The 134,040-nt window shown below is 30.8% G+C and overlaps 10 protein-coding genes and 1 non-coding gene across 19 annotated transcripts in view; 8 read left to right on the forward strand and 3 right to left on the reverse strand.

The window, feature by feature from the left end:
- Positions 1-16,619: 16,619 nt before the first annotated feature.
- Positions 16,620-18,652, forward strand: LOC100807598 (pathogenesis-related genes transcriptional activator PTI6). Its single transcript, XM_003527925.5, has one exon. The coding sequence runs from the start codon at positions 17,227-17,229 to the stop codon at positions 18,286-18,288; it is 1,062 nt and encodes a 353-aa protein (XP_003527973.1). The 5' UTR covers positions 16,620-17,226; the 3' UTR covers positions 18,289-18,652.
- Positions 18,653-35,984: 17,332 nt separating this feature from the next.
- On the forward strand, positions 35,985-42,173 carry LOC100810960 (mitochondrial carrier protein MTM1). Its single transcript, XM_026128881.2, has 11 exons — positions 35,985-36,263; positions 36,470-36,686; positions 37,117-37,206; positions 37,437-37,565; positions 37,690-37,749; positions 37,849-38,019; positions 39,785-39,887; positions 40,528-40,619; positions 40,705-40,857; positions 41,356-41,414; positions 41,754-42,173. The coding sequence occupies exons 2-11, from the start codon at positions 36,471-36,473 to the stop codon at positions 41,869-41,871; spliced, it is 1,191 nt and encodes a 396-aa protein (XP_025984666.1). The 5' UTR covers positions 35,985-36,263; position 36,470; the 3' UTR covers positions 41,872-42,173.
- A 640-nt stretch (positions 42,174-42,813) lies between these two features.
- On the reverse strand, positions 42,814-45,141 carry LOC100305980 (uncharacterized). Of its 2 annotated transcripts, XR_001388622.3 has the most exons (3): positions 44,753-45,141; positions 43,912-44,113; positions 42,814-43,116 (listed from the first exon to the last, which is right to left on the reverse strand). XR_001388622.3 is itself a non-coding variant. In NM_001364444.1 (2 exons), exons 1-2 carry the CDS (start codon positions 44,868-44,870, stop codon positions 44,040-44,042), a joined length of 192 nt encoding a protein of 63 aa, NP_001351373.1. In that variant the 5' UTR covers positions 44,871-45,132; the 3' UTR covers positions 43,871-44,039. The 2 variants fall into 2 exon arrangements, 1 of the variants encoding a protein (NP_001351373.1); NM_001364444.1 differs by lacking the exon at positions 42,814-43,116 and having other exon boundaries at positions 43,871-44,113; positions 44,753-45,132.
- A 7,531-nt stretch (positions 45,142-52,672) lies between these two features.
- On the reverse strand, positions 52,673-52,744 carry TRNAH-GUG (transfer RNA histidin (anticodon GUG)). Its single transcript has one exon. It is a non-coding gene; the product is annotated as a tRNA-His (tRNA).
- A 13,111-nt stretch (positions 52,745-65,855) lies between these two features.
- On the forward strand, positions 65,856-70,561 carry SPCH2 (transcription factor SPEECHLESS-like). Its single transcript, XM_003527926.5, has 3 exons — positions 65,856-66,869; positions 67,942-68,499; positions 70,193-70,561. Exons 1-3 carry the CDS (start codon positions 66,444-66,446, stop codon positions 70,256-70,258), a joined length of 1,050 nt encoding a protein of 349 aa, XP_003527974.1. The 5' UTR covers positions 65,856-66,443; the 3' UTR covers positions 70,259-70,561.
- Positions 70,562-74,644: 4,083 nt separating this feature from the next.
- Positions 74,645-76,171, reverse strand: LOC100812027 (probable WRKY transcription factor 53). The gene is made up of 3 exons (NM_001317715.1): positions 75,861-76,171; positions 75,409-75,537; positions 74,645-75,299 (listed from the first exon to the last, which is right to left on the reverse strand). The coding sequence occupies exons 1-3, from the start codon at positions 76,169-76,171 to the stop codon at positions 74,645-74,647; spliced, it is 1,095 nt and encodes a 364-aa protein (NP_001304644.1).
- Positions 76,172-81,546: 5,375 nt separating this feature from the next.
- SIG5B (RNA polymerase sigma factor sigE, chloroplastic/mitochondrial-like) lies at positions 81,547-85,087 on the forward strand. Of its 2 annotated transcripts, none has more exons than NM_001289216.2 (6): positions 81,547-81,652; positions 81,969-82,667; positions 82,877-83,023; positions 83,201-83,437; positions 83,838-84,101; positions 84,677-85,087. In NM_001289216.2, the coding sequence occupies exons 2-6, from the start codon at positions 81,990-81,992 to the stop codon at positions 84,872-84,874; spliced, it is 1,524 nt and encodes a 507-aa protein (NP_001276145.2). In that variant the 5' UTR covers positions 81,547-81,652; positions 81,969-81,989; the 3' UTR covers positions 84,875-85,087. The 2 variants fall into 2 exon arrangements, with proteins under 2 accessions (NP_001276145.2, NP_001336364.1); NM_001349435.1 differs by having other exon boundaries at positions 81,980-82,667.
- A 16,094-nt stretch (positions 85,088-101,181) lies between these two features.
- SWEET14 (sugar efflux transporter SWEET14) lies at positions 101,182-102,948 on the forward strand. The gene is made up of 6 exons (NM_001357928.1): positions 101,182-101,268; positions 101,398-101,434; positions 101,538-101,760; positions 101,916-102,077; positions 102,369-102,488; positions 102,586-102,948. Exons 1-6 carry the CDS (start codon positions 101,232-101,234, stop codon positions 102,769-102,771), a joined length of 765 nt encoding a protein of 254 aa, NP_001344857.1. The 5' UTR covers positions 101,182-101,231; the 3' UTR covers positions 102,772-102,948.
- A 9,241-nt stretch (positions 102,949-112,189) lies between these two features.
- On the forward strand, positions 112,190-113,973 carry LOC100808653 (uncharacterized). The gene is made up of 3 exons (XM_003527927.5): positions 112,190-112,622; positions 113,104-113,355; positions 113,480-113,973. The coding sequence occupies exons 1-3, from the start codon at positions 112,266-112,268 to the stop codon at positions 113,759-113,761; spliced, it is 891 nt and encodes a 296-aa protein (XP_003527975.1). The 5' UTR covers positions 112,190-112,265; the 3' UTR covers positions 113,762-113,973.
- Positions 113,974-119,027: 5,054 nt separating this feature from the next.
- LOC100813651 (polypyrimidine tract-binding protein homolog 2-like) lies at positions 119,028-124,526 on the forward strand. 7 transcript variants are annotated; one of them, XM_006581564.4, is made up of 12 exons: positions 119,822-119,901; positions 120,010-120,072; positions 120,143-120,219; positions 120,353-120,413; positions 121,197-121,259; positions 121,349-121,422; positions 121,811-121,906; positions 122,128-122,185; positions 122,419-122,523; positions 122,619-122,700; positions 123,150-123,262; positions 123,842-124,426. In XM_006581564.4, exons 3-12 carry the CDS (start codon positions 120,185-120,187, stop codon positions 124,151-124,153), a joined length of 999 nt encoding a protein of 332 aa, XP_006581627.1. In that variant the 5' UTR covers positions 119,822-119,901; positions 120,010-120,072; positions 120,143-120,184; the 3' UTR covers positions 124,154-124,426. The 7 variants fall into 7 exon arrangements, with proteins under 7 accessions (NP_001357522.1, XP_006581625.1, XP_006581624.1 ...); XM_014776377.3 differs by having other exon boundaries at positions 120,356-120,413; NM_001370593.1 differs by lacking the exon at positions 120,353-120,413 and adding an exon at positions 119,028-119,184 and having other exon boundaries at positions 119,696-119,901; positions 120,010-120,219; positions 123,842-124,526.
- Positions 124,527-127,809: 3,283 nt separating this feature from the next.
- LOC100814187 (ATP-dependent zinc metalloprotease FTSH 11, chloroplastic/mitochondrial-like) overlaps positions 127,810-134,040 on the forward strand; it is a 12,249-nt gene continuing 6,018 nt past the window's right edge. The window contains exons 1-8 of the mRNA NM_001370594.1: positions 127,810-128,404; positions 128,856-129,009; positions 129,544-129,636; positions 129,759-129,844; positions 129,936-130,059; positions 130,886-131,005; positions 131,371-131,421; positions 132,185-132,246. Of these exons, the coding sequence (NP_001357523.1) occupies positions 127,923-128,404; positions 128,856-129,009; positions 129,544-129,636; positions 129,759-129,844; positions 129,936-130,059; positions 130,886-131,005; positions 131,371-131,421; positions 132,185-132,246 (1,172 nt within the window). The 5' untranslated portion in view covers positions 127,810-127,922. The remainder of the gene's footprint in view (positions 128,405-128,855; positions 129,010-129,543; positions 129,637-129,758; positions 129,845-129,935; positions 130,060-130,885; positions 131,006-131,370; positions 131,422-132,184; positions 132,247-134,040) is intronic.

Below are 134,040 nucleotides of genomic sequence, written 5' to 3' on the forward strand. Positions count from 1 at the left end.
TAAAGTATAAAAAAACAGGATAGCTACATTCTGGCGGCGACATCAAATGACATCCGCCATATTAGCCGGAATTGCCCCTCTAACCACTCATGGATGGGTTCTATGCTGTTTTCTTCATGTAGTAGATAGAAAGTTTCAGTTAATCAAAGATGACATATTCAGCAGAGTATAACCAAACCAAACTATGTTTCTTGTTTCGCTTCAACCTACAAGTTGTAAATTCTAAACAGTTAATCAGTCTTCACAAAGCATCTTCGAATTTTGTATATTATTATTTAATGATGTGTAATATATACTAAATTAGCTGATGAAACTTAACTAAACTGGATTCGCTTTCTGCCACTGTGAATTAGTCTATATTATAAGAAATAAAAAAATTAGCTCAAATAAATCCATGGATCTCAAATAATTGTCTTTAATTCTTACAGCTAAAAAAAATATTACAAAAAAAATGAACTATCATTTATGCCTGTATCATCCACACACTTTTCTCCATTAGTTTTTTTTTTTAATGCAAAGAAATAATATTATGTAATGGCACCACAGATGCCGCATCAGTTACAATTTTGTCCTAGTGAAAAAAAAAAAGAGATAATTTAGCTTCTTAATTTTTTAAATATTAACCTAACTTAGTCGTGTTCTACCCATTGACTGAGCTGACTTGATATTTAAACAAAATGTATAAAATGAGCCTTTATGCATAGTTAAGTCAGAAGCTGTAGAAATGTGAAACTATAACTAAAACAAGTTTTATAGATTATAGTTCAAAACAAATCAGATCAATATAAATATATTATCATGTTATGTAAGGTAAATAATTTCATTAATCATTTATCATTAATGATATATGAGTATAAAAGTGGGCGTACGATTGATCTACTGGCATGTTTGCCTTATTCTAGGTCTCTCGGCTTGATTAATATAGTTTCATCATCAGCCCCCTTTGTCTGTATTAAGCCGGGCCACTAGCTTGAATAAATATGGTGTGTAGTGTGTACTGATATAATACATAATAATTAAAAATACAAACTCTGACTAAATATATCTTTAAGAAAATAAAATGATGAGGAAGTAGCAACTATGGTTGTTTCCTTAAGTATATAACTTACCGATTTTATGATATATAATGAAATCCTATGAAAATATTTTAAAAAACTTAAGTACCCATAAAAGACCTACTAGGAGATATCTAACACTTATCCTCGAGTTAAAGTTTGTTAAATTTATAATTTATAACAATTAAACACCATAAAGGAAAATAATAACAAAATCTAATCTTGTCCCGATACAGTTATAATCTTGAAAAAACATCTTTAAAAGATTATATAGAATTATAAGTTTATATACTTTTAAAAAAATTCATAAAAAAGTTGCGATGCTTTGAATAAAGTAATTAACTTATCCAAATATATACTTTTAAAAATGTATTTGTTGAAATATATATAAATTTTAGATCGCAGTCCTAATTAAGAATATGTATGGGTTATTGTGTTATATGTCATGTGTGAGTAGCTAAAACACTGGAGGTTATTTTAATATTTAAACGTATATGATATTTTCTCTTGTATAATAGCGAATAAGTAACAAATTTAAGCTAACAAAATAATTGAATTTATAGTATTAGTCGATCCTTATGCATTAATATGTATATACGTTATTATTGTATTGAATTTATACGTATATATTATGTCGCCTTGCTATTCGTGAAAAATGATAAGTATCTTAACAATGTAACGATGGTATACATACTTTGGGAATTCAAACTCCAATTTCCTTGTGTGCTTTATTTTATATATATGCCGCTGTTCAGAAAAAGCCAAGACATAGCATAGCTTTTCCGACTATATCAACAATTTGGGTGTTTAATAAATATCTAGGGACATCGTGACCCATGTCGTGTATGCTTTTATATTTTCTTTAATGAGTGAAGGTACTCAATATCTCATTTTTATATTCACAAGTATACGTGTCCAACATGAACATGAATCTGTTCGATACTCTACTTTTATAATAATAGTAATAATATGAGTTTATTAATAATTATAAACGGTCCGTTTAAAACTTTCACAAAATAAAATATTTTTATTCTATTATTTAATCACAATTCATAATTAATATATCTTTTAGTATAATTAATATAAAGTCAACAAATTTATTATAATATAGCTGATAGATTATAATTAAAGAATAGAATAATATTTTTACATTGAAAATATATATATAATCCTTTTTCTCTAATAATATGATTAATTTTTGTTCTGCGAATGGGTCGTGCCCACGGGTGGGTTTCGAGAGAGAGCAAGGCCCCTGAAAAGCCGGATGATTAATTAGAAAAAACTAAAACCCAAATACCTAATCTCAGTTCCATGAACTGCTAGTGGCCTTGTCTCTTTGTGAGGACAAGCCCACAATGCACGGTTGAATTTTTCGCTACCTGAATTTCTCTCATCAGTGGAATTTCACTTGTCATTTGAAGTCATCACTTTGAGTCAATGCATGCAGTTCCTTAGCTGGAACTGTCGTCTATTATTATATAATTTGTCATTATTATTTATTAAGAGCTGTAATCTATTCCATTAATAACATGATCATCTAGATTTTATATAGCTTTTCACTTGAAATTATTGGCCCGAACAATTAAATGAGGAATGAAGTTGGTTCTCATGCAGCCCACTCAAAAATTCTAATAATAATAGTGACTAATTAAATGAATTGTGACAAGTTTGAAGTGGGAACCAACTTTTTTTCCCCGAGACAAGAAAAGGAAAATCACATGTCTTGCAGTTTATAGGAAACGGCATACTAATGATACAATATGCTGTTATAAGGGAATAAAGCTTGGTTCATTTAGGCAATTAATTCTCAAACACAAAACCAGAAACCGTGAAGGAAAGCACGAGCAAGTTATGCTTTTGCAGGACAGGTTTTTTGGACTTGAGCTTATCCTCTACCAAATCCCCTTATTCTCTGAGTTCACTTTTGTCTTTCTTTCGTTTTGTTCTTTGTTACCACGTCCTTTCCCTTTTTTCATTTAATTTTTCTCCTTTCTTTTGCCTCTTTCCCTTCTCTTGTAATTCACCAAAATAAACATCACAATATTCTAAGTATCTGTAACCAAACCCAATTTCTAACATATCCGTTACTATTATTGAATGATGATGGGATTAATATAAAGTTTAGTGAGAGCAAAAGCATGTTCCTTCCACCACCCCCATTTTGATGCAGAAAATTTTGTGTTGCCACCAAATCCTCGCCATTCTGCCTATTTTTCAGAGCAGATTGGGATTCCAAATTCCAAACCAATCAACACAAAGTCCTAATCCCTTCAACCCATTTCCCTTATGCTCTTTCTTGGAATTTTGGTTGTTACATTAAGCTAATAATTAATTATCAATAAATCATTCATCCGAATAATATTAATATTAGACTCAATCTTTTTATGTAAAATGTTAAATTTTAACTCATGTGAATGAAAAAATATAATTAAAAATAATTCTTTAAAAAATATTAGTTATTAATAAAATTAACTGATAGATAGTTCACATAAATATCAAATATCATGATGCTGAGCCAAAATACTAATAATTAATTGTTATTGATTGGACAAGTAGATGTCAAGCACATAGTCTCCACTTTCACTATGAGTGCAGGTATCACTCACAAACGGTGCCGATAGCCGGTAATAAACGGTGAATTGTCAGTGGGGCCAACCGGTTCAACGTTCACCCCTTCTGTGTCTTCTAGTCTCGAGACAAATACCCCATGCGACCATGTTTCTCTACTTTCATTTTGCAGTTGCAGCCTTTACCACACTCCATACATACTTCATCCCTCATTTATCTCTACAGTGCACATAACTTTATTTAAAACAAGATATTATTATGCAAACCGTATTACTATGCAATGCACTGCATGTTAGAAATTAATACCAACCAAAAACCTTGAATTTTAAATATATTTTCTAAGCATATGAAATCTTCCTAAGATCACTTACATATATGATACGTGCATGTCAAAGCCGTTCCAGCATTTTTTTTGGGGGAACGAATTATGCTATCAAGGATGCTTTGATAAGATAAACCAGACGCGATCTTTTCTAGATCAGACAAAAAAATAATAGTGTTTTATACTATACGAGACAAAATAAAAATAATACAACCTTAGAGGAACCGATTTTTGTTTATTTTTAACAATAGAAAAATATTTCTACATTAAAATTTGAATGGAAAAAAGTAAAGGGAAATTACACTGAGAAGTATAAGATTTTTTGTGTGTTTCATCAGATGTTGTAATAAATTATGTGAGATTGACTAAGTGCAACTGAAAGACTGGTATCTTCGTCTTGACACATTCATGCGCACGTCCCATACACGTCTCTTTTTGCATTAGTAAATTTGGAATAATGCTTACAAGATATTTTTATTCAAGTAACTTAAATTCCATAGAGAGGCACGTGATCGATCTGCCTGAATATAAGTTAATCTTTCATCCTCAGTCAATACATTAAAAAAAACTTCAAACAAACCCAACATATAAAGCAACCAGCAATCTGCTTTTATGTACCCCCCAATTCTGTATACAAATTGCATATGCAAAGCATATTGCCTTTGATTTAAAGCTTCAACGTTGCATCTACTCAAATATTAATGTTTACGTGATGCTTGCGGGAATAATCTGATGCGAGATGTGTAAAAAGTTAAAGTAGATATTTGGAAAATTTTCGTAAAGTTTGGTCTTATTAATTTTTAAATATATGTAAGTTATTGAACTGGAAAGGGTTTGATTTCTGACAATATTCCGTTTATATGTATAAAGGTAAATGAACAGGTAAAATTACTACGAATTGAATTTGTATAAAATCGAATGTATATATGAGCACCAGTATAATTAATGTTATCACCAAAAGGCTTCTTTGAATAATGGGGATGAAAATAGGAACAATCAACATAGGATAGCTAGCTAGATAAGATCCTTAATCGTATGAATAAAAAACCTTCATGCTCATTGGTAAAAAGAGAAGTAATAACTTGAGTTAGTCAAAGAACATATCAACAAGTGTAATAAGGTTTTGATCTATCAATAAACAATGATGGAAGTTGACATGAATCTACTTCCAGTACTTTTAAAGATAGAACATTACAACTTAATTTTTTTTGTGAAAGAATAGGATTGATCCCACTGAAGTTCAAATTAACCCCAAATTTTATTTGAAAATGATCATATATAACTAATGTTTTAAATTATATCTCATGATTCGAAACTCGAAATTATTTTTCCAAAAGGATGAAAATAATTTAGAATATTTTATTAATAAACACAATTCGGCATTAAAAGATGGCTATCAAATTTAATTATAGGAGTCAAAACTCAAATAAGCCAGTCGCTCTTTTGGAGGAGTGGACGTTAGCTTATGAGAAATAAATGTTAGTCCATATTTGTGTTTTTAATCGCAAATGAAAGAGATATAATTTAAAAAAAAAAAATTACCTCGAAAAACAATTAATTATATTTTTTTCTTGTCTTTAAACTCAAATGGTGAAATTTAGACTCCTTTAAACCGTAAAGTATACTTTTTGAGAGAGAAAAAGTGTGGTTGTTTGAAATTGTCAAATGAAACGGTTAAACCATTGAACTTGTCATTGCATATTTGCATGGCAATTAGGGAAGAGAGAGATAGAGAATGTGGTGGACAGGTGATATTTCAGATATAAAAAATCATGTTCTTTGGCTGAAAATTCTCATCACAGGTTTGATTGAATATTTACGGTTATTATGTGAGCCTACTTCGTCTATTGATTGATCGTGGATCTCATTTGCAGAGTCATTAATTGGGGGTCTATTAGTAAAAGGGAGAAAGTTAAGGAAGGTCTTGATGATGACTTGACTAGTGTTAATTCGGTTTTTGCTCACATATGTTTTTATTCTTTTGTTATAAAAAAAGTTATCGTTTTTTGTTTTTATAATTTTATAATATCATTATTTAGTGGACTAGAGCAAAAGAGCAAGATTCACATAGTTAAACCTATGTGTATAATTTTTTTAATATCAATTATATATGTATAATCGATGTAAAAAAATATTATATTTATATCAATTATATAAATGGTCTATGTAAAAAAATTATTATTGTAAATTTGCCAACAACCGAAACCTTGCTATGAGAAAAAAAAAATAAGAGTAACATATTATATTTCTAGGAAAACGACCAAATTTTTTTTAGATATAAAATTTGAATCTTATTAATTTTAAAAGAAAAAAATATATATTTTAACTTTTAATTTATTTTGATTTATAGAAATGAGATTATTTTGTAGGGACAGCAGTTGAATACTGAGTAAGTGTTGGAACTTATACAAATTAAATCTTGGTCATGCTTGGTTATTGATCATCTTTAAAGTTAGTTTTTGTTCTCTATGGATTCACAATCCTTTTTTATGTTTAAAGTCGTGTGTGTAAATGAGTTTGAACCTTTTCTAACTTTTTTGTTTTGTGAGTTTAGAGTACCTCCCGTACGTACTATTTATTAAATAAACTTTTGGCTGATAAAAAAATACAATTAAAAACTCTTCCAATTAATATTTTAAGAAAAAAAATCTTATTAAATTTATAAATTTATTTCACTTTTACTCAAATTTGAAGTTTGAGAACAACTTTATATCAGAAAGAAAAAGGAAGTTAACCTAAACCCTACCTCCTCCCTCACCCGAAAAAAGCTTACCAAGGCAAATCTGATTCTTTTATCTTTGAGAGAAAACTTCATAATGTAGCTCTTTTACTTTTTTGCTTTTCTTTTGGTTTGGTTTACTTTTAGCAAATATATTCATTGCAATATGTCATCCAGGCAGCATCTTTATATTCCAAGAGCAAAAAAATTCCTTCCTATTAAGGGATTTTTTTAAAATTTTGTAAGTCATGTTTTTTTCAAAAAAAAAAAAGCTTGATTTGATTGTTCTCCTATTTAAATATTTGTGAACGTGCGAAGAATCACGTGATAGAAATTAACTTGCTGAGTAAAGAAAACGAATCATCGCAACAAGTGTGATGTTCTCATCCAGTCTTAAGTAGGAAAAAATGGAAGCAATTACTTTTCATTTTTCTGTTATTTGATTTCTTTCTGATATGGATCAAAATTATGACACATGAAACCAACATCTCTTGCTTCGGGGAGAAGCTTATGGACGCGTTCTTAGCGAAGATAATATTTAATATCATTCCATTCTGTAATAATATTATTACCATTTGTATTATTTTAAGCTTCACAACCCAGAAGGCTTGCCACCGTTACTTAAATTTTTTCTTCCATGGAAATACGAGCTATGTTGTTCGATCTCAAACAGAGAAACAAATTTTAATACCGACAAGATACTAATTAAAGCTTGAAATTATGCGGCAATTGGCCCAGCTTTTTAGAACAGATTATATAATTCATTAGTTTATGTTTGGGATTTATTGCAGTAACATGAGAAACTCCAGTATACATCATATTTGTATTTATAATGGATGAAATTAATTAATTATTATAATTAATATATCATGAATTTAAATATAAAGTAGTTATATGATATAGAATTTAAACAAATTATACAATTATTTTACATAAAATAATAGTATATTGTAAAGCAATCCATGCCAACTTAATTCGATCGAAACTAAATAACACAAGCACTGATGATGAAAATTAATTAAATCATTCAATTCTTAAACTATCTATAATTTTATTTCCATGTAATTTATAATTCCAAGCTTATAACTTGACCAAATGGAATGCAACCATCGTTGAGCAGAGAAAAATGCATATAGTTTTTATGTAAAATGAAAAAATAAACAATATATCTGCTTCAAATTAATTGAGTATCACTTTATTTTTAAACGGGTCGAGTTTTTAGGATAAAATTAATTAGATATCAAATAGAAACTACAAATATATCTTAGTTAAAAAATTACATAGGTAAAATAAATATATGAACTAAAAGTTTGATACTTGAGTTTCTTAACCAAAATTTAAGATTTGATTTTCAACTTGGGCATGGAGCAAAGTCGTGGCAATGACAAGGCCAATAAGACTATTGTCTTAGATCCCTCCAAGCTCTTAGTTCATAAGAGTTGAAATTTTTAAAAAATAAATTAAAAAAATATTATATTAATCTTAAAAGTTTTAGTAAATGTCAATTTGATATTACTGATTTTTAATTATTTCATGAAGCAAACATAATCAAAGAAGTACTAGCCAAAAAAAATATTTTATTAAAAATATTAATTTATATTTAAAAATTATTTTTTTACATGCATGTTATGTTTACATAATATTATTAATAATGGTAGAAATTATTGTCATTCTAGAAATAAATAAAAAAGTATTTTTTAAAATCAACTTGAGATAACATATATTGCAAATATATTGATTAAATAAATTATTATTGAATGAGATGTTTAAATCACTTAATTATTAAATTTTTAAATACAAAATTTGTTTAAGACCTAAAAAATTCTAAACATGACCACGGAATTAAAACTGAAAATATTATTTTACCTTAAAATGGACTGATCTAACACGAGAGAATTAAATGAGTATTAAATAAAAAATATGTATATGTATGGCTAAAAAAATAGATATATAAGAAGAAAAAAAACCAGAAAACAGTTACAAAATAAGAAGCAGTGAAAACTATGGACATGCAAATGGATGCAGGATAGTGGGTGGCAGCTGAAGATTCAAGTTGCATGCATCAGATTAGCTAGCGTTGAATTCACTGAACACAAAGGAGCGTGATGTGCCGGTCACACTCAATTCAAGGGCATCGAATCTCATACGGACACACAACGAATTACTTAAATTCATACATGGTAGATTAAGTCTGATCAATTTCACCAAAAATCAGAGAAAATATCTTGGATATTATGTTCATTGACTCACACCCATATCTTGTTACTAAGTAAATAAAATAATGTAAAAGTTAGAACGTGATAAGAGATGTTGAGTTTAAGTTTAAATTTTAATATAAATGAAAGAGTTGGGCACAACCCACCGAGTAATTTGTCGAATTCGGTGTTCTTGGCTGTGTGTCTGCCTTGGCCTAAAGGTTTGTTTCACTTGGCTCAATGTCAATGGGGGAAGAGACTGATAATAGGACCACTTTCCAAGAATCACTCTCAACACTGATTTTGTCTTTGATGATCCATATATACTTGTTGTATTGGTGGCTTGGATTGGGTTACCTCTCCTATATCATGGGATCTTTCAATAACTTACACAAACACAATATACTGTTTGAGTGAAGTTTAGGCTTAATTTTATGTGAGCGTAAAAAGTCATTCTCAAAAACTCCAAAGGGTGATGGTCAACTTTGAAATTTTTTTTATTCCATAAATAGAATTAAAATGTTTTTTCTTGTATTTTTATTTTCCTTTTATCAAATGAGGTAAATAAATAATAAAAAGTAATATGTTTCCGTGTATTATTGAAACTGGAAAGAGCCTTACAAGATAGGAAATTAGCAAACATCATTTTATATTTTGGAAAATCTCATATGTGTCCACTTGTCCAAACCAAAGATGTGTTGGATACCTCTTTATCCCATTCCTTGATGCCAAGTATATATAACGTCTGTTGTCTTATACTACTCAATTTTTGTTTGCTTGTATTATTTGTCCAGAATAAAATCAATAATATTCGAAGTCCCTATTCTACCACTATAATTTACATAACAGAATTAGAAATGTGTGTGTATTCGGATACAGATCGACTAAATATAATCATCAAATTGGTTTATATGAAGTTGTCACTTTCATGTCCTTATAAATGCTTTTATTATCATTTTGTAATTTTTCAACTGAAAATGATTTTTTTTCTCATAATGTAAAAACAACGTAGACCTTTATGATTTATTAAATGATAGTACCTACAAATCAGAATTATTATAGTATACATGAGTTAATAAGTAAACCAATATAAACTATCTAAAAGTATTAAAAGGGCATTACAGTCTTAATAAGCTCCACCTGTTTTAGACAAATGAACCGCGTGAAATAAACTCATTTACAGCACAAACAACCGTACGACGAGTCACTCCTGCATGCATTATGTGTTAATTAATACTTAATATGATATATGTGAGTAATTCCAAGAACTAATAAATATGAATATATGGTTACATATACACACAATCAAGTGACAAACCAGCATTCCAAAATTTTAGTTCCACGTACCCTTCAGTTTTTCCCCTGCAGAGGTACACAATTACATACTTCCCACTAGACCAACATGCACGTACAATTTGCTTAATATTAATTAATGCATGACAGGAAACGATTGGTTTAACTTTTTTAAAAAGTAATATCTTATTTATTATTTATTAAAATTAATAAAAATATGTGATTGATTTTAAAACAAATTAAGTCAAATATGTATGCAATCTATAGATTTTTCTTCTTCTTCATTCTAAGGAATTTACTTAAAAAATCAAGTGAAAAATTGTAAAACTGAATTGAAAAATTAACGATTAATAATGCAATTATGTGCATATACACATATAAAACAAATTATGCTGTTATTAAAATTTTAACCCTTCAGTAAAAAAAATTAACCCTTAAATTTTTAATTAATACTCTGAACTGTACTTACTAACTAAAATTAAAATGCATCTTCTTTAAGGATTTCAATCTGATTATTGTAATGCATTTAAGTTTGGTTACACCTAATATGTTTGAAACCGCCAGTAATATTAACAAAAAAAAGTATTAATATACCTTTCAGCTTAGAGTAGCACATCCATCTAACAAGAACGGATGCCGCAAAAACCAAAACTGCCTTTCAATTCCAAAACGGCAAGGCAGTTCCTTTATTTTTAAGTTTGAACAAAAATAAATTAAATGTTGTTGCGTTTATTTTTATTTTTAAAAGATGTCTAATGGTTATTGAGAAAGCATAACCACCAATTAGTACTTACCTGACACATAAAGACGTATGTCATAGTTGGCCTATGAGCAGCCAGTCACAGGCATTAACACTAAACTTTACAAAGTACAATTTTTTTGTGTTTTTTTTCTTCTTTTATTTTGGTTTGGTTATTATCTTGAAATGAAACCAAACAGTCGGCCAATTTGTTTTATCCACTGTTAGCCTTGCACGTACTGTTGTGTCCTTTCCATGGAGCCGGTCTTGGAGTCTAGCTATGCCCATGAATTTACGTTCTAATTTCTAAGTTTAGTTTTATATTTTTATTTTAAGTTGTTATTAACTAGAATATTTGAGGTCAAAACTTCAATGCTTAGCCATGGTTGTCTCATTTTACAGGACAAAATACATATATGGCTATACTTAAATTGGTATATTCCAACTTCCAAGCATAAAATTGCTTTCATAAGGTGTATTTATTCTCTCATTCATATAGTTGTGTATATATTAAACTAGCAGTTAGTGTCACCAAAAAAAACTAGCAGTTAGTTCGCTTGTTGTTGGATTTTTCTCATAAACAGAAAGTAAAGCAACCGTCGTCAAGTAAGCCACTTGATCAGTTATACAAAGTATTACTAATTAATATTGACGAAAATTTCTTTGGCTTTTATTATATTTTTGTAGATGTGCCCTGAACTTAATTTCGGCTTAAGATAAACAGCAAAATATAGGATTTGCATTTTTTCCCATTAAAAATAATTGGAGAGTTTTCAATTTGAAAAAGATATATCATTGAATCAAATAAACGGTTGAGATTTGTTCAATTAAATTCACCGTTGAATCAAGTGTACGGTTGTGATTAAATTATAGAAATACCAATTAAACTCACTCTATCACTTAACTCAAACCTAATTATTTTTTTTGTGACTCAACACTCAATCACAATAATTATTGTTTCAATAACCACCAAAAATATGTCAACCATCACAAACGGTCAACTTTCTTTCACCCCGTCTTGCACCACTCATCCGCACTATATATGTCAATCTTTGTGCTTGTAACCTCCCATGGTCATCGCAAGTGCGACCCCGTGTGTGTGGCGCATCTATCACAATTTTTTTTTTTTTTTTTTGCAAATCTAGTTGTGCCATGGTTGGTTTTGTGAGTTCTAACTTAGTTTGGGCGAAACAATTGGATCTCTTCCCCTCATCAACTTCTTCGTCGTCGTCAATCGACGCGTGACCATCCAAGTTTTAGATCTTGTTTTTTGAAATTTGATCTATTTTGGGACTTGAAACCATTCGATTTATGCATATACAAATCTGAAGTTGGAATCGAAAGAAATGAAGAAAGAAATTCACCAGAAAAAACAAATTCACCACTAACAATTGCATAATGTGACAATGGTTCATGGTTGTGGTCTTGCGGATGTAAGAAAGAGAAAGATGAAAGGAGAAATTAAAGTGGGGAGAAAGAATAAAGGAGTACACCAACAAAAAAAAATCTTGACTATCATTCTAAAAAAATAAATACCTAACGGTCCAAATATCCTTTCCCACTGGGGGAGACATGGGAAGTAGTCACATTGGAGAGACTTTAGTAAAACTGTGAGTTTAACTAAACAAATCTTAGCCATCCATTTAATCCAATGATGTATTTTTCTCAAATTGGAAACTCTCCAATTATTTTTAATGGGAGAGGATCCAAATTCCAAAATATAACCAAGCTTTTAGTATTTTTAACATTTTACTTTTAATTTTGAGATAGTTGTATGGCTCATATATTTGTAATTCTTACATTTTTTGATAGAATAATTCATACTTTCTTAAAATGAGAACTATTATCATATTATACACACACAGAAAGAGATTAAGAAGGAAAAGAATCAAATTACTTTGGAAGTAACTCTATTAATTACTTCTTGTATAATTTTTTTATTGATTTAACTGTTAAATATTTTAATATTATATCAACTATCGAATTTCAGATAAATCAAACATTTATACTTATGTAATCTTACTATCGATATTTACTATATTACACATTAGATTAAAGTTATTTAATGAAGTATTAAATAGTTTTAAATTTTTATGAAAATTGTAAACTTGATCTATTCTATAGACACATTTTAATAAAAAATAAAAAAACAAAAAAAATATTTTAAAGTTATCTTATTAAAAGTTAAAAATCGCTCAATATTCCCTTCTTTAAGTAATTTAAAGATTAAATAGAGTATCACATTCACATATCATGTACCAACAAGCTTATGTTAAAAAAAACTCCTTATTTTTATGACATCTTTTGGTTTGACTATTTGACATTTCTATAATTTTAATAGTTTTATAAGATGAGGGTATACACAAACATTTGTTAAACTTTTTTTATAATTTTAAAGAAATTTATTATTTTTAACTCCAAGTATTCACTTTATCGTTTTAGCCGATCTCACTCAATTTTTGGTGAACAAACAGATAACTCACGAAGTTCTAGCCTGCATGCATTAATTTTTTTTATCAACTGTTTGTAACATAAAAAAGTCTAAAGTACTCAACAAGAATCTCTGTCTCTAGAATTATTTTTTTAAGAACAATCTATAGGAATATTAAGGAGAATTATAGTAAGTATGTACTTTAGCATAAGGATTCAAGGGATACTTGTACTAAAAAAAATGATCGAAAAACTCTTTTTTTTATATATATTATATTTTAGATATTTCTTTAGATATATTATATAGGTCTCGTGAATTGTCCATCCTATTTTCAGTACTTCTATTCACCGCCCTAAAAAACATGTCATAAGGTAGTTAATTATTTGGATATAATTACTAAATAGCCACCATATAATCAATAATGTTAGTAAAATAAGTACAAGTTTTAACACGTTAATTAGTATGACTGTGATTTTATTTTCTTAAAAACAGAATATATAAATTTTTCCATAGTTTTCTTATTCCATTATAAAAAATATGTAAAATGCTGAAAAACACAAGATCGAGGTTGAATAGTATTTCTTGTAACATGTTTGTGAATCTTTTGGAACCACTTTTAGATAATAGATTAATGTTTCGTCTTTGTTAAAAGCAACATTCTTAGAAGGAAAAAAAGTTTAAAAAAAAAATAGAAGGCTTTAGGCTATGTTTGACAAAAACTAGCTGAAAATTGAAAAATCAACTTTGAAAAACTAATTGTTCAATAGTTGAAAAATATAAAATAATAAAAAAATAATTAAATTATGATTTATTTTTTAAAAAGAAAACAAAGAATATGAATAAATATATTAAGAATAAAAATTGAAAAAAAATATAAAAAATTAGTGTTTTAAAAAATATTATTTCAAGAAGAGTTTCAAAAAATACTAAAAATCATTAAAAAAAATTATTTATCAAATAATCAAATAAACTTTCAATTAATAAAAAAAAATAAAAAATTAACTGAAATATCTTATAAATATAACCTAGTTAGTCAAATACTTAACTTTCTTATTTAGAATAAGGAAACTTGAGATATTAATACAACAAATATATATTGGTTTGTCTCTATCTAAAAACTATATCTAATAATCCTTAAAGAAACCACCAACAATTCTACTAAAGAAATAGAAATATTTAAAATAGCATTCTAGATTGTTATGAGTTTTCTTTTTTCTAAATCTTTTCAATCTTAAAAATGAATATTGTTTGATATTTACCTCTTAATTAAAACAATTATATAAATGTCGTTTTGTGTCACGTTAGAGTCTACGTACAAATATCAGGTGCCTAATTTATTTTAAGTATTTTTTGTAATTTATATTCTATTTATTTCATCCATGATTTTTAAAATACTAGAGTGTGTGGAATTTAACACACAAGAATATACATATACGATAATAATCAATATTTTATTTTGTATAAAAATTTATTAAAGTTGTAAATTTTAAAAGAAATAAGTATTTAGAGAGTTATAGTAACATATTTTTATAACATAACAAAACAAAGCAAAAAAATGAAATGAATTTTTTTTTTTCATTATAATCAATGTTATCAAAATTAAATTGTCAAATTTGTAACTCAACTTTGAATCGACGACACACATAGGTTGGTCATTGAAAAAAGTCTTCATAAAAGATTGAACTCATCTTGTAAGGGATTTTATAACAAAGATATCCCCACCTATGGTTAAGGTGGTTAGTTAGATATAGTTTGCATTCAATTATGGCCATTTGTTGCATAATTGTTATTTTCAATTGGAGTTGAGTGTAGTTAACTTTTATAGCTAGATTTCTATAGTTTTCCTGTGTCTTTCTTCATAGATAAATACATGAAGTCTCCTTTTTGTATCACCCATTTAAAGCGTTTGCTCTCCCATTTTCTTTGGCTCATCCATTCCACTTCCTTTGAATTTCGAGATGTTAGTTTCAATTATGAAAGCTTAGGTTAATTCTATTGCTCTGGAAACAAGTGCATATATGGAAGCAAAGAATAAACCATGACCATTGGCCAATCATTGAGCCAAACATGATGGTTAGGGTTGCACCCCCTCCAATATATCAGAATTTTTTCTTTTTTTTTTAAAAAAAAACCTCTATTAGCTATGTGGAATGTTCACATTGCCCATCACCTCCGCCATCTTCAGTACTGTAGCTTTGGAATGAGGATTGTATTTGTAAGGCGCCATGTGTCTAAAAGAGTTATTCTTTTATTTTATTTTTTCGGACGAGCAAAAAATTCAAGAATTAGCCTTTATTAAACTTGAGTCTGATCTAAATTAAAAATATATGACCTAGGACCTATTTATATATCAAAGACCTTTTTTCAAAGATCTAGCTTGACTACATATAGTGTTTAGAGTTCAGTCAAAATTATATATGATCTAACTTTCGTTAAAACAAGAAGAGAAAACTAAAAAAGAAATAGGACAAATGCTTCTTAAATTTGGAGTGTGCTACCCTCCTCAGCAGTAAAACAAAAAAATGTTGTAGAATTTTTTTAGTCGACCTTATCGACTACTTTCCAGTAAAGAAAAGAGTGTAGTTATCACGGGGTTATATGGCGCGTAGACTTTGGCTTATCTCGAAGTAACACTGAGCAGAAAAAACCCAGAGACGTACAGAGTCGAATTGTAAATGGCCGCAAATTCTAGGTTGCCCGCCACGTTAAGTTCTACCTCTAGCTGTAAAAAGTTAAATATAATAATATAAAAAACAACAGTTTGTCACTGCCACAAAAAAAAAAAAAAAAAAAAGTTATTGACCCACACATACACATGACTCACCCACCACCAGTGTCTGGCCAGCACAAAATGAAGTGTTCTCCTCCGTTGGCCAGAGCCAAAACCCGAAAACACCCTCCCTATTGATTTTGCATAGCCGAAGGGAAAAGGTGGAATTAGAAGAAAAAAAAAAACCCGGTTGATTAGTCAAAGCAATTTGACCGATTAATGCTAAATAGCCGGGTATCTTGGGCCTCACGTGATTCACATCACACTGTGGCATATGATTATTCAGCACACCCATCACCGTTAGATCTTGTATCATTGGTGTCGATCGCTTATGTGGAACCATATGTGCAACGTGTTTCAATCGCATGGATGCGGCGAGCCGTATTCTTTCTTTTACCTTCTCACCTCCCTTTGAGTACCGTTTTTTTTTTCTCCTAAGAAAAAAGAAAAATTAAATTTGAATATTTGATACACGAAAAAAAATTAAAATAAAAAAAATAGTGTATGTATAGTACTGACAGTATTAAATTTGATTAACTAGAATCTGATATTGTAATCCTTTCCGGTTTGGGGTGTTGGATCCTATAAAAGAGGGAAATGAGTGTTACGGACTTATGAGCAGAAACTGAACTCTTGGTTGTTGTTCTTTACCGATTCAACGTGGTAGTACCCTTGAGCCTGCAGAATCTGCACTTTTTTTGCCTTCACTTTGAATCGGGAGATATCCTTTCCATTCAAGGCCGCAACCAGAAGTTTCAACGAAAGTCTCCTCTCCCAACAAACAGCTACTACCTTCTCTTCTCAACACTATTGGAATCACCATCATCTCAATAATTCCCTTTCTCTTTCTTTTTCTCTCACACACCCCATGATGTCAAAAGTTGTTATTTTCTCTTTATTCCTATCATCAGTCCCGACCATGTCGACTCCCTTCCGTTTTTAATATTTCTTTCTTGCTTTCTCCTTCTTTTAACCTTTTTGGAAGATTTCTTTCTCCAACATAAAACCCGTGGAGTGCCTATCCTAAAGGTTTAACCTTCCCCTTCACGATTCTCTCTCCCTCTCTCCCTCTTATTCCCAAACCAAGCCCCTATTTGTGTTCATTTCGCGTCACATTAGAATAAGAAACGCAATATGGAAGACAGTATCCTATGCAAACACACAGTGCATCACACCGTTACCAAGAAACTCATCTCCCCCAAAAAATCATCCCAAACCAATTCGACGACAGAGCGCAGAATAGTGCGGATTTCATACACTGATCCAGACGCAACCGACTCCTCCAGCGACGAGGAAGGTTTCCCCTTCGTTCGCCAAAGAATGAAGCGCTATGTTAACCAGATTGAAATAGAAACCGCCGCCGCCGAAAAAGTTGTTCGGAAAAGGCCCGCCGGTGAGGCTTGCCGCCGGCCGGCGAAGCTTCACTCCGGGAAGAAGTTCCGCGGCGTCCGGCAGCGACCGTGGGGGAAATGGGCGGCGGAGATTCGGGATCCGGCGAGAAGAGTGCGTCTCTGGTTGGGAACCTACGACACCGCCGAAGAAGCTGCTATGGTTTACGACAATGCCGCTATTCGTCTTCGTGGCCCTGACGCGTTAACAAACTTCGTAACGCCGCCGAAAAGAGATTCTCCGTCTCCGTCTCCACCGCCGGCGGCGGCGGAGACTCCGGCGGAGGTTTGCGAGATGAAGGTTGTGGTCACCGAAGAAGCCTCCGGCTCCGGCTACGACTCCAGCGAGGATCATTGCCACCACAACCTCTCCTCTCCGACTTCGGTTCTCCAGTTCCGAAGCAACTCGAGCGAAGAAAATTCCGAGTCTCAGCAGAAAGCAGAACAAGTGTTGAGAGAATGCGAGGGTGAGACAGAAACGAGTTTGTTCGAGGAAACGGGTGAGTTTTTGGCGCTGGATAACATGCCTTTGCCTGCCTGGGATGACGTGTTCAATTTCGAAACGCCAGAGTACCCTCCTCTTCTGTTTCAAGAGGAGGAGAATCTGAATCTACTTCATCAGTCCCAGATGTTGGGCGAAACGGTGCAGTTTTCCTCGGAGGAAGGGTTCAGTGATGAAAGCAGTATCATGCTGGCCGACTCGCTCATAGATTTCGACAGAGCCTGCCCTTCACCATCCTCCTTGTGCCAAGTGGACGATTTCTTCCAAGACATTTTGTTTGCTTCTGATCCTCTCGTTCTGCTCTGAACACTCTTAAAACTTACTAAACTGTCATTCGTTAATCGTCAATCGTCCACTTCACGGCTTGCCCAATATTCATGGCAGATTTTTGCTTCCGGTGGTAAAAAAAAAAATGCCTAGTTTCTATTTAATTAAAATACTATATATATATATATATATATATATATATATATATATATATATATATAGTTTTATTTGCGTATTTATTTAGATGTTTTAGATGCTCCGTTACAAATAGCTAACGGGGGGATGAGTTGAGAACTTGTGAGCGAAGTTTTGTTTAAATTTTAGTTATATTTGTAATCTTTTTGCTTAATAAGTAGGATCGTACGTTGAGACTTGAGAATGTAATGTATATTTGTCCCTCTAATTTTTCATAAATTGCGTTCTGGTTTGAAGAAAATAAGGAAATGGTGAAGGGGCGCTGATTGCGGTCGGGCCGGTTGGGTGCGGTGAGGAGCAGCAGAGTAAGAGTTGTTTTGTTTATGACTTTTTATGTTATAATGTGAAATTGAGACTTGACTTTAATTAATTGGTTTTGGTTTGGTCTTAATGTTTTCGAAAGAAACAAAAAAAATAAAATGTTTAAAACGTTACGCAGCGCACGCGGGGCGAACAGAAAATCTTTGGAGCCATGCCGCAAAGAAAAAGGTCTAAAGAGAAAAAACGAGTGCGTGTGTGTGTATTGTATGTAGTGTGTACATCAAAAGGTGGAACTGAAGAAGAGTGTATCAATTGTCGGGATTGGACTTTTTCAGTGCACAAGAGTTGTTCAATTTTCGGTCAGGAAGAATAAAAACTGTTTAAGCTCTAAATTTTCTACAATCTTTAATCTGTTGAGCCGTTTTAATTAACTAAGCGCTAAAAATTTTATATCTTTTCATCTATTGAGCCGTTTCAATTATAATGATAACTAATTACTAATTAAGATTAAGATGTAATTACCATTTATTTCGGCAAAGATTTTAACTGCCTTCAAATTAAGTTACATTTTCGAGGACTTTGTCTTCGTTTGATATTTTGGCATGGCTCGCTATTTAAAAGTCTTGAATTAATATATTACTACTACCATTTCGTATATAAACACACAAAAAAAAGTTTCAACAAATCAAATATTGCATAAAAATGCCGAATAATTGCATTTTTTTTTTGGAAGATGAATGGTGTCGTATTTACCAATTTGAATGATTTTTTTTTAGCACAATTGAATTTGCTTTTACTTATACAAGTGCATTGCATTTAAAGTGTTTTTATAATGGTTGTTTAGTTTTATTTATTTATTTATTTCGTTTTAATGTAACACTTCTCACACAGCCGCTTCCCTGTTTAGTTTGAATTGCCTTTATTTTAAAATTGATGGTTACAAATTAATACGTTTATTTTTGTTAACACTTAACCCCCCACACAATACGGAGCGTTTCAAAGTAAGAAGTATTTCGATCTAAATAATCCTTACTGGATTATAATTCTTTCAGTCAACCCATAAAATATGCAAAGGTGGGGCTGAAAAGTCAGGTTCAACAAGCTGGCCGAAGAATGATGGAGAGGTGAATCCTGCATATAATTTTCTTCTTCTTTTTTAATTTATATCCGATTGATATGACACAAAATGAACAATGAGTTTAACTGATATGACGCAAAATCATTAATAGGACCACGGCGTATTTTTTATAAAAATTATGGCCAAAATAACAATTCAAATATTAAAAGTATGGTTAAATTTGTATGTGTTTTATATTTTTAAGAGATTATTTAATAAAAAAAACAAAGTTAATAATATTTAATCTTTTAAAAAATAGATTAATTAATTGTAAGAAGTCATAAAATATAATGTTCTTTTAATACCTTAATTTTTAAAACATTAAAGAGTCTGTTCTTAATTTAAATATTGTCAAAAAGTAGCAATACTAATAATTTGAAGAAGAAAAAATATATAAATTCCAATATAAAAGATAAAGTGTTTTTCTGATCGTAAAAGAGATAAATTATTTATACATGCAGAGGGAGGAAAGAAAAAAACCTTGCGGTGCAGATTGTGTACCAGACAAAAGAGGAAGCTTAAAATTGACACAATTGGAGATTCCTAGTATCGCTCTTCTGTTGCTTTCAGTGGTTGAATTATTTCGTCTGCATTCACTTCATTAAACTAAAACACTATTTATATATTGCAAGGATTTCATTTTTGGAGTAGAAGAAGAATACCTCCGCTATTATACATTATTTAAATTTTAAATAATGGGCAATTTATTTAAATGTGACTATTTTTTTTTGTAAAAAAGACAATACTATTTAACAGTTTCTTAATTACTGTACAATTATCTTAATTGAAAAATCCTTAAAATAGAAGGAATAAATCTCAATAACTTAGACAAATTTAAGAGAAATTTTTTTTCTGCTGTCACCCCGTTAAAGCTGTACCTTTTGAGGTGAAAATCAAGGAAACGATTCCTAATTTAATAAATTTTCCCTGAAAAAAACTAAATATACGAGTACTATTTAATACTTCTACCTTTTTTTTTTATTTGAAGGAATTTAATACCTCTACCTAAGGATTGATCATTGATATTACAGTTTAATAATCATAAAATATACTGTATGTATGTACAATATTTATTTCACCCACGAACTTACCATTATACATCTCGTTGTTGATCAATTAGTTTTGTTGACCGCACAACCATCATATGCGCTTAAACGCGCGAACTTTCTTAGATCCCCCCGAAAAAATAATATATAGTAAAGTGTTTAGCATTTTCCCTATGATTAGCCATGGAATCCTTTTTTTGCTCTCTTGCAGGAAATATCCGTTAGGGAATTTGCATCATGGATGGACAAAGATTTGATATGTTGTGGTGATGGTGCGGCCATATCGAAAATTAAGAAGTAGTAGTATCTATGTCATGGCTACAGTGGTATGCGTGGTGGGAGAGAGGCCATGTCTCGTGAGAGACTATGAGCATATAGCATAAAAGTATTTGAATTGCTTGACTATTACTCCATAACATGTGTGTGTGCGTGTAGGGGGGGAAAGAGAGAGAACAGAATCAACAGCAAAAAGGGAATAAGGGATAAGCTCCACTGAATGATTATGTTGCAACTCGGAAGCAAGATTATTAGAATTACACACATTTGTTCTCTTCAGTGATGGTCGTCATGCTACAATCCCAATTGGCGTTATCATTAGTCTCACGCGCTCTATCAGCTACTCCACTCGCGCGCACACACATCTCATGCTGCCAAAATCCATATATCTCTCTCTCAAGTCTCAAACATATATATTTTCTCTCAATTCCATTATCATAATTGTGTTTCCAACTTGATGTTTTAATTCTAGTTAACAGCATAATAATACTTTATATATCAACTGATTTAACGTGTATAATTATAAACTGATATCATTAGAGGTACTAACTACTGGCTTTACATTGATTTGTTAAGAATTGAGACCGTAAATCAATTAAAGATTTTTCATATATTAGTTTATGCCATTACACTGTGATTTTAATTATTGGGATAATTCAATAAATTGAGTGAAAATTAATAAATTATGCAGATTCGTTACAGGATCAACTTAATTAATTTAAAGGAGATACTGATAAAAATAATAATTTAAAGGAGATATTCAAATCTTTTCTTTTAATTTGGTGTTGGTGTAATTATATTTCTTAAATTTAAAATTTTATTAGAACCTAAAATAGGAAAGTCAGCGGGGCAAATATTTTCTTTTAGAAGTATTTCAATTTGATATAGTAATATCTTAAGTTATTGGCTTTTGAAATTTGATGGATGAAGTTGCCAAATGGGCTCCATATGCCCATACACACATGACAGAGTTAAAGGCATGGCTTTAGATTAGCTGGTCAAATTTACATGAGCTTGTGTTGTGTGTGGACATAATGAACCGAAAGCTCTTTCCCACCATTGCAGAAGTTGGGCTATATTTTGTGGTGATTGCCGGTTGGTAAAAGGGAAAATCATCTTGTCTTTGTATCATACATATAAGTGCATAGTTATGTGCTTGCTTTGGTGTCCCATGGCATGTGTCATATCTGGAAAATGATCACCTGCAGGTTCCCCATATGTATATTGTATCAACACATTGGTCCCTAAAGTGCAGGTTCCCCATATGTATATTGTATCAACATATTGGTCCCTAAAGTGCAGTTTGTTGATGCTACCCAACATGGAGCCACACAAACATATATGTTGCTTTCTCGATTGCAATTATTTTCTTCTTTTTTTTTTTACTAATTTCTTGCTAAGATGTTTATTTTATGTTAATTGATCTTTATAATGTCATATCATAGCTAAACAATTTATATATATTTTTGTTCTAATGATATAATTTTAAACAACTCTTAAATTACCTCCTTATATAATTATTAAATGACAAAAAAATATTTTTTTACTCATAAGCACCCGTTGCAACCAAATCTTAATTTGAAGCAATCCAATATCACATGATCACCTCTAATGATAAAAAAAGATTAATCAACCGTATTTAGGAATAAACAACTTGTTAAACAAGTAGCACTAGAGATGCTCTAATGTGTGCAACATTGCACACAATGAGAATGATTAATTACTCAATTTCATCTAATTTTATCTACTTTAGATTAAGATTTATTTATAATGTTAAGTCAATTTAATTATTAATTTTCTTATTTTAATTAATTAATTAATTCGCTTTCAATCCAAATAATAAACATCGCTCTCATTTATTAAATAGAATAATTTTCGATAGTAATATTTTTCCCTAAAAAAATAATTTCACTATCCAAATAATTAAGTGTATTTACTACCTCAACATACGTGTCGTTCATTTTTTAAGGCTTTTCTGATAAAGCGCCTACTGTACATATACCTAATCTATTTTATTTTCTTTTAAGATGTATTAGATTAGAATTTTAAAAGATTTTTTTAATATATATTTTTTGTGAATTTTAAAAATTATTTAAGAACGTTATGATTTATCATATTTATTTACAAGTATGATAGTTTAAAATTTAATAAATTTATATCATAACAATTTAAAAGATTTTATAAATTTATAAGATTTAAAAGAATTCTGTAAATTTTTTAAAAATATATTCAAAATTCTAACATATAGTGAAAAAAGTTATAAGAAGATGAGGTTTGGATAAAAAAAAAGAAGTAAAATCAATATAATTTTTTTAATTTTTTCATAGCTAAATTACTTTTAACTTTAAGTCTTCTTATACTAATCTTTTTTGTAACAACATTTTCTCATTGTTACTTTTAGATTTGAATAATAAATTTAAAATTATACATTGATTTTCTGAAGAATAAAAAATTAATTAATTACTACAATTATTTCATGTTAAATTCAATGATATGTTTAAATTGGATGCAATAATAAACATATATTAGAAGAGAGTGAAAATTTGTAGGAGGATTACTCAGTTATTTATCGAAGAACAAATTAAGGACGACAATCACGAAATTATTGCATGAGCAGTTGATGGACATAGTCAATATAAGAAAAATATGATTAGTTTTGACACATAAGATAAACATTAATTTAATTTAAAAAGCAAATAGAAAAATGCAAAGGAGAGAAGTATATTTGACATTTTTTAGTTCCAAAAGAATAGAAGAAATATATATGACACACATCTTTAAGAATATTTTTTTTGGCAATTGTTTCTTATCTCTCTCAATTGAGTAAATATCATTTTTGTGTTGGATAATGAAGAGAGAATAAGGTATGTGTGGTGAGAGAAAATAAAGTCTGAAGACTAGTAGAAAAAAAAAGAGTCTAACAAAATTTCAAAGTATGTGTGTTTTATATTAAAAAGTAATATGAAATCTATTAAAATCTATCTTAAAAAATAGTTCATCGAAATTTGTATATTTTTTAATATGAAAAGACTTTTTTAACTTATAAGTAATCCTAATTTAATACCACCAAATTTTGTTAATTACATTCCTTAGAAAATCCTAAAAATGTTAATTGAATATCATAAGACTTATTTATATCATTCAAAAATTTTAATTAAATATTACTAGATTTTTTATAAAAAAGTCTTTTAAAATCCTTTAGAATATACTTTTAATTAAGCCAAAATTTTACTACTCATCTGTCAAAGTATAAACTTGTCAAGCATAATAAAATATACATGAATAAAAACAATCTATTTAGTGGAAGAACTCGTATTTCATTTTCATTGTCTATAAAATTTTCTTAGACCAACAAAAAACATACACCACAAACAAGATTAATCTCTTCCATAATAGATTAAGGGTTTCTCACATAGAAAAGAAATATTTGTAATAACTTCCATGCGTCATATGCTTCACGAAGTATTCAAAATCTTTAGCAATAACGTACGTATTATTCATTTACTTTTTATTCCCCACAAACAAGAAATATAATGCATGTTAAAAAACAATGAATATATTGTTTAATAATTAGGGAGTTCAGTGTACGTCTGTTGCGACTTAAAGTATATTTATTGCTCCTTTTAAAAAAAGTATATATTTTTTTGAAAGAAAAAAGTATGTGTATTGAGACTCTTATTTAACTAAATTTTATATAATCTTTTATAAATTATTTTGATCATGAAACTGAAATCATATTTTAAATAAAAAGCGAATAAGAGTGATAATAATAAATTATCAATAATTTTCTTTACATTTTTTAGTATTTATTTATAATATTTGATGAAATCTGATTATGTAAGCTCATCAAATAAAGCGAGTGAGTTCAATTATTTAATAAAAATCAAATTAAATTATATTCATATATATATATATATATATATATATATATATATATATATATATTATAACATTAAATAATATCAGACTTTGTTAATTAGTGTCCTTCTTTTATATTTGTCACGTTTTATATGAATGTCGCCTTCAGAATTGAATCCTTCACCAGAACAACTACACTACACTATTCATAACTATCCTAACAAAATCTTTTCTGGTATGCGTAGCTATAAAAGTAGGCATAAATTGGTGATAAGACTAAAGTCAGTGAAATATTTTAAATGTTTTTATTTTTCAATTAAAATTAATTTCACCTAATAATTATCAAAAATAAATGTTTTTAAGAGTAGCATAAATAAGTTTAACATTGGTTATTATGGTAAAAATTACAATTTTAATTAGAGAAAAATGCCAGCATCATCCAAGAGAATATAAACTCACATAATTCTAATCATTTCACTTTGCTGGCAAAAACATTGAGGGGTAGATTTATGAATTTTCAAAATTAAAACAAATTATGCGAGTTTTTAAAAAAATCACGAAACATTATTTTTATTTTACCATCTATATAAGTAAATCCTACAAAATGTACTGACATACCATTTCTTATTTAGAAGGGATCGATATTTAATTAAGTCTCATGAATATTTTAATTTTAACCATTTATCATAATATCAACTAATTAATATCCATTCTCACTCTCATATGAAAAATAGTTCTTTAATATCTACATCTCAGAAAATATGTAAGTCTAAGAATGCAACTATAGTTTTGGAAGGTTGTGATCGTTGAGATTGTACTTGTCCGTAATATTTTATCTGAAACTACATTAGTTTGTTGATAAAAGAAAAACATTAGTTAGATATTTTATTAAAATTATTTTTTTGGATCATTATATTACTGTATAAAATATTTAATTTTTGTTTGAAAAAATGACTGATTACACTTATAGTAAAATTTGTCCTTTTCAACCATATGTGTTTGGTTTCTAGTTAGAAACCTCTCAACATCCGTTGAACGGAAAAGTCATACACATTTGCTTCTCATTTTTATATTTAGAAAGTGAAAATTTTATTTGCACCGACGTAGATGAGTTTTTAAACAAATACTAAGTCATTCAGAGTTAATTTTAGAATATAAATAAAACTAGAAATAAACCATAATATAAGCTCAATTTAAATTCAAAACTTATACCTCACATGATTTCCATTTGATTGTATTAGGAATGAAAGAAATGGAAGATAGATGAAAAATAGTTTTAGGATTCATTCATTCATTCAAAGTATTACAAAATTGATGTATTTATATAAAGATAAAAAATAATTAACTTGAGTAACCAACACTAACTTACTCAAATAACTTTTAATAACTAACTAAATTAATTTTATGTCTAATACCCCCACAAGCTGGAATGTGTTGAAAAACACTTCTAACTTTGGAGAATACAATACATCAACCTTAAAGAAGAAAGAGAAAAAAAAAAGAAAAGAAAAATATGAAAACATGAAATATAACGAAACATGTCAGAAAGACATTGGTCAAAATAAAAACTTCGAGAAATCTTTGACTGCTTCCAAGAGTCCAAAGCAAGCATCAAAGCTTGTTGGCAAAAACTTTGGTGATGAAGGATAAGAAATTGTAACCGACACGCTCGAAGAGGTACCACAATGCGGTGGCATAAACGAGTACTGCAACCGCTCCACTCCAATTCATCCACAACACCACATCAACAGAGAACACGATGAAAGGATGAGAAACTAAAGCAATGCCAAGATTGTCAGAAGAATGAAGGGGTTAGAATCATCAATGACAGTCATGGCCATGAGAGAAAAAAAGAAAAAAAAAAGAAAAGAATCAACCAAACATCCGAAAGGTCCCCTTAAAAAATGATTTATAAGGGGGTGGTTTATTCAGTTATATAAGAACTTAATCATCAATAACATCCATGGTCATGAGAGAAAAAAAAGAACCAACCAGGCATCCGAAAGGTCCCCTTAAAAAAACCGATGTATAAGGGTGTGGTCTACCCAGTTATACAAGAACTTAATCATCAATGACATCCATGGTCATGAGAGAAAAAAAAGAACCAACCAGGCATCCGAAAGGTCCCCTTAAAAAAAACGATGCATAAGGGGGTGGCCTACCCAGTTATATAAGAACTTAATCATCAATGACATCCATGACCATGAGAGAGAAAAAAAGGAACCAACCAGGCATCCGAAAGGTCTCCTTAAAAAATGATTCATAAGGGGGTGGCCTACCTAGTTATATAAGAACTTAATCATCAATGACATCCATGGACATGAGAGAAAAAAAAGAACCAACCAGGCATCCGAAAGGTCCCCTTAAAAAACGATTTATAAAGGGGTGGTTTACCCAGTTATATAAGAACTGAATCATCCTCGTGAACCACCTGATGTGGGACTTGCAACACGTCCCCTCGAGTCAGGGCTCGACGCCACAAAGCGAGGGCTAGCAGCACTATCCACACCACTGGACAGAACCATAAATAGCTTCAATAGGAAGCAAGAGACACGGAAGCAAAAACTTCTGATACCATATTAAGAATGAAAGAAATGAAAGATAGATGAAAAATAGTTTTAGGATTCATTCAATTCATTCATTCATTCAAAGTATTACAAAATTGATATATTTATACAAAGATAAAAAATAACTAACTTGAGTAATCAACACTAACTTACTCAAATAACTTATAATAACAAACTAAATTAATTTTATGTCTAATAGATTGTATACTACTCTGATGAACAAACCCATAAATTTCTATTGCGTCAAATAAAGAATGAACTATCACATGATAGTAAAGAGACTAATTTTTAAAATGAAAATCATGAATAGGCAAAAATAAAAATAAAACCGAAGTTTAAAACTTATGAAAATATCAATAAAGTTTGTTTAAAATTATAGTTTGTTTTTATTGTGATGGAAAGCTGTCGGCTAGACTGATATGCACTTGACACATATGAATAAGAAGATCATAATGTAATAAATAAATAACGAAATGCAGAAGGTGTACACATCAGTCATAGAGCCAGGTAGCTAGCCATAGAGACACAATATTATGCATGTTGAAAGCAAGTCACCGTATTAGTATTGCCCTCCAGCACTCTGTCGCTACTACTATTCATTAGCTTCAGGCATGGTTGGGGAAAAGGACCTGTTCCAAATAATTACTTCATGATTGCAACAGCTTATGGGAAGTTTAAATATTACTTTTTTTGCAGTTACGCGGTTTATTTAAGTATTTAATGCAATATTGTTACTACCATTTTTACTTGTCAAAGATTCCTGCTGATATCTTATTTCACTTGCGATTTAAATATATTTAGAAGTTACTTTAATTTACTCTGGGTTCAGTTCACCAAATTTTTAACATCTGTTTCATTGATAGCCCTACTGCCACAGCCCATAGGCTGGTTCTATTATGTTGTAGAAGTTGGGCCAATTATTATTACATTTTTGTCGAAGAGGTTTGCAAAATAATAGTAATAAAATGAACCCGGACGGAGTAGGTGATACATTAATTTGTTGCCAACCTTTTATTCCTAACTACAGTTACTTGCCACTGTCCATATACACAAAGATGATAATAACTTCAACAATAATAAAAATAAAAATGTTACATACTAAATTACATGAAAGAAATTGGACAATAGGTTTGCTTTCGTTAATATAAAATTCTGTTAGCAAAAACTTAAATTATTAGTATAGACATTATAGTTATACATTAAATAATTAGAATGTCTAACACATTTTGGTTTGGTCTTTGGTTAACACATTTCCACTTTGTGTGTAATTCACGGAATGGCTTCACAGTCTAATTTGATTAACTGACAAGATAATGTTCTTGACTCTTATATACTAAATTTGAGCATGGCATGAATGCAGGTCGTGTTCAATTACTTTGCGCACGCATGCTAGTAAGTAATAAAATAAACATGATTAACTTGAAAACAAATGAAAAGATGCATTATCTTCAGGTTACCATCACTAATTTGGTTTAATTCGAGAGCCACTTTTATCTTCTTTGTTGGGTTCCGTTTGAGGCAGCAATGATGAGTATTTGAAATTTGGGAAAGGTAACAAAAAAAGATGTACCTGAAAAAATACAGTATTTGAAGGAAGGCAACAACTTATTGTCGGTCATTTAACAGCTAGCATAGTACTTGGCACATTGTAAGCTAGTAGTAACTTTAAAGCCATCACAAACTTTTGGTTAAGCAACAAATGTAACAGAAAATCCAAAGGCTACATTAAATGTGTCTTTTGGCAGGTGCTAAATTTTGCCACAACAATAAACAAATTAAGGCACAGAGTCACAAGAGGGACGAGCAGTGTATGTACAGCGTTCAGTTTGAACTTTCTGCTGTTTTCTTTTCGATAGCGGGGACAATATATATTGTTGATTGTGATAAACTACAAGAGACAATAGCAAGGAATTTTTATGTTAATTTGATTCAATTTAAGGTTTGTAACTTGAACGGACCAATATCTATTAGTTTGTAAGAAATTAATTTGAAAACAAAAAAATGAAGATAGAGCCATTCAAACAACTTTCATTTTTTTGTTATCCTAATATAAGTCATGTAGGTTACTTGTTTGTGAAAAGAAAATATTGTGCGGCATTGACAAGTAGGAGTAGAAATTAACAAGTTAGAAAGGGTGGGTATGTACAGTATACGAAGTATTGATAATGCTAGATCTCGGAATTTATTAGCATTTAGAAATCTACGTTTGTCAGAGAAAATAAGATGATTCTGTATGGGAAATGGGAAGCCACTTGTTGGGGTTGAGGACAAGTCACGGCTAATGGTTTCAGGCTTTTTATCTTATGTAAATACTAAAAGAAAAGACTTCGAAATCTCTCCAACTTGCATACTCTGCGACACAGTTTAGCAGTGGGCTACTTCTATTTAATGAACAAAAACATTGTGCAGCTTTGATTTACCACAGCTAGCGTAGCTTGCCCTGTGCTTGTTACAATGCTTGGTCCCCCCCACGTCTTGTTCATTCATCCAAGTTATATGTGTGTTAAGCATAATACATTTAACTCTTCAACCATCACAGTGTTTTTACTTCAATCTTTTTTTTTTTTTTGGTCTAGTCTGCACCATAAATTTCTCTTTTCAAATATTTTACTATATTTTTTTTTTGTGAATCTAGCTATGTATCATTCTTTTTTTGTTATACGGATGACATAAGTCGAGCTAAATATAGTTTACTGTTTTAAGTAAAAATAAATATAGTTAATATTTTTCTTGAGAAAAAGAAACAAAACCTGAATCCAAGCAAGGGAAGATAAATTTTCAAAGATTTACAAAAAAAATCTTTGATTGATATTGCGGTTGGTGAAGTGAAGGCCCACCAATCCCTGTCTGCGCCTTTAAAGAGTGTACATATAATTAGCACGCAAATCGTTTGTGGCCATTTACCTTTTCTATCATTATAATTAAAAAATAATATTTCAAAAAAATAGCATTTTAGGCGAATTTAATATCAAGGCCTGTTTCGTTAGAGAAAAAAATTATGAAAATTTGTAAATAATCTTACATTGTTATAACTAATTAAGAAAACGTTATTTTATTTTCTATTTTAGAAATATGTATAAAACATAGTAAAAATATTTTATAGAGCTATTAATACTCTAAGTCTAAGCATCAATTCTTAAACATAAGGGTGATTTAAGAACATGTTTGAATTGTCGTTTGAGACACCAAAAATTCATTTGTGTGTTCCAATGCATAAAAAGGAGAAGTAAAAACAGCCTTAGATAAAAAAAAATAAAAAAAATTGTGTTGCATTCAACTAAACACACTAAATCTCAACCTTATATTGGAGCCCCCACTGAACCCGAACCGTTGATCATTCATTTCATGTTTCACAAATACAAATACAATCAATGTCCAGTGTCCATACCACCAACACATACCAAACTGTATGATAGGGTATGCTTCATGAATACGATGGATGCATGCATCATTAGTGCAAAAACTAAACTCCTCTTCAAACATTTACACTGTCCCAACCACGTGTCCCTCGTACGGACACCTATGCAACTCTGACTTATGCTACCCCTGGGGCCCACAAAATCAGCTCCGTCGATGACCGTCACATGTTCTGAATCAGATTTCTTTCCCTTTGTTTTCAGTATATTTTCTTTCTTTATCATGGTAGTAATTTAAATTTGAAATCTTAGATGATGATAAAATGAGAAATGGCAAGACAAAGCGGTTTGGCCAGCATGTGAAATGCATATGGCGTTTCTCTGCGCCCAAACTCATTCTGTCTTCCAATTTTATTACCCTTTTTTTATCATTCCGGAATGTCTACGTGGCAATCATGAGGGTTTGTCAGCATGCTCATCAGCAAACACGTGGAATAGTCATAACCCTGTTACTTACCTTTCCTTTTCCTCCTTTTTTCTTTATAACTATTTTGGCAACTGATCTTTAGATTAATAATTTAGAAATTGATATTATCATATTCTGAACTGTTCTCTAGACTCATCTTCATCAACAAATTGATCTTCTTCTATTCGGCATATCGAGCTTCTCTGGGTGGTGAAAATCATATCTATTAAGTTACTTCCACGTCCAAATCATTAAATAAATAATAGAGTTAGAAAATGAATTATATGTTGTGTATCCTCTTATTTATAATGATGATTTATAACGGTCATTGGGATATGTGATTACCTAATTAATGGACGAATAGACGATTCAGTGATTAATATCCACCGATAAGGTTTAGACATAAATTAACAAATAAGTTTGTTTCTTAAAAATTGTAATAACATTAGAGTAAATAATATAAGGATGCACAATTTAAAAGAATTTTATAATGGATGAAATTTAACGTGTAAAATAAAATAGTGTGCCAAAAGAAATCTAGTAATTATTTAAACATTTCCATGAGAATAAATTTTAATTTACAAATTATGAGTATGAACAGAATTTTAGTGTTTACACCAATATGAGTTTTTACTTGTATTTTATTTGTCAGCTACACTATTAAAAAACTGCCACTTTATCCACCAACATAATAAAAGTTATATGATTTTAGCGAGAGAGTTTGTTAATCTCCAACTACTTTGCATTTCTGCCGAAAACACAATCTTTAAAGCCCCTTTGGAGATCATAAAAGCATTAGATGACTAATGAAAGACTATAACAAATTAAAGGCGCAAGACAAAAAATTAAAATGAGAGCAAGAGAATGTTGAAAAAGAGTTGGACAAAGGAGGAATGTTTGTTGTTGTCTAATGTGGATCATATCTTAATGCCGGATTCAGTTAGGAGAATTTCTTCGATGCACAAGGTTTGATTGTGTTCTAATTATGTTTATCCAATGGGAAATCACAATGAAGTGTTTAGATGTACGTGAATATATGTTATCAGGCTAATTATGTGGTCCAAATCGATTACTTGGTTGTTTTGCATTCTACTTCCTAATTGTTATTTATTTTAATTTTTTTGGCCATCGCCTCTTAGTTCGCAAGCTGGTCGAATAATTAAAAAGGCAAAGTCAAAAAGTTCCAAAGAAAAGGAGAAAAGGAAAAGTCGAAAACTTTCCGACATTCCTTTCATCAAGTTGTTGCATGGTTAACACATGAAATCACGTATTGACTCTTAGCTTGTTTAGTTAATTAACGGTTGGTCAAACAGTTAAACATGCACGTGATAAGAGAAATGATACATGTATATACAAATATCTTTAGAAAATTATTGCTCAATATATTAGAAAAATCTTTAGTATTTAAGAGTATTTTTTTAAATGAAAAAAGTGTAAGATAAAAAAGGAGAGTCCATTTCAAGGTTATGTCAGACTGTTAATTTTAGTATAAAAATATTATAGTAAAAATAGAAATGATCTTTTTTTACACAAAAATTAGAAATGATCTACTAATAGAGCTTTTTTTATTTTAACCTTAATCATACAATTGAGAAAATCAAAGAGTCTAGATGAATTGATTTACAAAATCTACATATGTTCGATTTGTATGAATTAAAAAAATCCTAATCCTAAAACTCACCAAAAAAAAATCCTAATTTTGCCTAAAAAAATCCTAATTGAGCCACTCATTGATCAGTTACCGTTCTTGTTAACCATGATTTTATTACATTAGAGGGTAGTACCTTTTTTACTTCATAAAACAAAAACAAAAAAGTGATTGAAATTTCTTAAGTTGGGCATACAGTAAGGCAGTCAATCTTGTTATATATATGAAGATTATGTGAGATTTGTGAAAATCTTTATCGCTACACCTACAACTACTCTACATATATATGATGAATTAATTGATGATGGAGAATTAAAAAAAAAAATAAAAAAATCGGGTCATTGTCTATTGAGACGTCAACATCTCTGTTATCAGGAAGGGGATTGTGGTTCGAAATTGGCCCATTTGCCTCGCAACCCATACGTCTTTTTTATGGTCCAGCCGTAATAATGTGTTAAAGAGTTATCCATTTATACAGGCCGAGAAAAACAAGGCCCGAATTCCTTTGAAATCCAGAATCCGGGCTCAATATTTTTTTTGTACAACCGTAATGTATTATATTAAAATTTCAGGAATTACTTCCTACACACATGTTTCGCTTGCTGCACCCTACAAGAATCATTTAAGGTTGTGATTGAACACAATTGCCCTTCATTCCGTTTGTACTCAGCACTCCCTTTCAACCCTACCATCTCTTCTGCCGCAGCTTTGCCATGCTACCATTGACGATGACAACATCCCGTCTGCGGCATAGTTCCACAACTAGGGATGCTAAAAAAACTAGTTTTAAAAAAATATTAACAACTAAAGTAATTATAAAATTATAACCAATTTTATAGTTATGGGTATTTTGAATGACTTATTTTTATTTTAAAAATATTTATAATTATAAAAATATAACTAGTTTTATAAAAAAAAATATTATTTCAAATAACTTATTTTTATTCATTCATAACTAGTTATGTAATTGATTTTAGATATAACTTGTTATATATATAATTGGTTATATAACTAATATATTCATAACTAGTCACATATCCATATTTTTTAAATTAATTATGATTATAATTATAATACCCACTTATAATTTAGTTATTTATTAGGTACGGTTATAGTTATATAAATACCTAAATCATGAGCACCCCTATCCACAGCCTCCTCCACAGTTATCTAGTCCATGGGGAGCACAAGTATGAGTCCACTATCATTTAGCATATTCCCGTTTCCAAACCCTTGTTGCAAGCTTGAACCGGTGTTCTAGCAATTGTTTTGAATTTTGACATCTACCCCTTGTTTCATACATCATTGAGAAGTAACTCTCCATGTTACTGAACATCCAAGCATTTATTGCAAATTTGTCCATAAAGAGAAGCAATTCATGCATTTTTATACATTTTGGAATGTATCTTTTCCAAAAATCAAAATCCGCAATATTGAAATATGTAATTCAAAAATACCAATATATATATATTCAAGCATAGTTATTCCAAAAACTTGTTATCATTCTTCCGAATAAAATAACCTGAAATGGTTGTTGATTACCGGATTATTCAATCCATAACACTATCATCAAACTTTCAAAATAACTATTCCAAAAATATGTTGTTAGCAAGCTTTTAGAATAGTTATTCATGGGGTGTGAAGAATTAATTTGGAGGCTAAGACAGTGGAGCTGTGCACAAATGAAACACAATGAAAGAAGCTTCAAAGTAGATTCATGGGGCATGAAGAATTAGGAGAGAGAGAGAGAGAGAGAGAAAGAAAGAATTTATATTAAGAGAAGGAGTATTTTGGAGATATTTGAATATTTAGGGGTGTAGTAAGCAATAAAAGAGGTGCAGAAATAAAAGCCTAAAAGTTCTCCCTTTTGTGGAGCCCTTGAAACTGAGGTCTGAGTTGGTTTGTAAACCATGAGATTTGTGGATAGACTACTAACATTTATTGTAGTTATTACTAGAGAAATGATAATCCATGGTATGTTTTTATCTTAAAACCTCTGGGTTGTTGTGTTGACCTTAAAATAAAGTACTTTGTTTTTATATAAAGTTGATTAGCATTTGTTGGACTACGTTACATTAGTATGTATCTCGTCCTTGTAGAAAAATTCATTTTAAGGACTTTGTGCTCACTTGATTTTATCTTGGTTTTATAAAAAAAGAATTTGTAAAACACAATTTGACGATGTTCTTGTATTTTACATGTTATCTTTACAATGCAATTGACATTTAAGTTCTTAAATTTAAAGTAAACCCAAATTCATGGTAAATTAGCCTATTATCCCTGATCAAGTCCTATTCCGTTAAGTGAAATGAATAAAAAACAAACATTATATTTAAGAACCAATACATATACAGGTGTTCAAGATCTCATTTCTAAGAATCAAGATTAAGTGACTCAAAATCTATTTTTACCCAAAGAAGTTCGAGTCACAACTCACTTATAATCAAGAGTAGTGCTAATTAGTACAAATATTGCTAACATGAATTGATACAAATTCAAAAACAACCCATCAAAGTAATTGTCTTACCATTCAGGTATCTAGTGAATCCTTAGCATTCGTGTTATAATTTTTCGTGCTAATTGTCATTCTCCTTTAATTAATGATCAATTCAAAGAAAGCATTAAGTAGAAATAGAAACTCAAATTATATGAAATTAAAGTGAGATTTCATGGAAGAATATTAAACAATAATTGAATAAAATTTCATCCTAATCTAATTTAGAAATACATGATGGCATATTGGCATAGATGAAAATCAAGAAAATAAGAAATAAAAGAGAAGGTTTATGTTTAGCCATAGTATTTCAGGATTGTTCACCTTAATACACATACATACATACAAAGACATAGGAAAATAAAAATAATAGAAAATGAGATGGTAAGTGGCGCCTTATGACGGTGACGCAATAGAAAGCTCTAGAAGAATGCAAAGCCATTTCCATTTCTATATTTGTTAACAGCAACAAGAAAGAGAGAGCCTGAAAAAACATATATACTAGTTTGATGCTAAAATAAAATTCCGATTCCGTCCGCCGCTAATAAACCCTAATAAGCTTGGACTGTTAATAACTTCACTCAGTACCGGAAGGTACTGGCTTGGCTAAGGTAGGGCCAGTTTGAATATTTTGCTCAAACTCAAGCGTTTTCTAGGGTTTTTTCTGCTGAAAACGACGTGCCCCATTCTTGTCAACAAACGTGGCGCGCTTCTTAACATAAGCACTTACGTACGCATCTCTCTCCTTCTCCTCTTCCCTCCCACATATTTGGCACCCTATTTTTCTTTTTTATATATTTTTTCTGTTCATCGAACGCACACAAATTAATTCCTTATTTTTGGAGGGCGTATTACTAATTACCATTAATTACTATTAATAAAGAAAAAACGCATAACCATTTCTGTCCTCCTTGGTCGTTGAATCGAAAAAACCAGAATGGCGGATTCTGAGCGAATCCAAAATCCGTGGATGGCTTCGGAGCAAACTGCAATTGAAATGAACGCCGATTCCAGGGAATGCTCTTCTCTTCCTCATCCGCCGCCGCTAAAATTATCTAATTCTGATCAATTGGGAATCGGAGCACGAGCTTTCTCCGCCGCCGGCGCCGCCTTCCTCTCCGCCATCATTGTCAATCCCCTCGACGTTGCCAAGGTACCGTCTCAATTTTTTTTTGTTATGGAGCTGAAATTCTGATATAGGTTTCCTATTCTCTCTTTTTATTCGTTGTTGAGCGTCTTGAATGCGTTTTAGAATGTTTAGTTTGTGCCAATACTACAATACTTTACACAATGTGATTTTTCCCTGGTTTCTTTTGGTTATGTTTTCTTGTCCTCCTTTTTCTGTGTTCACTTTAATTGATGGAAAATCATCCATGGGCAACTAGGTGTTAATTGAGTAATTGACACTAAGAGGGAGAAAGAGAGAAGTATAGGTTCCATAGGTGATGTAATATATGATAGGAAGAAACGGATAGAAATGATAGGTGCTGATTAGTTGTTTGATATATAAGACTGTTTATGTATATCAATACTGTAATTATTTAACTTTTAGTGTATTCTGATTTGTTTCCCCCATTTATCAGACAAGGTTGCAAGCACAAGCGGCAGGGGTCGCGTATTCCCATCCACTCAGTAATATGACCAGTAGAATGGGTTGTTTTGGGCCAAATATGGTACGTGAGGAACAATATTTTGTTGTTTCTCCCCTCTTTGAGAGAATCATTATTCCGTTGAATTTCTCTTTCTGTATGTATTTGTGGCAGCCACAAAAACAAACTAATGCAGTGTGGTATTTTCTTTAGAGGTTGTGTGGTTGAATGACTCTGCATCATTTTGAATCCAATTTAGTTGTTAACATGCTGGCATACCCATGCAATTAACTTGTTCTTTTTAATATTATCAGATATTTGCCGATTTAAGATGTTCACCATCATGCCACCGGGCTGGATTCCAGGGCACAGTGTCCATTTGTCCTCCTGAGTGTTTTCGCTACAAAGGAACACTAGATGTCATCTACAAAATTATAAAGCAGGTTGGTGGTTTTATTTCATGGGTTGAAGCTATCATTTGAGTGTATTGAGGACATCTGTGCTTGAAATGGACATTTATGTGTATTACATATCTACATATTTATCAATGCAAGAGTGGTATTACAGGAGGGATTTTCTAGGCTATGGAGAGGCACAAATGCTGGCCTGGCTCTTGCAGTACCAACTGTAGGTTCACAAGTCAATCAACAGTGATTGTTTAATTATTGGACATTATGTCTGAAAGCAAAGGAATTGACTGACATGACTTTCATATGCTTAAATCAGGTGGGAATTTACCTTCCTTGCTATGACATACTCCGCAATTGGTTGGAGGAATTTACAGCTAAAAATGCACCAACCACAACTACTTATGTACCTCTAGTAGCTGGTTCATTGGCACGCTCTCTAGCTTGTGCTACTTGCTACCCTATTGAACTTGCTAGAACTCGTATGCAGGTATTTGTAAGATAATTATCCATATTATTTTGACACCCAATGTGTAAAAGTTTATGCTTTTGGAGTTTCTATTCATGAAGTGCAGTGCTTCTTTAAGTTTAAGGCATAGTTATTATCCCTCTTTTGAATCTATTTATGTCAGTGAGCAGGTTAACCTGCAATTCAGGGCTTATTTTGCTTTAGTGATTGCTCTTGTTGCTTTCAAGAATGCATGGTTTATTTTGCTCTATATATTTCACTAGTGCCAAGTCAAAGTTACCTCGATTTATCATAGTTCAATTCAAAATTTGAATGAGCATTGTTTGTCTTAAAATGATTATTATTATTGTAGCTGGGTAATATTATATTTGTTTATTTGAATACCTGATACGGAAACTTCTTTTTCCCTTAAGCTATGTTTGTATTAGTGGAAGGCAATGGAGTGGAGAGGAATGGCTTGAAGTGGCATCTTATTCCCTTATTTGGATTGGTAAACTGAGGGTGAATTATAATGGAACATTCTGGAACCCATTTCCTGCTATTATATTATTTATTTATTCTAAATTCTCTTCCCTCCCAATTTGGGAGGAAAGGGATGGAACCTAAAATATGTTTTTTTATAAAATCATAAAATTATTGTTTTGTCCTTGCCAAAGTTAAGTTTTCTGATTATTCAACCCTTAACTTTCTTGGTCGTAGCTGTCCTCTTCTCTTGGTAAGTCCGGCTGCTTTCACTCCTCTTTTCCCCATGCTCTACCATTTTTTTTTTAAAATTTTCCTGTCATCCTGTGAGATGGCATTATCTTTGTCTCCTTGTCACCCCCACAACCATCATAGACAGCCATAGTTGCAATTGCGACAAAGCTAAAGGGTCGCAACAAGTAAATCTCTTTTAGAGGCTAAAGATTTTTGATAGAATGAGGAAAAACCAGAGACATTGAATGGCCAGTGGTTCCTGGCTGTTGCAGTAACTGCTATATTACGGAATGATCCTTTCATTAACATAATGAATATTCAATCCATCAAAACTATGTTTTAGCTATAACAATTGATATAAGCCAAAAGCTTTTGTAAAAGAAATGCAATAGCACAGATGAAAACAAATGCAGTAAATTTATCAAGTTTTCCTCAGATATCAAACTCAATTCATGATACACGCCAGTAAGAATTTTAGCTAAATTAAGAAAGGTTATGATTTAATCTGTATGCATATAATTGCTTTTCATTTTCTCATCATCATTGTTTAAGTTCTTATACAATGAAGTATAAGGACTAAATTGGAGATAAGTGCTTTCAAAGAAAGGTTTATATAAGAATGAAAAAAGTTATAGTTCATTCCATTTGGTTTATTATTCAAATGATGGAATGAGAGTTTTGCTCCATTCCGTTATAAAATATCCAAACAATATTATTGGGATTTTATTCTATTATGTTATAGTTCATTCCATTCTTTTATGGTCCATTCCCCTCTACTATATCACATTTCACCAATCCAAACATAGGCTACAATTTCACTTTGTTCTGCTGTAATTCATGTGGTTCTCTTCCATCATTTATAGATCAGATCGTATCTGTTTCGTTATAATTTGATTTTTTGATATTTGTTTTAAGGTAGCAGTGTTTTACGCTTTATTTTAATTTCCCCAATGTTTTTTGATGCTTAGTGGTTTTAAGAATAATTCTGTTTCTTTTTTTTCCTAGCTATATTTGCTATTCCATAAACTTTCTGTGTTCTTACTGTTCTTTGGAGAATGCTTGGGTTTTTATTTATTCATTTCTGATTTAGGCATTTAAAGAGACTCAAATTGGTAAAAAGCCTCCTGGAGTGATCCAGACTCTGCTAGGTGTTGTCTCAAATGTCAAGAGCACAAACACGCCACAGAACAGCTGTAAGTGCTTAGCTTTTTTGACAACATGAACCTCAAATAGCCATACTAAATGTAAACCAATAGGAATCTACTTGCTTTGGTGTTTACAGTACATAGATTTGTAAATTTGTTGAACTGGCTGGTGTTTTCTTATCTGAGTAGTTAGTAATACAAAGTTTTTGCACAAGCATAATATGGTTATATAGAGTTTACTATGACATAAAGTTTCGGTTAATTTAACATTTGCTTTTCTTTATTAATGAACTTGTAATTTAAATCTAGGTTAATTTAACACTGTTAGGGGGGATGTAATTATGGACAAAACTTGAATCCCTCTAATTGAAGTAACTTGTAGAGTTTTATTGCTTTAGTGCAAACATTTATTATGCAGATTATTAAAGTGAAATTTTAATTTTGATTGGAGAACAATTTCAAAACCACCAAAGAAACTGCATATAAGTTTTGTCCTAGAATTATTTACATGCCTCATCTGTTTGATTTGATTTTTCAATCTGTGGCATTTGTGGCATTGGGCAGACTGCAACATTTATTAATATAACAGTGCAAGACTGTATAACATATATAAATTAAAATGCTAACAAAGTTACTAGTAAAATCATTTAAAATTTATTTATCATTGAATCTCTTCATTTCATAACAGTGCAAGGTTATCGTGTTTTGTGGACTGGCATGGGGGCTCAACTTGCCCGTGATGTACCCTTCTCTGCCATATGTTGGTCAACACTTGAACCAGTGAGTTTCCTCCATGAATCCTTTGACACATGAAGTTGTTTTTCTTATTTTTTGTTTTGTCATCTCAATTACTCTTGCTTTGCAGACTAGAAGAAAACTTCTTGGTTTGATTGGAGGTGATGATGCCAATGCATTGAGTGTTCTTGGGGCAAATTTTGGAGCTGGGTTTGTTGCAGGAACTTTAGCAGCTGGAGCCACATGTCCACTAGATGTTGCAAAAACTCGAAGGCAGATAGAGGTATATTTAACCGTTTACTTGTCTTCACCAAAAAATTTAAGCTTTTGGGATTGTCCTTTCATGATTTTTAGTCAGAGCTTCTATGACCAGGTGGTCTACAGTTTGATCTTTGTTGCCCCTATTATTGTAATAAAAAGCTAAATTTGATGACAAGTTAGGTGGGGGCATATGTATTACCCATACTTAAGCCTATAGGGCTCTTGCATAGGGATGTGTTAGAGACATAATGAAAGACCATTCATGTGTCCTTCCCTTGGAAGTTTGAACTACAACTGAGATTTTTGGCTCATGACTATTTCCTTTGTTTTTAAGTCGCTAAAATTCCCTGGTATTTTCTATCATTCAAACTGGGGGGCCATTACAGGAGATTTTGCTTCCCCCATTCGAGCTTTGTTTTCTTTAAAATAACCTTTTCTTTGAATTGACAGCTGTTTTATATCTATTTGCTAAGTTGGCGTTATTCTAATATCATCTTTTCTCCAAATATTGAAATTGCAGAGGGATCCTGTTAGGGCATTGAAAATGACTACAAGACAGACACTGATGGAGGTGTGGAGGTATGCCATAATTTGGATTCCAGATGTTACAATTTTGACTTTCTCCATGTTTTAATAATACAAATTGGATGCCAAGTGGCTTAACAGCTTAATTTTTTCTCCCTCCCTCTGCTCTGGTGCCTGCTGGACATACCTTTGAGATGTATTATATTCACATAAAGTTCAAGGGTTTTTTCTTCTCTGACGACCTCAGTGAGAAAAGGCCCGAATGTTATTGACCAGTTTTACTTATAGTATTAACTTGTAGTCAGGGTAAACATTGTTTGAATTGATCAGTGTGTTGATATAAATGATCAATGTTATGCTTTATCTGAACTAATTTTTCATATCTTCTTTCAGAGATGGAGGTTTGAAAGGATTGTTTACGGGTGTTGGTCCACGAGTTGGTCGAGCAGGCCCCTCCGTTGGAATTGTGATTTCATTTTATGAAGTTGTAAAGTTTGTTCTACATCATTAGTACACAGCATCATCATGATTTTCTGCACACTTTTTTTGCTGACAAAGCAGTTTTTATTCAGAACCTCTGGAGATTGCGAGCAATTTTTTTTGGAATGGGAATCATTCCAATCCATCCTGGCCATAAACTAACATAATTGAATAGGAAAATGACCGGCATAGGACACACTTAGGTTTTATGAGCTGTTTGTTATTATTAATGTTTTTTCTTTTTGCTGCTTTTGACAAGCAGAAATTTTGTTACACTTGGGATGCTCCCCTGAACTATAACTGAATAAATAAAAATATGAATAAATTGAGTTCTTTACCTCCCAAAAACTGCTACAATTAATGCCAGTTACGCTTGGCTAACTAAACACGAGGAATTTTTATTTATGTTGATTCCTTATGATTTGTGTAGTTATATCCTTGGAGGAAATATTACTGGAGCAAAGTTAAGAATATACTGTCCTAACCTGGTTTTGAGAATATGCTCATAGTGAGTGAAAATAGTCGTCTTGGTCAACAGATATGGTAAAAGAATATTTTTTATTATTACTTGAAATTTATATAACTGTGTGTTAGCATAGCTCAAGTTATAAACGACTTATAGTGATATTATGAAAAGTAGAAAATCATTTATTTTTTATTTTTTCTAGTCGTGTAAGTTCCAAACGCACTATTAATACGTGCTTAATGTCTTGAGTTATACGTACGTAAAAAAATGACGTCAAAATTGTAAAAAGGAACGCCGAAGCAAAGCTAAAATGCATCGGATTCTGAGGGGGATGTGCATCTACTGTTGGAGTCAAACTAAAACAATATTAAAGTTGCATATTACACTGAAAAATGTTTACCAGATTGTTATTTTGTAAACTTCATGGGATGAATATATAATGCCTAAATAGATATTTACGGCAAAATATATATGCGAGAAAACTAAGATACTATTTTTAAAAAAAAATTGATGAAATTTTGTTGTTCTCCTTAATCTTTTTCAGACTTCCCACATTTACGAGCTGAGTACAAGTGAATCCAAACTTAATTAGTGCGCATCAAATATTGAATACTATAAGAGTTAACAATCTTATTCATCTTACTTTAATCATATCTTGGCCACCAAACAAGCTTTCATTTAGGCATGACTATTAAATTCGAACTTGTGGTTTTATGACCTTGTATAAACTTGTTTCAATTGAGATTGGGTTTGGATTTTTCTTACTTTGTAGATGTTGAGAAGGGATAGAGGATGTGAAACGCCTTGCCCCTGAACGTTATTAAAGATATAAATTAGTTATTATAATAAACAAATAATTTAAATTGCAATAATAAAATTAAAATTACATAAATTTTTTAAAATTATAATATAGTTCTTAAATTTATTATTTTTATGATTCATGTTCTTTATTAATTTTGTTATTTAAATTAAAATAGATTCAGTAACTAAGTATATACTTTTTTAAAATTATATATAAATAAATTATTTTTGAAAAAATGGATAAGTTTCTCATGATCAAAGGAAGGGGGAAAGGAAATGAAGAAAATTGCCGGAGAATATGAAAAGAAAGAAGAGATAACAGTGAAGAAAAGTAAAATAAAATAAAACAAAAAGCAAAATAAAAAGGAAAAGAGATATTTGCATGGGTAAGAAAAAAAGAAAAATACTATTAATGAAAAAATAGCAATAAAAAATTTATGTTTATACATTCTTATATTTCTAGATCACCATGATATTAGTGTAGATTATTTGAATATTTACTTATTTTTTCATCTATAAAACTTGAATCGAAACTTTATTTAAAGGAAATAGCCCTAATCTATTCCTAACCTATTCAGACCTAACTTGTTGGTTGATTGTTTGTTGTATGCCTATATATATTTTTAATGGATGTCTTAATTTTCACATTCATAAGTTTCATTTTATAATTATAAATTATTAAAATTCTTTTATACCTTCATTCCTTATCTATTAACTGCAGGAATTAGAAGAAGAAAGCAATATAAATAGATCGAAACAATAAGTCAGAATTACGAGATAATCATTGAAGCAGAAGAGTATTACAAGAATGCATTTGTCCAATTAATTAAAATCTCTTCCGTAGTCCTAATGACACGAATGCCTCTCTTTGCCTTGAGAAGGCTCTGTTACCATCCATCAATCTAGAAATAAACGAGGAGTCCCATGATGGTTCAATGCATGATGTAGGTCAGCACCAAAGCCACAAGCATTAGAACATATGCAACCGCTTGGTCGATTGTGGTGCCTGAAACATATAAACAACAATGTATTAGCAATATGCATTGCCCCCCTCTTTAGAAATGTTCAAAAGGCAGCGTATTTAATTATTTATATATAATTCATTGAAAATCAATTTCAGATCGTCCAACATATATCTTTATCATTCTTTCAATGTTTTGATTTTGACACCCCGGAGAAGCCAGATCTGTTTTTTGAAGAAGGAAATTCAAAGAGGGTATACACATATTTGGTAATTGACATCGCCTAATTGTTTAGTTTCAATGATGGTCTTGTTCATCCAAAATGCAGGCCATGATCAATTTTTATTCTTTTTTTCCTGTGAATCTAGGCTATATATCCCAGTTGAAAATTAGAGACTCATCTTCCAAAGTATTGAGGTTCATTTAAGAGACTGACTTCTAATGAATGTTCTTCCATACATAAGGAGCCGAGGATCAATTTTTATTCAAATCACATATAAAAATTGACATATCTTAATCTTAATATTATACAATTATACAAAAACCAATGTAACAAACAAGTAAAATAATATGCACCAGGGAACGGTGGGATCAGCATAATTGCATGAAGGATATCAAATACCAATAATGATATCTAAAAAAGAGAGAGAGAGAGAATTAGAGAAAAAAAAGAAAAGAATTACCATCGCTTGTTGGTGCGGGAGCCGGAGCAGTGACTTGTGAAGAAGCCACTGTCATAAGAGCTGCAAGAATGAGGCTAAGGAAGGCAACCACCCTCAATGAAGCACTGGAAACGGCCATGTTTCTCTTTAAAATTATATGTCTTTCTTGTTCTTGTTTTTGACTTATTGTTTTCTCTCTGTCTCTCCCCTCTCCTTCTCTTGATTCTCTCAAACTTTAGGAGAGAAAGAAAGAAAGAAAGGAGAGAGAAGCCAAAGCAGCAAAACTTGCGTGTAAGAAAGTTGTTAGGGTGGTGAGAATCAAGAGGCTTTATGGAGTCCCTTTTATACTGTCAATACAACCTTCCATAGTCACACGAGCCACCTTTGTTGAGATTAGGAATGAAGGGTGCACCCGCACCTTTAGGGAACTAATCTCAGATTTCCTCTCCTTTCCTTTCGTTCTATACTTTTACTAATAATAATATTTCACCAACGCAACTCATATTAAGCATGCGGTCATCAGTACAATTCCCTGACGACTCGTACGTATGGAAAAAAACATATATTGAAAAAGATTAATTTCTTAATTGAGTCACAATACCTCGAAAGATGAAAGATTAGTCCTTAGTTTTTGGCTAAAAAAATATTCTAATTCACCCAAAAACATAATTAAGTAGTACATGTTTAGTTTCCCATAAGAAAAAAAATCCTTCAAAATTTCCATGTATTGCCACATGAAAAGTTTTACTTTATGGATCAATTAAATTAATGATAAGTATGATATTTAAAATAATTATTATAAAAATTAAAATATTTACCATACATGATAGTGATTAAATGAGACTTCAAAAACTCTGTACCGTTAATTAGACTATTTTCTCATTACTTTAACCAATAAATCAAGTTATTAGTTGCTTTGTTTTCAGTTGTCCTGAATAAGACACTAGCTTTCAGTCTTTCACGTTGTTGACAGTTATAGTATTTACGTGCTACACATGTCTAGTTATTGTCATTAATTCTTAAGAATGAACAAAAGAGTCAAAACTTAGGATTTCATGTTTGAGAGAGAATAAAAATTTCTTCCTGTTCTTTGTGATAATTAATAAATATGCTAATAACTAATTTAAAGAGTAACAGTGGACAGATATCATTGGATAATCATGGCAGCATATGCATCCATATATTGCCACCATAATATATACATGTATTGAAACAAAAAGATAAACTGTTGGTGTTTCAATTAGTCTATACACATAATTGCGGCTCCTAACACTGAATGAAGTTAAGGAAAGAAAGGATCCTCTTTGTTTTTGTAGATATGGTATAGTTGCTTTGAATAACGAATGGCAAAAGTTCTGCACTGTTCAACTGCTTTGGGGTCATACTCTTGCAATTCCTTGACAGACTTCTTTAAGCCACCCCTAGGATCTCCATGATTGAGGAACTCAGCCAAAGTGCTGCCTCTGAAAAAAGCAATAAAACATAAGAAACTGACATAAAATAGATGAACAAGTGAAAAATGCATCGTAGATAATGATGGGCCTGCTATGATGCTGAAATTCATAAAAGGATAATTTGTAATCTCCTCTCTTGAAAGTTTCTCAAATCTCACCAACCTCTTCTCCATTTTGAAATATTACACTCTTATTCCTTGACAAATTAATGCGTTAGATTTTAATGTAAACAAAACTCACAAAGAGAGTTGTATTTTTTTCTTTTTTCCCTTTTGCAGCTCTCAGCATCACCAACGATTACTTGAACTTCTTAGTATCACCCTAAGATAAGTAATATTAAATAGTGTTCAATACTAGATTAAACTTCTTAAATATCAAGGGTTCTAAAAAATACTAGTTATCAATGACATTGAGACATTGAGTCACTGAATGAGGAAAATTGCCCTTAAAAGACTTTTTCATAGTTATCCACTATTGTTAAGAGATTTACAAACCGGCACATCATTTTCTGACTCACTTGTAACAACATTACAATTTCGTTCCTCTTAGGTGTTACCACAAAAGGGAGATCTTCACCAGAATTCATATCTTCCTCATTGTTTTGGGCATAACTGCTAGATAACTTTTCATTTTCTGCAGCAAAACATGATGAAACAGAAATATTTCTGCTAACCTGACTATCTAGCGCAGCGTGTTGGGCAATATTAGGTTCATCATCACTGTCAATGATATCAATTACAACAATGGAAGAAGATTTTGCAGCAAAGGGTGTAGATGGAGCCATCTTTTTGCTGTGAATCTCTTCAATTTCAAATGTCAATTGCCTTCTAGCTGTCCCAACATGGATCACTTTAGAATCCAAAATTGATTCTAGATGTGAACTACCATCGGTCTTAATCACATTACTTTCCTCTTTCTTTCCATTTTCTTCATTGGAATAACTGTCGCTTTCCATTTCTTTCCATTTTCTTCATTGGAATAACTGTCACTTTCCAGCTTCAACTGTGAGACCAATGATTCCAGTTTCCAGTACTTGTCTTTCCATACTTCAACCTCGCTCTCAGCCTTTTTCTTCTCACATTCCAAAACACTGTTTTCAATCATTAGTTGTGCAACCTCATCATCATCATCATTTGTCAGATCAATAATTGCTTCTACCCCTCTCTCTTTTACATTACCAACTTCTTTTTTCTCCTTGAGTTCTTCACTAGACACTCTCAAAACCTCCACCTCATCCTCAAGTGCCTTGAGTTTAGCCTCAAGTACTTCACATTGCTCATCTTTCTTTTGAAGCTTAAATTCTAACTCAGCACACCTCATTTCAGCTTTCATGCTTCTCTCTTCCAATTCATTACACCTACAACTTTCTGACATGCTGTTGCTAACAACCATTGAGGTTTGGCATCTCTTTATTTTCTTTCATTTTCTCTTTACCTATCTCCATCAAAAGTTTTTTTTATGCAGTTTTTTTGGTTTAAGAAAACCTACATTCCAGTCTCAGAAACCCTGCATTCATAATTTTTAAACACGACGAGAAAAAAAAAGCTTACAAACTGAAAATCTTCTATTAGTCAGTTCAGAAAGAGAGACAAAATGCAAACTGTTAAAACCTACAAAGTGCGCCTTAAAAAACACATGAACAAGCAGCAAACTACAATGATTCTTACTCTTTGGTTAAACCACATTTTGACTCTTTTTTTATTAAAAAAAAGGCTCTAATTTCATTTGTTTTTCGTATTCAATTTTTGTTTTTAAGAGAATCTCATGTATATTAGTAAAAACAAATGCGCCACACAAACATGAACGTTTACTTCACCTATTCTAGTAAAATAAATAAATGTAAGCTACCTTAACAAGAACAAAAAAAACACTTCCATCTTGGGTTTAATTTTCGTATTAGCCAAAAGGAAAATGAAAAAAAAAAGATATTTAAAAGTGTAACTGAGAAAAAGTGCAGTGAACTTACATTAGAGCGTGCATAATGAGAAAAAGCTGGAAAATTTGGGGAGTGTGAGTAGAAAGAATAGGGATTTGTGGGGATTCTTTTCCCCTATTTAGAAGCCTTGGAGTAACATTAGCGTGTGAAGGCAGACAAAGGGAGTATGAAGAACAAAGAAACGTTTTGGAGAAGAAGGAAACTGAAACTTGGCGCGGTAACCAAAAGACTACTTGTGACGTGACGTGTAGTAACTCAACGGTTGCCACGTATAAAGAAGAGATTAATGACTTTAGCAAGGGAAAGGTAGATCTTACCCAAATAGCTAGAAATTCCAATGCAACTAATATCACTTTTGTGATTTTGCTCTAAATGTCGTGGATTTGGGATGTGGAATTAAAGTTGAAAAAGTTTAGCAGGGAGTGTAATATTTTTTAAATAATTAAAGAATTAACATAAGTTAAGAAGTGATGATGGAAGATAAGTTTAATCGAGAGGAAAACAATCCGGATCACCGCTAAGGCTCCTAAATCATCGCTAGGTAGGGGTGTAATGATTTTCAAATAATTAGAAGAGTTATGGTAAAATTAGAAAAATGTGTTCTACAATTTCATGAAATCTTGAGAATGTGAGTATAATTTACTTTAGATAAAATTATTCATATATTTTATTTAAATCTTTGTAAGATACACAATATTAAAATAATCTTATTAAATGATTGGGAGTTTTGTTTTGATTTCTTTTCAAATTAAACATACTAAAAAATCTCAAAATATAATTATGTTGACAATTTGAATGAAGAATTATTGCCACTACTCAACTTAATTTGAATGAGTCCAATGTCTAATAGTATAAGTTTCGGATGTGGATGATCTTATGAGAAAAAATAAACACAACATAAATTATTTAGATATTTTAATTAATAAGATATTTTTTTGAAATATTTTAACATGTTTTTCATTTTTCCTAAGTAACTACTTATTTATTTATTTAAAAAAAATCTTTATGATGATGATATTATTGTTCCGAACTTCTGATGTACTGAGGGGTTCAGGCCCAGGATAAATTGGGCTGAGTTGCTGGTCTTTCCTTCTAAAGCCTTCGGTCTGGTTTATCACCTCATCCGGGAAGGGAAAATTTGTAGAAAGAAGATGAAAATAAAAATATAGAAAAATGAGTGGATTTTAAAAATGTTTTGAATAAATGAAAATTGAAAGAAATGTAATTTATATTAATTTTTTGCCATTTTTTTGTTTACATGAAAAAGTGAGTGAAAAGAATATGAATATTGTATAAAATTACCTTATAATATTCCTGTATATTTCTGTTACCATCATTGTTATTGTAATTTTATATATTATAAAGAATAAAATTACACATAACTTACAAAAATACATAATAACAACAATAATTATTAATAAAGAAAATATATACTGAAAATATATATTTACAAGAACTAGAAATTTGTTATTTTTGTTTTATTCTATTTCTACTTATATTTTCCTTTGTCTTAACAACTTACGTCTAAGCGAATAAATATAAAACTGAACTTAAATATTAATTTCAACTCTTCCACGTAAATAATAACATAATAGCATATTCTACACGAGTATTTTATGAGTGGCTTAAAATTAAGGAATGTTATTTAGTTTTTTTTCATCGAAGCCAATGACTTGATAGTGAATTACTTATTGTTTAATTTATTCTTATTAATTAAATAACCATTTTTTATTATAAAATTTAATGTTATCCAAGCTAAACACTTACTCTAATAGTTTTAATATTAGAATAAAGTTTTTACATTTATATGACAATAAACTCAAGATAAACAATTTATGTATTATAGAAGTTCTATAAAGAAAAACTTGATGTCTAATTGAATAGGTACGGCTTTAAAATTCTTTCCATTTGTAACATTTTTTTATTGTAAACTAAATAAGATAATACATTTTCTTGTTAAAGAAACATTTTTATCACTTTTTCCCCTTTTAAGTTCACTCCTAGCAAACAAAGTGTTAGAGAAGCTATTAGGTGTGTTGATTGACTTGTTAAGGAGAGTAGTGTTAATAATTTTGGTGTTTTTTGTGTACTAAAAAAGAAAGAAAAAAAGAAAAAAGAAAACAAGATGACGTCTATTATAATATATAGAAAGTAATAACTAATACTATATGGGTTTACTTGTGCGCATTTTGAAAAAATCATCTTTCACTAGTCATTAGATCAACAAAAGGTCCTTATTCTCGTAAAATAAATAAATAAATATGTCATTAATTCTCTTGTGAAATTAGTTAAGAAATTAAAAAGTAATTTTTTAAAATTTAAATGTGTAAAATTGTGCTGGTAAAACATTATGTAGCATTACTATTTAGGAAAATTAATAATTACTATGTATATGTATATTTAGTTTATATATTTAAATTACATAACAATTTTTTAACTTACATTGTTTTGTTTTGTTTTTGTAGAATTCTAATACATCAATAGAGGTTTGGGAGATGTAGACTAATTTGGGCAGCACGCAAATACATGCTTAGCGTGAGAAGTCAAGCTAGAAGCTAAGTGTATTGAGCATGGGCGCCAAGTGTGTGGGTCGAGGTTTAACGCGTAATCATTTAAGTCAGTTGTACTTTGCATGTGTGCTAAACACACATATGCAGGCTTAGCGCATAATGATTTTTGAAAAGCATAACTGTATAATATTTTGAATAATATAAAAGATTACATTGTGCTTTTTGGAGGGAGTTGGTAGCAAGGGCACGAAGAAAAGCAAAACACTCACTTTTTAACTTTTTTTTCTTTCATTTTCTTTCATTTCCTTTGTTTCATCCTTTGTTTTTGAGTCTCTCATGACTATGAGAGGCTAGATTACCAAACACTTTTTGATATCATGACCTTTACTATCCATTTAATGTTATTTCAATATTATTGCTTCCTTTATAAGTTTATTATTTTATTTATGATTTGATCACTCATTCACATGTATGTTATAGGGTTTTAATGATTGGAAATGTTTTTACCTTAAGAACTTGAAGGAGCTTCTCGATAATTTATGTTTATGGATAGAAAGGTGTTATTTAGCCTTAATTATGCATCTTTAGTCTTAAAACAAATTACTTGGTTTATCTCTTAAGAAATTAGGAGTGAAATTATGTGATTTAGACTCTTTCGCACAAGGAATTATGATTAGAGTAGTTTAGTTAAGAAAGGTAATAGTTGAAATAACTTTAAATGGTGAAAAATATTTAACGTTGCATCAAAAGTAACTTTAGTAGGCCAAACACCTAATATTTTCACAAATATCTACACCAAATATCATTTCCCCCAAGTGTTTATTTTTCTTGTCTCTTACATTTTTCTATGCTTTCCTATCCTTTGTCATGGTGTTTATATTTCTACACTATAACTCCGAATAATATTTAATTTTAGTCACTCATTCCCTTAAAACTCAGTATATATAAACTTTGAGTACAGTTAAAATTCATATAAATTCGACACTATGCCTTATTGTTTAAATATTATTTTGACAAATTAATACACTTACTAAGTAGTTATGAAAAATGTTACTAATCATCTTCATATCTTAGGCCCAATAGAGTATTAATAATGATGTCCTCTTTTAAGCTTGTTGTTAATATTAATATCATTTATTTGTCTTTTAATAATACCAGATAAATATAAAAAATATCTCATCTAGATAGATTCTAAAATAGAGTTCGTTAGGAATTTGTTACGAATATATTGTATCCTTCTATCAATGGATTAAGAATAGGAAATATTATTTTTATATCTCGTTAGATGTAGAATTTAGAGTAATGATATAATAACTTTTCTAATACTTATCAAAAACCTCGAGATGACCTTTTGTTAATCCTATGATTATGCTTTTTGAGCAATGTAAATACGGGAGACAAGAGGTTACAACATCTATAATGGGAGTTACTTGATGATTTATTTAAAATTAAAGAGTCTATATAAGAAACTTGCTTAACTTTTTATTAAATATAGGAGATAGAAATACAATATTTTTGAGCTAAACTACTTAAAAATTAATTGAGTTGCTTAAACTGATATGATATAAATTAGATTATAAATCCACAACACTATAATCAATTGAGCTAATAAACTAATTATGTTAAAAAAAAATCAACTTCAATATATATACCACTAAATTTTATAATGTGAGTGATATATACATAAAAAATTTTAGTGATATATAAATATTTATCATGTAAACTTACATGTGTATTAAAGATATATTAGAAGTTTTAGTGATAAATATATTAACGTTAATTATTTTTTTAGCATTATCAGCTCAGTTTGTTACGGATCACCATGGGTGAGAGGCGAGGCTGACAAATTGTGTATTGAAAAAAATGTTGGGTGGAGGAAGAAAATTCCATTCTTGACCATCCCTCATCTTTGAATTATTGGATAAAACAATACAATTTGTTCTGCCCAGGCCCAGCCCAATTATGGATTAATCGTGCTCTAAATTCGATGTCATCTCATTCATTGACTTCTTTGCCTCAAAGGGAAAGATTAAAAAGTATCTGTGGCTGCTGGGATTCGAGCCCAGGTCTCCACGGCCACAACGTGGAATTCTTACCACTAAACTACAGCCACTTCTGTTTATTATATCCTATGTTTGTTTAATTAAAATAAAAAAATTCCAATTATTAGACACTTGAAGCATACCCGTTGTCTCTCCCTATTGCATAATTTGCACCGCTTATTTCATTACCAAAACTCTCTCCCTTTTTCCTCATCCTATTAACTAATTGAGATTATATTTTCAATCATTTTTTTATATTAAGTTTTAATGATGGATACTTTAAGGATTTTTTTTAATGTGATTAAAAATTCAATAGGATTAATTATTAACTTTCTTAATTAGTACAAAGTTAGTTAATTTCATTTATAATTTTTTAAAATAATTTCATTCATATTTGAGTATGGAAGCAATATGTTCAAGTTAATAATGCATGTAATTCAGAGAGAGAAAAATCATGTATATCACTAAAATTAACAAGTGGCCGGATGTAAATGCATGTCTGCATGAATTACGTATTTGTCTCTTTCAAAAAAAAGAAGAAACAAAAAACTGTAATTGATTGCAACGGGTAATAATTAGTATACGAATCTGACACTATAAATAAGAATTTCAGAAAGGACGAATATGGGAAGAGGGTCATCTCTGGATCTCTGTATGTTGCTCCTTTTCCTTCAATTCATTCTTAGCTTCTTGTTATTGATTATCGAATTTTACAAAGAAATTCTATAATAATATAAAATGGACCAAACTTAACATAATCCGACCAAATATGAATATTTAGCCAGCATATAGTTGAAGTTTAAATATGTTTTAACTTAGAAGAAGAGGTGAAAATAGATTAGGTTAGGTCAAACCTTGTTAGATCAGAGCTTAATTTATTTATTTGTTAAAAAGCTTTTTTTAAAAGCCTAACTTAATCTATAAGTTTGTTTAAGGACTTGCATTGTAATAATTTTTTTCATAGTTTAGGGCACTTCTAGTGCCTGTTTTTATATAAAATACTTTAACTTTGTTGATAAAAAATAGTAATAATTTAATATTAAGATATAGGTGGAAAAAAATATATTAGGTTTTATAAGAATTTAATTTAATTTTGGTTTTTTGATTTATTTTATTAGTACTTGATCTCTTAAATTTGAAATTATAACATTAACCGGATGATTGAAGAAAAAAAAAAGAAAATAATCAAATTTAAATATTTTTTCTTAATATTTTAACAAAATTAACCATTAATATTTATTGATAAAAAATAATATGTTAAATTTAAGATAAGATAGTCCTTATCTCCTTATTACCGGTCACTGACGACATTGCATGTATTTTTTTTATTTCCTTATCTCCTTATTACCGGTTTATAGCATGTTCGAAACTATGTTTAAATCTCCCGTGCAAGTATATATAGTGTGAGGGACTTATTATATGAGATTAGGAGCTGGAGTAAAGCTATAATAGCTACTAATCAAATATAATGTGCAGATTTTAAATATAAAGTGATAGATGCATAGTCATTTTAAAAATAGCATTTTTTAAAAAAAATTAATGATTTTTTCATTTTTTTCATTTTTTTATTTGAATATATTTGACGTTGATTTTTGCATAAGATATAATTCTAAGAATTATTTATTTATTTTACATTGGAATTATTATAAAATTATTTCTTAATTTAATTCATTTATTTTATATTTTTTGAGTTCTCTACTTTAATTACATTTTGAAAGTAAATATACATAAAATATAATTCTAAGAATTACTTATCTATCTAAAAATCTAAATATGTTAAATAATTAATAAGTTAGACAATAACTTATATAAAATACTGTAATAAAATATTTGAAATTAATTACAAATGCGCGTGTGTAATTTATGTTAAATAATTTCAAATAAGTAGTACTTGCTTTCAAAGAGTTTTTCTTTCTCAAGGTTAATTTTACGTTTGCCTTTGAAGAGAATTTCAAATAAATAGCGTAATTCAACCATTGAACCCTAATCTTCTTTGCTCATTCGCCCTCGTTATTCGCTAGCTCATTATTCATTGCTAGGCTAGTTACTAGCTGGGTACTTTCCGTGATCGGGGAATTGCGAGTTTGCTTTCAGTGTTTTTAACAACTGAATAAATTAAAAGTTTTTTTTTTTTTTTTGCTAGAACTAACTAAACTTATTAGTACAAACTTTCATGTTAATGAATAATGAGTTTAATGTTTAATATTTGAGTAATTCGGTAAACTCAAATAACTCATGAATCTACATGAGTTAAAAAAAAAAAAACTTACGACATCATTCAAGATTGTTTGTGATGTTAAAAATCAAATAGTATTTGCTAATCAAATGATCCTCGATATCATCTTGAGACCATCAAATGAATAAGGTAAGGTCCACACCAAGACTCAGAATTCTTCGCTCGCAAGAAGCATGTCTTTGTCTTAAAACCCATTGCTGTCTCGAAACGTACGTATACGATTTGAAGGACCCACATCGTACCCAAAAAAAAATGTTAGAGGACCCAATGTCGAGCAAAGCATTTGTTCTATTGAAATTTGAAGGGTAAATATAATTTTGGTTGATCAAGAGATAATATATTGATCAAAGATGAAAAATTCAAAATGTTCCTAGAAGATGTAAAAATATAATAAATTGATCTTCTGGATAATTCAATGATAAATTATTCATCAATTTGTAATTTAATATCAAATTGATCTTTAAAAATATAACTTATATTATGTTCGATGAGATATTTCAATCAATTTTTAATTTTTTTTATTAGTTAAAAAACTCATTTGATTTTTCAATTAATAAAATTTTTTTAGTAGCTTCTCAATTACTTCTAGCATTTTTTTAAATGTTACTTGAAGTATCATTTTTTAAAATGCTAGCTTCTAATTTTTATATTTTTTTTTATTTTTATCCTTAATATATTTATCAAATTTTCTACTTATCCTTTTAAAATAAAGTATGATTTTATTATTTTTCAGTCATTTTATATTTTTTAATTACTTCAACGATTAATTTTATCGAACATTTATAATTTAATAGGGTAGTTTTTCAATTATCAATTAACTTTTACCGAACATAACCTTATTATCAAATTGATCTTTGAACATTACAATTTATTATCAAATTGATATTTGAATATTACAGCTTAATGATAAAATGATCTTATAAATTTGATAATAGGTTAATCTGTCACATTTTTTTTTTCACATTTGGAAAATAATTTTAAATTTTCATACTTTCAGCATCAGTATTTACCCCAAATTGAAAGTGAAATTAAAGTTACATTTTTATTTTAAAATTTATGCAATATGAAGCAAATTTTTACACAAGGCATAATCATTCCTTTGATGAGTGTACTGAGTATCCTCTGGTAAAAAATAAAGACTAATCCCTTCAAGTCGAAAATAAAGACTAATAGCAGGAAGTGTTTTAAAAAAAAAACAATTATTTAAAAAAAACTATATCGAACATTGGCTTAGTTGACCAATATTAAACCATATCCAGGGCACTTCGTTTTAGATTATATTTTCTAAAAATCATCGTAGAAGTCAATCTTCATCGGGTATTAGAATATCTCTTTCTGCATTTGTTTTCTAAACAAATTATACAAAAACGTTCACCTCTTTCAGAGAAAATGGGAGTCGAGTCTATACTTTATTCTTTGATATGCCTAGTTGCAAATTGCATACAAAGTTATTAACCCAATAGAAAAGAGAAAGTTCTAAGAAGGGTCTCAAGGAAACAAACAAAGGAAACGGATGTAAATAGTGAAAATCCCCTTATTTATGAAATATTCCATGGCTAATCTAAACAAGCCAAGCGCCACTTATCTCACTGCTAGTCGCTATCACAAAAAGAGAAAGTTTATTCAGATTAATTTTTTGTTTTATTTGAAAGCCCGACATGCCATCAAGTGCAATCAAAATAGAGTAATTAATTTTCAAATAAGACATAGTACCTAGTTAATTAAACCATTTTATTAATTAGTAGAACAAAACAATAAAAATACATATTCCAACAGGCACTTCTACTGTTTCATTCTAACAAAAGTAGTGCAAGGTTGATGTTTTTGTTCAAAATAATTGTGCTGGAAGCCAGATACAACTTTTGGGCCTCACATTTATGTCTTTGGCTACCTGTTGGTTTTGATGTAAGAAACATGTACTTAATAAGGAAAAGTGGGCTAGGTCCACCCACCTTGTCTCATCTATGCGTAACTCTGCAATTCAATCATGAAAAAGTCTTCTATAGTGGAACGGTGGCACGTGAAAATGGCAGGTACCTTTTTCTGTATGAAGAAAAAGGGCTGAAAATGAAATATTATTGAATTGTGTAGCAACTAAAAGACAATATAAAACAAACGGATGACTATTTTTCTCTTGTTCCAGGGTGTTCTAATGCACATTTTACTGTGACTTCTTCTGACTCCATTTTTTTTGTAACTGCTATTGGTAGTTCAGTAGTTGCACTCCTGATCAGCCATAAACTAGCACGTCCAATGTTCATTGTTACTGCTATAAAATGATACATTTTATAGTATATACTTTTGCTTTGCAAGGACCAAAGATGACCCTTTTGACCTCTTTACAGTTCTTCCTCTTAATACTCATATTCATGCATGTGAGGTTTTGAATTGTAGTTTGTAACTACCATTGTGTGGTTGCAATACTATGGCTTTAGAGGTATGCACACCTGCATTTTTCTATAATTTCAGCAATTGCAATGAGATATTGCGCCTGAAACTTCAATTTAAAATCTTGTATGCATGTGATTTGATCCTTGCTGGTTGACGATTTCTCCTATTTACCAATTTCCACATATAATGATGTACTCAACATAACGCGTAAACTAACTAATACTTTTTGACATGCATTTTATTATGTTCAAAATTCAGGGTATTTAAAAGGACAAAATTTATATAGTGTTACAAGCACTACTAGTATTATTTTCTATTTCATCTTGGTAATCACGAGAGATATAGTTACGAAGATTAAAGCAAAAATTACAAAATTTTGCATTTTGAGTTTTGTGCTGGTTGAAGATTAAAGCAATTGTTTTAAACAGCACAAAACTTAAATACTAGTATTATATAGTGTTGCAAGGATAAGGCTGTGTTCCTCCCCATACCTTTGGATAGTGAGGAGTCTACGGACACCGTATACATTAGTTTAGTTTATAGTGCTTTGCTATATTGATTATGCTCTAAAAACTAAATTTTGCATTTTGAGTATTGCATAGTTGCGTTTACAGATGATTAACTATAGTGCAATGCTACTTAACGTTTGATGAAAATGGTTTTGTATTAGTATTACATTAATATATCCCGACAAACATTTGTAGGGAAATAAATAAACATGGGAAGGAGGGTTGCACCGAATATAGGCTCCAATAGTCAAAGGCAAGGGGATGGAGACATGGCATCTTGGATGGGGCATGGAAATCTAACAGAGAATCAAGCCTGTGGGACTCATTTTGGCCTCCAACATCCATCCCATTATGAATGCACAATTACCAAGAAAGCCCAAGAATTTATTTGTTTTTCCATCACCCGCTATGAACAAATAGAGGGAGAGAAAGAAAGAGAAAGGTGAGAGTTTTAGGTGAAAAAGCAGTAATGTTTTGCTCATACATTTCGTGGGTGGCAATCAATGTGTTCTCACATTGGGAAATGAATGAAGTTTTCTTAGAAAGGACCCAGCCTATTAACTTCCCCTTTCATTTTATATATACATATATTGCAGTTCCTGTTTTCAAATTTTGTCCCACATTCCCATTTATGTTGTGTTGCAGGTCCATAAATGATCGAGATAGTTATATGCTTGAATTTAAGTAGGTATGTACAAAGATGCTCAGTAGCTTATCTAGATCCGCGTAAGCTAGCCTACCGAATCTCTAAGCATGGAAACTTCATGAAACAACATATAACAAGATTAATGCCAATGTGGCTTCACAATAGTAGCTAGCCGCCACCCACTTGATTTACTAGCTTTATCCCAAAATCAAGTTTCTGTATGAAGTAATGGACCCAATTTTTATTGCAGAACAATTAAATCAACTTGTCCTAATTAAATCAGTTCATTTGTTTGATTATACGCAAAATTGCAAATGGTGTAATACTATTATTCAGATGTAACAGTAGTGGAATAGTTAATATTAACTGACTTTATTATGTGATCAATTCTAGCATTACATAATTTGGATATAGTTGTAAGATAAATATTAACTAATATTTTTAGCCATAAATTAAGGAATTTTTTTTATTGGGATACATAAAATTGTGTGATTCATGACTTTTTTGTGTTTTTTTTAGAATTTTTACAATATATATATATATATATATATATATATATATATATATATATTTAATTCTTTAACTAGCATCGTAAGGACATTAATTAATAACACCCTTGCTATAAGACATTGTAATTGTCACATTATTTAGAACAGAGGAACATGTATACTAATAGCATGTAAGAACAAGGCCATGACATAATCCAGTTCCAATAATCAGCTTATTCTGCCGCAGAACTTTCTGTTAGATAGTATGAAATCATTAATTCATGATTCTCCACCAAACTATTTTTAACTTTGAAACATAATAGTACTACTACGCATTTACCCATTTTTTTTAATAACAATGGGAATTTCAACTCAAGGTAGAGTAAATTCACGCATTTACCCATGCCACTTCATATGCATGCATTAGAATCTGGAGTAAATTTTTGAAACTTCCTACGAACCCGCCGGAGGTTTTGTGATCGCATTATTTGCATGTCCTAAAAAGTGATGTTCTATGTTTATTAACACATCACACTATTCAAGACCAAGAAACTAAAAACAGTGACAGAATGCAATATTTTGGACTGCTTAATGATCCATAGTGATTAAATTCAGACCGGTTTGGCGTGATCTAATTGGGAGAGAGAGAGGGTTGGTTGTTGAGGGTGGTAAATGTGAAAATTGATGTATGATACCAAAAATATGGACGCATTTGAAGGAAAGTAAATGTAATAAAACAAAAAATTTGTAGGCTGCATATATTATTCGATTTTTACTCTTTAATGAAACGCACTCCCATGCTTCACTAGCAATTACTGCTGCCTATTAGTCACAACGGTGGTACCAGCCACCCTGCCACAGACCACAGTGACCCCGCATAGCAGAGAGAGTGAATGGTGTAGTGCTTCAAATTTGCAAACGAATCATCGTAGACACGGAGATACCGTGTCTAAACATTGAAAACCTACCATCATAGTAATAATTATTCAAATATGAAACTATGAACCGACGAGACAAGTTGCAGATATTTGCCTCACTACTTGATGTCATCACTACCATATGCAAACATTTTCCTGCATGCCACCCTCCTTATTTATTAATTTTCTGCCCTCTATATGTGTATATTCCATAAACACATATATATTTCTACACTTTGTCCTCTGTGACATCATGTGTATTAGCACATATGTGTGATCTTCTTAATTGTTATCTAATTGCATCTTGTTCAGAATTCAGATGTCATGCTGTATTTGTATATCTCTATACATAGATCAGTGGTCTGAGACAAACAGAAGAAAGCTAAACAAAATAACTGACGCACTTCAAGTAGCTGGAATGATTGCCGATTCACTATTTTCCTTTTCTGAAATTAATATATATGCGCTTGTGGGACTAGGAAATGCTATTGTTATTAGTGTTGATCAGATTTCTGTGGTTATTCATTCCACTTGCCTCGTCAAGTTGCAGTACTTCTTTTGTTTATGATCGAGTTGAAGGATGACTCAAAGTTAATTTTACAAGTGTTATACTACATGCACAAATTCAAAGAGTTGAAACAATAATGTAAAGTCTCGCATTTACATTTTGAAGAATAATTTACTTAATGGGATTAATTCCTGTGTAAAATTTCTTTAAACTAACAGTAATCACACATTGTAATCAGGATTAGTATCTAATGTAGTGAGTTAAGGGATATTTATAATTTCTGATCCAAGACAAAAAAATACAACATGCACATATACATAAGTACACACCATACTTTTGTTTACAGTTACAAGTTTACAAATGCTGTTTTCTCGAAAGATTTTGCTTGGATGTAATTTGTAAATGTAATGATGTGGAGCTACATGCAAGTTCTTGAATCACGTTATTGAGTGGTTAGCTAATAACTAACATTGTGACTGTAAATTAGTTTTGTGTTCTTGAATCTCATTGTTAACTCGTTGACAAGTATACCAAATTGTCACAAGTAGTAAAGTACTTGGACGTCCGAGTGTCGAATTTACAAAGACTTTGTTTGTACTTACATTAATGCAAATCCAATTTTTTAAGCAAGGGATAAGAAATATAAAATAAAAGATAAAGAAAAATAATAAATAAGATAAAGAAAATATAAAAGATTTAAAGATAAAATTAGAAGATAAAGGAAAAGATAAAAGATTTAGATAAAATTAAAAGATAAAGAAAAAGATAAAATATTAGAAAAGTGAAAGATAAGAAAGATAAAAGATTTAGATAATAAAAGATAAATTCAAGATAAAATAATGTTAGGAACTGACTTGCCTTGTCTGCCTAGGATGTATGAGTTTATAATTTTTTTTCTTTACCAATTTAGGTGATTCTATCCTATCCACATTTATTCATTTATTTGTCCCTGATGTCTCACGATGACAAGTCTATTTTACCTATCTATCTCCCGAATGCCTTTGCAAAGACTCAATAGATAAAATGCATTCTAATTCTAGATGTTTGCTTTGACGCATGGGCATAATGCAATCGCTCTATGCCTAGCAGCGATTTTATTATGACATCTTTTCTTCTTGTAGAAGTTATCCTCTCCCGAGCGTTTAACCCCTAAAATTAATGCATGCATATTTTCTTTAAATCTTATTTAGAAGTTACCCTCTCCCAAACATCTAACCCCTAACATAATATAAAGATGAGTATGCAAGATAAAAACAGAAAAGAAAATAGGAAAGAAAAACTTGGTATTGCATTAATAAACACTGAAGAGTACATCATACATCATTGACTACTCATGACCATTGATGCCCTAACTAAGGATTTAACCACTCATAATCATTGAGAGCTTTACAATAAGAAGAGGGATGAAAGAAAGGGAGTGAATGAAACCCATAGGAGAAGGGGTTTTGTTCTGGTGTCCTTCCCCCTTGGACTGGCTCTCTATTTATAGTTGTTGAAGTGGGCTTTGAACCTCCGTAGGCGCGCATTGGACTGAGCCTACTTTAGATTTTCTTCTTTTTTCTTCATTTTTGCTCCTTTTTGCTTGTTGTATCTCCCTTTTTCATATCTGCAGTCAGAATTCGAAATTAATTAAATCTTTCCAAATTAAAACATAAATAACTGCTAAATAATTAATTTTAAGTTAATTTCAGATCGATTTTTCACTATTAATTCACTATTATTTAACAGTTATCACTCATTCATGGAAGCATTAAATCACTTGTCACTTAATTAAAATATAACATCTCATAAAATAACTTAATAGTTAACACATGAAAATGTTTCTATCTAAATTTAAGAGACAGTACGTGATTTCAATATGAAATTTATGCCTTATTTCCAAATTTGTGTAAACTAAACAAATTAATGATTTTTTTTACCAAGAGATAAGAATTATATCATTTTATTCATAATCAAATTGTCGATGATATAGGTAGAAATAAAATCAAATGCATGCTGGCTAGAATATAATCTTGACATTCTTGAAAGAGCATGAGTGACACACGATTACCTTGCCTCCTAATAAAACACACCACAACAGTTTTGAGATTCATGGAGATTCTCTTGACAGTTTTTCATAATTTCACCCTGCTGTGATATTTGGAGAGATACACATAAAGCCATTACCACTCCGTTGCAATCAATTAAGCTCGACAATTACATGCTGCATATTTAAATGATGAAACCAAGAAGTGCTTCAGATATTTTGCTAGCAAGAGTTGTCCAGTATCATCTCTAATGCACATACCATCATATCCGAACAGGCACTGATCAGGAAATATTGCTACGTCTACATTGCATTTGAGAATGTCAACGTGTGGTTTAGTCCATCATAATTTAAACATAAAATAAGGGATTGTTTAACTTACTCCATTACATGACACAAGAATTTAAATCATTATTTAACATAAATTATATATTAATTAGCTTAGTTTACGTTAATTATTTAAAATATGAGATGAGAGATTGAAATAATTGTACGAGGATCTAGATTAATTTGATTATCATCGCCATCATTAAGAAAAAAACTGTTTAGACAAAAAAATTTGTCAATAATTTCTTTGTTAGTGCTTGGCATCCATTACAAAAAGTTGTGTTTGGATTGTCAGTAATACCATTTGTTTGCGCCCAACCTCACTTTAGAGGAAGCTTCATCTTCCTTGCTTCTGCCTCGAATAGCATGCTTCAGCAAATCCACTGGAGATCCAAACACGTGCTTAGACGGTTAAGAAGTGACATTCAAGTTTTGAGGAGCCTAGGTTAATTGAACGTTATTCGAGGTTGACTCAACAGGGAGCAGGGAGCTATGGGTCTACTCTCCGTGAAGAAAATCAAACAACAGGTGTAGAACATTTCATGTTATTCAATACTAGTACTAATGAAAAAAAAAAGCGAGAAAAATGATAAGGGTTCATGGAATATTTGTAAAATACTGCTAGTCTAGTAATTATGTATCATTATTCTTATTTTAAAGTCACATATAATTGATTCTAATTTTAAATTAATAAATAACATATATAATTTAATCTCAATTATAAATTTTATATTAAATCACATGCAATCGTATAAACACTCAGACACTCAATATAAAGAGAATTTTTTTTAATGAGAATCATATGAAAAAACATTTAAAAATCATACAAAAAAGCATTTTTATGCATTCTAATATTTTCCCCTTTTTTTCTTAACACGAGGGAACTAGTTAAGCATATAAAAGAAAATTAACCATTAACTCATATAAATGTAGATCCATGTTTCTTATAATTAGAAGGGAAAAAAAAAACTGTACCGTTTCTTATACAAAAGATTGGAGGAAGTAATTATCTTGTTAACAACTAAGAAAAACCGTGGGAGAGAGAAAGAGAAAAGAGTTTAAATAAAAAAAACTTAATTATTAATTTGTTTATTTTATTTATTTCAAACATTTATTTAGGTCCTTTTATTTTTAAAAAATTTAATTAGATTAATTTTTCATTTTTTAAATATTTCAATGTAGTTTTTTTATTTGGTTTTTTAAAGTCTCAATGTGGTTTTTTTTCTTCCAATTATTCCAACAGCGCGCCGATGATGTTAAGTTGCAAATCCAGGCATAAAGAACCACATTAAGACTTTTTAAAAAAATAAAGGATCACATTGAGTCATTATAAGATTTTATTTAAAATTTTCTGTTTTAAACAAACTTGTATGGTGAATTTAAAAAAAAAATGAGGGTACAAGTGCACTCCTAGCATAATGTAAGTCAGCCAATGATCTAAGATATTTGAAGTTTTGCTTCGTAAGTGAGCCCTAAGACATAATTAATGACTTCAAACAATAATAGATGAGATTCATGAGTGATGCGAAAATAATGAAATGTTTCGTTTGACAAAAGAAAAAGACATAGCTAGGAAAATAAGAAAAAGAAAGGAGCTGAAAGTCGTTGCACGATGTGTATACTTTAAAAAGAATGTGAAGCGATAACTGCAGGTTTTTTCAGATATAGAAAACTAGCGTGCAACACGGAATTGAAGCACAGCATTCACAATTTATATATATCTCAGTGCACGCAGTGCCTTCACAGACCGGGTATTTCTATAGTGAGATTTGATGCTGAACTGAACATTCTCCACTTTTGGCTTTGCAGCAATAACGGTTTTCCCGTTAACACCCACATTAATATGCAGAAATTCGTTGTATTTCCCTCATAAAGAAGGTGACCTATCTAGATACTTCAATTCTCTTTTAAATTGTGCCACCGTCATCTCTGGCCTCGCTATGCGTATCAAACTCTCTCAATATTCTTCTTAATTACAAGCATTTCAAATACTCCATTATATATCCACGCACATAACTAAACTAGCTAAGGGTATACGAAATATAAGTAATTATCATTACTGTTTTTAAATACTACGTACAGTAACTCTGTTAAATATATACGTTCCGCTGATGGTTTCTTTTCCTAGAAATTAACTATCCCCATTGAAAATCCAAAGAAAACTCATTATATGGATGGTAAAATTAATGCTGAAAAGTACAAAATTTAATCGAGTTGTCTCATTTTAACCATCATTATCTAGGCATTTTTATAATCAAAGGGTGAAGGAGGAAAAATGACTGTAGAATTATTGCTCTACGGATTATCAACAGAGAAAACTTAAAGAAAGAGACGTATATGCAAGAAATTTGTAAGAGAATTAAGCGCGATAGCATTTCATTTAAGATTCACATTGTATTAACTATAGATTAATCCGGCTGTACTTGGATCGTGAAACTCTTGATGATTTCACGACGAGTTCAATTCTTTCAAAAACTTTGTTTTTTAATAAAAAATTATAGAAAGTTACTATAAGTTAGTGTATAATTTGAACATATATATGGTATAGTACTATTAAAGATTAATACTATTGTACATGTAATGTACTAAATGATGAAGCACATATTTCCACACATATATATGTTATTATCTGTAAAAAAAATGTTATCACTATATTTTTTCTTTTAATTTATTATACAACCAATTTTAGTATTTTTGAACACGCGCGCAGGTCGATAAACAATATTACCATTTTTTGTTTCATCAAACAACACATTCGTGAAACACTTTTTCATTAGTATCCTATGTATGAAATAGTATATATGCATCATATACATCATACAGAAACAATGTTATTTTTTAATGCAAATACATTAATAAATTAAAGTACTTTTCTACAAAATGGTGTTGAACAGTTGAGCTTCAATAAGAAAAGTATCCATAAATTTAATGGACATCAATTCAATTTTAAATAATTCACTATTCATTCCCAGAAAACTAAAACATTTCAGTAACATATAAATGAAGGAGAGCAGAGATATTTATGAATGCAAATTGTAACGTGGATGCGCAGTGATTCTTGAACCTTCTCTCTCTTCTGTCCCTAATTGTAAAAACTGAAAACAACACTCTCATTGGCATTATATATCCTCTCACAACAACATCAACTGATCAAAGTGCTTGGTAAGGGCATAATAACTACCTACATAAAAGTTGCATTATACTATTACCCATTATCCAACAGCAGCAGCATCCATTGTTTTACACACCATACCTGTATCATTACAATAGAATAGTAGAAGCTAGTATAAAACCCTTTTCTTTCTACATTCTCTCCCTCCCTCCCTTCTCAAAACTTCTTTTTCAGTTTTGATTATTGTCACAGTCTGATACTGCTTCTGCTTCTGCTTCTGTGAGAGATAGTAATAGTAATAGTAGTATAGAATAGATCCCTAGCTAGGCATCTAACGGTTTAAACCACATATTTTGAAAAAGGGACCATAACATATCAGTATTCAGTAGTAGTAGTTGATGGCGATCGTTTAGTCTCTATCACATCAACACCCCCCTCTCATATTTACTCCTTTTTCATCACCTATTTTTTCTTGATCTTGAGAACTTCATTTCTTGGTCCCTTTCTCATTCTCATCCCCAATCAAAAACATTTTTCCAGTACTTTCCTTCGCAGGTTTCACGGAGAAGAAGATCGAATTAGCCAACAAACTCCTAATTAAGCCTCCACCATGGACGATAATAGCTTATGCGATATTTTCGACGACAAAGAGTTTGGGAGCGACCATTTTGGTGGGGATGATCTCTTCGCCATTTTGGAGAGCCTAGAATCGGACTTCACCACCGATTTCCCTCCTCTCATTAACGAAGAAGCTGTTGTTGCAGCAGCTGTCTCCAAAGACATTAATAACGAGGATGTCTCAAGATTGGTGTCTCAAAAGTCAACCTCTTCAAGTGCTCCACTAGATTCCGAAACTGAGCTTGAAACCTCTCCCAAAACCAAGAGACAGAAGCTTACTCCTACTACTCCTGAGGAAGCAAACCCAGATGGACAACAAAAGATGTCTCACATTACCGTTGAACGCAACAGGAGAAAGCAAATGAACGAACACTTGACCGTGTTGAGGTCGCTTATGCCTTGCTTTTATGTCAAAAGGGTACGTCTTAAATCTTACTAATTGTTTATCATTTAAATTAACAGTTCTAATTCTAATACTTTGTTTACATCCTTGACTTTGTTTTATATCTCAAAAGCTCGTAAGTTTTATCTTGAGTTTTTGTTTTTTAGAAAACTTAGATGCAGTTTAATTATTTTCAAGTGTTGTTAGTGTTGTTCTATAATTAAAATTGGAGTTTTTACATTAATGGTCGTCAATAAAAAATTTACAAGTGAAATTTCAATTCCAATAATTGAATAAACATTAAAGCATTTAAAGAGCTGCATTTTTCTTATGAGCAAATTTATTATTGAAAAGGAAGCAAGGCAGAACCAGTACAAGATGTACCTAGTTCTGCATAATACAGCAGACTTGTATAAGTTACAATAACTTGAAGACCTGCATGTAAGTTTTGTCTTATTTTTACGGGGGGAGGTACAACTTGCCTTAACTATGGGTTTAAGCTTGAAACAAAACGCGGTTTCATTTTTCAAGTGGGATCCTCCAAGATGCAAGCTACTTTAATGCAATCAGAAAATTAAGGGAATGTATGTTTTTTTAAAGTATCCATTATTAGTTTAAAGTTGATTTTATCTTACAAAAATATAATGTTTTTATATTTTATTTAAAAAATGCTTCCATATTACGCTGTAAATTGTTCTTAATTTACAGAATAAATTAAGTGCACCATGCATTTCTGAATCTCATCATAAATACTTGCTTATATTGTAGTTCCTTCGATCATTCTCTTTTATAAATAAAAATAATCTGATTTTATATTTATTAAAAAAATTAATTAATTTTATTAAATTGTATTATTTTTATATTTTTTTAAATTACCTTTTATTGGAACTTATATTAAGCCCAAATCCCAAATAAAAAATATTTCAAACATAATCTTATTAAATAAGTAAGATAGAAAAATAATTAGGTTTTACTTATATTTGAAAAAAAAAATTAAACTTTTGTTACTTATAAAAAAAACAGAGAAAGTACTAGTAAAGTTGAAACTTAATTAAATTGTTATTAATTTTCTACACTAGTACATTATTTAATCCTTCTTATTCTTTAGGGAGATCAAGCATCGATAATTGGAGGAGTGGTTGATTACATCAGCGAGTTGCAGCAGGTGCTGCAAGCCCTGGAGGCCAAGAAGCAAAGAAAAGTCTACTGCGAAGTCCTGAGCCCTAGGCTTGTTTCAAGCCCAAGGCCTTCACCACTGAGTCCTAGGAAGCCCCCTTTAAGCCCGAGACTAAACTTGCCTATAAGCCCAAGAACTCCACAACCAGGAAGCCCTTACAGGCCAAGGCTGCATCAGCAGCAGCATGGCTACAACAACATCATTTCACCAACCATATCCAACGTCTCTCTCGACCCTTCTCCCACTTCTTCTGCCAACTCCTCCATCAACGATAACATCAACGAGCTTGTTGCAAACTCCAAGTCCCCCACTGCTGACGTGGAGGTCAAGTTTTCGGGTCCTCATGTTCTTCTCAAAACGGTGTCTCAACGAATTCCAGGGCAGGCTCTGAAGATTATAACGGCACTTGAAGATCTTGCGCTTGAAATCGTTCATGTCAACATTAACTGTGCTGCGGATGATACCATGCTAAACTCATTCACTATCAAGGTACATTCTTATTTCTTCCTCCATTTAATTAATGATGGAAATAAAAATGAAAAATGAAAAACAAGTCTGTCAATGAATTTCTGCAGTACCTCGTCACATGCATAACAGCATGAGGTGGAAGGTATTGTCTTTTTTATGAAAGTATGTTCTTTCAATGACAGCTGCATGGGGTTGATATATTTTTTTTAAATTTTATTTCTGTCCAACTTGGTTACCTACACCCTTATGCTATTCAGATTTTACTTTAAAATTAAAGTTTAAATTAAGGTTTTTTTAATAAAAAGTAAAAGTTATTGGACAGTAAGAAATTTTAAGAAAAAATAAAATAAAATGATTTAATTAACTATTTTAACTTAAAAGACCATTTGAAACAAAAATTACCCTGTTATTTTTCACATTTATTAGTTCACAAATCACAATGAAATAGAAAAAAAGAGTCTAAAATACTGCACGACTTATTTTTAAAAATTATTTCAATTAGTTTTTTAGAAAGTTATTTTTCCTTTTTTACTCTTATGAACACTAAGTTAATTTCTTAATTTTTAAAAGTTTTCTCTAAATATATCTTTATCTAGTTTCTCCTTTAAAAAAATAAAAAGTACAGAAAGAATGAACATATTAAATGAAAAGTCTTTTTATTATGAAACATGAGAATTATAAATATAAATTATTAAATCATATTTGAGTAGCCAATATTAAAAGAAAAATATAAATAAGTTTTTCGTTTTTTTTTCAGGAGAAAACATAACCTTTTTAATTAAGTAACCATGTAATCACTGACTAATTTTTAATTTTCAACATTCATATATAATTATATAAAAATATCCTTTTTTACACGTGTTAGCCACACAGACTGTCCCTAACGATTCAAGTGAGAAAGTAAAACTGCTTAATAGGTAAAAGTGAAATAAGCAACTCCTCTAAGATGTTCGTACAATCTTCTTTCTTGTTCATGTTCTTATTATGTTTAAAAGAGGGGAGAGAATTTATTTAGTTTTTTCTTATAACCATCTATATATAAATATGTAAATAGTATAGACATAAGACATAAAAAATCACCTTTACTCTTTACATTTTTTTTATTAATGTCTGAAGTTACATTGAAGAGTAAAGGCTATGCCTTAATGAAAAAAAAATGTTTCTCCTTTTTTGTCTTTCCTTTTTAAAACAAAATAGAGTACAGATTACAGAGATTGTGTAACAAATGGCTTATGTTAGTATGTAATCGTCATGAAAACGGTTTGGATTTTAGTTCTTCCATCCCCACATCAAGAAATAAAACTTCACAGTGTAGCAGTCTGCAACGTTTAGCAAACCAAAATAATGCCAATGATGACAATTTTTCTACTTCTTTCTAGTATGCCCTATGCATGCCGTGCGGTTCTTTAAAGCAAAAATAGATGGTGTTGTGCACCTGGGAAAGGATAGTACTGACTGTATATTTTTTCACTGCATCTACCCGGGAGACCAGGGATACAACATGGTTCCATTTAGACATTGGTCCCCATTCGCCGATCGAAAAGACGAATATAAATTATTGGGTCATTTTGGTTTAAATTAAATTGGTTAATTTCATGCATGGAAGTAGCTTATGATTGGAGGATACATATATTTATGTATATATGTTTCTTACGTATTCAATTTAGGTTCACTAATAATTGTGGTTTCTTTACACTACTTGATGTACATGTAGATTGGAATTGAATGCCAACTCAGTGCCGAAGAACTCGCTCAACAAATCCAGCAAACATTCTACTAATTATAAAAGATGGGTTATGTTTTGTCCAGAGTCCAGACCAAACATCAGCTTGCACGCATCCCTCTCTCTCTCTCTCTCTTCTCTTATTGCGCTGTACGTACCTTGCTGTACAAATAACAGAGAACATGGGAAGAGCCATATTTAATTTTTCAACCATTTATCATTTTCTTTCTTTTTAATTAATTATTACAGCAATTGCTAGTGTAATTCCTCATGATGACAAGTATTAGCTAGTTATTATAGAGTGACACTACTCTCTTGTAATTGTTTTTTTGGAAGGAACTACTACTCTCTTGTAATTGACCACCGTCCCAGCTTTGATTTGTGTATGAATTAGATTTCCATTTCCCAGATTGAAACACTCGTCAACAAATTATTATTGCAATTTTTTGTTAATTTTGAGTTAGGTGCTCAATTTCTCTTTCAACAAGCGTTCAAAAACTAATTATATTATTGAAAGAGCTGGAAATTATAAATATTACGTTATCATTTTTCTTTTTGGTTTGTTTATCCTTTGTCGTTTACACAATTTAATCCTAATCAAGTTTCGTTTGTACATGGTATATAAGGGATAAAATTATATTATTATAAATTGTATAGGCGATTATGTATTTATAATTAGTGTAATAATTCGTGTCATGTACGGTTAAATTTTATAGTTTATAAATTTTAATATATTTTTAATTTTATATAAGTAGGTATGTATATAAATATTTTTTTTAAATAAAATTATTATGAATATTTATATATTAAATGATTTTATATTCATATATGTACATGCCTTGTATCATTTTAATTTATATGATGTTTTTTTTTAAATATTGTCTTTATAAATATATTGTTATTTGTATATGATTTAAGTTTATATACATATATATACTTTTAACATTGAATATTAACAAGAAATATTTTATAGTATGAATACAGAGATAAGATAATGCATATGCAATAATATTGTTGATCTTATATATAGAAAATAATCCAGTTCGTTATTTTAGCATGTCAGTTAATATTTAATTCCTAATCATATGCATGAAAAATAAATGGTAGACACATACTCAATGTATCGTTGTTGGATACAACAAACAGTAAAATTATACATTCTTTTGTTTAATTTGGTAGACACATACTCAATTTCTAGCATGTGTTAATTTGGATTTGTACACGTACCTTGGATGAATACATTTTAGAAATACGTAGAAATACAATTCCCTTAATCAATAATTTAAATACCATTTTTTTAAGATCTATTTTATTTTTAATTGTCGTTTGATCATTTAAAAACAAAAGTTAAAGAATAGAAATCTTAAAATAACTTTGTAAGGGTAAAAATAGAGAACTTGGAGAATCAACATTAGAAAAAGATCTTTCGTATCGAGGTTGAGATTAAGTAGCGCTCAACATCGATTTTAGTTGTGTTTTACTTGATATATATTTATAAAGATAACAATAAAGTGATAGTAAAAATGACCGATAGTTTTGATTCTTAATTTGTTAGTTTTATTTTTTTGGTAGCAACTTTTGAGATCTAATAACGGTCACTACAGTTGCCGCTAAAAGTTTGTAGTATCATGACCATTTAATGACTTTTTAGTTTTTACCATGACTCGATATTAATTTTAATAATAATTTTACTGACCTTGGCTATACTAACCATTAGCTAATTATTGGTGGAGGATTTAGGCGCATTTATGGCCGCTAAATGACATAAAACTTTGGAGTAATGAATGCTTATTTAGGATGGTTAGGGTTCATGCCCTATACTCGACCCCATGAATATATACCGATACAAAACATGCTGCAAATGAGGGTTGAAAATGCAAAACACACTCTATTAAGTGAAGGATGCGAGAGTGCTCAGAATTCAACAAAACAAAAATTGATCACCACAAGGGTAGAGAGCTTGGAACAAGAGGCAAAGAACGTGTATAGAAATTTATCATCGCGGGGGCAAGATCAGTGTTTTGAACCATAAGCCAAGAACCAGAGATGTAATGGAATGAACAAAAGAGATAACCAGGACCAAATTCCCGATTACCTAATTTCTAGCCATAGGGACAAGGTGGAAGAATAGAAGGGGAATAAAGGAGAGTCGTATATGTATGGAAGAATAATGATCAAAAGATGTAAGAAAAGGCTTCCACACAACCACCCCTTAAATCCCTTCTAAACTGTAGTTCTCCTGACGTGGACTCTTTAATTGAGGCAACACTTTATAATTGGGTAACAGAGAATGAAATACAAGATTTTCACCTTTTTATAGATATAGATTTCCTTTACTTTTGGATTCACTTGTTATCCTACAAGAGTTAGTAAATGAATATTTTTTTTCCTTTGATATGTGATATATTAGAGTTGTCAGTGGAAGTAACAATTCCGAGTTCATGTATTTGATCACTTGATTTTTGCTTCCTTCTTTTAGCTACAATTCATGGCAATGTCATTGATTTGTGGGTGATGGAGACAATTTGATGGGAATCATGAGGAGTTTTAGAACAAGTTGTTCATTACGAGAACTTTCTCGTATGTTCAAGATTCTACTCTTTGCAGGGATAATTCCTCACTCCTTTTTAGGGGTCACAGTTGATCATTCCTTTCATATCATCGGATATTGACAGATATATAAATTCTGTCGAATGAGGAGGCCCATTCTGTGGGTAAGTTTGTAACTTGGGTGACATGACAATTTGTTAAATTTAAGCCCATATCCATGACCACGTCAACAGTTTTGGGCTTTAACAACCCAATTATTGGTGGTCACCTGCATTCATTGTCGAAAGGAATTTTTGTGGACTAAAATTTACGAAAGGTTTTGTTGATCAAAATAAAATCTACAATACTTTTTTCTAGAAATCTATTAACATTTCATACAACTTGCTGAGAAAAAAAAAGAAGCATTTCATACAACTTGAATACTATAAATTGAACCTGAACAAATTTGTATGTGTATTTAAATTTTTCGTTAGTTTTGTATATCCTAAAAAGTGGAAGTAAAAGTGAGTGTTTTTTTTTTCTTCCGATCGAGGAAAAAACAAAAAGAGCATTAGACCATCTCTTAAAAGGAGAGTGGCTAGAGCAGGATAAGGAGAATCAACTATACAAAAAGGTTGAGGCTGCCTAATAGCAAAATTAGCTAGCGTATGTGCAATGTTATTATCCTCCCTATCAATATGGACAAAGGAGATAGTCCAATCTCTCAGGATCATCTCCAAAGCTCGGATTAACACCGCGTGGGGGTGCAGCAGTTCCCTGAACTGAAGATATCCACCATAAATTTAGCATCCATCTCGCAGCAGAAGGGGTGTAGGCCTTTATCCCATTAACGACGTAAGTATATTTATTAATGTTCTTTGAAATGTAAAGTCTATCATGACTCTCATAAATCTTCAAAAAGACTAAATTTACCGAAACTTTCACAACATAAAGAAAAGTGAAAGTGAAAAATTAATTGAGGATTGTTTAAAGTAATTTTACTTGTATATTTCATATTTGAATTTTCTCCTACTAAACTTTAAAAAAAAAAAAATTGACTATAAGTGAAAAATCACATATTACAAATGTTTATTTATCCCATAATTCTTCACCCTTATTTTTATTCTTTAAGGAAATCTTAAAGCTAAAGAATCAGTTTGAAAATATTCAACATGTTAATAGTTTAGTCAACGGAAATTAAATAAACTTATTTTATAGAAAATAATTTTGAAACTTCACTTGAGAACAAGGCTGGATATAAATCATAGAGACCCACTTATTTATTTGTGGCCCTAGTTTCACCTCTTTCATTTTTAATCCCGGTTGTGACTTCAATGTGCAAATCATTGTTGTCCCACTTAAATCACAGTTCAAACAAAATATCACGAATGTTACTCGTTTTTTGTCTTTGTCCGTGTTAACATTTCCACGGTCAAAGATCAAATACCTTACCCCGCTTTGTTCTTCGAGAAATCAGATTGTTTATTTGATAGAGAATAGGAAACAAATACAATAATGGGTTATATCTTTTTTTCCCCTTTCCTCTGACTCGATAAAATGACCATTTTCATCATCCAGTTTGCACTGTGGAAGAAGCCCTTCTACTTTTAAAGTCCAAAAACGAGAAAAAGGGGAGAAAACAAACAAAAGAAAAACCTACGAGATATTAACTTGACATGTCTCTAATGATAAAGGAAAATTCTTATTGACTAAGCAATTTTAGAATTGCACATTCTTCCTACGACACAAGTAGCTGACTAAGACATACATTGAAATGTTTTTGCCTCTTTTTCTAAAGGGTCATATTATTCTAGAATGTTACCACAAACTTTCACCATATGCTTCTAGTTCATTTTTAAAAAAAATTAATTAGTTTTTATGATTTATTTGGCTTCTTCTCTGAATTGAGCATATTCAAGAGAAAAACCGTGGGTTATCGAATGTGAAGTTCTGGCCATCAAATTCAAACTGGTCAAAGGGAAACTCTAAGCCAACGGTTGATGAGTTTGGAGCTGCTGAAGTTGTAGTAGTGGCAGGGATCATATCATTGATCTGAGACTCAGAATTTGCCAAATTTGGGTTCCCTTCAAAGCTGTTCACTACTCCACTTGGAGACACAGAAAAGTGGCCTATTCCTGATGCAGCAGGGGAAACATAAGAAGGAGAAGTGAAGTTTTCAAGCACAGGGGAAGGAAAAACATGGCTTTCGTTTTTTATGTTTGTGGACAAAGGGAAACGGAATGGAACTAATGGTTGTTCGGGGGAATCTAGGTTTTCTGTTTGGACTCTCAACCCTTTCCGCAGGCTCAGAAGTAGTTCGTTTTGTTGTTGTTCATGGCTTTGCAGGATATTCTGCTGATGCTGATGCTGAGGAATATTTGTGTTGTTCAAACTTGGTTCCTGGTTTTCTAGTGGAATTGGTGATGAAGAACCCACGTTGTTGGCCACTGTGCAGGTGTGTTTTCCTCGGTAAGTGATTTCGAAAATGGTGGGGTCTTCATCGGATCTTTGCACTTGCTTTGTTGCCATACAGCCTTGAACATTTCTGTGGGTACATCTGTAATAGCCCCTGCATACAGACAAAGTATATAATTATATAAATCTAGTTCAATCCATGAGACTTAGAAATTAGAATGTAAACATAATAGTTTGTGAGGGTTAAATTTGGTTTTAATTACCTCGGGTACAAGGCTCCAAGGATATCTTTCTGGCCATATTTTCTCCAACTATATCCATCATCAAGAGGTCCTTCCACTCCCATTCCTGGTGTAACTCGAATCTGTTTCGTCCATCTTGGCAAAGTGTTTCTGCAATGAAAGGAGTTCATGATGTTCGGGTAAAGGCCATTTTTTTGGTACAATAATAATAATAATAATAATAAATTCTGAACACGGGTAAGGACATCCGAAAAAGTTGACCTATAAATATACATAATTATTATAAAGGTTTTAAAAAAAATGGTTTCTTAACATGATTTTGGCCGCAACTTTAAGAATTTTAAGGCGTAACACGATAATAATGCTTGTAGTCGCATTAGTCACAATTTTCTTATAATTTTCTTGCATGTTAAAAGATGGTAAGGAAACTACTACTACCTCAATTTAGAACCTTGATTAATTACCATACATACCTCTTTTTGAAAGCATTGGGGTCCTGGTCCTTCAAATCTCTATCGGAGTCTTCACTGCTCAAAGGTGAATCTGACATTCGGATTAATGCAGCCCCTAGGGGATGTTGTGATGACTCACCCGCTGGCACTGGCCCTTTCCATTTTACCATTTCAAGCACCTTTTCGAATGTTGATATGATCTTCTGGATCAATAGGTCACGTGTTTCTTGGGACGAAGATGGCATGTGGAGATGCACTTGGAGTTGCCTTGCCAACTCTAAACCTTGTAGCAGCTCATGTATGATGCTCTTCGGGTCTCCCATGTGGTCCATGTTGATGTAGCTACGAACAAAAGTGATTAAAATTAAGAGTTATGTAAATGTTGAAGTTTGATGAAAAATGATTGGTTCCGAAAAGAAAAGTTTTTGTGTCAGAGGCCAAGTGGCACATGCCAAAGATGGCTTGAACTGGACATGGACCAAGGATGGGATTGGTGTAGCAGAAGAATAAGTTTAAGATAAGAGAAGATAAAAAATAAAAAAAAGAAGAAGAGGGGTTAGGAATGAAATGTTATGTGTTATGACGAGTATGTGATTTTAAGGGGGGGTGTCATTTTGAATGGATATTGGAAGTGTGGGAAAGCGCAGAAAATAGAAAGGGAAAGGAAAGTTTGACTGAGAAAAGTGGTGGAGTGGAATTTTATTTCATTACTCGGACTAGTCTTTGGTCATAGGAATCGCTAGTTCAAAGGATGAGATGGAAGGTCCAATTGCTGACCCATTCTCCGCACAGAACCTTTCTTTTAATCCTTCTCATTGACCCTCTTCCATGCCATATGATATTATTATGATTACTAAATCACAACATAAATTATATCTCTCACCGAAGAGGGAAAAAAAAAATGCTTGAGAAGGAAGGAAGTCAGAGTGAAGGGAGGGGTAAACTTGGAAATGAGCAAGACTAGGAATCTTCAAACCTTGTTCCGCGTCGTTACCGTTGTACCTTCCAACGTTGTTGCTAGGGAAAACGTTCTGTGGCGTTGGACTTCTACTTTGCTCCCGTCACTCTCGGGCTAGATTTCAAGTTCCAAATTCGGATCCTCGCTAGCGTGTTTCTCAGGTGTATCTCACTAACACATATGTTATAATAACATTTATAGTACCAAACTAGTATTTGTCAAATAACCAGAGCTGTTTCCCCGATTGTGTACACTCAATGACTCAATTAACTGGATTCAACCCAAATTAAAATCAGTTTAAAATATAGTTTGGCTTATTGTCACTTCATCATCCTCTAAGCTAGCAGATTCAATCTAATTATACACGACCAAATAGTATAATTTAATTGATTGAATAGAATTTTGTTAACCAAATATATGAGTTATCGAAATCTTTGCATGTACCCCCAACTCTATGTCTGTTAGTGGATTTTTTTTTAATACGGTCTGCTGGTATATCCAGAATGCATTTGTACAAACTCAAATCGCATGGCCTTTGCTAGGTTTGTAGTTAGGTCAAGATCCCTCAAAAAGTTTCTAAGAACACTTATTATATATGATAATATGTAATTGAAAGTATATTTAAATTAAATTTTAATAAAAATTATATATATATATATATATATATATATATATATATTAATTCTTTTGGTTTTTTACACTTAACTATTCACTCCCATCTAATTCGTTCTTAATTATAAATTAATTTGATTTGAATTATACGTCTAAAATTACGTAAATTTAATTCGATTTAACTTTGATCTGATATTTGACACCATCCCACTGATAAACTGCACTAGTTATTGCCGTGAACTGTACGAATGGCAATGCCTTATGTTATCCTCGTGTAAGGCAACTTGATTTTTATTTATTTTTCGTTTCTCGTACACGTTTTTATTTTTTAACAGTAATCTCATCTCTATCTATCTTTATTTTTTAAAAAATATACAATGGAATCTGAGATTTGATTTAATCAAAATCAGATGTTTCTTTCACGCGTATCTTTACTTTTTATTTATTTTTATAGCGCAACATTATTGAACTTTAGAAACGATGATTTCTTGTTCTGATACATGCATCAGCAACCTAGCCTCAACGTTGAGTACAGACAGTTTCCAGGCTACAACTTGTTTTGTTCCGCGGTCCTATTTGTTTTTGTTAATCTTAAGGTTTTTCTATCTATTACTCTTTGCTTGTGTATATATAGAGACAGGATGATTAAGTTTATTTAAAGTTATTTACTTTAATATTTTCATTAAGTCAACTGTCAAGTATTTTGATATTAACGCAATAATGATGTATAGTAAATTTTAGATAAAGAACATTTACAGTACTTAATGTTATGATTAATATTCCTTTATATTTTAAAAATATATTACACATGCAATTGAAATTATTTAATAAACTTGTAAATGGTTTTAAGAGTTTGTATATTCAATCTATTTAATAAAGAATTAAGCATCGATGATAAACTCAGTTAGTTAAGCCGTGTAGATTATTGTAAATTCTTTGATTTTTTTTATTACTATAAATAAATAAAAATTCAAAGAATGAAGCAACTTCATAAAAAATTACTTAAATAACTTGATTTTCATCCCTCTGTATATAACATATCATTTGAAAAAAAAATTATTTAAATTAATTAGAATAAAAATAATCACTCTCAATTGTCAAATAAAATAAAAAGCTAAAATTAAAATACTCATTCACGTGATCTAGCTCATCATCCTTTCTCCTATTTTCACTTCTCAAATTTCCCGCCACCGCGGTGCTCTCAACATAATTTATTCAAAGCCTGTGCTCACGATTACCTCTGATCTCCTTCTTTTTTATGTCTTCATTAGCAAATTGTAATTTATTTATATGTATACTCTTGTGTCTCGAATAAGTATAAGATATTAAGATTAACTAATATAGAGAATCTTTATAGGAAATAAAGTCGAAATTATTTAACTTCTGCATTAATTAAGTAGCACCGTCCTTCCTTTTGAAACATTCAAAAATACGAACTAGCTTCGTACCCAAAAGGTAAGAATCTAGAATTAGACCAGTTCAATCTAATTTATTGCCATGAATGGAGCACTGAATAGACAACTTGTTTCGTCAACGTTAAAGAGAGATTAAAAAAAAAAAAAAGCTATTTTGAAAATTGGAACAGAAACACAGTTCAGTTGGTAGGGACTAGGGAACTTCTCTTACTTTTCGGGATCTCGTACATGAATTTATTTGATTGGTAGGAGCTAGGAAAAAACCCAAGTTGGTACATAAAACAAAGTTTGGTAAGCCGCAAATCTTACGGGCAATCTTGAAGAGAAAGTGTGGGTCCTGGAACCAAATTCCATGGCCCTTGCCATCTTAGACTTGGGCGTGTGAAATGTGCACTGAGCCTGTATCATGTTAAAGGAACCGATTCAGGCTTCAATGGGGATTTCAGACTCTGTTTCATGTGTGCACCGGGAGATTAATTAGCCATGATTGAAAGTTACAACTGAACGGCAATTGGTGAATATTTTTAGTCCACTTTAGTGCTTGTTTTGTTTGGAATTGCTAATTTTGTGGGTTGATCCCAGGGGTGGGTAAATGGGCTCAGATCCATGCCCTGGCTCGTGGAGTCCGCGGTCCACGCGGATAACGGATCAATTTTTTTAACGGTCCATGATTATGTCGTATTTTTGGGTTCGTCCTACTTAACCCACTAACTATACGGGTTTGGCCCGCGGGGTCTACTGATTGTCCGCATAAGGATTTTATTGTTTCATATATGAAATCATTTGTTATTGAAGATGTTTAAGTTTCATATTTTAAATTTATTGCTTGAATTTTCTTTTATTAAGACATTATTTATTTTATTGATGTAATTGACTAATTGTTAAGATTTTATTTACATTTATATTGAATTTAATTTGATTGTGTTGTATTTTCATTGAAATTGAAATTCTTTTAAAATTAGGCCCGCGGATCAGCCCGTTTGACCCGCAGGGTCCATAGGGCGGGGGCGGACCAATTTATTTGGTCCGTGTAAGAATGCAAGGCGGACTGACCTAGTCTTCTGCCAATGCAAGCTTATGCGGGCGGGCCTTATGTGGGACGGGCCGACCCACTTAACCACCCCTAGTTGATCCTACGTAATAAAAGAATTACGGTCGTAAATATGCATTACTATAAATTTCTCAGTATTTAACTTAAAATTGACTTGTGCTTTCCAAGCGTTATTTTAAAATTAAAATAATGTTTGCACTTAAAAAAAAGAAGCTATTTATGCTTATATCACTTGGTTTGATTCATTGTTGTTTTGCCTTTTCAATTGGATTATTGTGTTGCCTTTTATAGTTCTGGAATAGTCTTTTCAAAAACATGTTAACATAATTTCAGAAAGACTATTTTGAAAGTATGTTAGCATGTTTTCGGGAAGAGTTATCTCATGAGTAAAAAAAAAAAAATCATGTCTTCTCAAATAATCTTTTTGAAATGGAGTCACATTTTTCACCTCCTTCGTCATCCAGATTCCATCGCACCTTCTTCCATGCACTATGGTTGTCAACGGTGGTGTTGACTACTGGTGTTTGCATGTAGTACTGGTGATGGGTGGTTAGGTGGTTGGGTGGAGGTGAGGCACAGTGGTATTGGGGTAGGGTGAAGGGGTAGTTGATCTCTTTGGGTCTTTTGGAGGTGTAGGAAGTAAAAGCCTTCCTGGTGTTTCTCCGAGATAAACTGGCTATCCATCACTATAGATGCATCAGATCCAAAGTATAGGCATGGCCCATTGGGCCACTATGAAAATCTTTAAAAAATAAAATTGACTAATTTGAAAGTGTAATTTCTAGTGCTTAATTTCCTAATTGACAGTGCCTAATTCTTTTGTAGTTTCTTGAAAGTGAAAAGAAATTGTTAGCGTACTTTATAATAATCTTTTATGTAAATGATATTCTTATATTGTTAAATTCATCAAACTTTTTTCCATACCATATTCACCTAACTTAAAATTATGTTTTTTTAGTAAAAATATTTTTTTATAATGATAATCAAGTGTAAAATGACTTTTTTAAAGAAATATATATCTTATTTAATTTTAATATTTTTTATAAGTTTTTCTTACTGCATAAAAATGAAGTTGAGTTTAAATTTCTTTTACATTACTCTCTCAAATCTAACTTTGAACTCATCTAACCTTTAGCAGGACTAGAGACATGTCAAATCCTCCTAACATAATATTTATCAATATGTTTGGATAGAGATAAAATAAAATAAAAACTTTTATCAATTAATTAATTGAAGAAAAAAAAAGCATATAATTGAAAAGTATGTTCATTTTTTTCCTGGTCCTTCAATTCAAACTTAAGTGCACATGTTAAGACGCAAGTGACATGGATGATGGTGGATATTGTGCTACGTATACAATAGAACACCTCTTGTATTGGATCCCACAAAAGTACCGAAATTTTTAGGGTCACAAGAAAGAGCCATCCACGTGTCATAACTATGATCCACAACTTTCAACAAAATATCTGCTCCCCCACTCCAAAAGCGCCACGGAAGTACTCTTCACTAAGTCACAAACACAACCCTCTTCACACATTAGCCACGTCATCGCTACTGTTCCAAACCGAACTTTACGTGTTCCCATCACGCACCGCATATTTCACTCACTTTTTATGCCTGGCCGTTGATTTTTCGGACACATAAAAATTGTGGTCACCGTAATTCTCGTAATTCCTGTTAAATACAACAACCTCAACTCCAACACTTTCTCTTATATCCACTTCTCAGGTCCAGTAGATTCCTCTCTTTCGATTCATTTGCTTCTCGCTGATCAAAGGTACTCTTCCCTGCTAACTTCCCTCTTTTTTCTTCCAACATGTGTTCATTTGATTCCACAACTTATGTTTCATCATGTCATGTCGTGGCAAAATTAAAGCAATATATTTTTACTTGTCCATATAATATTTTTATTTCGGAATTAATATTGTAGCTATATTTATGATCAATCATGATGCTTAGTGTTTGATAATTCTGTGAAACTATTAGTTGTGCAGTTGTATCAGCATGTGCCCAGATGTTATAATTAATGTTTTGTTTTGATGTTGAAGGACATTGGCATTGAAAATTTGTCATTTTTTTTTTCTTTCTAAAAGCTGTTTATTAGGTAACTTGGTATGGGAGTTGTGACTGTTTCTAGCTCGGCTGCTCGGACTCCATTGGGATTGAATACAAAGTTTTGCAATAATCGTCTGAAGAGACCTTTAATTGTAGCATTTAAGGGGGATAAGCACAATGACTCAGCTTTGGTTGCAACACAAGAGAAAATTCCTGTGCCGGTTGAAACGGCGAAGAAGACGCAGAAAAAGAGGATAGGAAAAACTAACAAACTACCTAAGAGAGAGAGTTCTCCATCTTCCATGGATGTGGACTACAATGAAGCTGCTGCCATGCTTGAAAATCTATACAAACTTAGCCCTGCTTCTGATAATGCAGAATGCATAGATGGTAAAATCAAAAGAGTCTCTCGGAGAGGGAAGAAGGTTGTTGATGAAAGTGAAGAAAAGGAGTTAAAGGGCGATTGGGTGGTCAGAAACCAGAACAAGAACAAGAAACCTAAACGATTGAATCTTGATCAGAGAATTTCATTAAAGAATAACAAAAGTGGGGACGAAGTCATTCCAACTCGAAAGAAAAGAAATGTTGGGAACAAAATTGAGAAGATTGAAGAACTTATTCGGGAATATTCAGTATCAACTGATTTTGTCAGTATGGATTGGAAAAGAATGAGAATACCTCCCGTTCTTTCTTCTTCAGAGCATGCTTGGTTGTTCAAATTGATGCAACCTATGAAGGTGAGCATTAAATTACTATCAAGTTTTTTAGTTCCCTATATTTGATTCTTCTCTTAAAATAGTAGTGTAGATCTTTTTTTTCTTGCTGAGTACCAGGGATTCAAGGCTTTAATACCATTCCATAATAACTTATAGTAAGCCAAGATTTTAGGTGAAAACTTAGAATTTGCTTTTGTATCTGACTTTAAGTCATAATTCTTTATTTCCAGGCACTGCTTCAAGTGAAAGAAGATTTACAGCAGGAGTTGACAAGAGAACCTGCAGATGGTGAACTAGCTGATGCAACAAACATGAGCATTACACAAGTAAGGAAAGCAATAGATGTTGGTCAAGCTGCAAGAAATAAACTCATAAAGGTAATTAAAGTGTTAAATTCTTTTACAACTTGACTTTCAATAAATTGTATAATTCCTTTTACTTTGCTGCTCTCTCTCTTTGGAGTGTGAAGGTGAAATTACTGTCAGTTTGTTGTATTATTTGGAATGAGTACGTTATATAGAAAAAATAAGTAATTGTGATCATATCTTTTGCAGCACAATCTCCGGCTTGTTTTGTTCGTGATCAACAAATATTTTACAGATTTTGCAAGTGGCCCTAGGTTTCAAGATCTTTGCCAGGCAGGAGTTAAGGGGCTTATAACAGCAATCGATCGTTTTGAGCCAAACAGGAGATTTCGGCTATCAACTTATAGTTTGTTTTGGATAAGACATGCTATCATTCGTTCAATGACCCTCTCAAACTTCACACGTGTTCCCTTTGGACTTGAATCGGTATGCATTCTTAGTTTCTTATTACACCTGGTGATTAATGTTTTGTTTTAGGCAGAATATGGTTCAGTGGCTTTTATTTCTTTAGTTTTTATTTTCATGTTAACAACATACTTTGTTTTCAAAGTCAACAACTTGTTATTCCTAAATCCTAATCAACCATTTTGTTGCGGTTGCTAGAAGGGACAATCCAGGATTGTTTTATTTAGGCAATATATTTAGCAAGGCTTGGATTTTGAAATAAAGTAGAATATCAAGAATTAAAAAATAATTGGTGGAAAGACAATATTGGATTTTAGCCAAAGATATTCCCAGCAAATACGGATTTTAAAAATAATTTGGTAATTGTTGGGCTGTCCATGTGTCTCAACTTTGTGTAACTTCTCTACTTCTTTTTGAGCAGGTTCGAGCAGAAATTCAAAAAGCTAAAACTGAGTTAACATTTGAGCTTCAGAGGTCACCAACAGAGGAAGAAATAATAGAAAGAGTTCATATATCCCCTGAAAGATACCATGACGTAATTAAGGCATCAAAATCCATTCTTTCTCTGAACTCGAGACATACAACCACACAAGAGGAGTTCATTAATGGGATCGTTGATGATGATGGTGTTAATGGTGATAATAGGAAACAACCTGCTCTACTAAGGCTTGCTCTTGATGATGTGGTAACAACTAAATCTCTGAGACTTTTTTTTATCCTGCATTTCTCACTATTGAAGTTTTTGCTATGATCATAGCCGGATTTGTATAATGATCTACAAAACGTCAGTTAAATTTGAAATTTGTTGAAAGTAATTAATATTGCTATATGTTCAAATACGTACGATAATTTTATTCTTGTAACCAATATATATTTTCAAAAAAAATTATCAATCTTATTTGGTGTTCTTCCTTGATGAGTCATGGCTAATGGGCACCAACTAGGAACTTTTACCAAATAGGAAATTAGTTACATGAGTAAGCTATTATGATTCAGTCGTTAGAAGAGAACAAAAAGCCTTCGGATTCCATTTACAAATCACAGCTCTGTACCAAAAACAAGTTTATATATCACAGCAATCTGATTACAGATGAGTTTTAAAAATTCTTCCTATGACTATGGTTGGGTTTTTCTTTTTTCTTTTTAACTTTCATTTAGGCTTTTCTAGTTTGTTAGTAATATATCTAATTCAATTACTACATCATGTTGCCATGATCATTTATGCAACTAATCTGAGATTTTTTTTTTTTTTTTTACTAGCTTGATTCCCTGAAGCCGAAGGAGAGCTTGGTGATCAGACAGAGATTTGGACTTGATGGCAAGGGTGACAGAACATTGGGAGAAATTGCTGGGAACTTGAATATATCTAGGGAAATGGTTAGAAAGCACGAAGTCAAGGCTCTTATGAAGCTCAAGCATTCAGCTAGATTGGATTATCTTCGCCGTTATGTTGTATAAACGACTAATGTATATAAACACCTTACCCAGTTATATAGTATACTGATGATTTGTATTACTGGTCATTTAAATACCGTCTATCATAATCATACTCATGTAATTTGTATATGATATACTTGACATTGCACAAAGTATATAAGCGCTTATGCTTGTTACATAGTACATGTGATGTGTCTTCCTATGATGGAATTACATTCTATTTGGCGTTTTTCATGAAGCGTTGTATATAGTATTCTTGAATCCTTGGGAATACTTGATTTATATTTTCACTTCCTTTCTCCCAAAGAATCTGATTTAACCTCTTTGTGAACTAAAAATTTTGTTGGTTGTTTGTTGGCGCAGCGTAGCTTTTTCAACCAATTATTTTATTTTTTATTTTGTGGAGAGGGTACGTTGAACCTCTTTTTGTAATGAGGATTGAAGAAGATCCCAGGTTAAAGAGGCGCAAATTTAATAACTGGGCCTCGTCCAACGTAGTTTTCTATGTTTTGGTCCACAACGTGGCTTTTTGACTAATTTGTCTTAACTTTCCAGAGTATTGGGCTAGTTAGTAAATTATAACTATATCCCCTGAATGCAGAATCCAGGCAATTGCTTCCTGCATTCAGTTTTTTGGAAAGCTTAATCCGAAATGTAATTTTACTTTACGGATTAGTCTTTTTAGAATGTAATTTCGTAATATAAAATTTTAAATTATGAAATTACATTCTGATTAGAGTTCAGGAAACAAGTCCGAAAGTGCAGGAAATAATAGCCCATAATCCATTGGAAGAACATTGTATGGGTCCTGCTGCACAACAACTGCCAACGTAAAAAAGCTTCTCAATTTTAACTTCATTTAGAATTTTTCATTATATCTTTTAAAATTTGTTAACTTGTTGGCAAGTACACAAATTTTGTTTCAAGTAGTAAGATTTACTTAGAAGTCCGAGTGTCGAATCTACATGGACTTTATTTGTACTTGAGTTGATATATACATAATCTATAAGCAAGAGATTTTCACCCACTTCTATTAAGATACTCAACCCTAATCACTCACGTTAAAGAGCTTAATTTATCTATTCTCTCTCTCAAATCCCTTTGTAGAGATAAAATAATAAATTACATGAAGTTTAGAGATGTATGCACAGACTAAATAATACTATTTTATCTCTAGCAATGATTTGTTTAGATGTCTTTTCCAGTTCTTTAGAAATTAAACATTTTTCAATGTCTAATCCCTAAACAAATGCATAGCAATGAAAATAAAACATGGGAAAGAAACAATAAAAATTGGCATTACATTCAATAGATAGTAAGAAAATATTACATTACAAATGTATTGGCTGCTAGGCTCCCATCACTTGGGTTTTGCCTACAATTTAGGGGTTGATATGGATAAAAGAAGAAAGATGGATAAAGGAGGAGGGAAGAATGGTTAAAGAGAGAGGATTTTCCCAATAATAAATGCTTAGGCTTAAAATTCAAGCAACCCCACACTAAGCGCACCCTTCTGGGCTTAGCGGGGCATTCACGCGCGGAGCGTGATAATGTCTGGGCTTAATGAGGCTATCACCTGCTTAGTGGATTTCGCGCTAAGCGCGCCTTTGGGTTTCTTTGTGGACTTTCTTCACGTTAAGACTTGGCCGCTAAGCACGGAGGTGCAATGAGCCTGACTTGTGTGCTAAACGAGTGTCTCATCTTCAACTTTTTTATTTAAGGTTTTTTCTTCAAATTTTTGTATCAATTTTCCTCCAAAACACTTCTATTTTTCTTCTTTTGAATTCTGTTGGTAAAAAATTAACATGATATTAAATTTCTCATTATTTCATTAAAAACAACAGTAGAGTAAAGAAATTCTATTAATTCTTAGTCAAAATTAACTATTAATTAAACCTAATTTTTGCAGTTATCAAAGTCCTAAACTCATATATTCTAGGAGTAATTGTTGATTGTTTTAACAACATTTTTATAAAAAAAAGGAAAAAGTTAACCCTAAAGGTGTGTTTGTTTAAAGAAAATTTAGTCTTAGTCAACTTATGCTAAATCAACACTTATATATAATTTAATTAATGATTTTTTTACTTAAATATATTTTTTATTCCTGTAATTTTATTTTTTTTCCTTGCAAACAAAATTATTTTAGTCCTTATAAAATTTGTTTGTTTTATTTTTTATCCTTAAAATATTTTAGATAACATTTTTTTCCTATTCAAAGTCTTATCTAACAGAAAATAAAATAAACACATTTTTAAGGATTAAAACAAGAAGAAAATAAAATACAGAAACAAAAATAAATAAAATACTAGATTACAAGGACAAAAATATATTTAATTCATTTTTTATTATTATCTTTCTCAACACAATTGATGCTACTAATTATTTTTTTTAAAATAGTATTAGCTAGGCTAGCTTTTAAAAAAATCTAGTGATGACTAAGTTGATATTAGTTTTTAATTTGAGCACCAAGAGAAAAACTCTTCATGACCTCCCCTTTTTATTCTTAATTTCGAACATTCTCCTATCTCACCATTTCACTTTCTTGCTCTCGCTTATTGCTCAATTTATTGTTCTATATTTTCTAATGCTTTTCTTTGGGTTTTTTTTTTTTTTTTTAGGTTTGGCGGTTAGTTTTATAACCTTCATTTTTTCTTACGAAGTATAAATAACTTTGTGGATTATTAATTTATCAAAAAATCTTACTTTAGAGATCTAAACTTAATTTCTATCTCAAACTAACTACTTATTGAAAAAAAAACTACTACTTATTGTTACTTTCTTTCTTTTTATCGATGTTTGATTTTGCAACACATAAATTATCTATCTTTAATTTTCTCTCTTAAACTGCATCACCGCCCTTATTAAAAAAAAAAAAAAAAACACTGTCATTCTGCTGACTAAAAATATCTGAGGGCTCTTTTTAATTGGGCAAATTCCTGATCTGCGTGCTATGTCAATTTCAACTCCGTCCATTATTAGACATCTGTTCCACATGATTTTTTTTCGCTATTTTTCTCTTCGAGTGAGCTAAGACTTGGGATAGACTAATTGGAAATCAATTAGGACTTGCATTACGTCTACGAATTTATGAATAAATAAATAAATATGCATTTCACCTCGTAATATATATAAAAAAGGAATATACATTAAAAATATATAATTAATTTATACTGCAATCATAAATTATTATTTATAATAGTTTAGAACCGAGACATCAACATTATCTAACATATAACCTAATAAAAAAGGTTGAAAAGTAAATTAACCTCAATAAGTATTTTATTATCAACTTGACATATATACGCGTGCACCAAAGCTGATACATGCTTGAGATTTTATCAATCAATCAATTATCTAGTCTGTCATGGTTTACAAAAGAAAAATTATTGTATCTATCATATTCAATGTAAAGCTAATCCATTTTCATAGTAATTTAATTTATTTATATTTCATAAGGTTTTTTCTCCTGGTGAATGGCTCAAGCATTTTAAATATTATAAAATGGTTAGCGCAACTTGGCACAACAATTTTTATAAAAAAATATTTTATTACTAATTTCAGTTTTCAATTTGATTAAATTTTAAGATTTAATATATTTTAATCCTTTGTTTTTAATTTTAGAGAGAACATTGGCCATTGCTCTTGGTACAATAATGTGTGTCATTTCCCCAATATTCTCTAAATGGAATGGTCAGCGTATTTTGACTAGAGTAGCCGTATAAAGAATATATCATGTTTAACCGGGGGCTAAAATGAAAATGCCTTCTCTGTTTTTAAGAAAATAAATTTTATTGCTCCAAAAAAAAAAATTCAAAAATTTGAAACTTCTGAGAAAACGAGGTGGAGAAGGCTCCCCTAACAGTTTTTTTTTTTTTTTTTTTGTGAATAATCTAACAGGTTAATTGGAACATTAACTAATAAATTTTTCACTCATTTGAAGTGGGATGCTGGATTATAATTGACAAATTTCAAATTACAATTTTGATGTCTTTTAAAATTTCTGTCCAAATAATAATTTAGAGATTTTCAACTAAATTCCAAACATACTAGAAATAAGTTTATCATGTCTCGTAACTACTCAATTTCGTGTGTCCACGAAGTAGAATCTTTTAATGCCCAAGTGTATGTAACTTATGCTTCTCCTCCCGAATTCGAGTTCAAATTCTAAACATGGAACAAAAAAGCAGTATTGTAGTGTGTAGAAAAAAAAATTGAATATAAATTTTGTTGTTGCTTTAGGAGGCAGACGAGAAAAAGAAAAACTACTTAGAAGAGATATGACAGAAGAGAAAATACAAATAGAAGAGATAATGTCATCACGTCCTTAAAAATGGTTATGTAAAATTTCACTTAATGATTACACAGTTGACAATTTGCATAGCATACCCAATGTGTATGCATCCAATATCGAAATAGGAAGAATGATAGGGACCAAAATAAAAACAAGACAAACAAAACAAAACCTTAGTACAAGAAAACAACAAAAGTGCTGATGCTGACGACGATCGATTATCGAATATTGGGTTGGAAAAGAACAAAAGATGGAATGAATGACTCAATTCCCAAAATGAGCAAGCGCGTGAGAGAAGGCAAGGCAGTGTGCGCCCACTTTGCATTGGCTGATTCTGCGTAACCTGCTGCAGATCAATGCTTTGTATCCTACTCAGGAATTACTAGGCAATGACACAGATCCAACTGTGTTATGCTATTTAGAACTATATACAAAGATACATGGAGCAGCCACCACAAATTATTCCCCCATTTGACTCTCCTTTTTAGAAGGTCAAAACTCAACTCTATCAGTGTTATTGCATGCTTTATGTGTTTCACTTAATTATTACATCTCCACCGAAATCACCTAAGTGTCTAAGTAAGTGGCTATATATATAAACCACGAATAGCAGGTCCAAAACAACAGCAAAAACCACACTAATCAAGTTACGCAAAACATTTTAAAAATTTAGTTGCTATTAAGTGGATTTGGGAGGAGATATAAAATTGATTGGATGGTTAATTAAGAAAAAAAAAGCATGAATTTAATCTCTTCTATTAACAAAAATTAATAACTTAATAATTAACATCTATCGATAAAAAAATTTAAAAAAAAAACTGATATGGGACTTGAGAGTTAAAGGGCCCATGTGAAATCTAAAAAGTGAGCTAAATTCCAGTTTGCTAGTGACAAATTGTGCAGCTTGTGTCTCCTTTTTGCCTTCCAACTGGCTCTCATCTTGAGCTTTTTTTCTGATGCTGTATTGCTAGCTCTGAGTGATATCCCAATATTCCTATAACAGCAATCTATAACATTAATATTTATATGCCCATGCCACATCGTGTTGACACACAAACAGAACTTGTACATCCCAAACTGTGAATGGATAAGATTTTATATTGTACTTCCCTTCCTACTACAAAACCCTCTACCCTTCCATCAAATTCAGGGCCCACATGTATAATACTACTATAGTTCAAATTTTAGACGTTCCTTTTGAAGGATGAGACAAACAATAAATGGAAACATGATTCAAAAGTTGTTGTTTTGTTTAAACATTAAATCAGTTCCTTACTAAGATACATCATACATTCATGTGGTGATCTAGAGGCGATATTAGTATTTTCCTACAACGTGACTAATTATCCAAATTTAATGTCCTCTTCTTGCAATATTCATCACATTCCCATACACCTATCCGAAGCATACTGGGCTTTAATATGTAGCTTATCTATGTTTTTCTCTCTTTAGGGGATTTAAAATAACTTCAGCACTATGGAATGGTAAATGAATATAATGCTGGGTAGTTGGATACTGAAGCCTGCATTATCTCAGTCAATAGTTTGAGGCGCGATTGAATTAGTTTATATTTGAAAAAGAAATACTTTCTGGAAACATTTTTAAATTAATTGTTTTTCAAGAATTAAAAAAAAACAAACTTATTCTGTTAATACATACTTTTATTTAAGACTTAAATATTTTTAATTCCTTAAATTTGGGTCAAGTTTTAAAAAAAATTAAAAGTGATTATTTTTGTCCCTTAATTTGAAAATAACACACTTTTGATTCTTATTAGGAGGACTAAAATGATGACAAACAAAACTTAAGAATAAAAGTGAACTATTTTCATTTTTTTTTTGCTGAACAACTATTTTTAAATTATGAAAACTAAAAAATTAATTCTTTTAATTTGGATAACTAAAAAAACAAATTTGGCCTAAATTTGAAAAAAATATTATAAGTCTTTATTTTATTTTAAAAGTATAAGTCTTTATTAAGTATTATAAATTGAATGAATTTTTCACAAAAATAAAAATAAGAATAGGATGTGATTATATGAATTGTACAAATACCATCATTCCGCAAGGCCAGTGTGTCTGCTAAGATCGCAATACTATTGATCCTCATCGTATAAATGTGGTATCGCTTTCTTACGTAACGCGTCACAATCTATTAAAGTATTAATTTTAGGAAGCCATGATAAAGACATAATATAATATTTTCTTGTAATCATTGTGTTATTGACTACCCATGTCGTTTGGGTGCGTTTCGAAATGGAAGGATTTAATTCTTTTTTTTTTCCTGAAGGATGAAGGATTTAATTCTTTTTTTTTTTTCTGAAGGATGAAGGATTTAATTCATCAGAAATTTACAAATGTATATTTTATGAGTTTAATGTTGATAAAAACATATTTTACCAATCAATCACATATCATTTTTTTTTCTGAATTCAATCACATATCACTAATCAGGAATCACAAATCAAAGTTACTATAATTTTTAAATTAATTATTATAACAATCAATAATTTCACTTCACATAATAATTTGTGCCAATAGTATAAAATTAATTTATAATAATTATCTAAAACTTTTTTATATTATCAGGGTTTTTTTTTTTGACTTATAAAAATGTTTAAGTTGCTATCTGACTTGGGATGACTTGAAAGCTGAACGCACGTGACAAAGATGGGTTATATTCGTACAAATGAAGGTACTACTCCTTAAAAACTAGAAAGAATTTTAAAGACACACTGGAAGTAGGAAGTTGACAAATTGTTCCATCTAGTCCTCGAAGATAACATTTCGGCTGCTGCAATTCTATAAATTACAATACATTACCATTTCTAATACTTTCTTTTCTTTTCTCCCCTCGAGCTTTTATTATCATATTGTTTCCCCTTTCATTCGTATAACATCAAAGTTTAGACTAAATTTCTATGTAAATTGTAAAATCCTTAAGTCTTCCCTGTTAAAATATTCCAACTTCTTGTTTTATGGGTTAGTAAGCTAAATAGTTCAAACGCTGTAAAAAAAAAACTAAATAATTCAAACATTTCATATGGCTTTAAAATAATTATCTATATGGTTTGTTTGTTTTATATTAAGAATTAACTTTTCATATTAATACCCGTTCTAATATAAAATTTGTGATTAAACTTAATTAATACCCGTTCTAATGATATCAGATTATTTAAAATTAATTATATTCATATTAATCTATTCAACTTTAAAACAAATGAATGAATTAAAACTTTTTTCTTATCGGTAAATATTTATTGTTAATAATTAATTTTTGTTAGTGGGTGAATCTAAAATGATAACCTTCCCTCCCTCTTCTTCCTTCACCTTAGTCAACTTTATAATTCCGCAAGCAAATCCAATTCTATTAGGAATTATGTAAGTTTAACACTAATTGGATGTTGTGAAAAAAAAATATAAAAAAAACATTACATAGTTAATTTGAAAGGAAAAAAAAAAGTATACCTAGATATCACTGAACAGATTGTTTGCAACTTGCAAGAACATTCTAACTTAATTAGGACTTTCAATTTAGAGTCCTTGAGATGTAATCATTTGACTTGGTCAAAAAATCGTCGCTTACCTTGGTCTTCATTTGACTTATAACTCAATATGGTATTCAAATACTGATAGTCTAGCTAGGACAAAAAAAAAAGTATATTTAGAGTGTGATTTCCATGTATTTAGCGAAAAACAAGTTGAAAATTAAAATTATCTAGAAGTTGAAAGAGTATTTGATATAAATTAATTGTTGAACAAGTTAATAAAATATTTAAATTAAAGTTATTTGATAAATAAGAAGAGTAAAAGGAAAAAGATTCACGTTGAAATTCAAATAATTCTGCAGAAGTTCACACAATAAAAGTATGAAACACACATACATGTTACACTTCTACACAATTTAAGATAAGAATATATATGGTGAGTTTGATAGTTAAGAAAAAAAATAAAAAAATCATGTAACAAAATTAACCTTCTAATAAATTAATATTTTTTGATAAAAAAAACTCTTCCACGTAATTATTTTTTTCTTTCTTCTCTCTTTTATGCTAACCAAACAAGGTGTAAAAGATGATGCAATTGGGAGGAATGTACTGTGGGCGAGAGAGTGATGAAGGAAGCATTAAACTGAACAGTCAAACACGTGAGAAAGTAGAAGTGCTAGGTTTTAAAAAATAAATGGATAAACTAAGAATATAAAAAAGAATACCAAGAATAAATAAAGGAAAACACTTTCAACTAAGAAAAGAAAAATTGTAGCATTAATTGGAATAACATTTTATCAAATACGTTTATTTAACTTAAGCATTAATTGAAACAACTATTCAGCCAAAAAAAAAAAACTACTAAAACAACTCACTTTATCAAATACGTTTATTTAACTTAAGCAAATTTTTCAAAAGTAAAATAGGCTTTTAGCTAGTTAAAAAGTGTTTTAAAAGTTGGTGATAAATTACTAATAAAAGAATAATTTCAATTTTTTTTCTTTTACAAATATAATTCCAAAAGGTTGCTACTTCTATTTTAATATATCTTATATCTCTGCACAATGATTTAAAAATTTGTTAAAGGAATTTAATTATATAAAAAAAATTATATGTAACTAGATTCTTTTCTATTAATTTTTTAATATTTATTATTTGATTGCCACTTATTCTCATTTTATTTAGCAAAAATATTGAAAAAATAATGATAAAATAAAAACACTCTAACTTTATAAATGATATATAAACTAACAAATTGCATTCTCTATAATAACAGATATTTTGATATGTGAGTAATATGCAGGAAAATTTTTGTAATAATTTTTTACGAACTAGGATTTTAGTATGTGTATTTAAAAAAATAGTTAATTAAAATTTATAATAAATAGTTATTTTAATATATAAATTATAATATAACTAAAATTAATAGTAAACAAATATATTTGTATATATAAATTATATTTTAATTTTATAATAAAAAAAATTAAAGTTGTGATATAAAAATATTTTTCACTATTGATAAATTTTCAAAAAAAAACTTTTGAAACTCAATTTAGAGATAGTACTAAAAAAGTATGGTAAATTAAAAAAATATAAACAATTAAAAGAATCAAGCATATAAATAAAGATAAAATTATAGTAATTTGATATGATTAATATAATTTTATTTGTTTGCTAATTATAAAGACAATATATAAAATATATACAAAAATGAGAAGAAATAAAATATTGAAAATAACTATTTGAGATAACGGTAACGGAGAAAATAAATCAAAGTTTGTGTTATGAGAAAAGATAAGTCTCATTCAGCAAAAAAGAAAAAAGAAAAGATAAGTCTCACCTCAATTATTAATTTTAGAAGTAACAAGCATTAATTTATTTCTGTTATAATTAATCATTCCAACAAAAATCAAATTTAGCGTCAATCACACAAAGAAAAACGCCCAAAACTAACAATGTTTGCAAACTTAAGATTAAAAATTTGTTAAGTTTTTGTTTTTAGTCCATGTGTCATGCTAATATATATATATATATATATATATTATAATTTTGTTTCAAGAAGTTCTAAAAAAATTTATACTTTTATATATATAATTTTATTTTTACTTAATTATGATTTAGTATTGTTTTGAGTCAAATAAATATTATTTTTTATTATTAAAAAATAATTTTTTTTTACAAAAGATATAAATCTTATTTTTAAAAAAATTTCTGTCATATAAATTTATTCCAATAAAAAAATCATAAAAAACAATTTTTTCCCTTAAAAAATCGTTCAACAAACCTCAAATACTATGATGGTGACATTCTATTTAAAAATGAAGAGCAGGACTCCTCAAACTAACTAGGAATAATTTATTGACTCGAAACCCTGTATGTATTGAAAGTTTATCTGTTTCAGAATTCTAAATATTTCAATGAATTGTCGCAAACCATGATCTTCACATTGAATATTGGCAAGAGTGTCCCACTAATTAAAGGTTTTTTTTTCATTTATTCCCAGTTTTCTTTTATAGTTTCCTGAATCACACCTTGCAAGACCAGCTGCCGTTAATGGCGTCTAAAAATTTATTCAATTTGTGTGTGCGAACAAAATACAATTTATTGCCGATTATGTAGTCCTTGCGAAACTCACAAGTTTCATATTCCCCCTTCTTTGTTTATGGCATTTTCTTGTTTCTTTTTTGCCAGTTTCTTTCATTCTTTTTTCTTTTATTTATTTGGTCATGTTTCTTCCTTAACTTTTCAGCGCCTTTTCCTTTTTCCCTACCCAACATCATCGTCCTCTATGAATAGTGTCTTTTAGTTTTTGGTGAGATATACTCTACTTGATTTATTTATTTTTCCTATTATTTTTTTCTAACAATATCCATTAGTTAATTTCGCACCAGACATTATATTCCGAGCCGTACATAATATATATGCATAATATGCAAGCCATATAAATTATAAAATGTATGCGAAGAGGATAAGTACACATATAATGCTAGATCGAGCATTATTGCAGTATGTTGCATTGAGAAGATGGAGTTAGGTAATCTTGCTTTAAGCGTTTATCAATCAAGCTTCACATATAGTTGCTTTGTCTTAGAAGTTTGATGCTTTACACAAATGAATTATTTCGTATCACCTTTAGTACTTTTTCTGGATATGTTTTTTCTTTTTATAAAAAAAACGTTTTTTTAAAATGTTTAATGGTATATTTTACCATTCAATTATTATTATTTCGTGAATTTCACCCCCAAATTTTTTATTCATGAATTTTACTATCAAAGTTTTTAAATTATATTATAATATAAAATTAGATAAATTATTTAATGCGTGTTATAATATTTTTTAAACATTCATCACATATACATGTCTTTCTTTGTCATCCATTTTTACAAATTATTATAAATATTTTATGCTAACTATATCATTGATCTTTTAGTTATTTTTATATAATTTTTACAATTTAGAAAATGGAATAATATATGAAAAGTAAAATAAGTATTAAAGATAACTTTTATAACTAAAAATTAAAAATATGTATAATTTTTTAAAAAAAATATTATGTAATTCTAACAAAAGGTAATATTTTCATTTTTCTTTAAAAAAGAGTGTATCATCACACTTGAGAATATTACACTTGTCCGTCAAAGAGTAGAGTGTTTTTTTCGCTCATTGAATTAAATATTAATCTTACTTACCTTATATAATTGTCACACTTCTTCAAGATAATTTTAAACACGAAAATAATTAAATAAATATTATTTTAATATTAAATATTTTTTTTATGTATGAATGTAACAAATTCTTATATAATAAATATTTTGAATTCAAGGCTTTAGGCTAAAAAAAAAATCCCAAATTTTTTTTAGTACTAATATACTTAAAAAAATTATTGTAAAATTATATTTGAAAATAAATTTTAATCAAAATATTATAAATAACTGTTAATCTTTTATTGATACGGTAAGTAACAGTTAACGAGAAACAATTCTTCATCATGATAACTTTGTTTAGAGAAAAGAGATTTAATAGTTGATAGCTAAAAAAACTTAAAAAATTTTCTTTTATTTTTATTCTCTTTATTCTCTTCCTATTCAATTTTAATTTTATCTTTTTTTCTCATTGTCTCTTATATTTTTATGTCTTCTCACTTACTTCTTTAGTTTATTTGATTATTGTTTCACTTTTGTTATATTTTGGATACTCTAACCCAACGCAAAGCCGTATGAATATTAATTTTTTTTTCTTCTCTTGAATGTCTGCTAAGGCGTTTATGCATTATTTTCCTTTTCTTTTGTTAACCGCAATGAGTAAGTGACACACGGGCAAATTATTATCTATTTTCCTCCATGCTCAGCTCCTAAGGTAAACTTAAAGGGGACCGAACAAGGCACCGCTTAATCAATATACACTAGATGGCTGCTGTTGACCAATATTACTATGCATTTGACAGATCATGATGATACGTTTTGAGATTCAATCGAAAAAATTTCAAAGGAGAAGAAGATCCCATTACCACATGAAAATGATTGATGCGATGCTGAATTAATACTTGTATTTCTTGGGCATGTGAAGCACACAAGATTGGAGACATTAAACGGAGACTTAGGTTGTGTGATTTACGTTGAAAGAGAAGACGACCATTTATATTAATCCGTGTATGCGAGTGTTGGATGATTTAATACGATATTGTTAATAATCAAAATAATAACAATAAGAAGCGTGCTTATCAAACAGTTATTTGTGGAAATGAAGCTCAAATCTTTAAGGAAAATACTCACTAGCTTAGTTAAATTAATTGATGAGTTTAATTAATTAATTTATTTTTTTGTGGATACTAGCGCACATGTGTCAGCACCTGCATGGAATATATAGCGATGCATTTGTCAGTATTAGTGTATAATTACTTCTTTTGGTGTGCTTTCTAACCCAACAAGAAGGATGTCTATATCTTAACTATTGGCCCCCTCATTGTTTGTTAAATTAGTGACTTCTGATTCATCTTAATAAATATAAAGTAATTGTGGGGTTTCCATGTAAAGTAAACTTTATCATGGGGCAAAGATTAGATTTTGATAGAAGGTTGGTTAACATGTGGACAAAACATAGATGGAAGGAATTTGGTGGGTCACCTTACAAATATGGGAAATCAAATATAGCCAGACATTGCCAAGCCCGACAAATAAATTAGATTTGTTTCGATAATTTTCTCGTTAAATATTTATAAAAAAAATAATAAAATTAAATGATTTTCTATGAGCTAAAATTAACTTGTATATTTTATTTTTATAGAAGTTATTTCACCTTTTTAAAAGTCGAAATGTATAAATTAATTTAAATTTATGCAATAAATTTATTTCATTTTATTTTTTATTTTTATTTTATAAATATTTATTGAGCAATTTATCTAAATAGGCCGGATTACATTATAATTTAATTAAAATTCTTGAATTTGAGTATTTGAAAGTGCATTTTCAGTAGAAATATAGAGAAAAATACTTGTAAATTATTACGATTCTATTCAACTTTATCTGAATTTGTTCGATGTTCAATTACGTAATGTTAAGATTTCAACAATTTAATATATATATATATATATATATATATATATATATATATATATATATATATATATATATATTACACACATCTCATTGTCCAACATCACTATGGGTATTCAAGGGTTTTGGCTCACAATGTATGAGTGCTTTAGTTTAATTTCCTCTCCCTAATCTAAATTTCGATTTTTTTTTAAAATCTCTTCTTGATTTCCCATACCGTTTGCCAAATTAAGATTAATGAATCAACAAGATAAAAAAGAGGGGATAAAAAAAATAGCCATAATAGTATAATACTATTTCTTAATTAAGGGAATTAATGCCTTTTCAAATAAATGATAAGATAAGTACAGAAAATTAACTGCTTACTGATGTTTTTTTTTTTTTCAGTTACCCTTGCACTACATGGGCAAATGAACTACTTACAGCAGTTTGTAGCTGTAATCAACGAGCGTGGCATAATAAAACAAACAAAAAGTTACAGAATACGATTGTGATGTTCCTTTTACTTATGTCAGGGCCGTATTCTATGTATTTATGTATTAGGGGACACTTTATTATTTGGGTAAACATAGGCTGTGTGTTGCATAGAGAGATCACCAAATAAGCATAAGCTAGGTATACTCCACTTGTCCAAGTGTAACACTCGATCTACACTTTATATAAAAAAGTGAACATTATTACATTTACATGATCAATTGGCCAATTTTTGTAACATATGTTACGAGACCCTCCTTCACCATGTACTGCACGCAAGTTGGACAGTGTATGTGTATGGTACCAAGAGTCAAAAAAGTGTTGCTGTAAATTTGACCCTACAGCTATGTGCAGGTGAAAGTACAAATGATATTTTTTGTGTGCAACTACAAGCGCGCTGCCAGCTATGTCACAACCCAACCCATCTAAGTCATTCAAATCAAGATTCTTTTTGCCTACTACATGAATAGAATCGGCATGCAAATGCAGAACAAACCAAGAATAAGGGCATCCGAAACCAAATGCTGGATTTTGGGGTTGAGGATTTTGATTTTTCCACTCTGTTATACTCAATCATCAAGTAGCAATTCACTTCAATCAACGCATATTGACACATTAATTCATATTCCTAGTAAACTTTTGTGGCCGGTTCACATTCAGCTTTAGATAATGGACTATAGAAAGACCTCCATTTACTTTAAATTTAGTGGTTATTATAATTTTTGTCTTCTAATAATAATCTTAATTAAGGCATCACCATCAACAAACATATAACCCTCTTTTTGGAGCAGTGAATTGGAATATAATTTAAGTGATGAGTCTGTCAAATGCGCACCATGCATGAAAACCCTGAAGTCAGATGATTTTTATACTTTTATTCCACATACTAGGAATTGTTCTCGCAAGGTTCAAAGAATTTTTTATGATGCATCAATGAGAATAATAAAAATTCTATATTCTGCGGCCAAACAGCATGACTTAATTCCCCGTATCATTATATTGTTTTTGACAGAATTTCCCATATCATTATATAATCTTATTGATACTTTCTATTTTTTTTTCAGTAAAAAAATAGTTTTTTAATTTTTAGTTGATTGATAAATCTGATGCTGAGCCAGTTTATCATGAAGGCAAACGATGTGGTGTACTAATAATTAAATTGTCCATTTTTAATCCGCGAATATCTATGAATGTGATTTTTTTGTTTCCTATATGTAGATTGTGTTTCATTTAGTTATTTTAAACAAAATTCTTATAAAGAGAAAAGGGACAGAATATAATTTGAAATAAAAGAATTTTTTAAAAAATGAATAAAACTCAAAACATAGAGCTTTTATAAAATTAAATTATAATTATTTTTACGAGAAAAATTAAGAAAATGTAATCAAATACTGCATTAGGTAATTTTCTCGGGAAAAATCTCATTTTAAGAAAAATCTCTTGAAAAAAAATATTCTCGGGAATAAAAATCTGAAACAATAATCCATCAATCAACTTATGGAACATTTAGAATACTTTCTTAAGGTTGCGAAAATGATTTTTAATCTCATTGTAAATTCTTTTAGCTTATTTTAGGTAATTTTATAGTTAAATTTTCATTTGATAATAATTTTTCTTTTGACAGAAATCTGATAATAATTTATTGAATCTGCTATAAATAAATTGTTTATCAAAATGTGCCACAATTTAGCACTGTACGATCTAAAGAAGAGGTATATACAACAAATAATTTTAAGTGAGATTTTGATAAAATATACATGCTCATATTAATATAAAATCATTAAAAATTATTTCATTAGTATTCAAATATACAATTATAAGACCTACCAAAAAAAGTATTGCAATTTTAATTTCTCACTTCGTTTGCTAAAACACCCTTATAGGGAAGCAAAATCCAACTTAATATGCGCTATACCAAATAAACTCCCATATCTCTACAATGGAAGCCACGTCATGAAGAGTAGATCATTATTTCAGTAATGTTTTGAGACGCACTATTGACATCTATAATGCTTTTACCAACAACAACAAAAAAAAGCAGAAGGCACTTGATAGAATTTGTATTAAAAAAACAAAGGAATATCAGGCCATAATTAATATTATAGATAACATGAAATATCAAATGACACGCAAGAGTTTTTGTCAAAAATGAAGCCATCACACATCAGAGATTATGGCAAATAATGTTTTGTGTGTCTCTTGCTTCACCCATAACATAAGCCTCTAAAACTGGAGGAAAAAAAAAGTGTAGGGGCTGGGGTGGGAATTTGGAAAAATACTGTTATATTGAGCATTGAGCAAGTTGATGGAAAGCTTCTCAATTTGTACAAAATTTGCAGCCACATGATTGTTAAAGACGTAGACAGCACTTCCTTTTTTTCTTTTTTCCTTTTTTTTTCTTTCTCCAAGTTTATTAAATACTATTTTTATTCATGTTTCAAAACTATTACTTTGTGTACGCGTCTAACAGTACTCCTCCGAAACTGCTATAAATAGCCTCTTCAATGAACCTCATGGCAGTACAAAAAATATTCATCTCTTCTAACTTCTAAGCATTCAGTAAAAGAACTAAACATGGCAGAGACCATTCGTTTGGCTGTTGCTGTTCTTGGTACTTCTTCGTTCATTAATTCCTTCATCTTAGAACTTAGGATTATAAATTATTTATTACTCATTATTTGAGTCTTCAAAAAAAGTGACTTCATAGAGTCGCTGTTTTTTTTTTTTTTTTTTATTGCAGGCAATGCAGCCTCAGTTGCCCTTTATGCTGCACCAATGTATGTTACATGTTACATATATTATTACATTGCTGCTTAAATGTTCTCCCTTTTAGAGAATGAATAAAAGTGTTGAACGCTTTTTCATGCTTTTTATGTTCAGGGTTACCTTTAGAAGAGTTATAAGGAAGAAAAGCACAGAGGAGTTTTCATGCTTTCCTTACATCATTGGCCTCTTGAATTGTCTCCTTTTCACTTGGTACGGTTTGCCTGTTGTGAGTTACAAGTGGGAAAATTTCCCTCTCGTCACAGTTAATGGAGTTGGTATTGTTCTCGAGTTATCCTATGTTCTCATTTACTTCTGGTATGCTTCAGCCAAAGGAAAGGTAAACATAAGTTAATCAATTGACTTAGTTATTCTCTTCATGTGTTAAAAATGTTTGCACACTTTGCACCTTGTTTTTCAGGTTCTTGTGTGCAAATAATGCTATATAGGTTGTAAGAGACATGGTTTTTGAGATGTGTAAATATGTTGTTGCAGGTGAAGGTAGCCATGACTGCAATACCAGTTTTGCTGGTGTTCTCTATAATTGCTGCAGTGTCAGCTTTTGCATTCCATGATAATCATCACCGGAAGCTTCTCGTAGGTAGCATCGGCTTAGGTGTTTCAGTAACAATGTATGGATCCCCTTTGATTGTAATGGTGAGTGACTCATCTATGTCTTCCACTGAAATATTTTCAGTTATTATTACTAAAAGGGTATATACTATTATTGGTGTTAAATGGGAACTGAGAGAAAGCAAAAACCAAAACAGAAACAGAGAAGTTCTATTCTATCAAACAATAATATGATAATCTTCCTAATTAAAATAAACAACAAAGTCGTTTTTTTTATGGTTTTATGGTTTATTACTTTACCAATTGTTTGGTATGTTTTATGCATGGCTTAAGTAATGATTCCGTAACAATGTTTTTATTTTTTTATTATTACAGAAGAAAGTTATACAAACCAAGAGTGTGGAATTCATGCCACTACCGTTATCCATGTGCTCATTTTTAGCCACTGTTCTCTGGCTGATTTATGGACTTCTCATTCGTGATATATTCGTTGCGGTTAGTGCCATATAATGTCTTATTATAATTTAAGAAAATTGTTAGAAAACAAAAATATTGTGAATACTAATATTATTGTATTTTTCTCTCAAAATAGGGTCCTAGTGCGGTTGGAACTCCCTTGGGGATCTTGCAACTTGTACTTTACTGTAAATACCGAAAAGGGAGTGTTGTGGAGGATCCAAGTAAGGGGGACCTTGAGAAGGGTAACTTGGAGAAGGTGGAAATGGAAATTGGGAAAGTGGAAATGAATGTCACGAATCACATGAACGGACACTCGTGAACAATGCGTCTAAGGGGAAAGATTGAAGATTACAGAATGTTCTATTCAGATTCCTTCTTTTTATGTTTTATTTCCTTTATTTTAAGACAAAATGATCCCCCCTTAGCTTTGGTTGTATTGCTCACATATAAATTAAGTTATATTACTTCCTAATAAATAGTTTCTTTTATTGATGAACATTTGCTTTACTTATTTATGTCTATGAAGTACGAAACCCCCATACTATAAAAATGAAAAGGTTTCAAAAACAATAGTAAAATTAAATGCAACATTTTAAATTTTGGAATGTTGGTCCATATTGCTGTACGTCTTGGTCCATATTTCCTAAGTTTATGTCACTAGAGGCGGGACTTTCCAGTGCATATGCCCTTTGTATAGAGTAATAGTATAATTATGGCAATTTATGGGAAATAAGATTAAAATCAACATTCAGACAAATGAGGATCTTTGTTTTAACAATAATAATATTTATGATAGATATTCCAAGATAAGAGAAGAACAAGAAATCTAATTAATATGGACACTTGGATTTCTTTTTTAAAACCGGTTCTAACTTCTAATGTTCTAGCTATTTCGATATCGATTCCTAAAATGTGGTAAAATTGGGGCAATTGTGATTTGGTTATATCACGCAAAAAGAAGAACAAAGTATGGTTTATCAAATGTGTCCTATGCTGTTAAAGACAATGAAAAAGGTGTCACCAACATAATTAGCAGTTATAGGGAAAAAAACATAATTAGCAGTTCATTAGCCAAAGCTAGCTGGGGAAAAGTAAGAAACAAATTCTCATAGAAGTTTGAACAGACAACTCATAAACCATGAGTCAGTCAAAAGGTCAGCAACAATCTTTCCGTACACGAGCATCGAGCCACGTTATAAACCAGCCTTGTCTTTGCAAGAAGGAAGAAGGGTTTGATTTTTTTTAGGTGAGGAAATTTAAAATTGTGAGAAATTTTAAATTTTAAATATTTTATTTGAAATTTTTTATTTGGATAAAAAAATTAAAAATTGTGAGGGTGAAAGAAAATAAATGCAAATAGAAGAAAATATATAATTGATGTGCTTCTAAAGAGAAGAATATTAATGCAGCATGGGAAGTCACAAGGGAATCGGGACACAACGGCGTACACCATCATATCCGACCACAATACTCAGTCAACGATGCAAGGTATGATATAGGTCTTCTGCGTCGGCGAGCACCTCCATCGCGTGAGCGACAGTTGCTCCCCTGATTGGCGGGTGCAGTTCTACGTCTCCCCCTACATTCACACCCGATCGATGCTCTGCTGCGAGTTCAGACGGTGTTTCTTGAAGAAAATAATCATTAGGGCGAAGGAAGAGTTACGAGTTCAAGAACGAGATTTTCGGGAGAACTTTTAGGTGGAAGAAAGGATGAAGGTTATAAAGGAAATATACAAACGTTTTAGAAGATTCTTAGAATTTCAATTTCTCACCTTTTAAAAAAAAATTAAAATTCCACAATTTTAGTTGTTTAAAATTCTATTTTAAAATTTCAAAAATTTAATTTCTTCATAAAAAAATATCCAAGCAATGAATTTTAGATTGAAGAAATTTAAATTCTCTAATGAATTACTTTCCTCAGTTAAAATTCTTTATCCAAACACATTCTAAAGGAAAACGGCCAAATTTTAAAACTTATTTTGTTTTTGTGTTAGCTTATTGATTTAATTATATTTTTTAGTCTTCATAGTTTATGTTATGTGTTCTTTCATTTTTCTTAATTTTAATTACTTATATTTTATATTTAAAATTTTCAATTATTAAAATCAAGTTTTTTACTTTCTTATTTCATCAAATAATTAATAGAAACATAAATAAATATGATATCTCGTTATTTTCTATAGATTGGCGAGGAAAATAAAATATTTTTAAAATATAAAAATAGATTTATTATATTTTATGAACTTTATTTTTTTTATTTGAATATTTTTTATTTTTTATTAATATATACAAATCAATGATAAGTGCAGACCTCTACTATATTTCTAATAATTATTAGATGAAATTTTAAGGTAAAAAAATAATTTAATAATTGTGAAAAATACAAAAGTTAAACGTAAACAATTAAAACTAGGAGAACGAAAATCATAATAAGTTTATGAATATATAGGGAAAATGCATTTAAACCTACATAAATAATTATAAAATACTTTTTTATGTTTAAATTTAATTACTCTTTCATAAAAATAAATTAATTAATGGTAATTTAGTCTGGTATACTTGCGAGGAACATACAATTATATATATTAAAATTCTTACTTATGCATATTCCCTCACATTATTTAATTAAGGTGAATTTAATTATAATATATTGTTAGTGTAAAAAAAATATACCGTCAACTTGAAATGAATTTTAAAATAATTATTATGAAAACAAAAAATTATACCATAAATAAAATTTATGATTAAATGATAGTGTAAAAAATATTAATGCTATTATTATATTCTAATTAAATGATAGTGTAAATATAATTTTTTATTAATATCTCTTGAAATATTTTGAATAGTATGTATACTTTTATATTTTTTAGATAAAAATTATATAAGTATTTTTTTTATTATGAGATACATAACATTTTTAAAGTGTCAAATAATAATTTGAATGTTTATGATAAATCATATACAATTGCTTGCAATTCCTAAATCGATCTGGTAGAAATAATTAGTTAACAACTTCATCGTAAGCACTCATACCATTAATTATTTAACCTGTGCCCAAAAAAAAATTAAGGATAATATTATAAAATAAGAATTTGAGTATTCATAAGATGAATTCTAAAACAAAATAATCCCCCAATCTGTCGTATGGAATAAATATGCATGATAGAGCAATTCCATAAGAAGAAATTGAAAAAAGTAAATCCCAAAGTGATGGGGTGGGGTGGTGGAGAAAGAAAGCAATGGATGTGATTAAGGATGTGTATGATTTGTCTCCTCTCACTCACTTCAGTTCAATTTAGAATGTGTTTGAAGCACATATTCAGAATATATTTTGTGTCATTTCAAACTTGATCCAATATTCAGGACCAGACTAAGGGTTAAGTCTTAGGTTTACTGACAAAAAAAATATTATTAATTTTTATTAAGCAAAAATATCTCATATATTAATAAAAAAAATTTAATATATATAATTCTCACATTTAAAATAAAATAATTTCTTTTAAAATTTATTTTATATCTCACTCATTGTTAGATATTTTATATTTTTAATAAATTATTTTTTATGTATTAATTAAAAAAATTAAAATGGATAGATAGTATTTTACATAACATTACATTTATATTGATATTATTTATTTTAGAATATTTTATAAAATATATACCTAAATTAAATTTTTATATTATATTCTACGATTTAATTATACATAACGCTAATATTAATATTGCGTTAATAAATTGAGTTGAATAAATTTTATCTCATTTATATATTATTAGATCTTGCTTATTTTTTTCAATCTTGTACCAAAAAGATCTTAATTATTTTGGATTCAAATTCAAATAAATGATGTACGTTATCAAAATTTAGGGTCCACTACTAAAACCAAAAGCAATTTCGTTCTAATATGGTTCTTGCATATACACCAATATAGTGACGGAGGAAAAGAAAAGAAAAGAAAAAATGAAATAAAAAATAAAGAGAAAAAAATGAAAGCATCATTATCGTTACTCTTTATCGGGTATATATATATTTCAAAGGAATTGGAGTCCATCTAAGAAATTGTCACGCTATTATAACTAAGCAGAGCAATTTGGTTTGGTTCATGATCAGCTGTTATTAATTTTGTAAACTGTGTCACGTAAAATATCTGCTATCGTCCTGTTTCTGTATATCACGTAATTGTTACATCAAAGTGTAGCCAGACACGTTACATCGCATGTACACGTGCAAGGATGTTCGGTAAAACAGAATGGATGAGACCAAGTCAACCAGAAGAGATAGACGTCGTAAAATTAAGACCTTTGCGTCTTAGAAATGATTAGCAATAATAGTCAGAGAATGAAGGTTACCCAAAAATTAATTAATTGGACATCATATCATACAATAGATATGTCAGTCAACGTAAACCAGGATGATGCATTACTTCTGTCAAATAAATATATCTGCTTTGAGTAAGCTCTACAAGACTACACCACGAATTTGTTATAAGTTGTTACTAAAAGAAAAAGCTGCAGAGACAATAGAATTATAGGGTGTGTTTGTTTTGAAGGAAAATAAATATTGTATTTTATTTAATGAAATTCATATTTCTTATATTTTATTTTAATTCAAAATAATTTATCTATTCTTTTTATCTGTTTTCTATAAATCAAACACACTCATAGAATATATATTTTGCGGGATGGTATGACCAAGTATATATATTCTAAAAGGTTACGTGTTTATAAAATTTTACGTTATATTATGTCATATTAGTATCATCATTTATATATATATATATATATTAAATACTTATTCATAAGTTTAATATATTTTGATAAATTTTAAGAAGTTTATAAAAAAACATATTTGATAAATATTAACAAGTTATTTATCCGAGAGAAATTAAACTTGACTTTCTTAACTAATATTTTGAATTTAAGTCTAAAGATGAAAAAAAATATATTTTAAGAGGAAAATTCTTATAAAGGTGATCAACTACCAGTTTTTTTTTATAGAAATTAGTTATCCGGACCAATGATAAAATGATAAAAAAAAGTTAATTTGATAATATTTTTAATAAAACATTTAATTTAAATTAACAACTAATATGTGGTGTCAATATAGGCTATTTTTATCTTATCTTAACAAATTTATTGTTAAATTTTTTAAAATTAATTAAGTTATTTCCATAAATTTCATAGTTGAAATTTTAATTTAAATTAATTAACTTAATTATGGTATTGGTATAAGTTATTTTTAACTTTTGGAAAATTTCTTAGTTCATTTTATGAAAAAAATATTTAACTTACTTTGATAAGTTTCTAATCAAATTTATAATATAATATTTTATGTGATAAGATGTTATTAATACGAATTTAATTTAATTAGTTGTTTACCCAAACAATTTATTTATGCAATTTATTAAAGAAGATTTTCATATATGATACGTGTTTGATAGTTTTTCAGAAATTGAATTTTGTCAACAATTTAAAATCTATGACGCATATGCATGTTTATAATTGGCGAAGAATGGATTGTTATCCTTCAAATTGTAGTGTGATGTATGATAACTTTTTTTTTATCTTGGTAACACTAAAAAAATAAGAATTTAAGTTATTAAAGACGTTAGCGAAAGAAACATGGTGGTCACAAACACAATGTATTTAGTTGTTGAGCAGTTCGGATCGAATTCAAAAATTATGTTTGGAATGCAAACAATCATACGAAAATAAAATAAAATGATTGGTCTCCTTTTGGGGAAGAAACAAATTTGCAATACGAGATGGTGGATATATATCTAAAAGAGTGCAAGAAGATAATTGGAGCTTGCATAAATGGAAAGATGTATTAATATAAATGATGTCTCTTAGAACTCTCGAAGGCTCTTTCAAGCCAACACATTATCTTTTATTTCAATATATATATATATATATATATAATTTTGACTTATTGTGTTTTACTTTATAAGATACAGATTAATAATATTAATATTATAGCCTGTAGATAAACATTATTTTAATATTGTGATAATTTTCTTTTGCAGATAAAATCAAATGAAATTTTAACGGATAAATATAATTAGCATTGTATTTTCTCTTCATGGATTTTGCCACTGTTGTTGAAATGTATCCCACAATTGATGGTTGATGAACCATGCATTAATAGGTCAATAATATTCATGGAAGACCCTTTCTCCTTCATACCTAACCTGCACCCTACGAAAAGCCTTGAAGTTATATTGTTCTACTTGATTTCTTTGGATTGTCTCAAGTAGGTCCATTGTTTGTTGAAAGGGTTTACATGCAATTTCATTTACTCCTCTTGTACTGCTTGAATGAAAAACCACTTTTTTACTGAAATGTTTTTTTACATTCATTTTGTTAATTTGAATTTGAATTCGAATTCGAATTCTACCGGGCAATTCCTTTCCTTCTTCCACTGAAGGATTCCATTATATAAACATGCCTATCCGAAAATTTTCTATTAATTTCCAATGAAAAAACTTTAGGAAAGCTTTTCTACGTGTCCCCATTGCAATCCAAGAGTTGGCGAGGCTTTTGGAAACATGAAAACTTATTCTCTGTACAAACGCAACACTCCCAAGCCCAGACACATGGGTATAGGGGATTCTTTGTCGTTTAAAATTTTAACCAAGATCACACCTGGTTATGTATGTAGGCAAGAGTCGTGCACATACAAATTCTTTCTCTATATTATGATGATTCATTTAATTAGGTCATCTTATAATAAACGCAGTTATATATACATGTCATAATAGTGGTTGTGGATTATTATTCTTTGATTGTATTGTATGCCATGCATTGTCCACTGAGGAATTGCCTCTTGTTCTTTCCTGAGTGAGTGATATTTTTCATCAAGAACTAGTTCAGGCCTTTAATTTTATCCTTCACACAAGTGACGACCAACAAATGTGATAATTAATCTGAAACAATTAATATTTTCTTCTAAATTAATGTGCTTTCTAATCATGCAGAGACTGTGACAGGCATACCAAAAATTCATATTATTAATTTGAAAAGTTCCACGAATCACGATTTCCTCTTTCCACGCGGTCCATAGTTCAACCGCAAGCTCTAATTATAATATGATTCTGTTTCTTTGAATTATTGGTGAAATCACATGCAGTTTGCAACGCGTACGTTCTCGATCGCTAGCCTTCACTTTCTGTGGAGCGCAACTGTTTATGATTCTGCTATTTGCAGTGCCTGCAATGCATAATGTCGACCACATTCATGAATAGACGAACGAAGTGTGTCGCCGACTCCTCATCTTGCACTTCACATTTCACATGATCGTAATCAACAATATCTACGTGCTGATATACCGTTCTTTTATTAAGGAACTTACATTTTCTTTCTGATTAATTGTCCTATCTTAGGGTATATATATATATATATATCCTATATAGTAAGACTGTCTTTTGTAAAAAATATTTTAACCTTTTTTCTTATAGCAATTTGTAATTAGTTAACAACACAATAAATTAAAATCTAAATAAATGCTATACATTGTACATCAGTGTAATTTTTTTGGCATAATGAATCAGTTAGAAATTATTCTAACATGATTTTTAAATTAATAATTATAAAAAGTAATAACATATTACCATACATAATAATCTATGATCAAATGACATTATAAAAAAAATAGTAATGGTATATTTTAATTAAATTCTTCATTTTGATTTTTAAATCTTAATATCTAAAAAACATATGTTAAAAGGAGTTAATCTTAAATAAATTCAATTCATTGAGAAATTATTCTTTTTTATCAATATTGAGAAATTACTCTAACTCTTAGCTAATAGATATTCCAGGTTATTATTATCCCCATTTACCAAAAAAAAATAGATATTCCAGGTTATTATTATCCCCATTTACCAAAAAAAAAAGATATTCCAGGTTAAAAAAATAAAATAAAAATAAAATCTTATCGTGCTTTCTTCTTTTTTATTTATTTTTCCTTCAAAACAAGCCTATTAGCCTGAACTCCTTTTTTTTTTCTCTCCTCTTGGGATCCAGAAACAGGCTCTTGTTATAAGGCAGGCCTATGACTAAGTTGAAAAGTCGGGCATATTTGGGCCCCAAAAATCAACGCTTTTGCGGCTACTGTATTGCATTCTACACCCCTATTATTGTATTTTGTACTTTTCATTACATTCGGAAAGTCTATTCCGAAATGTAAATTTGCATTCTCGAATGAATTTTCAGAAATGCAATAGGAGGTGTTCGATACAACAACAAATGAGAATGCAAAATATAAGGCTTTTGCATTTTGTTCTTTGAAATATTGGGTGGACATAGGCAAGAAGAAGTTGGAGTTGTTGCTAAGTACATTCCTTTGTTTGCTAAGTAAGCCCCCCTTTCTTCTCATTAAAATTATCCATTATGCCCTTTTTATCCTATTTCCACACACATGATTGTGTTATTCTTTAAACCTCTTTTACACCTTATCTTTATATTATATTTAAACTCTATTTGTGAAACCCCTCAATCTTCAACCATTTGTATTATTCTTTAAACCTTTCGGTCCTCTTCATTAGATTTGAAAGAAATTAAAAAAAAAATCAATGAAGAAGATGAGCATTGTAGTGGTTATTTTCGTTGTTGATAGCCGCAAATGACATGGATTCATGGACCGCTAGAGATCAAAAGAGGCGACAGCGGAGAAGATAAGGGAGTTGAGTTTCCAAAGGACAGATCTTGAAGCGTTTCCTCAAAAGATCAACTCATGTGCGTCAAAACCACCCCCTTCACCAGTTCTCCAACGGGTCATTGATGTCGGAGAAGAGGTTGTCGTTGTTGTCAGAAAGAAGCCACCTTCTTTGCGTTGGAGAAGATAAAACCATTGTCGTTGTCAAAGAAAGACCAATGGTGGTGAAGAACATGGTGGGCGACAAAGGTGAAAAGGCCATGAAGTAGATCTAAAAAAAAACAAGGAAGAAGGAGAAAAAAAGATTTTGCAGGTTAAAAAAATAAAAATAAACATAAACATTTATTATTCTTTTATTTTGCTCACTAGTGAGGAACTTGATTTATGACTGCATATTAGAAGTCACCTAAGTTTCAGTTTTGTAATTCACAACGTCATGTTTCGCTTTTAAAAAAAACAGACATATACACAAATTAATATTTGTGAAACTAATAAAAAAATTAACTTTGAATCTCAACCTGGACAAGAAGGCTAAGATTTAATAGCACATTTTTTATATTTAACGCATCACAACACGAAATAACAATCTCAAAGAATTTTATGTTGTCCTCTCAAACCCCATTCCAATAACAATCATCGTAATTCATCTTTTTTCTTTCAACCGGTGACAGATGTGGTTCCGTTCAACAGAACACAATGGTTGGGGGTGTTGAAATAGGATATAATGGATAGTAACAAATTTAATTAGAAGAAAGGGGACTTACTTAGCAAATAGGATGGTGTATTTAGAAAGAACCAAGTTGGGTTAAGAAATAACTTGAAAAGAGGCCCAGCAAATTTATGGTGGAACCAGAAGTGTGGAATTTCTTGAGAGTAGAGCTGAATGAAAGAAATATTGAGCTTAGAGAGACAGAAGAGAAACGAAAGAAATGTGAAAAAACATCTTAGTTGAGTTGACAAAGCAAAGCAGTCCAATAATAATCTCCAGCAGCATCGGCAGTTTATTCTCGACATAACGCCACGTGTCACAGCAGAATGTGAAGACAAACAAACACAGCCCCATGCACGTGGCCACGTGCCCAAACCCATTCTCACCGCCATCTCTCTTCTCTCTGCCTCGTTAGGAAGGAACCAAATCCCACTCACTGATTCATCATAATGGTGAAGCTAGCTTCAGCTAGAGACTTCCGCACCTACGGGCCGGGCCTCGCCAAGAACCGCTGCGAGTACATCAACGCCGGGCTCTATCTTATTGCCTCCGTCGTCCTCGTGTCGGGCCTCGTGGCCCAGCTTTCTTCCTTAGCCCGATCGGGCCTTGTGCTTATCATTGCCGCTCTGGGCATCATCCTCCTCGTCAACCTCCATGACTTCTTCGCCCATCTCGTCGGCATCGATTTCCGGTTGCCCTTGATGGCCTTCGACCTTCAACTCGCTTTCGTTGAGTTCGCCGTTCCTGTCATTCAGATGCTCGGAACGCTTCTTACCTTTCTCGGCGTCTTCTTCCTTTTTATTCAGGTATATATGCATACATTTTCTCATTCATAACATGCTTTAAACGTTCTGTTTATGTTTATTTCTTACTAGGAACACGTACGTACACTCTCTCTAACAACGTTGTTGGTTCTTAGGTTTTTTTGTGTGCCAAATGGTATTTTTTTTGTTACAAAGTGAAAAAGTATGTTTATTCCTTTATCTGGTTCCCAAGTTTTTTTTTTTATTGAAATCAAAATGTATCATTCGTTGTTCTTTTAATGAACAATATGTAACGAGTTATGTTTTGTTATGTTTCATGTTTAAAACGTATAAATGCCAAAACTGAACTGCAAGTTATATGCTATGTTCCATCTCATTGAAATGCTACACTGACAACTTAGTTGTCGATATGCAATTGTTTGTTTCTTTTAATTAATGTCACAAGCTTGGATTATTTATTTATTTACTTTGCTAATCTAAATGGAACAACATCTTTTTTTGGTGTGTGTGGACCAAAACGCAGGAAGAGAAAGGATATGGGTACTTCAAATTGGAAAAGCATGCTCTGAACATGCTGGTTGCTGGTCCTGTATTATGGGTGATAGGATCAATTCATAATTCGTGCCAAATTTATGAGAGAGCGGATGGTCATGTTCAAATCTTGCAGCAGTGTGTGAATGTTCCGTTTTTGATGGGGAGTTTGTCATTCATGCTTAGTGCAATTCTCAATTATCACGAGAAATCTAAAGATATCCACCATGGCCTTCACTTACTCGTAAGTATACCCTAGCTAGATACGTCTTATTTGATATATGAATTCAATTAACTAAAATAAACTTCGTTACGTAGTGATTGTAATTATGTGTACTAATGAGAGTCAATGTTGATCATTGATACAGAGTGGTACTTGGATCTGGCTAGGCATTTTCGGAAGCCTAATGTTCTTTATTGGTGGCTTAACAAACTTAATCAAAGTGTTCAAGATGCAACAAATGAATGGAATTAGGCTGGAGAAACTGCGAGGTGGAGCACACGAACGATTGCTGAGTGCGAGAGAAAGACAGATTCCTCTGATAATGGAACATCAAACGAATATAAGCCATCAACCTCAAGAGACCAAAGTTACTTCACCTCTTCCCACTCCTTATAAGGATGTCCTTATTGGTCAGACTAAGTTATGATTGATGGTGTCTCCGCTTTTCTTCGATGCTCCTCTTTGTTATTTCTCTGCTTCTCTTTTTTGGGGGGCTTTTTTTTCCCTTCATTATATCATAACATTATATATAGAAGCTTCTTGATCAGGCCATAGATCGATAGCAACCGAGATTTATGTTTCAAAACTAGACTCTTAGATTATAATTTCTAATGACAGTATCATTCCTTCTCTCCTCAATCGTGTTCCTTAAATTAAGGAGGATTAGATCTTCATTTGGCCCTATGTCCATACTTTGCATCTTAGTTTCTATACCTAAATCTTTTAAGTTTTAGTCCCTGTGGCACAGGTCATTTTATGGGCTAAGTGAAATCAAGTATACTAAAATATAAACATATATTCTATAAGAAAATAAGTTTAATGGTTATAAAAATAATTTTATATCGTCATTCAATCATAAATCATTATTGATATGACTTTTAAAATAATTATCATAAAAGTTAACAATCTTATTATATATGGTAAGTTGTAATTGGATGATAGTGTAAAATTTTTTACAATCTCATTGTGTAATTTTTTTCCTCTAAGAAAACATGATAATTTAACTAGATCGGGCAATGACTAAATCATAAATTTTGCTTATATAATAACTAGAACACAAAATGTAGACAAATATAAAGATTGAGCATCTCTATTAAGGAAAACTCTCTTTTCATGATCATTATTTCTTTCTCCCTTCTTTTTCTCTATTCATCCCTCTTCTTCAATTCACATAGCTCTTAAGGTATAAAGCCTTTCATGATAATAAAAGGCTAAATTCTTTTTACTGAGAGTCTGACATACCAATCTTTTGTAATGTAATTCTTTTTCATTATCTATTTAATGTAATTTTGTTTCTATTATTCTTCTATGTATTTTTATGTTTATTACGGTTTTATCATCCATGTATTGTTTAGAGGGTAATGTATTAAAAAATTGTTATTTTCTAAAAATCTGGGAAAGAGTATTTAAATAAATTCATTGCTAGAAATAGATTGATATTTGTTTTGTCCAATATATACATCTCTAATCTCAATGCAATTTATTATTTTTATCTTTGCAAAGAAATTTGAGAGAAAATAATAAATAAATTAGGCTCTTCGCGGGAAAAGCAAAGATAGAGTAGAGTGTCTTAGTAGATGTGGATGGAAACAGAGATTTCATTAGATGGAAAAAATCATTAACATTACATTACAATTTACAAGTAGTTTTGATATGCTAGACCTCAACATATTTTAAATTCTAAATTCATCTTTTTATCATTATATTTATCTTCTACTTTTTTTTATCTTATCTATTTTATCTTCTTGAGACAAATTGATTTACTTGCCAATGAGTTAACAAGTGTTGTTGGCAATTTTTTTCTTAACCTTGTGATTCATTAAGAGAAAAAAAGAAAACTTTCATTAATCTCAAGTAAAATTTTACTAAAAATTATTTTAGTAAAGGATTGAACTTAGATAATATCATAAGGAATTTAATTTCAATACATTAATCACTTATGTTGAAAAATCTGATTTGAATTTTTTTTAACCACACTTAAGCGGGTAAAATTACATTCAAGGACAAGCATAACTTATGCACTAGAAATAATGGACCTTTAAGTTAAGTTCATATATCATACCCAAGATTATGATGGTTTCGAAATAATTAAATTGTGATGTAACCTATTTGAACTGTTTGAAATAGATTTAACAATCGCTACGTAGAAAATAAATTTATAGCAAGTAAATAATAATTTAGATAATGATTCTTATACCTAATGGGTGTAACTCCCTTAACAACCAAGGGTAGATTGAGATTAGCATGGGCCTCCCTGATTTTTTTCCAAATTAAAAAATTAATATGTTAGTATTATTTATTTATTTTATAGTTTTTTTATTAAGTAAAAAAATTTGATTTCAATCTTATTATATTTTTTAAGGCTACATATTTAAATTTGTCAGTGAAAGTGTGATATAAATTAGTTCATGAAAGATAAAAATATAAATTTAGTCATTGAATATGCAAAAAGTGCAACAAATTAATTTTATCGTTAAATTTATAAAACCATTTTGTTATTAAATTGTAATGTTAAAGAACCAATTTGACAATAAGTTGTATTTTTCAATAATCAATCTCACTTTAATTATATGGTAAAGTTTAGGAACTAATTTGTCATTAAATTATCTCTAGGATTAATTTGTTGCACTTTTTGAACATTCAATAACTAAATTTTAATTTTCATCTTGTAGAGATCAATTTATTAGCATCTTACAATTTTAGGGATGAATTTGGTTATTTATGCTTTTCTTAAAATTCAAATTATTATGCAAATAGAATTTATCTCTTAACATTATTTTTTAAATTATAAAATAAATAGTAATACTTTTTAAGAAATCTTATCTCAATATTATATTTTAACAAAATTTGGTTATTATATGATCAATATTTATCTCCTAACTTTTTAAAATTATAAAATTAATAGTACTTTTATCCTTTTTAATAAATGTTATCTAAATATTATATTGATTAAAATTTAGTTATTATATAGTGAGTTTTTTTCTTTGTTAATATCTAATTGTTAAACTCTATTATTTTTTTGCAATTGAAGGAATTTTTATTTTCAAACTCATATAAACAAGTATCATTGGATTGATTAAAGATTCTTATAATTTTCAAATTATGGAAATGTACAATAACAATCGTTGTAGTCATAAGTTACGACATTGACAAGATCGATAAAGACTAAAAGATACCACACCACATGATAGAAAGATTTTTAATTTTTCATATTTTAATTTAATATTTTAGTAACAATACTACATTTTTGTAATAAGATGGAGGGTAAATTTTTTTGAATACTTATTAGTATATTGAAAATTGTTGAAATTAGTAATTATTGATTATTTTTGGGACATGTAAGAAAGATATTATGCATTTTGATAGATTATTAATGTAATATAACGTATTATAACATCAAATTATAAATATTTTGTATAAAGTTAATGATATATGGTTGTTGAATGTATTTATTCGACAAAGAAAAAAGTTGTTGGATTTTTTGTGTGTGTGTGTGTGATTGACCCCTTCTCTTCTCAGTCTGACTAGATGGGTCCACCCCTATTGGCAACATATGTTAGGTTTGTGGGTACCTGAATTTGATCCCATATAATACATCCTGACGATGACATATAACTCTAATTGTGATTAAGTCCCAATTAAAGATTAGTCTTATAACCGGTCTAAAAGATAAAAACTTGTGGGGATATCTTGGTATACCATTAGGGAGCCCAAGACCCTAATTACGGTGATACCAAACAAAACAAAATGATGACTCTTAATATGCTCTTCATAATTTGCCTGATCCTCTTCCTTCCTTTCATGATAAAATACAAAATTTCTTTGAGAACATTAGAATTGGTTAACCAAGATTGACGTAGTCATTAATTCTTGGATAAATAAAATATTTATACTTAAGAGTCACATGTCTTCTAAATGAGGTGGTAAACATTAAGTAATCTAACAAACATTTCCAACAAAAATAAACTATAAATATTGAGTCTCCCCTCCTATATGGATAATTGCACCTATTTTTATAGGGGTGTTCGCAGGCCGGTTCGGGTCGATTTTGATCTAATTCAAGACCTAACCCAATCAAATTTGATCTGTTTTGTTTGATTCGGTTTTCACAATTTTTTTTAAACCCAACCCAACCCATTTATGAATGGTTTGACTTGGTTTGGACCAATGAGTTATCCATTTAAATTTGATTTTTTTTTCTTAAAACTACTATTTTATACCATGATTCATCTAAATATCCAATACAATTAACATAATATTATCAAATGTCTGGAAGTAATAAAATTGATTCATTTAATTCCATCAACATAATATTCTAAAATAGACTAATACGAATTAAAATAAAATATTTTTCGAGGAGATTTACTATAATAATCTGAATCACAACTATTTCTTACAAACTAATTTCTTCTAATAAGCTTTGCTACAATCAGATTTACTACAACCAGATTTATTGAAACAAATAAACAAAATATGATTCATTAATATTATAAACATGACAGAAAAAATAAATATGAAAAAAGGTGAAACAAATAACAAGGTACCTCAAAGTAATACCTTAAGAATTTTTAATACTAGTATTCCCAACGCCTTGAGTTCCAATAGTTGGAGTTTTAATATTAGTCGTATTTAAAGTCAATCTAAACAACTCTGCAAATTTAAACACAATCCCGTTAGCACAAAAATTAATTGATATTTTATACAAATATAAAAAATAAAATAAGAGATTACACACATGATTCAATATTTTATGCTTCATTTATTTCAACTTGCAAGTTATTAACATTTTGCTTAGCAGATTTGCCAATTTTGAACACAAATGAGAGCTTCAACAATAATGAGACTCAGTGTATTACAAAATGAATCTAGAATTCTAACCCATGTATTAAGTGGAGACTCATATAATACAATAGATGCATAAATGACCATTATATCTCTAGTCATACATGAAAAAAAAAATATTTGGATGTTTTCAATTTTCGTCAATTCAAAATGTCAAACTCAGGTGATCATGTTCCATGTGATTCTCAAAATACCTATCTAACTCATGTTTTTGCACATCATCCTATTTTTTCTTCATTTTCATTCTAAATTCATTTTTTTAGTTTTTAATACATATATAATAAAATTTATATTTTAATTGCGGATTCATGGGTTGGGTCAACGGGCCAACAAATATATAAATCTAAACTCGTGATCCAACCCGTACATGAACAATTTTGATCGGTTGAATTCGATTTTAATCAAAATACATAAATGACCAATTCAAATTATTCAAACCAATTTGGATCAATTTAGATATGAATGGCCTATAAATACTCCTATTTTTTACTACTTTTAAAATATTTTTTTTAACTTACATTAAAATTTATATAAATGTCATCCTATCTCCCATCTCTGGTGACCAATGTCATGTTCCTCAATCATACATCACAACATTTATAAAAAAACTTTATTTTTAAAATATTTTTATATATTAAAACTATATTGTTTTATATTCAGGTAAATCCTATTATATATGACAGACAAGATTTTTTTTTTACATGAATCTAAAATCACACTTTGTGAATAAAATTTTAAAAATAATATATATATATATATATATATATATATATATATATATATATATATTATTTTTTATTTTTTTAAAAAAATCTCATCTCGTCATCTATATAAATATCTGGTTACGGTTCAGCGCGGAAAGGCCTTGTTTTTGCCCGCGGTGCCAAAAACAATACTCTTGTTGATAACGGTGAAGCTCCTTCTTTACCTTTTCCCTTTGTTTGAGAACCCTAATCCCGTTAACTCGTAAAAAAACCACAGCTCTTCTCTTTCTCTCAATTCTCTCAGGTAATTGCTTTGTTTTTTATACAACTCTTTTTTCGTGTTTCTTCTGCTTTGTCGCTGCGGATCCCGATAACTGTCACCAAGCCATCTCCGTAAAACAACTAGCAACAAAATTCACTGTAACAGATTACATCCGTTAGCTATCGATTTCGATTAGTTGGGTTTAGGTCAATTTGTGGAATCTGTATCTCCTGAATTGTAATTTCACCTGCACTTTGCTTTTAGCCCCAAAACGTTGTTATAGATTCTCTGTCCCCCACTAATTTTTATTGCATAATTATGTTTAAATTGCATTCGGCCAATCTCATGGCCATTGTGGGATAAGGTTTTTGGTTGTTGAATCTTTATGAAGCATGCTGGCTGAATTATAATTAAATGAATGTCCTCTGTTGGATTATTTTTTTTAGAAACGTAGTTATGCAGTATTTTAGTTAAGGATTCATGATGGGATACCTAATTGTGAAATGGGTGTTGTATTCCAAGGGGCTGCAAACTTTCTGGTTCTTTTTGACAGATTTTGGGTTATCGTTTGAAATGGCATCGGTATCCAGTCAACCACAGTTCCGTTACACTCAGCCACCGTCAAAGGTTCTCCATTTGAGGAACTTGCCATGGGAGTGCACAGAGGAGGAACTGATTGAGCTTGGGAAGCCGTTTGGCAAAGTTGTTAACACAAAATGCAATGTTGGGGCGAATAGAAATCAAGCTTTTATTGAATTTGTGAGTATATTTTGTTTTCCATTTTTTTCCTTGTCTAGCTTGCTTTTCTCTTCATATAAAGTTACTGATTGTTGGTTAAAATTCATATGCTTTAACCACAACCTCCAGGCAGATTTGAATCAAGCCATTGCAATGATATCGTACTATGCCTCATCATCAGAGCCTGCTCAAGTACGTGGGAAAACTGTATACCTACAATATTCAAATAGGCAAGAAATAGTGAATAACAAAACTACTGCAGATGTTCCCGGGAATGTATTGTTGGTAACGATTGAGGGTGCAGATGCACGTCTTGTCAGCATTGATGTCTTGCACTTGGTAAGCAGTTGCACGTGTGTATTAGTTATGTGCTAACACTGTAATCAAGAGGATGCTGGCCATTTAGTTTTGTAATTAGGTTTTTCTTTGTCAGGCTGTGGAAAAATTGTTGACATGTATGTGAATGAATCAGCAGGCCCATGTCGAGGCAATATCTTCAATGGCAGCTTAGTGCTTTGGGAGAAATAGCGCTTGTGTGTTTGTCTCCTTTCTCCTTTCCTTAACACTACCTCTTTCTTCCTTATTCCCCTCAACTCCTGCCATTCTTGTAGTTTAGGATATTTCCATTTTTTTTCTTCTGTGCATCTGTGCTTTATTGACTCGTCATCTGCATAGGCATTTAGATTTAGCCACCAGATTCTGTGCTGTACAGTTATTTTCTATTTTGTAACTACTGATAGATTGTGTTTTAGATTTTCTGAGTCTTATCTGAAAGTACGCCAAAAGTTTCCTTTTAAACTTGGCAACTGAATGCCGAGTTTTGACATAATTTATGGTTGAGGAGGCACTTTACTTTCCAAGTCCTTTATTTTGAGTCAATTATTCTAGTATTAAATTGAATGAACCATTAACTTCAAGTTCTTGTAAGTATTATTTCAGTTATATATTTATAAGACAACTTGGATCTGAATTGAACCCCTTGGATAAACTATTTCCCCTGTTTTCTGCAGTAAGTGCTAGATCTAGTATCATCTGTCTTGCTTTTCACTTGCAATGTTTTAGTTCTTCTGACACCAGCATACGTAACAAAAGCATTATTCTAGTAGCTTTTCAAGAGAGATATTGATTTGCTTAGAGCCTTAAACTTGCTTATTGGTATTTAAGTCCTGTAATGGTTTTGTTTGTTAATCTCGCAAGTTTTTAGTTTGAGTGAGTGACGAATTTCCTCACCTATATGCTGAAATTCTTGTCTGTGTTCCATTATTAAGATTCACCTTAGCAATATCATCCTGAAAGTTTATTATTCACTTGTGCAGGTTTTTTCAGCCTTTGGATTTGTGCATAAGATTACTACTTTCGAGAAGACAGCAGGATTTCAGGTTTGATGATAGGCCACCCTTTTACCTGTTGTCCCTTTTTTATATCCTATGAGCATGAGATAATTCTTTGTTCAACTGTCACTGTCCAGGCACTGGTGCAATTCTCAGATGCAGAGACTGCCACCTCTGCGAAGGATGCTTTGGATGGAAGAAGCATACCTAGGTAAAATTGTATTATTTGTTTGACTAGGTATTTGGTTCAACTGCTGTGGATCATCTGGCAGTATATGTTGCATATGTTCTCAGACTGTTCAGCAATCAACTGTTGGACTATTTTATATATTTACACTTTGGCAGTTGTTTTTGGTATTTAACTTATTATGGAGTTTATAGACTTTGTTTTTGCACTTGTTTGTAATTTTATGGAATCATTGGATGTGTGAAATGTGGTTCGCTACATTATGCCATTGTGCCAACTGGACTGATCTTGAAAATTAAAAGTGCCAAGTTAGAGTTGAACTGCAAATTAATAGTTATTAGAACATTAATTAGCTCTTATTATTTCCAAAATTATTTCTGATTATTGATCTTTAATCCTGCCCCGGTGTCAGGTATCTGCTGCCTGAGCATGTGGGACCATGTACCCTTAGGATCACTTATTCCGGACATTCAGATTTAAGTGTAAAGTTTCAAAGCCACAGGAGCAGGTATTGCTAATTTCCTTGGTATTGCTGGCTTTTAGGACCCCAAGTTTTGGCAGCACCTTTTAATTTATTTACCAATATTCTTTCCTTTTCCTGTTGGTTTTTAGTTTATTCTTTGTCATGGAGACTGGTTCTATATCTCATCCTTCATATCAGCTTTAAGCCTTTTTTTCTTTGATAATAGTAAATTTTCAATTTTTAATTGATTATTTTTCTTTCTCCAGAGACTATACTAATCCTTACCTTCCTGTTGCTCCATCAGCTGTCGAGGGAAGTGGACAGGTAAACTATTGACAGTCAACATTTCTATGTTTTAATGGAGTAACAATATGATATCTCTTGTGACCTGTTCTTATGTGCAATTAAGGCATGGGAAATTGTTCGTTTTAAGTTGAATGTTTATGTTGTGTGCATTAGTTAGGTGTGCACCATCTGCCGGGGGGGTTGCCATGAAAACTGACTTGCTTATTAAGGATTTGTTTTTTCTTCTAAATATTATTTTATAATTTGTGCAGGCTATGGTTGGTTTGGATGGGAAAAGATTGGAGACTGAGAGTAATGTTCTCCTTGCATCTATTGAGAACATGCAATATGCTGTAACATTGGATGTCTTACACATGGTACTTTGAATCATGGCCTGCCATCCTTTTTTTTTAATTATTGATTGACAATACAGTTTAGTTAATAATATCATACCATTTAATTTTTTTTACAGGTTTTCTCTGCTTTTGGCCCTGTCCAAAAAATTGCAATGTTCGATAAGAATGGTGGTTTGCAGGCTCTGATTCAGTATCCAGGTTAGGTTCTTTGAAAAACTTTACCTCTTGTTATTTTTAGTGTTGTCAAAATTGTGATTAAGATGGTAGAATAACATAATCTTCATGTGCATTTTGTGTGGGATTGGAGTGAAATTGCCAATCATACTCACATGATTCTGGAATCTGTGATTGGGTTGCATGTCAGGGTGTGTGACCTGAAAGCCAAGACTCATTTTTCGATTTTCTTTGCCCCTAGATCCCTGTTCTATGCTAGCTTTCTTCTCTCAAGGATTATGAATCTGTTGCTCGCTGGAAATATCCTCAGCAGTGTGCATACTTATCTTTGATAGGTTTAACAATGATAATTCAAATGTACTATATATGCAATTTAATAGTGGAGAACTTTGACCTTTATTGATCGTTTACCTTGTTTTGTTTTATACTGTCAGTATAAGCTTGAGTGACATGCTATGATTTACACTTTACAGATACTCAGACAGCTGTTGTGGCCAAGGAAGCCTTGGAAGGACATTGCATATATGATGGGGGTTTTTGCAAGCTTCACCTTTCATATTCACGACATACTGATCTAAGTATAAAGGTAAACAACCAACACTATCTTTTGAGTCAGTATTGATGTTCATTTGAATAAATGATTGAAAAACTCTGATTTGAAGATGCCTCCTATCCAATATGATACAATGGTGGTCAGTTGTTATACATGCAAACAAAGCCAATCTTTATTCATGGATGTACATGGTTTAACTGTACTCAACTTGAGATTCTTGTTTTGAGCCTTGGTTTTCTTTCCTGAGACGATGTTGGTTTATCTTTACATGCACTGAAAATCCCTTCTATTGAAGCTTGACAAATTTTATCTTGCTGTCATTTTCCTCCATCACACCTTTCTCTTGGAAGCTGTTGACTGCCTTAATTACAGAAATGCAATATAAGGATCCTGTCTTTGTAATTTTATATTTGTTGTTCTGTATTGGATTTCCCCTTTTCATTATTTTGATGGGTGTTATGCGAGTAGGGATCTAGTGGTATTGAATATTAGATTCATTTTTCATACATACTGCAAGTAGGAACCCTTCTGTAGTTGGTCATTCTCGAGTGTTGTACTTCTATCATGACTTCAGTTTAAATTTAATTCCATGTATTATTTGTGCAATTACAGGTCAATAATGATAGGAGCAGAGACTATACCATTCCTAATACCCCTATTGTGAACGCCCAACCCTCAATTTTCGGGCAACAATCTGTTTCCATGATGGGCCCTTCACAACAACCATTCTATGGGTCTCAGGCTGGATGGGGGACAGCTCCACCAGCAGCGGTTCAGTCTATGCCAATGCAGATGCACAATAATGTTTACATGCCACCTGGAACTATGCCACAACAAATGGCCCCTGGAATGCAATTTCCTAGTCACAACACAGCACAACCTACAACAACAATGCCCTCATATGGATCTGATCGTACTCAATAGCATGCATCTCCTTTGTCTCAAATAGATCTATACATTGGTTAGCGCTGGCTTATGCAGAACTGAGGACTGTCATTTAAATTAGGGTTCCCATCTGGTGACATTGGCCTCTAATCCATTTGTTTGACAGTTATTCTGAACCTCAAATGGGCCACTTCTCATCTTTCCCTTAAGTTATTTTTCAGATGTTGAATATTGAATATGGAAGTCTGTAAGCAATTGGTCCACAACTTTTGAGTGTCTTAACTTTGAAACAAAATATTCTGTTTTAGTTTATTTGTGTTTGAGAATATGATGTAATCCTGTATAATCGATTTTGTATGGCCGACAGAACGTAATATCATGTTATTACCAGCATCGTCGTTTGGGTTGTGAAGCCATATGGGTTAATTTGTTGACTCTTTTGTAAAATAAATATCCCGATAACACAATCAACGATAGGGGTGGGCAACATGACTCATGCTTCTATTGTAACAAAAGATTACCATTTTATGTGGAAAAGGCCAACGGTTGGTTAGGATCTGAAATATGCCAAACTGAAACAAACCTATCATGAAAATTTCAGTTTGATTTCGTCCAATCAAGTTATTGGTTACGTTGGGTGGATATGTGCAGGTTAATATTTATCATTCAAATATTGATCGCAGGAGATTTGGGCTGGACCAAAGTCGAGGATGACAAACGTGCTTTTGTTGCCAAACTTCTGCACTACGGTTGTGAGGATCACAACACCTACTGTTGACTTTCAACTTATGCACATTGGTTCTGCACTAAGGCATTTGCTGTCAGAACCAGGTCCATCTCATCGTCCGACTTTGCTTTGAGTTCACCATTGTTGAGAGTTAAGTAGGGCGAGCCCGTGAGGGAGTTGGCCAGGGAATGCGTAAGTGAGAGGTGAAGATGATTCTGAAGGCTGAATCAATTCTACTAGGATGAATCAATTTTGTGACGGTCTTTCCATTAATTGTGACGATTTTTTAACCCACAAAATCTGCAATTTTTTTAAGGAAGTAAGAGATAAAATTGTAATTAAGCCTAATTTTTATTAATTGTTAGTTGGGAGATTTTTATATTATTAATCAATGAAAAATAAAGTTAAGTATGATTTTTAATGTAATTATTGTAAAATTAATAAATTTATTATATATATATATGTCAATTTATAATTAAAATACTAATATAAAACTTCATTTTGTATATTTAAATTAAATTCTATTTTATTAAATAAATTTACATCATTTTCAATTTGAATAATTTATAAACCAAATAGAAGTAACTTATTTATTGTTCTAAAACACATTTTTTTTAAAAATATTTTGATAATAGTTATTTTACTTCGGTTAATTCTAGAAATATTTGTTTTCTAGGTTTTGCAATGTACGCTAGAATTTTAAATATATTACAATACACAACTCTAAACTTATATCATAAATTACAATTAATATTTTAGCTCGTGCATTGCACGAATGTTAGTCGTTATTCATTAGTTAGTTTTATGTTGAATATTTGTAAGAAAATAATGCCTTACCTCCAATTTATGATTCTTTTTGTAGGAATTATACATATTTTTATGTTTAGTGTGATTTTATAGAGTAGATACTCTCATTTTGTGAATTAATGTTGAAACCACTTCAGTTTCAAGTTAAAAGAAGAAAAAGTTCAAGTAGTTGATGACTCACTCAACGAGACTGATCCGCTCAACAAGTGGCATCCGCTAAGCGAGGCATATAACTCGCTTAGCGGGTTGGGAAACCCTTGAAGAGGATTAGTCAGAGATGTGCTCGCCCAGTCTCGCTAAGTCAAAATTCACTTACTCTCACTTAACGAGTCAGTCTCGCTAAGCGAGCCTTCGAAAGTTGAAAGGTCCCAAAGCCTTTAAAACGCTGAAGTTGGCAAAAATAAAATATAATTTTGGAGAGTTTTACATAGAGAGTTGAAAACAGAGCACAATGAGAAGTTGAAGCGACAAAAAGAGAGTAGCAAATAGAGCTTAGGTTAGAGGAGTGAAGTTTAGGGTTTAGAGGTTGTAGGAGATATCCTCAACCAGTCTTTGCCATTTTCTTTCACTCAAAAACTCATCCTTTCTTGTATTGAGAGTATATTGCTTGTAATGAAAGGCTAAGGCTCTTTGTTGGGAAGTTCTGCTGAAACCTTGATGTAACACTCTTTCACTATCTATTTAATGTTATTTTTATGTGTTCATTATTTTTATCTAGGCTTATCTTACATGCTTGTGGCTTGATCACCCATTTGTATGTATAGTTAGGATTTTTAGCATTGCGAAATGCTTTAAAGCCTTAGAACTTGATAGAGCAAGCTAGAAATCTCTATGTCTAGGAATGGAGTGTAGTGATCTAGTTCATATTATGTTGTAGACTTAATGCAACTCTTTTAGACTAAGTTTGTTGAGGGATCAAGGACGAAGTTTAAAGAGGGTTAGGCTCATTCATTAGAAGGATCTTGGTTTGAGTAATTTCTCAGCATAAGAACACTAGGATAACGTCAGATAGAGAAAAATATATTTTAGCATCAAGAGAAATTCAGTAAAACGACCCATCGCTTTTTACTTGACTGTTTTCACTTCCAAAATTCTAGATATTTAGTTTATATTCGAATAGACTTTAGTATAGGATTCAACTTAATATTTACTTGCTTTTAATCCATACAAATGTTTGCATAATTTCCTAAGGATACGATACTTGATCTTACCGTTTTATATTACTTGTGTGACTCGGTACACTTGCCGAAGAGAACCAACAACGAACTAAATGTTATTTTATACAACTAAAATTTATAATAAAAAAATATTTTTAAATATATAATAATTAAAATATGTAACTAATTAATATAATTGTATTTATAAATTATATTTAAGACTTATGACAAATAATTTATATTGTGATATATTATTATTTTTAATTACTGATATTTTAAAAAAAATAAAATTAGTGTTATGAATAATATATTTGTTCGCATTCATATTTTATTTATCTTTTGTATTTATAAATAAGTTATCCTTTTTGGATAGAATACACATAATTTTTATTCTCTCAAAACTCTTGTGTTCTCTTCTTTATTTTTCTCTCTATTTTCTTTATGCTTTAATTTATATTTTATTTAATTTATTATCAATGTAATTATTGTTTTCAAGTTCATTTGACAATTGATATTGTAACTTTCAAGAAAAAAATCAGGTGAAGGATTTAGAGAAAATATTTTCTCTCTCTAATTTCATCTATCATACTATGGTAGAATATTTGTGTTTTTTTATGTGATAGTAAATTTGATAATTTTGAACACTCTATCAAACAAGAAAATGTTTTATAATATTTTTTTCAATTGGAAGTGAGAAAATAATTTATAAATAAAAATAAAACAATAATTTATATCTTGCAATTGTTGATGTCTATAAATTTTATTATAATTTAATCTTGTGAAAGAGAAAGTTATATTCTTTTGAACTAATTTTTTTAAGATAAAACTAAGGTATTGAAAATGATAAATTAAAAAAGATAAAATATATATTCAAAATTAGTTTTGATATGCAGTTATAATATATTACAAATTAAAAAAAATGGTATAAAGAGAAAACAAAATGATTGGCCATTATCCTTAAATAAAAAGCATGATAAGGTTTAAACTGGGAAGTCGTTGTCCATTGGCGGCACTAATTTCTATCTAACAGATAGATAAGGTGATACTCTTAGTAGCTCTTCCTTCACACATTCATTCCTCCTCTGCTCCGAGCGAAGAAGAAGAAACAATAACCATTATGGCCACACTTCAAGCCTCACTTCTCTGCAGAACTTCTCTCCCATTTAGCTCTCACCATCCTCAACTCTACAAACTCCATCCTCACTCTTTCAACTTCCTATCTCCATGCAAAATGTTTCAGCCGCGCCTTCACTCTTCCGTCTCTCGCAGCGTCGCTTCCCGCTCCCAATCCAATCCCTCCGGCGCCGATTCTAGTGTAATTGAAAACGAAGCGACTCCGAGTGTCGTCGACGCTGAGAGTTCCGATCCTTCGATCGGAGAGGAAAAGAGCGAGAGTGCAAAAGAGGAAGAGAGGTTGCCGATTGTGGCGTTGTACGAGGGAGCGAGAGAGAGTGTTGAAAAGGCTTTCGCCGATTTCATGACCTGGTTGCCTCTCTGGCAGCAGGAGAGGCGTTTGGCTAGGTTAATTGTTGACGCCGAGGCGAATCCCAATGATGTCGCCAAACAAACCACACTACTTATTGAACTTAATAAACACAGGTTTGAATTGAATTGAATCGAATCGCATTGCACCGTGAAATCGAGATAACTTATACACAGTTCCTTAGGTGCTTTTGGTGCTCATCTTCAATCAAATATTAGACTCTTTTTTTCCCCACTAATTTATGCAATAAAAGTTTGCGTTAAAGGTTAACAAATATTATTAAAGTAAAAAAACTTCAATTCTGATTGACAAATAATAACACTAAAAATACGTAAGGAATTGTCTCTTAAGTTTTGTTCAATCAGAAATCACAAAGAAGAAAAATTAAAACAACCACTGATTCCGTAAAAAAATTTAAAAGAAATAAAGGCTATAAATAGCACAGTACAGCTCAAACTAACAGAAAGACAATGAAGAATGTAGTTAGCACTTGGAATAATTTTTTCAGTTTTATGAATGATTTCAGTTTGCGTCAAAGTTTCTCTTATGTTTTTCATTTTTTGCCAGTCCTGAGTCTGTCATCAAGCACTTTGAAGGAAGGGAGGGTGCTGTAGACAGTATAGGAGTTGTAGAATATCTTCGAGCTCTTGTGGTCACTAATGCTATTGCTGAATATCTGCCAAATGAGGAATATGGGAAACCTTCTAGACTTCCTACCCTGGTAGTCACGTTTTTCTTAATGCTATTTGTTCTTTGTTGATCAGTTTTTGATTGATCATTTTTCATATGCGCAAGAGTGTACTAGGCTTTTTGTGTCATTGAGGAGTTAGACAACTTTGTTGATTATGTTCTTGTCCTGACTATTACTGTCCTAGAGTCTTGTGATCTGAAATTCATACCAGTGGTGTTTCGGATACTTTTAAACAATGCAAATTTTAAAGCACTATTTCTCCTGCATGTATTTCTGGATCTAAATGATTTGATTTGTGTTTTCTCTTCAAATCTATGATATGATAGAATGAATGAGCCTAAAAACTGGTTCTTCCCCTCTGCTTCTTTCTACACTCATTTATTTTGATTTTCTTCATGGCACTCTTGTTTTTTCCCAAATTTAATGTTCTGCATCTATTCCTTTTGTCTCGATGAATTGTCTTTTCACCTATATAAAAGCTTTATTTGTCTTCTTTTATTTCATAGTTTACATGTGTTGGTTATATCATGGTACAACTGATAGCAAATATATTCTTTGTTTCAGTTGCAAGAGTTGAAGCAGCGAGCATCAGGTAAATCAGATGAGCCTATTCTTAGCCCTGGAACATCTGAGAGGCAGCCATTACATGTTGCTATGGTAACAGTTATTGCAAAAGAAAAAAAATGTTCTTTTTGATTCATGGTTTTAGTGTTTAGAATTTTAACTCCAGATTCTTTTTGTTTGTTTTGGGAATCTCATGAATCTGTTTCCACCTTTAGGTTGATCGCAAAGTATCACAGAAGTCACGTTTTGTACAAGATCTTTTGTCAACTATATTGTTTATTGTTGTTATGGGATTGGTCTGGTATGAGCCTTTAGTTTCTATTTCTCTCTTTCTTTCTCTTATCTATATCTTACCTGAAGTTTCATTTATTGTCGTATAAAATGTGTTTCAGGGTTGTGGGTATGGTTGCACTTCAAAAATTCATAGTAAGCTTGGGTGGGATTGGAACTTCAAGTGTTGGCTCAAGTAGTACATATGCTCCAAAGGAACTAAATAAAGAAGTGGTGCCAGAAAAGGTTAACATTTTAGGATGCATTCTAACTAACACGATCTTAAGCATTTTTTTTTTTTTGATAAGCATGATCTTAAGCATATAACATGCCAAAATTGTACATTGTGTATTTCTTGAAAATAAGATGAAAATTGCAAGGCATAGTTTGCTCAAAATTTGGGTTATCATCACTGCATTTTGGATGAGAAGATTGTAAATGAATAGTACAATATATGCAGTCTTTTTTTATATCCAAATAAAACAATCCTTGTTTATCAATTATTCAAAATATGAAATTTCATTGATCAATCAACAAGTTCTGTAGTATATCTAATTCCATGAATTGGGTCATTGTCATTCAGAGTTTGTTCCCTGCAAACTACAGGAGTCTCACCCTACTGATCTTGGCTCATTAATGTTGGTGAACTTATGTTACTCTCTGGCATTCCTCTTTCTTTTTTAGTTTCTGTTCCTTCCTGCAGACTGGTCTTTTGTTCACTTTTCTGTATCTTGTTCTGAGAATTAGTTATGTTCTTTCCTGTTTTTTTTGTTATTATGTCTTGGAAAGGAGAAGAACTTCTCTGTTTAATCTTTGCAATTTTCGTACTCCCCAAAGCTATCCTGACTCCCAAGAAATTTTTTTTTCTAGATAAGGATATTATGATCATTTTCAGTTACTCTCCATATCTGTTCATGTCTTTTTCTTAGTTGTTGAGTTAGTTCTCCAGATTAGGGAGAACAGTTTCCCTTGCTGATTACACACACACACTCACACATACAGAGAGACCAATTGACAACAAATCAGAAAATTATGACAAACAACCTTATATAAGCTCTCTTTCCTCTTGCAGAATGTTAAAACATTTAAAGATGTGAAAGGTTGTGACGATGCAAAACAAGAACTTGAGGAAGTTGTGGAATACCTGAAAAATCCAGCTAAATTTACCCGCCTTGGAGGAAAGTTGCCGAAGGTCTGAAGAAGTAATTGTATATTTGTTGAACTTTTTTTGCTAGTCAGCACTTGCTTATATTTCTGACCTTTTTTTTTAAAAAAAATATGGTTGGCTTATCATTTCTAGTAAGACTAGGTTTCCTTCCCAATTTATGACATGATAACATATGCAATTTTTTGGCTTACACTTTACATCAATAAACATGCTAGCTTTTACTCGCCGCAATGTTAGGGATTTTGTTTTTTATTTGTTTTCATTGCATGATATACTGATGAACTTGCTTGTCCAATAATTAGATGCTGTGTTTTTACTTTTCAGTGCACATTGGAAATTGGTTGTTTGTTGTTTATCATCAAGTGAGCCTAAAATACTTCTTTTCTCAGGGGATTCTCTTGACTGGACCACCTGGAACTGGAAAAACTCTTCTAGCCAAGGTCAGTTTGTTTCTGTTCTGCATATCTTAAGATACTTCTTTTACAAATTTTATGAAGTTCTTGCTTTTAGAACTTGAACCTATTGGCCTCTTGTGTGATTTATGGATTTCCACTTTTATATGCTTGCATGAAGTTTCTGGAAGTACATATCTGGGCTTTGGTTCTTGTCTTTCGATTTGACTTCAATATCTCTTTGCATAATTTGTTCTTCTAAGCTGTAACTGTAGGCAAAAGTTTATTTTTCTATGCCCTTGTGATTGGATATGCTCATTATTAATAATTGTATATGTTCTGTTTCCTTATTTTTTGTCCTTGCAGCTGTTTATTATGTCTACCTGATAGGTTTTCAATTAAATTTGCTGACACTGATATCATTATCTAATTTTTATTTTTGCATAAATTAACTTATCCTCCTGTTTCCTTTCTCATACCTGTACCAAACGTATTGAAAAAGCTTGATATATATACATGCACATTATGTTCTTTTCTTCTTACATAATGGTATCTGTAGGCCCATCAATACATAAGAGTTTGACTTCCTTAAGGTTAAGCTCAGTTTTTTTTTTTGGAGGATAAAGAACTCGGGCTTTTTTTTATGGTAAAGAACCCGGGCATTTTTTACAACTTCATTTTCTCATTCATTCTTTAGAATTCATAAATACAAATGGAAAAACAACACTACTTTGTTATTGTCTACCTCTTGAGTAAATCTATTGATATGTATTGTGATCTGATAGTGTTTGCTTTATATGGGACCTTGAAGGCTATTGCTGGAGAAGCTGGTGTTCCATTTTTCTATCGGGCAGGATCAGAATTTGAGGAGATGTAAGTCTTCCTTTTGCATTTTATAGCTTAATTTTTCTGTGTTTAGAATACATTATATATTGTCTTAATTTTTGAAACAGGATATTAGGATCTATTTTTCTAGAATGTAATAACTAATAAGGATACATTATATATTGTCCTGGAAAGTTTGTTAACGAGGGTACATTAATGTCCTCTGTAATTCATGTATTATGTTTCTTTATCTTTTCTAATATTGATTACTGGGTCTTCTTTATTGTAGAAAGAGAGAGAGAAAGAGAGGCACATGAGTAAACTATAATGGGATAAACTATAATGTGCAGCAACCCTCATATTTACTTTACTAGGTTATGTACATAAAAGCATGTAGGCTGAGCCCATATACATACAGTAGTGCTAAATCCCTTTATTATAATAAATTCTTAATATTTATTATTGTCATTCTAATGGGAGCATACCTTTTATTAACTATCTGTTGTATTATATTGCCATCTCAGCATCATTCCATTGTGGTTTGGGATTTAAAAAGGCTTTATTTGTTAGTGTTACTTCATGGTAAAATGCAATATTTCTATTAGGAAAATAGAAAAAAGTGAATCATGAGGATATAACTTTTCCTTGCTATAAATCAAATACTTTTCTCTCTCTGCACCTTTTTTGGGATGTACTTCACCCAATTCCGGTACATCCAAAAAAAGGTGACAAAACCAGAGATGGTGAAAGTATGTCAATTGGAGATGCACAACCGATTCAAATTCACAACAAAGAAAATTGTGGTGAATCAATCCCTGAAGAGTTTGACATTGTCAAACATCATGATGGGCTGAAAGAGATGAAGAAAACCATAGAGGATGTTCGTGAATTGGTGCTTAAGTTAACAAAAAATATTACTATTGGCACACCAACAAAGACTCCAAAACAAGGTCATCGACTTCTCTATGCTGGTGGTGATGCTAAAAGATTGGAGAAGAAAACAGGTGGCAAAAAATTATTCTCACCGCTAAAGAAAATTATGAAACCTACAAAGGTTTTGTGAAACACAAATTCTCCAAAAGGGTACCGCATAAATGATATGTTTGCTATAGAGTTGGCACAAACGTGGTTAAGTAGATTGTTTGGACTACCACTACTCTATATCATGAGCCTAACTAAACAAGAAGTTGTTGTTTTATCATACATCTTTGAAACATTGAGTGTAGATCAAATGGAAAGCAACAGGATTTTAATAACTACATGTGAAGTCTATTGCAGCGGTAGTAGGAAAACATTACAAGATTTGATGCCAAAAAAGATATTTGCCTAGAAATACTTGATCTAGTTACATGTATGATGACATATGAAGTAAGATCAAAATTCAATCAGCCAAGTGTTTGGTTCATGCCCTAAGCCCGTGTTATAACATGGTATTAAAGCCTATCCTAGATCCATTGGTGGGACCCTTGTGTTTATCACGCTCTGGGTGGGTAGTCTTGAGTGTGAGGGAGAGTGTTGAAGAGTCACCTTAATTGTGGTGGGTAACCATGGGCAAAAAGGGGGCATGTTGAAATCACACATTGGATAAAGATATGGCCAGGATAAAGTATATAAGTGGGAAACAATCCTCACCTTATAAGCCGGTTTTATAGGATTGAGTTAGGCTTATAACTCGCATTCTAACACAATCATTTGTAACAAACAGAGTGAAGGTTATAATTTCTAAATCACTATAGTCTGAGTTTACCATTCAAAATGATTCTAAAACTCTTTTAGGGAACCAACTTTGGCTAGCTTGACAAGTGTCCATTAGGTTTGACACTCTAGCATGGTAAATGAAGT

The sequence above is a fragment of the Glycine max genome, chromosome 6 (genome assembly GCF_000004515.6).
Source record: "Glycine max cultivar Williams 82 chromosome 6, Glycine_max_v4.0, whole genome shotgun sequence".
NCBI lineage: Eukaryota > Viridiplantae > Streptophyta > Magnoliopsida > Fabales > Fabaceae > Glycine > Glycine max.

Bases quoted from the DNA above. Each gene is read 5' to 3' on its own strand.
- LOC100807598 (XM_003527925.5), top strand. From the start codon at position 17,227: ATGGAAGACAGTATCCTATGCAAACACACAGTGCATCACACCGTTACC.
- LOC100810960 (XM_026128881.2), top strand. From the start codon at position 36,471: ATGGCGGATTCTGAGCGAATCCAAAATCCGTGGATGGCTTCGGAGCAA. The intron at 37,207-37,436 runs GTACGTGAGGAA...TAATATTATCAG, and splicing joins GTTGTTTTGGGCCAAATATG to ATATTTGCCGATTTAAGATG. The intron at 40,620-40,704 runs GTGAGTTTCCTC...CTTGCTTTGCAG, and splicing joins GTTGGTCAACACTTGAACCA to ACTAGAAGAAAACTTCTTGG.
- LOC100305980 (NM_001364444.1), bottom strand. From the start codon at position 44,870: ATGGCCGTTTCCAGTGCTTCATTGAGGGTGGTTGCCTTCCTTAGCCTC. The intron at 44,114-44,752 runs GTAATTCTTTTC...TATATGTTTCAG, and splicing joins TCCCGCACCAACAAGCGATG to GCACCACAATCGACCAAGCG.
- SPCH2 (XM_003527926.5), top strand. From the start codon at position 66,444: ATGGACGATAATAGCTTATGCGATATTTTCGACGACAAAGAGTTTGGG. The intron at 66,870-67,941 runs GTACGTCTTAAA...CTTATTCTTTAG, and splicing joins CTTGCTTTTATGTCAAAAGG to GGAGATCAAGCATCGATAAT. The intron at 68,500-70,192 runs GTACATTCTTAT...ATGTACATGTAG, and splicing joins TAAACTCATTCACTATCAAG to ATTGGAATTGAATGCCAACT.
- LOC100812027 (NM_001317715.1), bottom strand. From the start codon at position 76,171: ATGGACCACATGGGAGACCCGAAGAGCATCATACATGAGCTGCTACAA. The intron at 75,538-75,860 runs GTATGTATGGTA...CTTTCATTGCAG, and splicing joins CCCAATGCTTTCAAAAAGAG to AAACACTTTGCCAAGATGGA. The intron at 75,300-75,408 runs GTAATTAAAACC...GTCTGTATGCAG, and splicing joins CTTGGAGCCTTGTACCCGAG to GGGCTATTACAGATGTACCC.
- SIG5B (NM_001289216.2), top strand. From the start codon at position 81,990: ATGGGAGTTGTGACTGTTTCTAGCTCGGCTGCTCGGACTCCATTGGGA. The intron at 83,024-83,200 runs GTAATTAAAGTG...TATCTTTTGCAG, and splicing joins CAAGAAATAAACTCATAAAG to CACAATCTCCGGCTTGTTTT. The intron at 83,438-83,837 runs GTATGCATTCTT...CTTTTTGAGCAG, and splicing joins TTCCCTTTGGACTTGAATCG to GTTCGAGCAGAAATTCAAAA.
- SWEET14 (NM_001357928.1), top strand. From the start codon at position 101,232: ATGGCAGAGACCATTCGTTTGGCTGTTGCTGTTCTTG. The intron at 101,269-101,397 runs GTACTTCTTCGT...TTTTTATTGCAG, and splicing joins TTTGGCTGTTGCTGTTCTTG to GCAATGCAGCCTCAGTTGCC. The intron at 102,489-102,585 runs GTTAGTGCCATA...CTCTCAAAATAG, and splicing joins TTCGTGATATATTCGTTGCG to GGTCCTAGTGCGGTTGGAAC.
- LOC100808653 (XM_003527927.5), top strand. From the start codon at position 112,266: ATGGTGAAGCTAGCTTCAGCTAGAGACTTCCGCACCTACGGGCCGGGC. The intron at 112,623-113,103 runs GTATATATGCAT...ACCAAAACGCAG, and splicing joins TCTTCTTCCTTTTTATTCAG to GAAGAGAAAGGATATGGGTA. The intron at 113,356-113,479 runs GTAAGTATACCC...TCATTGATACAG, and splicing joins ACCATGGCCTTCACTTACTC to AGTGGTACTTGGATCTGGCT.
- LOC100813651 (XM_006581561.4), top strand. From the start codon at position 119,623: ATGATGGGATACCTAATTGTGAAATGGGTGTTGTATTCCAAGGGGCTG. The intron at 121,260-121,348 runs GTTTGATGATAG...GTCACTGTCCAG, and splicing joins AGAAGACAGCAGGATTTCAG to GCACTGGTGCAATTCTCAGA. The intron at 122,701-123,149 runs GTTAGGTTCTTT...TACACTTTACAG, and splicing joins GGCTCTGATTCAGTATCCAG to ATACTCAGACAGCTGTTGTG.